Source organism: Gadus morhua, chromosome 21, assembly GCF_902167405.1.
Source record: "Gadus morhua chromosome 21, gadMor3.0, whole genome shotgun sequence".
Taxonomy (NCBI): Eukaryota; Metazoa; Chordata; class Actinopteri; order Gadiformes; family Gadidae; genus Gadus; species Gadus morhua.
The window spans coordinates 21,278,738-21,422,916 of NC_044068.1; the positions used below are offsets into that span (position 1 = coordinate 21,278,738).

At 44.2% G+C, this 144,179-nt stretch overlaps 3 protein-coding genes and 1 long non-coding RNA gene across 9 annotated transcripts in view; 1 reads left to right on the forward strand and 3 right to left on the reverse strand.

Moving 5' to 3' along the window:
- Positions 1 to 13,308: 13,308 nt before the first annotated feature.
- On the reverse strand, positions 13,309 to 66,151 carry LOC115534013 (uncharacterized). The gene is made up of 7 exons (XM_030344578.1): positions 65,603 to 66,151; positions 64,200 to 64,230; positions 64,050 to 64,112; positions 55,298 to 55,354; positions 47,595 to 47,651; positions 46,952 to 47,143; positions 13,309 to 14,820 (listed from the first exon to the last, which is right to left on the reverse strand). The coding sequence occupies exons 2-7, from the start codon at positions 64,216 to 64,218 to the stop codon at positions 14,603 to 14,605; spliced, it is 606 nt and encodes a 201-aa protein (XP_030200438.1). The 5' UTR covers positions 64,219 to 64,230; positions 65,603 to 66,151; the 3' UTR covers positions 13,309 to 14,602.
- LOC115534010 (uncharacterized) lies at positions 18,495 to 19,935 on the reverse strand. The gene is made up of 4 exons (XM_030344572.1): positions 19,798 to 19,935; positions 19,445 to 19,675; positions 18,971 to 19,114; positions 18,495 to 18,848 (listed from the first exon to the last, which is right to left on the reverse strand). Exons 1-4 carry the CDS (start codon positions 19,930 to 19,932, stop codon positions 18,582 to 18,584), a joined length of 777 nt encoding a protein of 258 aa, XP_030200432.1. The 5' UTR covers positions 19,933 to 19,935; the 3' UTR covers positions 18,495 to 18,581.
- A 3,603-nt stretch (positions 66,152 to 69,754) lies between the features above and the next one.
- Positions 69,755 to 73,082, forward strand: LOC115534014 (uncharacterized). The gene is made up of 3 exons (XR_003974277.1): positions 69,755 to 72,259; positions 72,355 to 72,461; positions 72,643 to 73,082. It is a non-coding gene; the product is annotated as an uncharacterized LOC115534014 (long non-coding RNA).
- An 18,632-nt stretch (positions 73,083 to 91,714) lies between these two features.
- Positions 91,715 to 144,179, reverse strand: part of LOC115534011 (uncharacterized) — a 62,458-nt gene continuing 9,993 nt past the window's right edge. The window contains exons 2-6 of one of the 6 annotated variants that reach the window (XM_030344576.1): positions 137,152 to 137,206; positions 136,961 to 136,999; positions 135,617 to 135,808; positions 93,114 to 93,207; positions 91,715 to 92,174 (exon numbers count right to left, since the gene is read on the reverse strand). In XM_030344576.1, the coding sequence (XP_030200436.1) occupies positions 92,171 to 92,174; positions 93,114 to 93,207; positions 135,617 to 135,808; positions 136,961 to 136,999; positions 137,152 to 137,206 (384 nt within the window). In that variant the 3' untranslated portion in view covers positions 91,715 to 92,170. Of the gene's footprint in view, positions 92,175 to 93,113; positions 93,208 to 130,374; positions 131,911 to 132,728; positions 133,659 to 135,616; positions 135,809 to 136,960; positions 137,000 to 137,151; positions 137,207 to 144,179 lie in introns of those variants that run through there. The other 5 variants (XR_003974276.1, XM_030344575.1, XM_030344574.1 and 2 more) reach the window with 5 other exon arrangements.

A 144,179-nucleotide genomic window follows, 5' to 3' on the forward strand; every position in this document is an offset into this window, starting at 1 on the left:
CATTCTCCCGATGGATCTTTCGAACCATCGATAATTTCTTTGGAGCGTTTCCCGAAACTCCTCTTAACGTGAACGCTGCACGTTCACTGTGCTTACATTTATTCACGGCATTTCCCCCCCTGAAATAATTCGATAGCCTATTACAATAATCCAAAATAGCTTGTGTGACAACTACATTTATCTTAATGTGCTGATTTTTTAAACATGTATTTTGCGCAGCAAGAGAGCCGACTTTATCTGATTCCGCATACGGTTGCATTGATTGGCTCTCTAGTATAGAATATTTGTAGACATTAAAATTGCAACGTTCCATTCATACATTATCAAACAAACGCGGCTATTGCTGACCCGATTAGGAGAGCTTGGATCCTGCCCATATTGTTGGGCAGGATGAAGTTGGCTATAGGCAGGGTTCGATATAGGACGTAAATGTGGGCTATTATCACACGGCATTTGTGGAACGCTCCGTTCACTTGCATGGGCCCTTCACAACAACGCCAGCTTCTTCGGTTGCTAAGCGACGTCAACGTCTTTGGCTAACTATTTCTCTGCTGATCAACAGTACGTATGATAAGTTGGTAACAAATTAATTGTAAAAAAACACCTTGTGAAGTTATTTTTTCGTTTGGGCTCATTATCGAAAAATAAATAATAAATTATCGAAGCACCTCCGTTTCGACTCGGTGTCCAGTTCTGGGCTTATTTTCCCGATAATGACCGGCGTTCTATTATCCCACTTAACGTCAATATAACTCTGCATGGGGAAGGGAAAATAGCTTTATTGGTAATTACAATAATATGCTGCTGTATTTTCCGAGACCCCCACAGATATTTGAGTTTACTGCTTTCATGGGAGCCAGACCTCTCTCTATGGGAGCCCAGCTCCCACTGGCTACCACCTAACTCGAACCCTGGCTATAGGTCTTTCTACACTGTCGAGCCGGTTCAGTCGCAGCTTGGCACGCCCGGCGATTTCACCTTCTTATCTCAAGTTTCCTGTGTTAAACCGAGGGGGTTAAATCCCCCGTTCGTCACGGCGCGGGGTTTCTTGGTTCACTGGGGAAGGCGGGGCTGTGCACGGAGTCTCTGACCTCTTTAGAATAATTTGTATTATTGCATACTCCCGAATGTTTTATTTTTTTATGAATGAAGACTCCCTCATGCAATAATGAGTTCACTCTATAGTAGGCTAACGATGCTCTTAGCGTCCCTGTTAGAGTACCCTCGAGCACTCGTTAGCTACGAGCGTTTTCAAGACGTTCGTTACCAACGATGCTTTCGGGAAACGGCGTGAAAACTGTGCGATGCTCATACGACCCACTCTGCGATCCACTTACGCCTCGTTTCCACATACGTATGTTTTTCGTATCCGTGCTTCCGTAAATTTACGGAAGGAGTCGCTAGTGTTTTACGTACAGACAAAAGATGGGGGAGCGTATGATAATGGCCGTTTTTAGGAGACCGGTACTTTGGAACATGAGGATCGACATATACAGAGATAAAACAAAACCAACCAGGCTTGGAAGGAAATCGGTAAGGAGTTTGGCCGGCCAGGTACTTACATGTTTTGTGAAAAACATAAAAACTTTCATACGGTATCTCCGTAAAACGACGGCGAAAGTTAAATTTTTTGAACGTATTGTAGCGACCCAGCAGTACTATGGGGGGGATTGATGGGGAGTTTGTGGGGGGAAGGAGTTGCCCTTGTTCAGCCTGATAGGCCAATTGGGATAGGGGGCGGGGACAGCCAGGTTTCGGTTTCGCTATGTTGTTTTTGGGCACTCCTCCAACCCCGTTAGTTAGTTGTACGGGAAGGTCAATAAAGCCTGGTTCTCCGGTTGAACACCAGTCACTCTGTGTCCTCCTCATTCCGCTAGTTAGCCCCGCAGTGTCGGACCGCAAACGCTACACTGGTGTCAGAAGTGGGATAGCCAAGCCTCCATTTCCCTCACACGCGCGGGCTACCACTGCTAGCTGCTACCACCGCTAGCTACTACCACCGCTAGCTGCTACCGTTGGACCGAGATGGCTGAAGGAGGAATCGGAGGGTCCGACCTCTTTAACCTATACACTCCGCCGGACACACCAATGATAAAACCAACTAATGCAAGCCAAGCTGTAAGGAGAAGGGAAGAAAGGTCTAACTCACCACTCGCCACTTTGCTGACTGAAGTCCCCGATTTTGTGAAGAAAAGCCCATTCCATGTTACCGCGACGGCCGGTGTTTCAGTTCAAGTGGTGACCGGTTTAACTGGTGACTTTCAGCCGAATGCTTCGCTTGTTGTCGTGGCTACGCCAGATGTTGGAAATCGGGACCAGACACGTAGCTGTCCTTGCGATTGCCTCTTTGATTTGTTATTCAATAAAATGTCAAAAACATTACATTCTCATTCGTTTTCGGTTACACTACGGGACACTACGGGATTCGATTTCACACCATTGTGGGGGAAAAAAATAACAATCTGCATTTCCATTCCATTGTGCCGTTGACCCACTGGGGAAACTGCTTCCGTAGTATAATAAAATACACAAATACTTATTGAAAACACGAAAGGCAGCCAGATCAACTTGTGACCTTACTTTCCATGTAGTTATGACCATGCATTGGTCGCGTTTCTAAAAAATAAGACGCCTTTACATCCAGTTAATCCAAACCTAATGTTGTGTTGCCCTTCGCTCTTGAAGCGTGGTAAGGTTAGTTTTATATTGGACGTTGGATATTCGACACATTCGAAAAATCTATTTAGCACTGGCTTCGATGGACGAATTTGTGTCAAACCAACTAAGATGTGTTAATACAAGGCCTACCTATGTAAAACAAAGCACCATTTGATTTTATAAAAAAAAATGTAATGTTAAAAAAGGCTATAAATCTATTTTGCGGCTTGACCTTTTGACCTACCCATATCAAAACACATCTGGTGTAATCAACTAACTGCCCCACACATAACACAAAGCTTATTTTTTCCAAAAACCCACGTTTTGATTTTATAAATATTTTAATTTTAATGTTAAAATAATAGTATAAAATCAAAGGGTAGGTGTTTTGAGAAAATAAGCTTTGTGTTATGTGTGGGGCAGTTAGTTGATTACACCAGATGTGTTTTGATATGGGTAGGTCAAAAGGTCAAGCCGCAAAATAGATTTATAGCCTTTTTTAACATTACATTTTTTTTTATAAAATCAAATGGTGCTTTGTTTTACATAGGTAGGCCTTGTATTAACATATCTAAGTTGGTTTGACAAAATTCGTCCATCGAAGCCAGTGCTAAATAGATTTTTCGAATGTGTCGAATATCCAACGTCCAATATAAAACTAACCTTACCACGCTTCAAGAGCGGAGGGCAACACAACATTAGGTTTGGATTAACTGGATGTAAAGGCGTCTTATTTTTTAGAAACGCGACCAATGCATGGTCATAACTACATGGAAAGTAGGGTCACAAGTTGATCTGGCTGCCTTTCGGGTTTTCAATAAGTATTTGTGTATTCTATTATACTACGGAAGCAGTTTCCCCAGTGGGTCAACGGCACAATGGAATGGAAATGCAGATTGTTATTTTTTTCCCCCACAATGGTGTGAAATCGAATCCCGTAGTGCATCATATTTTAAACATTCATTTTCCATTTATTTCGGCTTAAAACGGTTCTACTTGACACGTTTCTTCCAATTACACACCGAAAACGAATGACATTGTAATGTTTTTGACATTTTATTGAATAACAAATCAAAGAGGCAATCGCAAGGACAGCTACGTGTCTGGTCCCGATTTCCAACATCTGGCGTAGCCACGACAACAAGCGAAGCATTCGGCTGAAAGTCACCAGTTAAACCGGTCACCACTTGAACTGAAACACCGGGCCACGCGCCGTTGAGAGAGAGGTAAACAAACATGCGTGCAGACCGGACTTCAACCAAACAGACGACAATGACGTCACCGCCCCGAAAGATCGTCAAGGTAAAGTGGGTGGCCAACCAAGGTCTATCCCAGAGTTACAAAAAGACAGTATAGCTCAAATAGAAGATGACTTCATGCAAAGAATGAGCCTGGAAATGGAGCGTGCTTTTGGACATTTTCTTAATAGCTCTAGAGGCAGCATAATGTCCATGATGGGGGAACCACAAGGCGGTGTTATTAACCCACATGAAGCAGGGAACCATGCTGATGCTAATAAAGCTAACAATGCTTATGCAACAGTTGCTCTTGACAGAAATGCTAAGGTTCCCCTCGACGAACCATATTCCAAGTCTAACCCCCAGTCCGGCGAAGGTACGGAGGCAGCTACTAGGGCAGCGTTACTCATTGCGCGGCTCACGAGTCACATGCGGCTCGTCAAGCTATAATTGGTGGCTCGCATGGTAGCTTCCTATGTGGTAACACAGCCAATACATTTTTTCAAAACACTGCACTACAAAAACGCAAACATCTGAATTATACTTGTCCCTTCACCCAAATAATGAAGGAGAAATTAAAAGTATTAAGCCTTAATGCTGATCCCTAAAGGGGGAATTGTCAACCTGTCAAACCTGGCAACGCAGCCCGCAAGCGTGTGGCATTGTTTACAACACGTGACCGCTCAAAATTTAAAGGTGGGCTACGTAAGCTCCCCTAGCTCCGCACGCTCCGCTTGCCAGCTGAAATACGAAATGGACCATTTTTTAATAAAAAAGGGACAGAAAAGAACTCAAAAACCAGAGGAACAGACAGACAGTGTTGCTAGTGGAGTGGATGAGGGAAATAAGTCTCAGGACAAAAATCAGCAGGAAGACATCGGAGAGGGGACGGGCAGAGAAACGGCAGGTGTAATTAAAAAACGAAAAATAAGAAGCATACAAGATGAGCACAGAAAATGTCAAGAGAAGTGGACGGACGAATTCCTGTTTGTTTTGCATGGTATGAACCCTCTATGTTTGATTTGCAAACAAACCTGTGCCGGTTTCAAACGAAGCAATCTGGAGCGCCATTTCAAAACGGCGCATCCAAAATTCAATGAAATTTACCCGCCTGGCAGTGAACTAAGAATTAAGAAAACTGCACAGCTCACTGCTTCACTGTGTGAGCAGCAAAATCTAAAATAAAATAAGCTCCTGTTTTTTAACAAGGCACATGTCTCTTTGTCCTCTCTTTCGCTGACCAGTCCTGGGAATAACATAATTTTATTACTCCCCCTTAAGTCTGGGACGTAACACCAATTTATATGAAGAAATGCACATTTGCAAAGGTGACTTAGCATGTTGTCATAAAAGTGGCTCTCCTTTTGATTTTGCAATGCCAATGTGGCTCTTGTCAAAAAAATTGTGAGGATCACTGTACTAGGGGGAGGCTTGACGGGTGTAGCCTCCCCATCGTAGCCCCTGTTAGTTCCATGGCTGTTGCTAATCAACTAGCTGACCTGGTTCCGGCTCTGACTACTGCACTTACTGCTGCCTTGGGTACTCTCCAAAAACCAGGCCCAAACCCCGTCCCCATGGGCAGCCGCATAAAATTGGGACGTTATGACGGCCTCACATCTTGGGAAACATACTGCGCCCAGTTTGAGCTGCTAGCGACAGCCAATGAATGGTCCCCGGCTGAAAAGGCTGTTCAATTAGTCTCAGCATTGGAAGGGGAGGCAAGAAGAGTACTGTTGGATGTGACCACAGCCGACCTAGGAAATCCACAAGCTATATTTAGGGCCTTAAAGAGCCGTTTTGGGAACACCACTCCTGCAGTTGTGATGAGGCAGAGGTTCAACGAACGAGTGCGGGAATCCGGAGAAAAATTAGGAGTGTTTGCGGCTGAGCTGCGTTACCTCGCACAAAGGGGATTTCCTGAGTTTGATGACGCAACGTGCTTGGTGTTAACTAAAGAAGCCTTCATTCGCGGCCTCTTACCTCTCCCATTGCGCCAGCAAGTCCGACTCGCTGACCCACAGACCTTGGAGGCAGCACTAGAGAAAGCATTGGCAGTGGAAGACATACTCACAGAAGGCTTGGACTACCAACACAGACAGGTCTCTGTACGGCCTAAGACCCAAGCCATTCAGCCTCCTGGACCTACCTCGTACCCAACGGGCTACGAACGCAAAGCGATGTCGCCGGACGACCGACAGAACCAAGTCTGCTGGAAATGCCACCTAAGAGGTCACCCATGGCGCCTTTGTACAGTGCCTGATTCTGCCCTACAGGAGCCGGGAAACGCTCAGGGCTCGGTGTAAAGGGGAGCGACCCGAGCCACCCTTCGCTCCCCAAAGACAATGACACACGACCTGTTGCAAAAGTGCCTCACCACCCTGTCAACCATGCTCTTCTTCCCCATAACGCACTCACCGCCGACTGCTGTAGAGTGCCTGTGTTGGTTAATGGCCAATGGACTAAAGCCCTACTGGATACAGGATCAACTGCGTCGCTCCTACACCCAGACCTCGTGCCTGCCGGAACCCAAACGCAAGCAACCGATGTTCAACTCACCACAGTTACCGGGGGAAAGGCTCCCATGCTGGGGAGGTGGGAGGCACTGATCGAAATAGAGACCTACTCTGCCTGCCAACCAGTCTGGGTCGCTGAAATAAAAGAGGACTGTTTGCTGGGAATGGACTTTCTGTGTGCGGCAGGGATTTCACTAGACTTCGGAGCACGTACCGTCACGTTCAAAGACGGGACGTCCATTCCCTTCCTGAATGATCTCCACACTCCCGAAATGGCCAACAAGGTTGGTGAGAACGGGGATGCAGAGGGGGACCCACCATGTCCTCCACAATGGGAGGCCCCTTTTGCAGAAAGCCCTCTTCCACTGTCCGACAACCTCATACCCCCAGAACCAGATGCATGTGCCCAGTCACAGCCCCATGCTGTCATACGGATTGCAAGTGTGGTCCCCATCTCTGGGGAAGAGTCATCAGCCGGTAAAACTGTCAGAGGCATCTGGGAGAACAGTCGGGAAGGCCTAAACTCTGAGCAACAGGATAGGTTATGGAATCTCCTGTATGAGTATCGACACAGTTTTGCCACTGGCCCAAACGACGTTGGCCAAACACATTTGGTCCAACACTTTATTAAAACAGGGGATGCCCAGCCAATCCGCCAGCGGCCCAGACGATTGCCCAAAGCCCGCCAAGGTGCTGCTGAGCAGATGATACAAGAGATGAGGGACGCTGGCATTATTGAGCCATCAGAGAGTCCATGGGTGTCACCAGTCGTAATGGTTCCTAAGAAGGACGGAGGCTCAAGGTTTTGCGTCGACTACCGACCACTGAATGACAGAACTGTGAAGGACTCCTACCCACTGCCGCGGATAGACGAGTCCCTTGATCACGTGGCTGGTTCAGCATGGTTCTCCTCATTGGACCTCAAGAGTGGGTATTGGCAGGTGGCCATGGCCCCAGAGGACAAAGCCAAGACCGCCTTCACCACGGGACGTGGCTTATGGCAGTTCACCACCATGCCATTTGGGCTATGCAACGCTAGGGCCATATGAAATCCGTTTTATTTTTTTCCAAATTCCGTTTTATTTTTTTCCAGATTCCGTTTTTTCCGTTTTAATTTTCATTAATTCCGTTTTTACACTTAAAATCATCAGAACGAGTGTCAAATAAGTGCGAACGAATACAATTTAATCAGATAGAAGACTACATTTATTAAAACATCACAACATTGCACTGTTTTTAGTGCTTCAAATAAAAACATGACATAAATATTAAAGTGCTTATAAACTCTTTTTTTATAAACTCAAATTGTTGTTTGAAGGGGCGTGCCCTGGCTACGGCGTTCATTGTTTTTCATATGGATTTTGGACTTTAAGTGGTCATCGCACGTATCTTTGCGTTTCCAATCGATAGTATGTTGACATATTCTACAAAACACCTGAGTGATAGAAGTGTTTTGGATATTGTTCGGCTCTGAATTTGGGGTTAGAACCGAATTACGGGCTCTTCAACTTCTTCTTCGGCTTCTTGTTTCCCGGAGCGGGACCTATTGTTTGCGTGGAGGACCGGGGATTTTTTTTTAACATGTTTAACTGTTGCATGTTATATGTGCTGAAGAACAGGAACCTGCTGGAAATCAGTTATTTTACTAAGACAGGCCCGTTTTAAATTGTAACTTTGTTACTTTTAATACTTTCCTGCTTAATAAAAAAAAAAATATATATATATATATATATATATATATATCAGTTGATTCCGTTTTTATTGTCCAATTCCGTGATTCCGTCCGCGTTTTCGTTATCGCGGATTTCATAGGGCCCTACAACGCCCCAGCCACATTTGAAAGGCTGATGGAAAAGGTCCTGGTGGATATGCCCCCTGAACGCTGCCTTGTCTACCTGGATAATGTCCTTGTCCATGGACCATGTTTTGACTCGGCATTGGGGAGCCTGATGGAGGCACTGGAGCGGATTAAGCGTGCAGGACTGAAGCTTCATCCGGGAAAGTGCAGATTCCTACGGCAAGAGGTCTCCTTCTTGGGCCACAGGATCAGTGGGGCTGGCATCATGACGGAGCCTGATAAGGTAGCAGCCGTCAGGGATTGGCCTACCCCTACTGACATCCACCAGCTGAGATCGTTCTTAGGACTCGCATCCTATTACAGGCGCTTTGTGGCTGGGTTCTCTACTGTAGCTGCCCCCATGTTCTCCTTAATGCGCAAAGACACACCGTACGAATGGGGGCCACAACAGAATGCAGCCTTTCACGAGCTGAAGCAGGCCTTATGTAAGGATCCAGTGCTGGTTGCACCAAACACAGAGTTGCCATTTATCCTTGATACAGACGCTAGTAACACCGGCCTTGGCGCTGTACTCTCGCAGCTGACCCCTGACGGAGAGCGGGTTGTTGCTTACCACAGTCGTACCTTGGATAAGTCGGAGAGGAACTATTGTGTCACGCGCAAGGAACTGTTGGCAGTGATTGATGCAGTGAACCATTTCAAGCACATCCTCTGCGGTCTTCCATTCACCATTCGCACTGATCATGCTGCTTTGAAGTGGCTCATGTCCTTTAAAGAACCTGAAGGACAAGTCACCAGATGGATCGAACAACTCCAGGCCTTTCAGTTCACCATACAACACAGAGCCGGTGAGAGTCACACAAATGCGGACAGCCTCTCACGCCGACCGTGTGCCCCAGACTGTCACCACTGTGACCAGGAAGAAGAACGGGAGGCAGCTAACCTGCAGACAGGGGAGGTGATCTGTCGAGCCCTATTACCCGAGGATGTTAGGGGTTGGGCTGGACTGCAAACCGTGGATCCTGACCTTAAAACAGTCATGGGGTGGCTGGAAACAGACAACCGGCCGCCCTGGGAAGATGTCGTGGCCCAGTCGGCCACAGTCAGAGGCCTGTGGTCCCAATGGCCTGGGGTAGAGCTGCAGGAAGGAGTTCTGAAGAGGTGCTGGCGTGAGCCAGCCACTGGGGAGCCACGCTGGCAAAGTGCTGGAGGCACACCACGGATCCCCCGGAGTAGGTCACTTTGGGGTGACAAAGACATTGAGACGGCTACGACAGGCATTCTATTGGGGCCAGAGCAGGAGAGATGTTGAGGACTACTGTCGCCGCTGCGACTCCTGTACCGCCCGTAAAGGGCCCCAAGGTCAGTCCCGTGCACCTCTACAGCAGCACCGTGTCGGGGCACCGATGGACAGGGTGGCAGTCGATGTGTTGGGCCCACTTCCCCGTACCAGCAGAGGGAACCGGTATGTGCTGGTCGCCATCGACTACTTCACAAAGTGGATGGAAGCATACCCCCTACCTGACCAAGAAGCTACAGCCGTGGCCGAAGCCTTGGTGCAAGGAATGTTCAGCCGCTTTGGAACACCCTCGGAGCTCCACTCTGATCAAGGGCGGAATTTTGAATCACATGTATTCACCGCCATGTGTAGCCAACTTGGCATCCGGAAGAACCACCCCACTTCACCCTCAAAGTGACGGGTTGGTGGAGCGCTTCATGCGGACCTTAGGCGCCCAATTAGCCCTCACCACCGCTCCGGATCAGAGTGATTGGGACCTGCAACTACCCCTCATCCTCATGGCGTGCCGCAGTGCAGTCCAAGAGTCCACTGGCTGTACTCCTGCATTGTTGATGTTGGGCAGGGAGCTCAGAACGCCGCCAGAGCTGGCCTACGGACGTCCGCCCGATGCACCTGATGCCATGGCTGGCCCGGAGTATGCCAGGCAGTTACAGGACCGCCTGGAAACGGCCCACGGATTCGCAAGACACCAGGCTCAGCAGGCAGGGGTTCGTCAGAAGCGATGCTATGACATGCACGGTAAGGGGCAGGACTTCCAGGCTGGGGACCTCGCCTGGGTGTATGGACCTAAGAGGGTAAGAGGCCGTTGCCCCAAGCTGGACAGCAAATGAGTTGGGCCCTGCTATGTGGCTGAGAGAGTTGGCGAGGTTGTGTATAGAGTCAGACTGGCTCCCAGAGGCCGCACAGTCGTGCTGCACAGGGATAGGATGGCACCATACCGGGGGACTCAGCAGCCCGCCTTCCCTGTGACGACTCCCAGGGCGCGGGTCAGGTCACCTCACCACAGGGGGACACCACCGAGGCGGCAACAGAATATGCCTCAAGGGGAGGAAGTGACGCCGCTTGGAGCTGTGGTGCCGAGGAACACGGCTGCAGCGACGGGAACTCCTCTGTTGGATGGTGGAGTGAGGAGGTCGCAGAGGGAACGGCGACTTCCGGGTCGCTTTCAAGACTATAATCTTCCTCAGGGACGAGGAATTAGAGGGGGGGGCCGTGTAGCGACCCAGCAGGACTATGGGGGGGATTGATGGGGAGTTTGTGGGGGGAAGGAGTTGCCCTAGTTCAGCCTGTTAGGCCAGTTGGGATAGGGGGCGGGAACAGCCAGGTTTCGGTTTTGCTATGTTGTTTTTGGGCACTCCTCCAACCCCGTTAGTTAGTTGTACGGGAAGGTCAATAAAGCCTGGTTCTCCGGTTAAACACCAGCCACTCTGTGTCCTCGAGGGGAGGAGTCTCGGAGGAAAAACTGACATTACGGAGAATCACATAGGAATAAATGGACTTTCGGTCGGAGACGGTTGGATCGCATACGAGAATGTACGTATGTGGAAACGAGGCGTTAGGCTAACGATGCTTTCGGGAAACGGGGCCCAGGTGACGTTAATGGTAAATGGTATCAAACAGAAAAACTTGCAAGATTGTATTAAACTGCCGTAGCGCTGATAAATGATTTAAATGATTTTAAAACAGTATGAAGGTAACAGAATACATTGTCAAACAAGACAAACACACACAGGCAACATTGACGGAAGCTATGCGCCCTGTCACAGGGTTATTTATTAATGGATTCAGATGTTCAAAGCATTTTAAACAGATACACCATTTGAGACGTGTGAAGAGTTGCGCATGTTTTCTAGTCAATCTTTAGATACACACATACATAGAGGGCCCTATCTTGCATCCGGCGCAAGTGACTTAGTCACTGGCGCATGTGTCGTTGCTAGTTTACAACTGGCGCAGAGCGCTCTTTTGCCACCTGCGCCACTCGCCGGTAAATTAGGGAATGATCTTGCGCCCCAAGGGGCGGTTCGGCGGAAGGAGGAGGCGTGTTCTGGCGCAAACGGTATTTTGCCGTCTCTGAATACCATTGCGCTACTGACCAGGAAATACCTGGTTTAAAGTCAGTGGCGCGTTGTTCAGATGCTATTTTAAGGGCGCAAGCATACATGCGCATGCGATGCATACGGATTGCTTGTGCACCTCGCGCATACACTTTGCTTCTCTCATCTACCTAGCCGCACATTCTTGGTAAATTATTTGGGAAAGAACAGCTGATGCAGCGGTAATAAGTTGTAGGCTACTTTTTAATCAATGCATCTGCAAACACCGTACAGCAAACACATATTTTCTTGACACAGACATCGTGTAGGCCTACATGCCCATAACTTTTAGGATTGATGAGTAGGCCTATTTGATCGTGAAAAACATTGTTTTACCGCGAGTGAGTGTTAAAAAGAATTAATGAATGCGGGCGCGCGTGTGTGCTCTGTTTAAACACACGCAAACTAAACACTCTCATCATCATCTCATCTTCGTCCGCTTATCGGGGGTCGGGTCGCGGGGGGAGCAGCTCAAGCAGGGGGCCCCAGACTTCCCTTTCCCGGGCCACATTGACCAGCTCTGACGGGGGGATCCCGAGGCGTTCCCAAGCCAGTGTTGAGATATAATCTCTCCACCTAGTCCTGGGTCTTCCCCGAGGTCTCCTCCCCACTGGACGTGCCTGAAACACCTCCCAAGGAAGGCGCCCAGTGGGCATCGTTACCAGATGCCCGAACCACCTCAGCTGACTCCTTTCTAAGTAAAGGAGCAGCGGCTCTAATCCGAGTTCCTCACGGATGGCTGAGCTTCTCACCCTATCCCTAAGGGAGACGCCAGCCACCCTTCTGAGAAAACTCATCTCGGCCGCTCGTACCCGCGATCTCGTCCTTTCGGTCATCACCCAACCCTCATGACCATAGGTGAGGATAGGAACGAAGATAGACCGGTAGATCGAGAGCTTTGCCTTGCGGCTCAGCTCTCTTTTCGTAACAACGGTGCGGTAAAGCGAACGCAATACCGCCCCCGCTGCTCCGACTCTCCAGCCAATCTCACGCTCCATAGTTCCCTCACTTGCGAACAAGACCCCGAGGTACTTGAACTCCTTCACTTGGGCAAACTAAACACGTAACGCATAATACAATCAATGGCAATGTCTATTACCGCGGGGACACATGCATATTAGGATAGCATACAATACTGATAAGAAACAATGTTTATGATGTATTGCGTATATCATTAAATAGAACCACAGTTACCGCATATCATATGTTATAGCCTATCATACGTTTTCTTTGCCGAAATTTATTTGAGGACTCAGTATTTCTGAAGTTGTGGAAGAAAACCCCTTATTCCATGTGGGAATTAGGCCACATTATTTGGCAATAAACTAAGCCATTTGCAAATTCATGTGCATCTGTCTCATCGGAGACTGCAGACGCGCTGTCAAAATATCAACTTGTCCGATTCAAATGCGCTCATGGCTCTTAAAGGGGATGGGAGCTGGCACTCTCATTGGTTTGTTGCACGTTACGCCCAAACCACACCTACGGGTAATTAGGCTGCTTCAGACCAACCCTTTTGACGCTTGCGCCACGGCGCAAGCGTCATTTATCCGCCTGTAAAATAGCGATAGCGCCGTAGAACCGCCCACAAAGCTACTTGCGCTTTGCGCTTTCCCACTTGCGTTTCAGACCGTTAAAATAGGGCCCAGAGTGTGTCTATATATGTGTTTCAACAATGTAATAATACTCAGACACTTTCTAGATGTGAATTCACTGGTTTATGTATTTTGCATATCAATGTAACATAGTTAATGTTTGTTTGCTCGTATCATCCTAATATCACTGACCCGAAGATCAATATAAAACGATTATGAGAACAATATGTCAAAGTAGTTGCAATTCTAATTCTATCAGCTTACTAGTTTAAAACAGTCAATTACATGTTGGCAGTAAGGCGTTCATTTTGCTGTTGATCGATAAATTTAGCCTATACTATCATGAAACCATCTAGGTAGGTTATGCAAAATGATAAACCCCGGGGTTGGATCGCCCTGGATCGCTCTCCATTTATTTGGGCTAACCTCAACCCTATTCCGTGCGTAAACCTAACCAAAATTTTAAATCGACGTAAGAGCCACCCAATTGATCAATTGTGTTCTTTTAGGCCCTCTATCGTATTGAATAACCCCTTGTCCTTAGCTAATCCCCAAGTGTAGGCCTACTAGACGACTAGATCATACACCAATTAAGTCAATTCCGGTTGAGCTAAATTTGAGGGCAATCATCATCAAACTTGGTGGATTTAAGGAAATATAGGTTAAGATTAAGTATGTTTAAATTAAATCAAAATAAGACAATAGGGGGCTGCTGCAAGGATCACCTGAAATCTTTGAAATAGCATAACTCCTTACATACGGTCAAGAAACTATGTAGACTAATCCCCATACCCAAACTGAGGATATACCAACGAACAAATAAGGTCAGTATAAGGCTTGGCCCCTGTTAAAGCTGCTTGCATCTTTATTGTATTTAATCTTTGCTCCAACTTAATCGTTCAATGAGTGTGTACTCATTTTCATTTTTGTAACTAAGATTGAATTCACCATTTTACCACTTATCTAGAACCATTTGAATGAGCAGTTGATTGCCATCAAGTTTATATGTGTGGGGGTGTGTGCGTTTGTTGGCTTGGGGTGGCAGAGAGAAACTAAACCCCTTAAACGTATCCTCCGCTTGCTCGAAGCTACATTGAGCCCAGCCAGGACTGTAATAAACAAACTAATATACTGTTTCTATACGTTGATTGGTGCCTCATACCTCACATCTCCCCTTTTCTCCTTCTCCCCTCTCATCTCCCTCTAATTATCCTTTCCACCTCTCCTCACCCTCTATCTCCCTCTTCCCGGCTAATTAGCTAAGTTAGGACGTTTTTTGATATGCATGTTTTGTCCGTGCACCGTGCACCAGTGCACAGAAAAAATGAATTTGACAACAGTTTATGATCATTTAAAGGGGAGCTTTGGTTGTTATTGAATGCATGGAAGAAGGAAGAACATTTATTAGCATTTTGGGATAGGACGTGACAAATGATCTATGACCTTATTGATTTCTTTGCTATTGTGTTTACATTTGAGAAGCTTGCCCTCATAGAACAGGCATGCCACACTCAGGACGATCTTGTCTTTGAACGGCTGTGAGGGATCCACTCTCTGAGGGCTGACGTTCTTCTCACGGTCGTGGGTGTGGTGCAGCACTACCAGAATAACTGGCTCATCTCCTGGGAGGATTAGGAGAAGAATACATAGTTATTCATTGCATGACATTAGGGCTGCAGACTAACTGTGGCCCCTTACTGAAAATTTTAGGGGCGCAACCAGAAATTCTAGGGGCACACACCGTTAATCAACATGCAAACCAAATATTCATATATCTACAAATTTTCACAGTAGTACTAATAAATATTTTGATAACAGATACAGAAATTACAATGTGCTGTTCAGTGTCACATTTTATTGTGATTCTCATCTATCCAAAGGGTTTCCAGGTGTACGTGCATGCGTTCGACGAGCACGTAAGCGTCAGTTTCACGGGAGTGTGCCATCTGGACAGGACGCTGAGCCTTCTTTCTGCCTGCTCGCCTCTCCATTGAGAATGCATTATCATGCACGACAAACGCCTCCCGCGTGAAAAGCCCTTTATGGCATCTAAAGCAGAGTCCTGCACTGGTTCGAGTGACCCGCACAATTTGGATGAAACGGGTTGGGTCGGACGCCAGCTTTGCGATTGCGTGCGAGACTTCTCCGGTGCTGAATATGTTAATCAGGAGCGGAGGAGTGAACAAAAACCGTCAACAGTGGATGATGTGCTTTTTTTGCACAGCAATCTATAGCACCACGCCAAACACCAGATAGTGTAATTCCCCGGTGTTCCATTTAATGTTTCTAATTTTCCTTTGGGTGCGGGTCGGGCGTCGATATCAATTTATAGCGGGTCTGGTCGGGTGCGGAATGTAATTTGCGCTACTGTCGGAACACGGGTCAGACGCGGTTTAATGTATTGCGGGTACGGGCGGGTGCAGGGTACGTAAAATAAGATCCGTGCAGACTGACTGGCACTGCCACATTAGCCGAAGGTCAGAAGAAAGAGTTAATAGTTTGCTTGCTCATTGCAAACGCACGTAGCAAGTTTGTGAAATCTTTCTCCTTTAAGTTCTCATAGACGTTTACGCTCGCTGATAATCTATAGGACCCTCCCCCTCCACACATAAACCACTTACAGTGGCCATTTCCTATCTTTCTTACACTCATTGGCCTGCTAAAGATTCCGGATTCATTGACACGCCCCTTCCACGTTTAACATGCACATGCGCAACCAGATGTAAAATTCAGTCGCACACTCTCAAATTTTGGCCAAAGTCTGGAGCCCTGTACTTATCTAACAATAAAGGGTGGGAAAGTCAGTGGCTGGGTAGGCAATTACTCAAAAATGTTTTAACTGATTTAGACAATTTTCCCCTTAACAACTGCTGATACTGTTGATTAGGAATGATTCGATGTCCGGTTGACTGACATAGGTCATTTTTTATTTACTGTAGATTTGTCAAGCTCATGTATGAATTCACCCAACAAAAGTAACTAGAAAAGTCCTTTCCTGCAGAAAATGCTGTAGTGCAAAGTGAGGTTGAAAATGTTTCAGTGAAGCCACATGTTGAATGGCTTAAATCAAGTGAAAAGATTTTAACAGACTTCAAAATTCTAAATGGAGAAATTATTGGAAACAAGTAAACAACAAATAATTACAATAACAAGTATCTAAAGTGATACATTTTGCTATAGGGAAATATTATTAAAAGGGATTTGGCCAAAGAAATTGAAGGGATTCAATTGTTTCATTGTATTGTGTGGGTATAAGCCAAATCAGTTTTGCATTTGTTTACAGGTTCTTAATTGATTTGTTGTTTTGGTACTGCCCTTTGTTTAATATTATCCCAAAATTGTTATTTGTCAATCTAAAGGGGACTGATTTGTGTTATTTTGGTTTTCGAATAAAAAGGGTTATATAATTTGTACCTTCCTCAAAGAGGTCAGTATCATAGGCGTCGATTACACCGGGGACGCGTCCCCACCAGATTTGTCAAGATTCATTTTGATTCACCACTTGTTAAAAAAAATAAATAATCAAGTTTCCGGTGAATCGATTCACCGGAAACTCGGTGGAGGAGGCGTTTGCGAATCTGCCTAGTTTCCGGTAGCGGTGAATCGCATCATGGAATGCACGCCATTGCACGGTTCTCAGCTGAGTCAGTCAGACTCAGTGCTACCGGAAACTCGACTGAACTGGGAGGAGTCGTTCGCGAATCGTTTGTTCATTCAGCCTGGTTTCCGGCAGCGGTAAATCGCATCATGGAATACACGCCATTGCACGGTTCTCAGCTGAGTCTGTCAGACTCAGTGGAGTTAGTGCTAGTGCTACCGGAAACTCGTTCGTTCGTTCAGTCGAGTTTCCGGTGAATCGAATGGTGAACGAACGAACGAGAGAGACGAACCGGTTCGGTTCATTCGTCCTAAAGACTCGTTCATTCGAACTGGTTCGCGAACGAACGAGCCAACACTAAAAAGGACACCATGTGAAGTTATTTTTTTCGTTTTGGCAAGTAGCCGTGTAATAAGCGGGATAATGTATAGAACGTCGCCGGTCATTATCAAAAATATGCCCCTTCAGGGCGAGCAAGACACCTTCGCTGTGCGTCGGTGTCTTGTTCGCCCTGTCGGGGCTTATTTTCCCGATAATGACCGGCGTTCTCAGGGTATCTGCAGGTTTCAGCAAGTCAAATTTAAGACTTTTTAAGACCTTTTTAAGACCACCTTGAATGAAATTTAAGACCTTAAACCCGCGATGGTCGGGGGGATCCCGCTGTATTACAACCCAAGCGTAGCATGTGTGTCACTCAATGAGACTCATTCAAGTTTACTTTTTGTCTGTTTATTGAACATAAAGTGATACTCAGTGCTCTCTGGTTCAAAAACTGTAAGAACAAGTGCATGTTTCCGAACAAGAAGTTTACAAAATAATATACAAAAATACACAAACAAATTTAGTAAATTGAGTCAAACAGCATTGGCTCTGTGGTTCACGAAATAACAAGTGCAGCTGCAAACCTCTAACAAAAAACAACAACGAATGAACCTAACACACACACACACACACACACACACACACACACACACACACACACACACACACACACACACAATGAGCCTCAGGTGAGCCTCAGTTCTGTGGCCTTAATCTCCAGTTCTGCCTCAATCCTTTTCAGCTCACTTAATTTTTCCTTGCATCTCTTCCTGAGGATGTTTGATTTCGTTATGAGCTGAGCCATCAAGGTGCCGGACTTACCCTCAGCTTGCTCGGCAAACAGGTCAGCATCTTTCTCCAGAGAGCCACATACCTCCAGGAGAGTTTTCTTTTTCTTCTTAAGCTCAGCGACGTGTTCTTCTGCAGCTTTCCTCTTCTGCCCTTGTGCAGCACCTTGGCTCTTCCTCTTTTCCAGGTCAAGGTGTTCTCTATATTTTGACCTTGCTGATCCCACCGAGGTCAGCAGCTCCTTGGTGAGAGGGACATTGGCAACCCCCCCACAAACGGCAACGTAGTCACATACCAGTCTCTGGGCAATGACACCGTCCTCCTTAAGGTTTACAGTTTCCACCTCCTTATTTATCGAGAAGCCTCTCTCGACCGTTGCCTGCCCATGGGATAACAGTAGGATCTTCTGACAGAAACCCCAAAGCTCAGGGTAGGGTTGGCTGAGAAAGCCATGCAGAAACACATCAAGCCTGGTTTCGATGGGCCGGAAGGACAAAAACTTCTCACTTTTAGCCTCGACAGACATGAAGTTCCCAAACTGTTGGATAATCACATCACCTGTAATAAAACAGATGAAAGGAAATATGTGAAATCTTATTTAGATGATTAATTATGATAAGCAGATGGTCTTATGTCCAATTGTTCCTTATAATCAGGAACAACATTAAAACTATTCTATGAACTATTCATACCAGCAGCGACACCTCTGGACAACTGCTTGTCTTGCAGGAATTTCTGCACTACACTCCTCATTCTTCCCTGGCACCAGTCCGGGTCGGAGTACATGGCTGTGGGGTCCAGGCATGCCACCTGTCTCACAATAGGGTACTTCAGGGGGCTCTTGTCCTGGACTTTCTTTAGGATATTTGACATACCCTTCACGCAGTCCTTCCTAAACTCTAGGGCAGTGAGCTCTCCTATGCTGTTCTTTCTCTGGAGGTCCTGACAGATGGGTAATGTGTTGTAAATACAGCTGAATGGCCTAACACAGCATTCTCTCCTGCCTGGTGGATATGGAGCATCATTTGATAGAAAGTAAGTAATAAGTAATACATCTAAATTACCTTCAGGGCTGCCTCTGCACCCAAGCCTATGTCAGCTTCCTTCAAGTTGACCCAGATCTTTTGGTCAGCCACATCCAGCCTCACCAGCTGCACTGGAGTGATGTTTTGGAGATGCTCCCTCTTGACAAAACGCCTAAGCATACTCTGAAAGGGTAATAGGAATTGTTACATAGAGGGGTAGGTACCTTGATAACCACATTAACCATGATAAACATTTCTATATTAGTTATTTAAAATAATCTCTTAACATCACCATAAGAAAGTATAAATAATGATGAGTGACCTTTACTGAGCAAAAACATAATCTTTCAGTCATTTTATGTTTTGATTAGGGACGAGTTTCATGAATCAAGCTACCAAACAGCGTCTCCCATTTTTGCCTACTACACGCATGCCCGCACACATACAGTATGCCCCACACACGCTCAACTTGTTTTTCTTTTCTTCTTGATTCTTCATTATTAATTTGATTACCTGGAACAACTCCACCAAGTCCTTGCAAAGGAATGGCATGACTGGTGCGTCAGTCTGATACTTCGTCAGAAAGGGAGTGAACGTCCTTGAGATGGCCATGAAGAATTGTAGCTTAGGCAAGATGAGTGGATCTTGCTTGGCTGCTTCTATGGTGTCAAATGAGGCTGTTCCAGGGTTTGGAACCTTCTTTGTCCGCACTGCATCCACGTATGTCACCAGTGAAGGCCATACCTTTAATATTTCATCATGTATGTGTTTATTATTTCATCATGCACGTCTATTTTATCGTATTGTGCAGCACCTTGTAATTTTGTTAGAGTGCTATAATATAAATAACGTTTAATTACTATTACCTCTATGGCCCTTTCTACAACTGGCAGGTTTTCAATCCACCGATGCCCACAGAATGGTAGCGGGAAGACTGAGGATTTGGTGAGGGCAATGAAGTCATCCCTCCTTGCTGGTGTGTTATGAAATAGGTAGTGCATCCCCCTCAACACCTTGGTGGAAGAGAGCGGAATGATGAGTTAACCGTCATCTCTGATGGAGAATGACTTTTACCCACCCATGCACACACTGATAGCACTGGTGGGACTTCTTCACTAAAATTGTTTAAAGGAGCAATATATTGCAGGCCCATTCCCCCTGTCATATCAGACTGTAAAACCAGCACCGCCCATTAGACCACACAGTGACAGTGATATCTTTTTCTCACAGGGGCAACTTGAGTCAAGGAGGCAAATGGGCTGTTGCCCGGGTAACCAAAGCAACATCCTGAGCAAATCCCGAGACTGACGGTTAATGTACATTATGTGTAAATGGTAATAAACATCTGTAATAACATTAAATCAAATTCAAGCTCTATTTATATTCTTTCTATTGTCCATGTGTGAAACTAATTTCCCTAGTGAAACTAATGAAAGATTTCTCTTAGTTATAATTATCTTACCTTCTCCAGTTGCCACATAGAGAATCCACATTTGAATGCGTTATGTAGGGTGTGGAGGCCACAGCTACCCACATTCACCAGCTGGACACCACCATACTGCTCAGCGTGCTCTTGCTGTAGAAGCTCAAAGAATTTCCAATTTACATTGGGTCCATCCATGGAGATGGACACCATGTTCCTCAGATTCAGCTCCTTCACACACTCCTGAGAAAGAAGTTGATTATGATTATAATGACATGATTGCCAATGGTTCAGTTTAATTTATTTCATCCTCAGTTAACATTAACTCTCTCCCTCTTCCATCCATCCACTCCCTCTCCCTTCTCTTATGTCCCCATCTCTGTTAGTCTAAAAAAATAATGGGGTAGAAATTACTAGCCTACACAGCATGAATACACACACATGTATGAACTTAACTCCTTTACTCACACACACATGTATAAACACACAAACATAACACTCAAAGCTGCAAGCTTTTTATATTCATCATACAGCCACATTATACCTTTTAATATGTAATTGCATTACACATATGCAAGCACACACATGCCGACACACACACACAAACACAGACACACGCACACATAATTATATATACGGCCCCCAAGCACACGCACACACACACGCACACACATGTCATCATTCCCTATTTTAGGCCGACCATTATACTGAATAGGCCTGCATAATGAAATTGCCCAAATGCATATAAAGTTCACAATTAATCATTGAAAAAAATTTATATTACTTACTTTGAAGTGGTGCAGTAAATCTCGGGCTGTTGCGTGTCCCATGAATTGTGAGCCCAAGTACCGGGAATGCACTTGATCTCCGACCCAATATCGGACGTGCACGTCAAGTTGTTTGCTCTTAGTGGCGTGGTTCAACGTCTCATCAAACATCAACACAAAATCAGCCTTGTTGACGCTGCAGATTAGCTCGTTGCGGATGAACGGCGCTAGTCCGAAGCGAGTTATATACGCCGTTTTGTCCTTTCCGGCCGTAAAGGTGCTCGCGATTTGAGAGTCGGGGAACATCATACCGAAGAGCTCTCCTATCCCCTCATTTGAGTTGTAGGACTGGTGCTTGACCACTGTGTTCAAAATCCACAACACCTCCGCTTTCAGCGTTGGTGTCGCACCAAATGCTACCCTCAGGTCAGTGCTAGCAGCGCGGACCGTCTGCGGCGGTGGCGCCGGGGCAGAGATGCAAAATGTAGAAATTGCTGGGGTCTGTGTGTGGCTCCTGGCAGAGGTTTTGTGTTTTTGGCTCTGCATATGGCTGAGGACAGCCTTAATCCCCATGGTGCCGAGCTTAAATGTACTTTTGCACAGAATGCATCTGGCCTCTTCTGGGTTGGCAACAGACGCTAGCCAACCTCTGAAACGGACGTCTTGCAGCCAACTGACGTTGAACTTGCATTTCCCCATTGTTGCAGACTAGCTAGCAAGCGCGCAGACATCCGTATATATATGCAGCTAGCAAGAAAGTAGCCTCTCTACATCTCCTTCCCGAAAAGTCCCGCGAGAAAATTTAAAAATAAAATAGTCCTGCCCCGACAAATTTAAGACCTCCGAGTTATTTATTTAAGACCAGCGTATGACATTTTTGACGAATTTAAGACTTTTTAAGGCCTTAAATTTAGAAAAATGAATTTAAGACTTTTTAAGACTTTTAAGACCTCCGCGGACACCCTGGTTCTATACATTATCCCTTACTTATTACACGGCTCTTCTCAATGCTGTAGACTGCTCCATTCACTTGCATGGGCCTTCCTAACGTTCAGCTGTCAATTATTTTTGTTTATTACACGGCTCTTCTCAATGCAGTGGAATGCTCACGTCCAACATATTGACCGCTGTCAAGGAAAGTGTTTCTTTTTGCCTCTGATTCACGTCATCACTCCACAGTCTGGTAACTTATCAACCCCAGCGTATTCGGTTGCTAAGCGACGTCGATGACTTTGGCCAACTATTTCTCTGTTGATCAACGCTACGAATGATAACAAATACATTGAAAAATATTTTTTCGATTTGGCTAGTAGCCATTACTAAAAATACCAATACTCTTTGGCTGGGATGATGAGGCATCAGACAATCAAGTCATTTTAGCCTGAATACATAGGTAAAAAGCACCAGGGCAGGTTGCTAGTACCATGGACAGTATCATAACGATAACCTGTTGAACTAAATGGATGTGGTAGGCTAGACCATGGGATGCATCTGCAGACCACTGCCACATAAATAAAGGTAAGATATTTATTGCTTAAGATTTGCTGGTGCTGTGAAAGGTCTTTCCGTGTTTTTTGCACTCAAGTGGTCGGCTGTTTTAACTTGCAATTGATAGTCGTGGAGTCAGTCTCTTGTTGACACAAAGTGTCTTTTGGTCATTCTTGCTTTGCTTGAATTCTGGAATAATTGTGGGGGGGAGTGCATGCGTTTTGGTCAGAATGCCTGATGTAGGCTAGTTTTGATGGAATGCTTGTTGTGAATTGTGAACAGCCAGCTCATGATGTGATACAGCGTTCAGCTGTGCAACAAATATTTTTTTCTTTTCTAATCTTGACGACTTTTGTAGTGCTGTGTTTAGCCACACGTTTGGCCCTTCTGAACTTAAACACATAGTTAAATTCCTTTCCTAGCTCCTCTTGTTTATGTTGTTAGCTTAGCCATGTCATGTCACGTTGTCAACATTGGATAAATGGAGCAGAACATAGTGGGTCATATGTCCGATGCTTCTTGGAAACGTTTTCTGCATAAAACGTGCCAGACAGATTTTGTATACATTTTATTCCTTAGTAATAAGCTACATGGGTATGCCGTCTTTCAGAACCTTTCATTACCGGCACTCAAGAGAGAAAGAATAGTGCGTCCTCATTGTACCCAACACTTCTGAAAATGCAATTCCGAATGCGTCACTGTCCCCAGCACATTTCCAACCAAACTGACGCCCATGAGTAAACTTATTTATTTTCATCCAGAAGAGTTGTCGGGGTCAGTTATTTGAAATACAATATAGTCATTGTGACAAATTGTTCAGTTGGTTTATTAGCAGGCTATTATAAGTTTCACAGAAATAGGTAACATTTTCATGGTAGCTACCTTAGAACCCCCCCCCCCCCGCCCCCTCTTCAAAGGGGGGGGGGGGGGGGGGTCTGAGGGTGCTGCAGCACCCCCCATGGCGGGGGCTGTAACTGCAAGTGAAAAACGTTTTCTGAACAAATCAATACTTTTTGATCCAAGCGGCCCCCTATCCCTCCAGCACCCCTAAGGGGGGGAGCTCAGAGCAGATAGGTAGCGGAGAGAAAGATACTGCACTAATGCTAACCCCCCACCGGTCGATCCTATGCAGGGTTAGTCCCGCCACCTGCACACCACCAACTAACTGTGAAGAGCCCTGCAAGCCAAAGGAGTTTGACTTCCCAGCCAGGCGCTCTGGAAATTAAACTTAATAATTTACTTTTACGAAGTTCAACTTCTTTATTGTTACGTTATGTATAATAAGTAGAATTCCTAGGCTTTGACCCCTCAGTTATAGCAGTCAACCAACACATAGGTGTGTGTGTGCAGTGGCGGACTCAGGGGGGGCGACCGCCCCCCCTCGTGGCTCAATGGTTGAAACAGCGCGCTAAAGTGCCCTTCAAGAGTGTCGAAAACGAGAGGAAATGCCTTATTGGCTGCCCTTTTCACGCGCAAAACTTGATTAGGTGCCCTCTAGGGTGCTCTTTCATACAATAAATTATGATGATGTGCCCTCTAGAACAAGAAAATTCAATGACGTGCCTTAATGAGTGCCCGTATAGTCCCCTTCTGCCCGTCTGGTGCCCTTTTAGTGCCCCCTTTAGTACCCTGATAGTGCCCTTCTGCCCGCCTGGTGCCCTTCTAGTGCCCTGATAGTCCCCTTCTGCCTGTCTGGTCCTTCTAGTGCCCTGATAGTCCCCTTCTGCCCGTCTGGTCCTTCAAGTGTCTTTCTGCCCATCTGGTGCCCTTCTAGTACCCTGATAGTGCCCTTCTGCCCGTCTGGTCCTTCTAGTGCCCTTCCAGTGCCCTTCTAGTGCCCTTCTAGTACCCTGATAGTGCCCTTCTGCCCGTCTGTTCCTTCTAGTGCCCTTCTAGTGCCCTTCTAGTACCCTGATAGTGCCCTTCTGCCCGTCTGGTCCTTCTTATGCCCTTCCAGTGCCCTTCCAGTGCCCTTCTAGTGCCCTGATAGTGGTCAAAGACTGTATGGTAGCGGCACATTGAATTTTCTCCAGTCTAATTTTTACTTAAATGTTAGTAAAGATGAAAGCAGTAAGGCATCCTCCTTTCTTTGGCTAAAATGTGACAGTGCACAATGATGTGAACAACTCATTTTGGTGTTTATAAAGTCGCTAGAATAAGGGGAAACAGTGTCTTTGAAGGAATTATTTTTCTGGGGGAGGACCCCCAGACCCCCCCTTTAAATTATGAGCCGAACTATTCTTTGAAGTGCTAGATGGAGATGTAACAAGTGCCCCGAATGGGACCTTCAAGGCAGCGCTTGCTAAGGTTAGGGGATAGGACCTTCCAGGCAGCGCTGCCTTTAAGGCTCTGTTTGGGGAACAAAACACCATCAAATTAGAAAAGCCACTGTGTCCACTGGTGGGGCCCCATGTTGTCCAGAATGTGCCATTTTTATTTTTCGCCCCTGCCCTTCAAACAGTCTGAGTCCGCCACTGTGTGTGTGTGTGTGTGTGTTAGTTATAGTTAAGTTCAAGTGCCTTGTTCTGTTGCTACCCGTATAGCGTAGCTGTGACTCCATCAATATAAATTGTCTTCTGATTAGAAATAAACCTGCATTCCGTGTGTGATCTGTCCATAGCTGAGAATGGTACTATGCTGCTCTTTTAAAGTGTAAAACATTCTGAAAGTGGTGTAAAATGTTTGACATATTAAGATGAAAACCATGACGTTGGCTCATTCGAAGTATGCAGCATTTATTATGACGTCATCATATAGACCTCCTCTCAGCACCCACAACTTGGACTGACTTCCCGCGTTCCTGATAAATGTAGGCATAAAAGAGTGTTGGGGAGCTACATAAAGTAACTGTCTTAAACCACAGTATAGTGACACAGGACAATATAATAAAAAAATAGCAATACAAAGAAAAGGAAATTAATGTATAGCTAACAGTGTAACACAGTAAAGTGATACCCTTACAGACTCCACCTCGCTGGGTGATATTCATCGTATGCCCAATTGAATGGACTTACACAATTTTAGTGTATGGCATCCCACGTTAGATACGTGATGACGTCAGGTCATGGGTTGTTTTTCGTTACCGGAAGTATATGAATAAAGCAGCATGTGAAACAGTCCCGGGGTTTTAATGTCTTGTGTTAAAGGCCCACTATGCAACTTTTTTAGCCAAAATTACATTAATTATGCTGGTTGAGAGTTATTCTGATGGTTCTGCAACCATTTCTGGGTCGTTTGGTGGGTGTGTCATTGCCCCATGTCACCTCTCCAAGGAAAAAGCGCATATGCAACTTGCTCCGTTCGGACCGACACAATCCGGATGTGACGCAGCGGAAGTATCCAATCGCGCCTCGAAAATGTAGTCAGATTGTAGTTTCGAAAATGCTTTACGGCACAGACACACACCCAAACATGGCACCGGCTAGATATAAACAGCCAGCTGCGAGGCAATTGTTGCATTCATCATGGATCAATCGACTGATAAGGGACCCAAGAGGCGACTGTCGGTGGAACAAAAGAAGAATGGACCAGAAAAGAGATCAGACACGAGTGAAATGGGAACTATGCAACTTTTTTGGCTTGATTTACCTTAATATAACAGGCTAAGAGTCATTGCGATGGTTCTATTATACATTTTTGTTCGATTGTTCGTTGTTTCGACTCCCCCTTGCACATCTTGGCGGAGAAAAGGAATATGTTTCTGCCGGCGACCCGCCGCCCACTCTCTCGGGAGTCTCGGGTCTCGCGAAGTAACGAATTGCTTTATGGCACAGACCCCAAAACACGGAACCGGCTCGATATAAACACAAGTAACTAAGGGATTGTTACATTCATCATAGATCAGCCGACTAAAAAGAGACAGAGAAACCCAATGTCGGAGGAACAGAAGAAGAGAAAAGGGAGACTGACCGACAGAGAGGCCAGACACGAGTAAACGTTGGGCAAGCTTTTCAGGAATAGCGTGAACTGAAAGAAAAAGAAGACTGCAAATCAGACGCCAACTTGGCCGTGTTGCTTTTGAAATTGAAAGTACCCTTGGGTGAACTTTGTCTTCGTGGTATTCTTGATGTTGATAGTCTCTGTACAAATGTGTTTGCTCAACCATTTTGTTGTGAGCCCTGTAAAAATTGTTTTCTCGACCGTGAGCCCTGTATGTTTCTAGCTTGCTTGGTTGCAACCATATAAACACCTTTGTTTCCATGGGTGTTTTGCTGTTCGTCTGTCTCGTCCCCCAGATACAGACTGAATCCCCGAATCCTGGTTCTTGTTTATTTAGATTATTATGTTGGCCATGACTCTTACACTGATTGTTCTGTTCAACCTAAAATAAAACAATTATAATCAAGGATATAAATTCTCCCCGTCAACTATAAAAAAGGATGGATTTATGTTTATTGCAATACAAATACACCATTTGAAAAATGTATAACCTTGCCTACACTTTATGAACATCTACTTCGGACATGGCTCCACGCATTCGCCGGCTTCTTTGAAAACAAATGCACATGGCTCGCGTAGAAGTGCATGGGGAAGGGTCGTCAATGAGTTGTTACGACAGTGTTGTAAAATATCTACTACGAAGCTGTAGGGGGCGCTGTGTAGAGAAATGTGCATGCCAAAACCAAATAAACAGCGAAGAAATGCCCGAAGTTGCATAGTGGGCCTTTAATACAGGGTTAAAACCCTACAAATGGGGACGACGATTTAAAATGGAACGCTGTAATGTGTACAAACTGTTGATGGTGCATGAAGTTTGATCTGTCCAGGGGCTCATGTCGGTGTTCGCTGGGAGAAGTTGATAAATAGTTTAGCTGCATCAAGAATCTGATGCAATAAAGGTCTTTATTGCTACATTTTGCAGGACACGACGTTCAGTATATATTCTTCACATTGGAGGGCACTGGAGATGATGCTGACTACGACAGAGCGGTAAACAAATGAAATGTATACTTCACAAATCAGAAGAATATCCCCTTTGAGAGACATATGTTAAGCTTGCTGGTAGTTCTACCAGGAGGACTCAAATCACGCGCGGCTGGCCGCCAATCACCAATCACCAGCTACCAATCACCTGCCCACACCTGCTCTATAAAGAGTAGTCTAACATATGTCTTTGCTGCTCAGGTCTTCGTTCGACGCATGCTGCTGCTTTACTGTGCTTCTAATTATCTCGCATATCTCGTCGCTTAGTTGCTACGTCGGTTAATACACACCAAGAGGTCATAACTTTGGATTCGTGCTGGTCGGCCTACTACTTCTGGTCCGGGCAAGTGAGCGCAGAAAGCCGTTAATTTCGGTCCCCGGTATCCTCAACAACACCACCAAGAAGTTCCCAACACGGACATCCGCCTGGTTCTACAAACCCTCGCCGAGTTGGTGCAAAGCATTTGGCGCCAGGATGGACGCCGTCGAAACACCATGCGGAACTCCCGGACGGGTCCAGGCCCCCAACCCGCTGTCGTCAGTCGCCACGGCGCCTTTCTACTTCCAGCAACCATCAGGCTCGGCTTCCTCCGCCTTCACAGGCTACGCACCTGGCACGTGCCCTTCTACCATGGCTATTGCAGTCCCCGCGTTAGCCCCCGCAGCGTATTCTCTCTCACAGCTCTACCAGTCCAGCTTCAGGATGCGGCTCCCTCGGTCGGGTTAGGGGGTTTCTTCCAAGGGCAATGGTTTGCTGAGAGATGGCCAGTCGAAGTCGTCTGCGCTGTTCGAGCTTTACCCTATCGTAGCAGCTAGCGTTCTGTGGGGCAAAGCATGGCGGCGTTAACGTATAACCATGTTTTGCGATAACAAAGCAGCGTCAAAACGGCTGGGAAGGTGGTCTTCCACAGCATACGGATTTTACATCCGGTTGAATTCGGTGAGTTCGTTGCACACGTCGGTGTGGTACAACACAGAACTCTACGTTCGCAATCAAAGGTTCATAATTATCTTTATACCGTGTACTAAAAAATGTGTAAGTTTTCTCTTCATAACGCCACCTCAAGCGTTTTATTAGCCGTTTTCTGTTATTACTTTTTGCTGGAGAAGGAGGGGTGGGCAGCTGAAAGGAGTCGTAGCGAGACATGTGGTTTCGGCCTGGCATTCGAGAGGGCCTAGTGCACTGTTCGGTTAACTTCTTGTGTCTGAGGTTTGTCACTTTAACATGAATGAAGTTGATGCGTTTTAGGCACTGTGGTAACTGAATATCACTAAGGTATTTATTGACGAAGTGACTTTTAGATTGGTTCAGCTGCTGCTCACTAACTCTCACGTTCCTCTGCTCGCGATCCGATTCACATATCGATCAATTTATTCAAAAGATCCAAAGACAAAGAACAGGTACATTATGGTATAATTTTATGTTATTATTTATAGTCTTATTCTTAATAGCTTCAGTCGCGTTGGTATTTAATTTTTCATTTGTTTCATTATGTTAAAATAAGGATTTCATCCTTATTTTAACATATTACTCGAGACGGTGTTTCTCACAGCGTTCTCGGGTTCATGCGTTCTCGGGTTCATGCGTCCATGCATACATGTCTCCTACTCAGACTTTTCCCCTACACGGGGTATTTAATTTTTCATTTGCTTGTTTAGCTATGTATGACAGTTAACAATTTTGGTGTATTACAATTATTTATGTGTGTTGGCCACTCCAACTCACACTCGATATTTTGAATAGATTAGTGTGCTCTCTGGGAGATTTCATCCTTATTTTAACATATTACTCGAGACGGTGTTTCTCACAGCGTTCTACGGGTTCATGCGTTCTACGGGTTCATGCGTTCTACGGCGTTCTACGGGTTTACGCGTTCTACGGGTTTACGCGTTCTACGGGTTTACGCGTTCTACGGGTTTACGCGTTCTACGGGTTTACGCGTTTATGCGTTCTTGCGTTCATGCGCAAATGCGTACACGTCTCCTACTCAGACTTTTTCCCCTACATGGGGCCTGACTTTCGCCGATGTCACCTTCTCTTTCTTGCAAGGCATTTTTCCATCTAAAAGCGATAGCCTAGGAGCAGCTGTTACTATTATCATTTCAAGAATCAACAACTCTCTGTCCTTACGCTTCCATGTTCCTTTATCTCAAGCTTCGGCAATGCACGTCCCCGAATCACCTGTTTATTTGCGGCCTGCCAATGCCTCAAGGGTGGTTCAGAGTCCATCTTGCGACGGTGGTAGAAGGGTGCGGCCTACCATCTCCCCTCTACACTCAGTGGCGCCACCATGGGGTGGCGAGGGGTGGCTACTGCCACCCCAAAATCATTCTTTGCCACCCCATTTGCCACAATTTTTATTATGCATATTTATTTAAAATATATAATGTAGTCTAGATTATATTATAATGTAGTCCCCCCCCCCCCCCGGCCAACAATCGCTGCCCGGGATGTTTATAGATTTGCTGTGGCCCCCATTGGCCACCCCTGGAATAATCTTCTGGAGGCGCCACTGTCTACACTGGCCACTCCTCCCGGATTGGAGCGGCAACCACAGCCGCTGAACAAGGGTTGCCGGTCGCGTCTATCAAACGGCTGGGAAGGCGGTCTTCCACAGCTTACGAATCCTACATCCGGTTGAATTCATGGTTCTTCCTCCAAGCGCACACGATGCTCTAACGTCGGTTAAGGCAGGTTTATCACGTTTGCTACTACAGCTGTTTTTGGCGGCCTGTTTCCATTCTAGTTTTAGTCTTGGTGTCAAGGTGTCATTTTTGTTTTTATTAGTTTAGTCACGTTCATACTCTTTCCAGTGATATCGAAATTCCGTTTAGGTATTATCAAAGATACAAGTGCGTAGATTTGTTAAATAAGGTAAACGGTCGAAAATTGATGTCGTTATGTCTCAACAGTTGAAGTTCCAGTTGGACAAAATAACGTATTACAGTTTATCGCCTAGTTTAGGTCAACGGAAATGAAGACATTTTAGCAGTCTTATTTTGTAAAACACTTTCAGTCTCGTTTGTATTCGCCAACAACATTGCACTACGTATTTAATTATAGTTATTGTCATATGACCAGCATTGTTCTCCTCACGCGATAAAGGTTCGTTGATGACGACATTTAGTCATAATTTTCGGTGTCAAAAGCAACACTATTTGCAACTACTGGTGGTGGTGATGGTTATCAGGTACTAAACTCATAAAGCAAAATTTGGCTATATAACTCAAGGTTAACCTGCAGCAACCCCGGCAAGTTTGACCACGTCGGTGGATCATCTAGAAAACACTCTTGAGTTCGGTGTCACGTTGGTGGCATATCATGGAAAAAATAAAACTCAAGGTTCGCAGCGGCGACCCCGGTGAGTGCGTTGGCCAAAGCGCAGCGGTAACAACTTGGGCACTCGTAACTATGACCACGTCGGTGGCACGTTATCTATTACTCATGGTTGACTGCAGTAACCCCGGTGAGTGCGTTGACCATGTCAACGCACAATTGGGGCACAACTCAGGCACTCGTGAGTTTGTTGCACACGTCGGTGCGGTACAACACAGTACTCAACGTCCTACATCCGGTCGAGTTCAAGGTTCTTTCTTCAAGCGCACACGATGCTCTCTAACGTCGGTTAAGACAGGTTTTACACGTTTGCAACCATAGCTGTTTTTGGCGGCCTGTTCCTTTCTAGTGTTAGTCTAGTCTTGTGTCAAGCTGTCATTTTAGTTTTTATTAGTTTTAGTTACATTCATACTCTTTCCAGTGTTATCGTAATTCCATTTAGATATTATCGAAGTTACAAGTGCGTAGTTTTGTTAAATAAGGTAAACGGTTGAAAATTGATGTTATGTCTGGAACAGTTGAAGTTCCAGTTGAACAAAATAACGTTATAAGTCTTTATCACCTAGTTTAGGTCAACGAAAATGAAGACATTTTAGCAGTCTTATTTTCGTATAACACTTTTTAGTCTTGTTTTATTCGCCAACTATATTGTACTATGCTTTTAATCACAGCTATTGTCACACGCCCAGCATCCACGTTGCGTCCAGTCTCGTTTTTCTCACGCGATAAAGGCTTGTTGATGACGACTTAGTCATAATTTTCATTGCTAAAAGCAACACTATTCTGGCGGCCTGTTTCCATTCCAGGGTTATTCTAGTCTTAGTGTCTAGCTGTTATTTTAGTCTATTCGTTTTAGTTACGTCTATATTCTTTCTAGTGTTATCGAAATATATTGCACTATGTATTTAACTACAGTTATTGTCACACGCCCAGCATGCATGTTGCGTCCTGTTTGTTTTTTGTTTGTTTGTTTGTTTTTCTTTCTCACGCGATAAAGGTTCGTGATGACGATATTTTGTCATTATTTTCGTTGCTAAAAGCGACATTATTTGCAACTACTGGTGGTGGTGGTGGTTATCAGGTACTAAATTCATAAAGCAAAATTCGGTTTCATAACTCAGGTTAACCTGCAGCAACCCCGGCGAGTGTGACCACGTCAGTGGATCATCTAGAAAACACTCTTGAGTTCGGTGTCACGTCAGTGGCGTAAAATAGGAAAATAAAACTCAAGGTTGCAGCGGCAACCCCGGTGAGTGCGTGACCACGTCGGTGGTAGGGCTGGGTATCACTAGGTACCCCACGATACGATACTATCACGATATTTTACCCACGATAACGATAATATCACGATACAGCGATTCTGCGATTATCGATATATTGCAAGAAATTTCACCCACGATACATCACGATATCTGTGTCACTGAAGAAATTCAGAATTTATTACAAAAACATTTTATGCAAAGTAACAGAAAATTAGAAAACAAAATAAATGCAGAAAACATTTCATTGCTTAGTTTCATTCGCTCTGTTTACAGTGGATGTATCGCAATGGCGAGGCGCACACAGCCTTTAGCCGTGTTCTGTAAATATTCTAGAACACACGGGAGTCTATATCAAAATATTATCATATAGCCTACATAGATATCTATATAATATATATTATAACCGCCAAAAGATGTGTGATCCGATATTATGAATCTCAAACGACCGCGTTGGGTTCTCCGACGTTCCTGGTTCTTCAACGTCCTCATCAATGTGAAGTAGACTGAACCACGACAAGGAGGAGAAAGGGATTGTTCCCGGGCAGCGCTTAGGCACCTCCGCCTCCGGCGGTGGTCCCTCAGCGGGTCTCAAGCTGGAGACATTCGCCGCCAACAATCCCTTTCTCCTCCATGTCGTGGTTCATGTTCTTGAGGGAGTCAAAGCCAAAGTTCCTTCCCCCCAATTCATTCTCAACCTTGGCTGAGATAACCCCCAATACGAGTCTCGTTGTAGAAATACCAGAGACGAGAGTCCGACAGAACGGTTATCCAAATAACAAGGAAGTGTACAACACTTGCGATACAGTCCTGGAGCTCTATATCTAAATAATATCATATAATACATATAAATCTATATCATTTAATACATATTATCACGGCCAAAAGCGGTGTGCGCCTCCAGACGATATAATGAATCACAAACGACTTTGTCGGGTTCTGCGACGTCTCTGGTTCTTCCACTTTCACATCAACCTGAAGTCGACTGAACCGCGCGCTGCCGGCTGCTCGCTGCCGGGCGATGGTGCCTCGCGGCAACCGGCGGCATGACGCAGTTCATGTACTTCAGCGAGTCAAACCAAAGTTCCTTTCTCCCAATTCCTTCTCAACTATGGCTCAGATAACCCCCACGACAGTCTCGTTGTGGAAATACAAGACACGTCAAAGAACCGACAAGAAACACTTGCGTTACAGTGTGTGTATTCACACAAACACACACACATGTGGCGCTCGCACGGTCGAGTCTCATTGGCGGGCCAACGTCTCTGGGCGGGCCAGGCAGAGTAAGGGGAGGAGCTGAGATTTCTGATGGCGTCAAGAATACAGACATTCCAAATCAGCGCACTTGAGCCTCCGTTTTTTCAAAGGCGAGCAGAACAGCTAGTGCTCGTTTTACACCAAACGCAAGTTTTAGCAATTGGGGGACCATAGGCAGGCTAGGGGAACTCATATTTATGTTAGAAAACCTCATAAAGTGAGATTTTCATGTCATGGGACCTTTAAATATCGATATTTGGCGTCAGCATATCGATAACGTCCCGCAAGACGAAATATCGCGATATGTCGCAGTATCGATATTTTGGCACACCCCTAGTCGGTGGCACATCAAGGGCACTCGTGAGTATGACCACGTCGGTGGCACGTTATCTAGTACTCATGGTTTGACTGCAGTAACCCCGGTGAGTGCGTTGCCCACGTCGGTGGGAACAACTCAAGTACTCGTGAGTTTGTTGCGCACGTCGGTGCGGTACAACACAGAACTCTACGTTCGTTGCAGCAAATCCGGTGAGTGCGTTGCCCACGTCGGTGGGAACAACTCAAGCACTCGTGAGTTCGTTGCGCACGTCGGTGCGGTACAACACAGAACTCCACGTTCGCTGCAGCAACCCTGGTAGTGCGTTGACCACGTCGGTGGGCACTACTCAGGCACATGCAAATTTAATTACCACGTCGGTGGCATAATATCAAAAGCTCAAGTGCAGGGCACTCGGAGTTCATTGACCACGTCGGTGTTTAACACGGAAGTTCACAATATTTGCTGCAGCAACACCGGTGAGTGCGTGACCACGTCGGTGGCACAGCAAGGGCACTCGTGATTTCGTTGACCACGTCGGTTTTCAACACGGAACTTCACAATATTTGCTGCAGCAACACCGGTGAGTGCGTGACCACGTCGGTGGCACATCAAGGGCACTCGTGAGTTCGTTGACCACATCGGTGGTTCAACGCGAAAGCACTCAGGTCACGCAGCGACCCCGGAGAGTGAATCGACCACGGCAGTTGGTACAGCACGAAAGCACTCGTGGCTCGCTGCGTAACAGCTGCAGAGTGCTCTAAATTTTAATTGATCTCGCTGAGGTATTTTAAGTCGACTGCTTTTACGTGATTCATCGATCTCGCTGACGGTTTTAAGCTTATCGTTTTATGGTATGTATGATTGACTCTTAATGTCGTATATTGGGTATGCCTTTTATCTTCCAGAAGCAGTATAGATCCTTGTCCACTTCTTCTACGCGGGTATGTATGGTCTCATTACCCCCTTTCGCTATTCTATTTTTGGGGTCGGCTCCGCCCCTGCCAGTCCCGGCAGGACATGCCGAGTTATCTCCTACTTCTGGCGAAGGCCTACGTCCTCTCTTTTGGGGAAGGCTCCGCCCCTGCTAGTCCTGGCAGGATACGCCGAGTCCGCACGTCACCCTGGATCAGTGACGAGGCTCATGCCAAAGATTTACCATGCAAAATATTCCCATGTCGTTATTTAAATAAATCCTGTTCATACTTATCGGTGATCGAGTCTTTATGGGAGAAATGTTAAGCTTGCTGGTAGTTCTACCAGGAGGACTCAAATCACGCGCGGCTGGCCGCCAATCACCAATCACCAGCTACCAATCACCTGCCTACACCTGCTCTATAAAGAGTAGTCTAACATATGTCTTTGCTGCTCAGGTCTTCGTTCGACGCACCTCCATCCACCCCACCACCACCAGGTCGTCCTCAGTCTACTTGTCCAGGGGAAGGCTCCGCCCCTGCTAGTCCTGGCAGGATACGCCGAGTCCGCACGTCACCCTGGATCAGTGACGAGGCTCATGCCAAAGATTTACCATGCAAAATATTCCCATGTCGTTATTTAAATAAATCCTGTTCATACTTATCGGTGATCGAGTCTTTATGGGAGAAATGTTGAGGCAAGCAGAACAAGCACAAGAGGAGTCTATGGACAGTGAGCCGACTAAAGAAGCTGGCAGCAAGTGCATTTCAAACACGCTGCGCCGACGGCTACTGCGGGAGAAAGACCTTAAACTCTCAGGGCTCCTGGATATTGCACGGTCAATGGAAGGAGAAGATAACCAGGCTGCAAAGATGGTGAGATTGGCTGTCAACACTGGGGGGAAGAGACCTGTGAGAGGGAGGAGTCAAACGGTAACAGCTTGTTCACACTACCGCCGTCCGTCGATGGATCTCATTGACTTTGCATGGGGCGCGTGCGAAATTTTTCATTGTGGGTCCGTCCGTCCATTTGGCTCCGTGGCCTGTGTCAAAAAGTTGGGAAATGGTCACCTTTTCAGGCAGCGCTGGATCCGTCGGCCAATCAGATCGCGGTTATTCAAATTCACTCAACGCGTTTCCTGGATCCAATTTGCAATAACAAGCAGGAAAAATCCAGCCGTTATATATTTTTAAAGAAATGTGGAATAATAGGATTGGTTTTAGTCACCTGCTGTTTATGTCCTCTTTTGTATTAATATCCACACATCGGCTTTGTAGAGGGAGGCGATTTGATTGGCTGCAGTATGTGTCTACAAAGACTAGTCCCCTATACGTCCGACACGCCCATGGCCATCCGCCGACGGATGCATGTAGTGTGAACAAGGCCTGAGACCCAGAGTCTCCACAACTCAGAATCAGTCCCCATCTGATGAGCACGGAATGAAAAATTTCCGGTGTGGACGCAAAGGTCATTTAAGTCGTGACTCATGAGTGCACAGTAACAAAAAACTAAAGTGCAAAAAATTTGACAAAGGACGCATAAAGTAAACAGAATAACGACCACAGACAGACACAAAGAACCCACTGACAGTGAAGATGACCTTGTTTTCACAGTGAATAATAGTGTTGAGGATGGAACACTAACAGGACTAGTGAACGATAGTGTTGAGGTTGGAACACTAACAGTACTGGTGAATGATAGTGTTGAGGTTGGAACACTAACAGTACTAGTGAATGATAGTGTTGAGGTTGGAACACTAACAGTACTAGTGAATGATAGTGTTGAGGCTGGAACACTAACAGTACTAGTGAATGAGCAGCCAGTGGTAATATAATTGTGACTGAGACAAAGTTAGAACAGCTAAAGTCCGAAAGTGATATTAAACTACAGTGCCCAGAGAAGCAAGTCTATCCATTTTGCTCAACAACACAACTCCATGTGAAAGGGATTTTCATGGCTAATTTGAAAGCAAAAATGCAAGTGATTGAAGTGATTTGTTTGCTGGGGGTAAAGACTGCTGAACAGTTGAGACAGCTTTCTATCGGTCTTATCGAACAAGTGAATACTGTTTGATAGTATTCACTATGATTTTAAAAAGGAATACAGAGACTGTTTTCATGGCCTAGAAAATGCATCATCAGTCCAAGCCTACAAGGCTTCCCGGGAGTGCACAAAATATTGGATGACATCATCGTTTTAGGTGAGACCATTCAACAGCATGTTGAAAGAATGCACCAAGTCCTGCAACGGCTGCAAGAGAGACAGCTGACAATGAACAGCAAAAAGTGCCAGTTTTGAATGTCACAACTGGAGTTAATGGGTTGTGTACTTTTCAGGCCAGAACATCAGAACCACTGAGGAGGCTCAAAAGGCAATCCTGCAAATGGACATGGGGTCAGAGCAGGAAACTGCATTTGCGGAGCTAAAGCAACAGCTGGTCAGTGTACATGTAAAGGCATATTTCAACCAGGATGCAGAGACACATTTGATTGTTTAAGTATGCACCACTCGTCGTACGTGTGAAACCCACAGTGACAGTCAAGATCTGGCCAGAAGGGGCAGAGGCTATATTGTTAAAGAAAGAGGCAGTGTTTTAAATAACCATGACTGGAGTAAGCATTCCTCTGAGGCCACCCTGTCCCACTATCCCACCCTATTATTTAAACGATACTGTACCAATATTGCACTGTATGACAATCATGTTCAAACTGCACCTTAACCACTCATTTGCAATTCTGTTTAGCTCTCCAACCAGATTTCGTTGTCTCTGCAATGACGATAAAGTTGAATCTGAATCTGATTGTGGATGCCAGTCCAGTGGGATAAGGTGCAATATTGAGCCAGAAGCATGGATGATCACGTCTACTACTACTACTGCATGCTTTCACACCACGACAACTGGAACTCAAGCTACTGTATGGAGCTTTATCGAGACTGGTGACTGGAGTTAATGTGAGGCTGCTTACCAAACCGTTAAAACTGAGCTCTCCATTGTTTGGAAAATAGTGCTGAGAGGTTCCGGGGTCGTCGTTCCTCAGGCAGCACGACAAAAGACACTGATGTTAGCGCATGAAGGACATCAAGGAATTGCCAAAAAATAATAAAGATTGAGAATAAAAGTCTGGTGGCCCGGAATCGATTGTTAGTGAGGTAATTTCACGCTTGTCAACTCAATAGCTCGACTTCACAGGACTACTAAAAGGTCTGAGCTACCTGCTAAACCGTGGCAGGCTCTTGCTATGGACATGTGTTGACCATTCCTATCAGGAGACCTTCTACTAGGGACTGATACTACTCTAGATGGGTGAGTGTCGATATCCTCAGAAGTCCCAGTGAACATCATAAAATGTGTGAGACACTTATTTGCGATGCTGCAGTTCGCAGGACTGATGCTGTGAGGAAGGACAATGGAGGTGTGGATGCAGACAAAATCGGAAGAGCAAAAGACAGCACTGCAAGTAAGCAGGATGACAAAGTCCTGTTCCTTCAGCAGAAACAAAACCAACTGTCTAAACCGTTTGAACAATACCCCTACACTGCGGTGGACCGAAAAGGATGTTCTTCCACTCTGGATGGCAAGAAGATATGCGTCATGTATCATTTGTGAAGAGGTGGGTTCAGCCTGAACCAGACACAGTTGTGCCAATCTGTGTGGCTGAAGAGTGGTTGGTCACTCAACCTGCTGATCCAGCACCCCTGAAACCCCTGAACAGGACACTGGACCTCAGAGAACCAGGAGAATGCCAGCTCACCTTGTTGACTATCCTTTAGACAAACAGTGCCATAAAGGTGGCGAATAATTCCCAGGATGTATATTAATGGCAGGGTAATCCAACCCTCGCAATTCAGGTCATGTTCCATAAAATGTTATAGTTTTCTCTGAATTGAATATGTCATATATTTATTTTACAATCTAAAATGTTTGATTACATTTCTGGCTGAGCCTGATGTTTTCTATGGAGTTATGTTGAGTATGATTATTCCCAAGGAATGGTGAAAAAGTATTTGGAAATGTCATAACAGTATTAAAGCTGAAGATGTTTATTCAATTTGATATGTTAAGATTAAAAAAAATTAAAAAAATTGCACCAGAGGCCTCTCTTGTTTGAGGCCTTGGCTGTCATCCTCCCCTCTGGCTGGCTGTCCATCTGTGTTTCACACAGTGATGGAATGCCTGTCCAGTGCATGTGCATGTGCTCGTAACCTTTGCACTCCCTCCACAGTTCGACCCGAGGCTGCTATGTGATGCCGCTGATGCAACTTCCGGGTAGCCGGCTTGGTTTGTTTGGTTTGGTTAGCAGGACGTTAGCAGCTGCTAGAGCGACTAATCTGTCAGTTAGAGGAGGAAAGGGTAGCGAGCATAAAGAAGACAGATACTACAGAAAGCATATAGAAGAGACCCACTACGCAGAGTCATAGGGCTGACGCTATCGTTGCCACTAGCTCCGTCAAGGCAACACTGTCGGCAGCACCACTTGCGAAGGCGGCGAACAGCTCGCCTCACAAGTCTTTTTTGGATGTACAAACGCTACATACAGAGTTAGATTAGATGCACCAAACACCTATACTATTTTCGACAACATTGTAGTTCATGTCGGCACCAACGATACTAGGATGAGACAATCCATGGTCACGAAAAGCAACATAGCTATGCTGTGTGACCTCGCCAGAAAGATGTGTTGGCATCGATTAGTTCTCTCTTGCCCTCTACCTGATAGGGGCAATGATGAGCGTTACAGTAGATTATTGTGTCGAAACCGCTGGCTGGTACAATATAGTTCTGAGCAGGCATTTGGATTAATAGATAACTGGCCCTCCCTGTGGGGCCGCCCTAGTGTGCTGAAGAGAGACGGCCTTCACCCTACTTGGTAAGGCACCCAAATTATGTCAAAAAACATAGATAGATGTCTTAGCCAGGCGTGACTTATCCACTCGCTGGGATGCAAGGAGATTAGCAAACCTGTTAGTAACATGATCGTTTACGTTGCATAGTCTAGTACAGTAGGTGGGTAAGCTGAACCAGTGTACAGGACGATGTAGCACGTAATGCTCACACTGAGAGTCCTCCGTGTTTTGGCGCTCAAAGTGATCTTGAAACGGTCGCTGGCAGCAGGGCTGGACTGGGACCAGAAAATGGCCCTGTCTTTTTTGGCCATGGCAGCCCACTATGATTATTTATACGACATGCAGAGGCACAAAACATACCAGAGGATATATCCGCATATTGTGCTGTTTCAAGAACGTACGCAGTTACGTCCCGGGCAGCGGTTGTTGACGGGGGGGGGGGGGGGGGGGGGGGGGGGGGGGGGGGGCCAGCCCCGTCACACAGCCGAGGGCCGAGGTCCGTTCCTTCCCTCTCGGTCGTGCGGGCTGTCAACTTAACCTGAAAGTTCAATAAAACTTTGGCCCAGGCCATAACTCATTATGATTGGGTCACTAACTGACAGAAAAATGGAGAAGAAACGTAAAGGAGGCGCAGAGAATATCTCACTCTCGTATAGACGGAATGAAACCGTCGCTGGAAGCCGTAGGTCCGCCTCCGTACCGAACCGAGCACCCCGTACCGAAACGGTTCAATACAAATACATGTACCGTTACACCCCTAGTATTCCGACAATATTTAGCTTATTGGGGATTTCAACATCCATGTGAATAACCAATCTGATGGCCTCACAAATTCTTTTATGACCATTACAGATACGCTTGGCTTCAAACAGCTCATCCAGCACCCAACCCACATTGGTGGAAACACTCTGGACCTCGTCTTGACCCGCGGTGTAGACATCTCAGACCTGGTTGTCTCTCCCTACACCCAGTGGCGGTTTTAGGCACGGGCGAACGAGGCAGCCGCCCGGGGCGCCATTTTTGTGGGGGGCGCCAAATCACATGGGGGGCGCCACAAGCAGAAAATAAAAACGCGCCGCGAAGCGGTTTTCAATGAAGTATTTTTTTCTTAAAAAGCCTCTGCTAATTTAAGTTTTGGATGATTCCGGTGAAGAATTCCCAGACAACCAATTTACACGCTCATTTAAGAGAGCATCATCCGGCAGATCATGCTACTTTAGCTCCACGTGCCGCGGCCTCCGCTATTGCTACAACCTCGCAGCAGGCCTCAATCCTGGGCGCCTTCTCGTGGGGAAACAAATGCAAGCGAGACAGCCTTCGATTGAAGCAGTAGCTGTGTTCGAAATCGTTCCCTATTCCCTCACTCACTATTATACGGAGCTAAAAATGCACAGGTACAGCCGAAGACAATATGATGACCTCAGTGACGTGATACTTAATCATGCAACAGCTGAAGGGAAATGGAAACCTGCATGGATACAGATGGATGTACAGCAAATGCATGAAACATGGCATCCGTGCAAATTATAATTATATCTGTCATACCGATTCATACTATAAATGGAAACCATATAGAATCTGCATCAATGGTTACATAGACGGCTTTTCCCGTTAAATAATTTGGCTTAAAGCGGCATACACCAGCAGTAATCCACATGTCATTTGAGGCTACTTTATGGAGGCCTTAGAGGAGTTCAGTGGCTTCTAAGGAACTGCCCCCGACACTTGGTGCTGGTGTAGCTGTCAAAACGGGGTCCATCCTCTATCACGTCACCGAGGTCATCATATTGTCTTTGGCTGTACCCGTGCATTTTTAGCAGCCTAATTAAGTGCCTCTTACTTATAATAACTCCTTGCCTAACAGCAAGTGACTTTAGAATGTCATTGTAATTCATTCCGAGGTTAAAATAGAACGATATCTCTTCTATCTTGTCCATAGCCGACATGCGTCTAACCCCTGCTGCAACAATAGACAACCACAACATAAGCCCCAACATAAGTATCTCGTTCCCACAAATTATTAAACTGTGGCCACAAAATAATTATCGTGTTCCCACGAATTATTAAACTGTGGCCACAAATGAATTATCTCGTTCCCGCAATTTATTAAATTGTGGCCACAGATTATTAAGTCATGCAAGCAGATCACTAAGTCGGGCAAACAGATATATTTTTTTTCCCCAGATGTCACCAGAGGGGCTCCGTACTATTCCCTGTATAGTGTTCACTATATAGTGTACTGTATAGAGAACGAACAAATGAGAATTCGTACACTACGCTGAACATTTCTAAACGTCATTTGCGTCAGTAAATGCGCCGGGTATTTGTGTGACACAGACAGATGCGCCCACATCATGTAAACAAACCAGGCACTCACGAGGAAAGCTGGAAGTTGTATTGATGTTGAATGCTACATTTCCTTGTTCAATTTCCTTTTAATTAATTTTGAATGTTAAATATTCAATGTTAAATAGGGATGTGAATTGATAAGAATTTCACGATTCCGAATCCGATTCCGCTTATCGATCCGATTCCTTATCGATTCTCTTGTCGATTCTCATTGGGTGAGAAACTTAGTACAAATGTGTTTGTTTGCATTAAATCTCTTTTAATATCTGATCAGAAGTGCGTCTAGTATTAGGAAATTGTACATTTTCAAATCAATTGGTCTAGACAAAAAAATATATGTTTGGCTTTTTAAGCCCAAATGTCATAATTATGTGCCATAAAACTAAAAACACAGACTGAAAACAGTCAAGTAAGAGCTTGTGCCTTTTGGAATACTAACAGTGCTCATTTGCATTCAACTTGTAACAAAATTGAACTGACATAAAGAAAATGAAGTATTGATTAGACAGACATTTATTAGATGGCCTACCTAATAAACCGTTGGAACACACAAGACCGGAAACCATAGCCCTATGAGAGCTCCCCACGCTACGGCCATCCGGAGGCTCACAGAGCTGTTGGCCTTGATATTATATATACAATTATATACAATTATATACTTTTATTTATACAACGGGGGGCCTAAATCCAGCGATCTGATTGGTTCCTAACTGTTGTATAATGAGCGTAGACATAACTGCTATGACGCCCGATCATTTTGTGAAAATTTTGAAAGCAAGGCGATGGAGAGACTTACGAAAGCTTAGGCACACGGCGAGTGAACTGCTCCATAGGATAAATTGCCGGCGAACCGCTCTAGCCGAGCCTTCTCTCGGAGGGACGCTAAAGTGTGTTGCATAGCGACCGTCGTGCATTTTGAAGGCAGCCAGGAGGGACTACTTTTTTGTATTCTTTAATAAAACGGCTACTTCGACTTTCTTGATTTCTTTTTAAATGTAGTGTGTCTATGACTTTCGTTTTTCCATAATAGTAACCGTTGTATAAAAGCAATAAATTACTTCAGTCAGTGGTATGTGCTCATTATACCACCAAGGGGGTCGCTGTGCGTCGGGGCCGGACAACGCCCCTAAATTCGCCCGATATGTGTCTCTACGTTCACTTTGTATGGGATCTTGTCACCCTGTCGCTTTTGGTGTGTACGCACAATGCGCTTCTTCCTCGGCGGCGCCATGTTTGCTGCGTTCTGAACCAAAACAAAGCAGCGTGTGTGTGACGTCATGACGCATTTGCCGCGACTGGAACCGATAAGCGGAATCGTTAAGCAGGCTTGCTAATGAATCCAAGGAATCGGTTGACTCGGCACCGGTTCTGAACAAGAACCGGTTCTCGATTCCCATCCCTAATGTTAAATCCCAAATTAATTGTTGACATTTCTAAACGAAAGCCGGAGACTCCCTCATTAAATGTATTTGTTTTCGCGGTTATTCAGCTTCTTCTTCTCCTCCGGTAAAAAAACACGACCGCATTGCATTGTGGTATACATGAGTAACATGTAGGGTACATCGTTTGTACACTCAAATTTTGGGTATTTTAAGTGCACTATATAGTGCATGAAATTAACCACTGAGAATTCGAACGCCACTACAAAATGGCGAGCACCCTATATATTGCACTATATGCGTGATAGGGAACGATTTCGAATACAGCTACTGTACCACAGCTGTGACCCGGAAATGGTGCAGCGGGGTGCGATGTCATTTCGCCGTGCGAGCAGACCGGTAGGTTTCGAGCCCCTCCCCCCTGCCGATCCCTCTGCTCTCATAGCAGTGAGTGAATACGGCAGGTCGGTGCTACATAGTATGTTTCCACCTGTGCCAGTTATCTTCAATTACAATTTGCGGGGCTTTTTAAGTTGTAAAAATTGCCACCACAGCGCACAGTTTTTCGAATAAAAATATAATAATAACAATAATTAAAAATGTATTGCTAAAAAAAAAAATTGAGACGATCGACAATGGTATCCATCTATCGTCGATAGTCGATAGAATCGACTATCGGCCCATCTCTAAATCCCAAGGTTATTTTCGACACAGTCAAGAGTTGGACACAGTCAAGAGTTTGAAAACGAGATTCAATCGATTAGAGAGGAAATGTATGCTTGCCGTGCTTCTTGTCCTCCACATCTTGCAGGGCAGGATGGGGTCTTGCCCCGTAGGATAGGGAACTCTGAGACAACTCTCCTGGAGTTCAAGACAATCCCTCTGGTGGAACTTGAAGAGGTAATAAAGGCATCGAAACTAACAACTTGTATCCTGGATCCTCTCCCTTCAAAGTTTCTTGAGAAACGTCTTCCAACTCTGGGGCCTGCAATCCTCTCCCTTATAAATATCTCGCTTTCTACGGGAATTGTTCCCTCTAGTTTCAAGGCTGCGATAATAAAACTGCTACTCAAAAAGCCTGGCATAGATCCTGAATTAGTCGAGAATATCGGCTTAAATCAAACCTCCCTTTCCTGTCCAAGGTAGAGGAAAGGATTGTAGCAAAGCAAATCGTCAACTATCTGACGAGGAACAATCTCTTCAAACATTTTCAGTCCTGGTTCAGGAATTTCCCCTCAACTGAAACTGCTGTGGCAAGAGTGGTAAATGATATCCTTCTTGCTTTGGATACAAATGAGAGATTGATGCTTCTGTTTCGTGACCTTATTGCCGCGTTCGACACGATCGACCACAGCATTCTTCTTCACCGTCTTGAGCACTATGTTGGTTTCAGGGGTACGGCTCTTGGTTGGCTTGAATCGTACCTCACAGATAGAACCCAATTTGTGCTCTTTGAGGGTTCAGAATCGAAGCACTGCAAACTACGCTTTGGTGTACCACAAGGGTCGTCCTTGGTCCATAGCTTTTTGCAATCTACATGCTTCCCTTGGGCAACGTTATCCGCAGCTTTGGAATTAGCTTCCACGGCTATGTGGATGACACCCAACAATTTATTCCTGTAGAATCAAGGCACCTAGCCCAGATCCAGAAGGCTGAGTCCTGTCTGGCTGCAGTGAAGAGTTGTGTCACAGAACTTCCTGCAGCTTAACACTGGGAAGACAGAGCTGATTATTATTGGCTCAAAACGGGGCCAGAGAAAATTGGAGACTGTCTCACTGTGGTTGGATGACTTCGCCATCCCACAGCACTTTGCTTTGACCAACATGGTAGCATGTTGCATTTTTCCATCTGTTATCTGCAGCAGATGCAGAGACACTGATTCACGCATTTACTGCATATCATCAAAACTGGATTATTGTAATTCATTGTTCTAAGGTCTACCTAACTCTTTGCTACTAAGTGCTACTGCTAAACTGTAAAGCCTTCCATGGATTAGCTCCTACCTACCTGAAGGACCTCATCGTTCCTTATAGTCATTCACGGCCCCTCCGGTCTTTGGGAGCTGGCCTTTATTGCTACCTAAGGTTAAAAAGAAATCGGCTGGACAGAGAGCATTCGCCTTTTCGAGCCCCCTTCCTATGGAATAGTCTGCCATCTGCGATCAGGGAAGCTGACTCTGTGGAGCTATTCAAAGCAAAGCTTAAAACGCATCTCTACAGCCTTGCGTTGGAAACATAGGGGTGCTTTTGTTAATGCAGTTACTAAATTAGTAGCAGTATACATTTCCACTATGCACTTTTTCCCTTCTAATTCACAATTCTGTCTTTTCTAGCATGTTGCAGTGACTGCGACTGGATGCCTGGACTCTCCTCATGGTTAACCGGCCAGCACCCCATCATCAATTTAATATGTTTTGTCTGCATGTATGTATGTCAATTATGGCAACCATTGCACTCCTGACCATCCCTGGAAGGAGGGATCCCCCACTCTGCATTCCCTCTCAAGATTTCTTCCTTGCTGATTAAGGGAGTTTTTTCTTGGGGGCTTGGGTCAGGGGGGGTGTCATAAATATTTGGCCATCCCTTTGAGACTGTATTGGGGATTAAGGGCTAATTATAAAATGTAATTTAATTTAATTAAAGCCTGCATTTTTAAATGTTGGGAATGGAATTCTCTTTTTTGGCCATTTTTGCAAAATTACTTGAAATCGTTATCATAACCCACTTACAGCCACTGAGTTAGAAGTGCTGACATGAAAGTTAAACAAGTCAATCATCTGTGGAACGGGCAGAGCTCGAAAAACTCCAGCCAATGATTTCCAGAACACCGAGTGGCATTGGATAGTAAGTACGTCAATCAACGGTCGTACTGCACTCCCCCTCCCCCGCGCGTGACCCCTTTGTGCACGTACTCAAAGCTCATGACCCAGAGCAAGCTTCTGTTTGTTATTATCCTGCGGTAGCTACTGGAGCTAGCTAACTAGCTAATGGCTCGCTCCTGCGCATCTGTGTTTGCGCTTGTGCATGATTGCGCGTCGATGTACTTGGAATGGGTGGAGTCAGAGTCAGCGTTGAAGGAGAGGGGGTAGGACCATTTGAGTTGTGTGTTTTAAAAATCTGCTGGGGTTTCGCAAATCCCATACCAAACCTTTAAGTAGCTACTTAAATGACATGTTATTATCAACAGAGGTAGTTAACTGAGTTTCTGTATAAACTGTTTGTGTTATTACAAGTTATACTGATGAAAAATATCATCTGAGATGATCGTTATGAGGGATGTAGTGTATGGCACCCCACGTTAGATACGAGATGACGTCAGTGGTTGTTCGTTGGCGTCAGGCATTGTAATGTCTTTAGTGTTAATACGGGTTAAAACACTACAAAAAAATTATAATTCATACATCTTTTGGAGAGTATTATTACTAAACTGAGTAGTAACATCGGTTTCGATAAGCAAGATATTATGAATGGGTAATTGTCCAAATTGTAGACAATTGTACTACTTGTACAAATTTGCATAGATAGAGCATAGACTGTTGTGAATTGCCTAGTGGTTTAGAGGTTTGGACATTTAGTTTGGAAAATATTCAACAAATTTGAGAATTAGCTATCTAAGCTTCAAAGATTCTCGGATTAGTCCGTATTTAAAAAACATTGACAGATGTTTGATTATTCTCAGATGGAACATGATATGTTTGATCAGAGTTTTATTCGCCTTAACTGCAATGATGGATGTGTTCCTTACAAGTTAAGTGTTCCTCACCCTGACACATCTCCATAGTTTCCTGGATATCTATCCCAGGCCGTGTGCTAATGGGACAGAAGGCCAGGATGAAGTCACATCGGTCCGACGACATCACCTCAGTATGACCTTTGTTCTTCAGTTTTTTAACCAATTCATTGTCGGCATTCAGCTTTAATCCATTCATTGTGGTGAACCTAAATTTCTGGAGGTCTGCGAAAATAGAAATCTGCTGTCAAATGTCATCGCTAACAAAAATATTTTTTTTTATGATCTTCATTCTGGGCCGGTGTATAGTCTGAGTGGTCCTGATCTCAAATATTTCAGCCATGGTCAGAACTTTAAACATGCCTTTTAACAACACAAACCATTAAAACAACACATACAAACAGTTAGGTGTATGGAACTGGGACAACATGATGATTTCTGCTCCACTACATATCACTAAATATGTTTGTTAATGCCATAAGCACGCCATCGGGAACCAGATACTTTGAGAACCATGAGGCGTGTACCACCGGCAGGAACAAACGGAATAGATACTTTATCTTATTTATATGAGCTCACAATGTGAATGATTACATAGTATTTCCCTGCACATTGCCCCTTAATTTACACAATTTATACATGAGTATACAATATGTATTAATTAAATAAAATGTACCTGGAAACACCAACTTCACCAAATACTGGATTTTCCGAGCTAGCATGATGAAAAACACTGAAATGAAAAGTTGAAATAAAAGGTTTCTGAACGCACAAGAAGTATTCTTCGGAAAACCTTTGTTCCAAGACTTAAAAGGCCAGAAACATTTCATCAGGCTTGTGCACATTCTGTCTCCAGCGATAAATGCTAGCAGCTTTATTGTATTTATAATCTGCTTGAGTGTCTATACGAAGCCATATGTGTAACGTTAGTTACCTATTGTAACTCTAGATTCTATGAGTATAGGCGCAGCCTTTTAAGGCTATAGCTATTGGGTTTTCCCTAGGTGCGAGCCGTAGCACTGAAAAATTTGGGCCTCAATCACGTCCGCAGTCCGGAAATATAAGCGGGCGCCGGCGGACGTTCTGCTCCCAATAAACAGCTTTTCTTCAGCTATTTAAAGGTCAATGAGGCCGACCACTTAAAAGGCTGCGCCTATACTCAGAGAATCTAGAGTTACAATACGTAACTAACGTTCTATGTCGTATAGGCTTCGCCTTTTAAGGTTATCGCTATTGGGTTAAAAGGGCGAGGCACAATGTAGTCTATGCCTCATTGGTCCCGATCAGTACCATACGCGCTAGCATCATGCGTCAGACGTAGCATAACATGCGTCAGACGTAGCATAACATACGTCATGCGTCTAACGGCACGTCATCAACGAGCAGCTCTAATGTGTCTGATAAGACACAAGAGCTCTCAGCATGAATATTTGAGTCCACCTCACATTGTGTTAAAATGCGAGGGGAATAGTCACACAATCACACTCACTGACAAAGCACCTAGTACTGAGTGTGTCATAGAGAGGCGCGACATGTCTCTTAGGTAAAACCTAATAAAAGAGCAAGGGGAAGCCCAGGAGGCTGCTGTGCAGATATCCTCCATAGGCATCCCTCTTTGCAGAGCGACAGAGGACGATATTCCTCTGGTCCAGTGAGCTCTGATAGTCTCAGGCGGCTCTGCCCCCGCTGACACATAAGCCTGTGTGATAGCTTCACACAGCCAATGTGACAGCCGTTGTTTCGTCAGGGGGAGGCCCTGGGAATGTTCTCTGTAATGCACAAATAACTTGAGATTTGCGCAGAGCCTCCGTGCGCTTCGCATAACAGGCAAACGCGCGTACGGGGCACAAGAGATGGGCTGTTGCTTCCTCCTCAGATTGATAAGGAGGGAGAGAGGAACCAATGAGTGTTATTACTCTCGATATGAACGAGCTAGTAATAATGTTTTGGTGTAAAAGCCGGGTTCGGGCGCAATATGGCCGAACTGCCGTCTCCTTGTATTCAAGACAAGAAGGGGCTACAGAGAGTGCAGACAGGTCGATCACTCCCTTAGCTGACGTCAGGGCCTGCAGCAAAGCTGTCTTGGCTGACACAAACTTGAGGGGCACCCGGTCAAGAGGCTCAAACGTATGGAAAGCCAAGAAGGCCACAATCCGGACCTAGATTGGCGCGGTAAAAGTGCAAAACCGTACGGAATCCGTACGGAATCCGTACGGTTTCCGTACAGTTTGGCAAGAATTCCGTACGGAATCCGTACGGTTTTGAATGACTAATAGCCGCGGCTATTAGTCATTCACTCCGGCTATTAGTTATTCGCTCCGGCTATTAGGTATGCAGAACGAGCCCCTCCCCTTCTTTGCTTGACCACTAAGTTTGAAGGCTGTCTAACCAATCAGTGAAGAGAAAGACCAGACTAAAGTAACGCATTGTCGAAACTAGAGCTGCAGTGCCTCCATGTTTCGCCGTAACATAAGGCTGTGTTGTCTTTACTAGTTTCACTACAATGTAATGACCACCACTAGCTAGTGGAAAATATATTTGTGTCTAGTACAGTGATATATTTGTATATGTTAGGCTATATATTGAGATGGCAGTCCCTCATCCCCAGATTGTTCGCGATATGCAGTAGCCAGCTCGGCCATAACATTACAATATTTCATGGATGCAAGCAAGCCAAGACAATCGATCTATATCTATAGCCTACATGACAACACACACACACACACACACACACACACACACACACACACACACACACACACACACACACACACACACACACACACACACACACACATTAAGCACACTGGTAAAGCAATAGGAGCCTGCATTGGCTAAAGTTGTTGGGATGCACCTTATTTTATAACAGGGAGGGGCAAAGTTGTGCATTACAATGCAAACACGACAATAATTGGCACCGTTCTTGCGCACTCAGAAGAACATGAACTGAATAAATGCCAGGTATATAGCATATCGGAGACGGGTACACAATCAGTGCATTTGCAAATGAGAGCCTGCAGTAGGACCGATCTTGTGACATTATTTAACCATCCATCTACAGCTAATACGATCAGACAGATACATCATTGATCACATAAAAGCCCACAACAAGCCCAACATCACCACGGCAGGTGCGCTCTCTCACGCACATTCACACAATCACTCCAACTTCTCCAACTCCAAGGCAAGGCTGTTACACTAAGACCACAAACAACCACAACTAACCAGCCTACATATCCACAATAATGCACATCAATCAGTTCTATACATTGCGTCTATCTTCTGTTTGGTGCACATGGCTAATTTGCATAGTTTGCACCGGACTGTCGGCTCCGCTTGTCAAAAAAATAGAACGTATTTGTGAATAAATGCTTTGAATTCGCTAAAATGGTCCCTGCCAGTGTTTTTCTATTCTGATGTTTGTGGATGAATCTTTCAGCTACAGCTTTGTTACATTTCCTTGCGATGGTTTGCTAGTTTAACTATACAGCAATAAATCAAATGATGTAAGATGATGTGATTTTAAAAACATCAGCGTGAGTCACGCTGATTACAGGTGTTTTTAAAATGCGTATACGGCTCTCACATGACAGCCACGCAACGGACACATCATCTTACATCATTTGATTTATTGCTGTATAGTTAAAGTAGCAAACCATCGCAAGGAAATGTAACAAAGCTGTAGCTGAAAGATTCATCCACAAACATCAGAATAGAAAAACACTGGCAGGGACCATTTTAGCGCATAATGACCACTGCTGACAACACCCGATCCCGAACAGTTGAACCTCTGAATTGATCCTGAAAGCCTATATGTCCTAGAATAATTCATTTGTATTCCGTTTTAGGCCATCTCACTAAAGGTCACTTAAATTTAGCCTATTCAAGCTCACCAAGTCCAGTATTCAGAATTCAAAGCATTTACTCACAAATACGTTCTATTTTTTTGACAAGCGGAGCCGACAGTCCGGTGCAAACTATGCAAATTAGCCATGTGCACCAAACAGAAGATAGACGCAATGTATAGAACTGATTGTTGTGCATTATTGTGGATATGTAGGCTGGTTAGTTGTGGTTGTTTGTGGTCTTAGTGTAACAGCCTTGCCTTGGAGTTGGAGAAGTTGGAGTGATTGTGTGAATGTGCGTGAGAGAGCGCACCTGCCGTGGTGATGTTGGGCTTGTTGTGGGCTTTTATGTGATCAATGATGTATCTGTCTGATCGTATTAGCTGTAGATGGATGGTTAAATAATGTCACAAGATCGGACCTACTACAGGCTCTCATTTGCAAATGCACTGATTGTGTACCCGTCTCCGATATGCTATATACCTGGCATTTATTCAGTTCATGTTCTTCTGAGTGCGCAAGAACGGTGCCAATTATTGTCGTGTTTGCATTGTAATGCACAACTTTGCCCCTCCCTGTTATAAAATAAGGTGCATCCCAACAACTTTAGCCAATGCAGGCTCCTATTGCTTTACCAGTGTGCTTAATATATATGTGTGTGTGTGTGCGTGCGTGCGTGCGTGCGTGCGTGCGTGCGTGCGTGCGTGCGTGCGTGCGTGTGTGTGTGTCTGCGTGTTGTCATGTAGGCTATAGATATAGATCGATTGTCTTGGCTTGCTTGCATCCATGAAATTGTAATGTTATGGCCGAGCTGGCTACTGCATATCGCGAACAATCTGGGGATGAGGGACTGCCATCTCAATATATAGCCTAACAAATATATCACTGTACTAGACACAAATATATTTTCCACTAGCTAGTGGTGGTCATTACATTGTAGTGAAACTAGTAAAGACAACACAGCCTTATGTTACGGCGAAACATGGAGGCACTGCAGCTCTAGTTTCGACAATGCGTTACTTTAGTCTGGTCTTTCTCTTCACTGATTGGTTAGACAGCCTTCAAACTTAGTGGTCAAGCAAAGAAGGGGAGGGGCTCGTTCTGCATACCTAATAGCCGGAGTGAATAACTAATAGCCGGAGTGAATGACTAATAGCCGCGGCTATTAGTCATTCAAAACCGTACGGAATCCGTACGGAATCCGTACGGAATTCTTGCCAAACCGTACGGAAACCGTACGGAATCCGTACGGATTCCGTACGGATTCCGTACGGGTTTTGCACTTTTACCGCGCCAATCTAGGTCCGGATTGTGGCCTTCTTGGCTTTCCATACAAACGGGGCTTTAACCAGTGCGCAGAGCACCAGTGTTAAATCCCATTGTGGAGTGAGAGAGCACGTCACGGGTCTCTCTCTCATCACACCTTTTAGGAAGTGCTTAATTAAGGGGTGAATAAAAACTGTTTTATCCCCGAAGCCTTCGTGGCATGATGAAACAGCAGCCGCGTACGTTTTAACCACCATTTCTGGAAAGCCGCCCATTTAGCCGAGTAACACGCTCGGGTGGAGTCAGCTCTGGCACCCTGGATGGTCTGTACGACCTCCTGGGAGAGGCCGAGACCCTCTAGGCGCTCGTGTTCAGCGGCCAGGCCCACAAGCGCTGGCCGACCTCTGGGTAATCTATGATTGCTCCCCCTGCCTGTGAGATAGCGTCTCGCCGCCAAGGGAGTTCCCTCTGCGGCCCCGAGAACAGACGCTGGAGGCAGGGAAACCACGGTGCACTCGTGCGTTGCGGTGCTATGAGAATCATAGACAACCGCTCCTCTTGGACTCGGTCCAAGACTTGGGGAATCAGAGGGACGAGTGGGAAAGCGTGCAGGAGTGTGTTTGGCCACAGTCTGTGAGCGAACGCATCCAACCCGAGTGGGGGATTGTCCTTCGCGCTGAGAGAGAACAACAGTTCGCATTGTGTGTTCTCCCGTGCGGCGAATAGGTCGATCTCCGCCTTCCCAAACTCGCTCCATATCTGATTGATCAGATCGTAGTGCAGAGTCCTGTCCATCTATTGGGCCAGGGTGCACGCGTTCAGACATTCTTAGTAATGCTCTGAAAGGGTCTGTGCAGCCTCTTGTTTTGATGCGGCTGTAATAGAAACAAGCCACGCTTGAGCCCCTGCCGCCGCTGCGAGGGAAGGAGTCCTCCTCGTAGCCCATGGGGAGCTCTGCCCGAAAGGTCTGGGTCTGTGTGTCATTAACAGAGGCATGCCCTGCCTGCTCAGCTTCCGACAGGAGTGTAGCGTCCTCTCTCCTGAGCGTTGGGACGCGAGGAGGAACAACACTGTGACCGGGCAGAAGACTGCTGACACTGTGAACGAGCTGCGTGTCATTCGTAGACAGAGCTCGTTTTAGCGGCCGTCTCGCCACATGTCATGCCAGGCATGATGTGGTGAGGGGAAAGTAATGTAGGGCTGGCTCGATCAATAATACAAGGTTTCTTGACGGCCTGCCTATATGTGGTGGAAGATGCGTGTGAAACAGTTATGGCCGGGCCGATAGGCTCCGGCGTTAACTGGGGTGTGGGGAGAAAACAGCAGTCTTTAGTAAAGAGGTGTTTCTCGCTGTCACACGCTTCTCCCTCGCCCCGTAATAGCCGGCGCTTGTGGGGCGGGACATCACCCCATGAGCCCGCTGCCCGAGGCATTTGCTGGCCGCTCGCCGCAGCCTGCGATGGAGGCGGGCGGGGCTGGTAAGCCGGCAGAGGTTGTCTTTTTAAAAGTAATGTAGGGCTGGCTCGATCAATAATACAAGGTTTATTGACGGCCTGCCTACATGTAGCGGGAGATGCGTGTGAAACAGTTATGGCCGAGCCGATCCGCTCCGTCGTTAACTGGGGTGTGGGGAGAAAATAGCCGTCTTTAGTAAAGAGGTGTTTCTTGCTGTCACACGCTTCTCCCTCACCCCGTAATAGCCTTCGCCGGCGCTTGTCGAACAGCCTGTAACTGTCGCCTCATCTGCTCAGGGATGCCCGGGGTCTGCTGCAGCCACAGGTTCCTCTGAATGAGGTGCTGCTGCCACCGCACCGGTGGAGCAGAGGCAGAGGATGACAGCGGCCACGTCGACTGCCCGTTCAGCCAGATGATGAGGGTCAGCCATCATGGTGGAGATGTCATGTGCCAGCAGGGCTAAATTATTCATAACAGCCTTTTGCTGCATCATACGCTGATGCGCTCTGTCTGTAAGCTTGGCCGTCAGCTGGTCTTTGGGAGTGGGGCAGCTGTCGCTGAGCCCCGGCTTCACTCCAAAGACAGCACACAGAGCGGGATCCAGCGGCGGTACCGCCCTGTAACCCCGGTCTGTCAGACCCTCCGTCTTCGTGACCTGGATAAATGTTTTCACCGGGGCCCCGAGCTTCCCGGGCTCCGCCGCTGCCCCACTGAAGTACGGTCTGATGGCGGGAAACATCGGCCAGATCGAGTCGAGACAGTCATCGCGTGTCGTGGCCTCGAACCCCTAGATGCCATGCAGCTGGTCCGGGCGTTGGGGGGCCTGAGGCATGGGCACCGCAAGGCCTAGGTTTGCGTCTGACCTGGCTATAATGCCCGATAGCCAAAATTCCAACCACTGGAAGTGATGCGGCGGCAGAGACGGGCAATGCTGCCGCCCCGGGCTCCGACCTCTCCATTCAGAGAGGAGATGCCGGGGGAGACGCCCCCTCCTCGTCGCGGTCGGAGTCGTCCGACTCCGAGCTCACAAGGAGAGAGAGGGCATCGTCGAGCGGGACAGTAAAGTCGTCGATACCATCAACAATGATGTCCATCTAATTATGCTACAGGATCATCCTGATGAAAATGGGAGGGAGCAGAACGTCCGCTTATATGTGCGGACTGCGGACGTGATTGAGGCCCACACTGTTGGTGGGCGGGGATTACAATTTTTTCAGTGCTACGGCTCGCGCCTCGGGAAAACCCAATAGCGATAGCCTTAAAAGGCGAAGCCTATACGACATAGAACTATGATAGATATTCACCCTTTTTACTTATGTGTGTGTAGGCTTGTGGTGGCAAAGAGAAAAGAAACCCCTTAAACGTATCCTCCACTTTGTTCTTGGGACTTTAACTTTAAAATGATCTCAGCTTGACTGCAGTGCCACACTTTTGTGTCTGTGCAATAATAATCAATACCATCACTATGAGGGAACATTTCGCCTGATTTCTCGATGTCTGGTTACCTGTTTACACAACACATACAAACAGTTAGGTTTATGGAACTGAGACAAAATGATGATGTCTGCTCCACTACGTATCACTAAATATGTTTGTTAATGCCATAAGCACGCCATCGGGAACCAGATACTTTGAGAACCATGAGGCGGGTACCACCGGCAGGAAAAAACAGAATAAATACTTTATCTTATTTCTATGAGCTCACAATGTGAATGATTACATAATATTTCCCTGCACATTGCTCCTTAATTTACACTTGAGGATACAATTTATACATGAGTATTCAATAATGCATTAATTAAATAAAATGTACCTGGAAACACCAACTTCACCAAATATAGGATTATCCGGGCTGGCATGAGGAAAAACACTGAAATGAAAAGTTGAAATAAAAGGTTTCTGAACGCACAAGAAGTATTCTTCAGAAAACATTTGTTCCACGACTTACAAGGCCAGAACCATTTCACCAGGCTTGTGTACATACAGTCTCCAGCTATAAATGCTGCTTGCAGCTTTATTGTATTTATAATCTGCTTGAGTGTCTATACGAAGGTATATGTGTAACGAAGATTGATATTCACCCTTTTTACTTGTGTGTGTGTGTGTGTAGGCGTGTGGTGGCAAAGAGAAAAGAAACCCCTTAAACTTATCCTCCACTTTGTTCTTGACTGAACACCTGCAGATTTGGGACTTTAACTTTACAAAAAATGCCTGATTTTGAGCAGGTTTATAGTCTGAGTTTTCCTGATCTCAAATGTATCAGCTATCGTCAGAATTTATGGAGTGTATCTTAAGCAAGTTCCAAGCATAAAGTCAACTAAATGTCAAAATGTTTGATTTAGACTTTGAAACTCTTTAAAATTATAGAATAAAAATTCTTGATTTGTGTAAAGTACAGAGTCTTAGTGGTCCTGATCTCGAATATATCAGCCATTGTCAGAATGGAGCAATATCTAATTTGGGAAAAAAATGTGGGACTTCAACTAGCTTGACTGCAGTGCCACACTTTTGTGTCTGTGCAATAATAATCAATACCATCACTATGAGGGAACATTTCGCCTGATTTCACGATGTCTGGTTACCTGTTTAAACAACATTTTAGACTCTCTTGAGTCGAGCCATACTACAGCCAGGCTACATTTAGCACTAACTACAGCCATTCTAGATGCCCCTATCGGCAGCAAATTAAATTTTCAGCAAGGGGAGTCTTGCAACTCTCCGTTAGCTCGCGAGCTTGAAAAAACAAAACTCTGGTCAGGCCGATCACATCGTGTATAGAGTCGGTGGGCGGGCTTAACATAATGACAACTGAGTTAAGATGGTTCCGTATAAAGTATGCGGTCCCTGCTACATGATTGATTGTGGCGCCATCCTATCGCGTACAGAGGGAATTTGAAAGACAGCCATTTATCCCACCCCTTGGACTGAGCCGTGCCAACGGACTGTTCCCAGACCAAACATTTTGATGTGGGTTTGGCTTGCCAGGCTAGCAATTTGTACTTCGTCTTCAACATCAGTCGCTAGCAATAGAGCGCAACAGTGTGGTTCCGGAAGTAAAGGTCCCATTCATTTTCTCCATAGAGGTTTTGATTAAATGCAATAATGTCGTAACCATCCAAAGTATACTTACCCTGTGCCGTTATATTGTGAAATATATTATATATGCTCCTGTAGAAGCCACAAGTTAAAGACATGAACTTCTGGTTTTTCATTGTCATTTCATGTCATTTGAAACCAACTACGACTGCTACACTACCCACAATTCTAGTGTAACACAACGTCTTTGATTTGTGGAGCTCGCTGTCAGCAAGGAAACATTTACCCTCACCCGCGAAGGTCAAGTCGCTGATGAAAGCTGGCACTGTTCTCGATCGATTACCACAGTGTAGAATGTTCTATCTGCATTGCATTGATGAGCTTTGATTGGTCCAATGAGCCACGTAGTCACGTGAGCATGAGACCCCGGTTGATTGGTTGGCTAGCGATGTTGGATCTGATGACATGTACTAGCTGGGCAATGTAAAATAAAACTCCATAAGAAAGCCTCCATCTGAGCTATTCTACATGGTGTCAGAAGTAAAACGTCTACGTCGTACTACACATGGTTAGTTTAATGTTTTGTGCAATTGGACCATAAATATTTGATGGTGATTCAGACTTTTCGGTGAGCGCGAAGAAGAAGACATGGCTGATAGATTTCGGCGTCCAGATGTTCGATGACAAAATCGCGGATAACTGGCGAGTATTCGAACAGGAATATGACATCTTCATAGGTGCAGCTCACTGTGACAAGCCAGATCGGACGAAAGCCTACATACTCCTCAATCTAGTGGGAAGCGAGGCTATCGAGAGGGAACACACTTTTACCTATGCTGTGGCTCAGCTGGACGATGATGGCGATGTGGTCCGCCCAGCTGAATCGCGGGAGAATCCAGAGTGTTTGAAACAAAAGTTCAGGGACATTTGCAATCCACAAACAAACATCTCGATGGAGAGACATTCTTTCAACACAAGGAACCGAAAACCTGGTGAGACCGTAGAGTCATATCAAAGTGCACTTAGAAATAAACCCAAAACTTGTGATTTTGTAGCACTGCAGGATGAACGAAATGAGGAGGCAGGCTAGTATGCGGCATCAACTCTGATAGCGTGAGGAAGATACTGCTACGAGAGTGTGAGCTAACGTTGGCAAAAGCTATCAAAATATGATGGATTAACGATCTGACCGAACAGCATACCAGAACAGTAGCGGCTACTCCGTGCACCTCAACAATGAGCGTGGATGCGGTGCACCGAGGCAAGGCCTGGCCATAAGCAACAGAAAGATCAAGGTGAATCAGAAAACATCATAAGCTGCTGGAACTTTGGCCATGAATACCCAGCGAAAAAAGAACTTTGCCTCGCATATGGTAAGCAATGCCATCACTGCAACAAATTAAACTATTTCCGAAGCCACTGCAGAGCTGCATTTAAAAGCAAACAACACAAGTCTGTGCACCAGGTTGCTCAAACCAACTCAGATGGCTGCAGTGAGGACTCCGAGTCATTTGACATTGATGGACGGTCACTTGTAGATAGCAGTGAAATAAATGCTTTAAATGAAAATAACAGGAATATCAAAGAAGAATTGAACTGCTGTGTAACCGTCAATGGGAAAAAACTCAAACTGAAAATCGATACTGGCGCAAAGTGCAACGTCATCTCATTGGATACACTCAAGCAGGTTAGAAATGGAGAAAAGGTTGACAATAATAGGAGGGTGAAGCTGGTGGCATATGGAGGTACAGTGATAAAAACTGAAGGGAATGTGCTGCTAAAATGTCGGCTGAGCAACCATAGATTATACAGCCTACAATTCCATGTGGTAAACAGAAATGTCCAGAAACTACTAGGGCTGCCGGCTTGTCTATAAATGAATCAAATGACTCTGGAAGATGAAGTTTTTCATGGACACCTGAAAGACAGACAAAATTCAACGCACAATTGGTTTCATGACTATGCCGACCTGTTCAGTGACGAAGTGGGCTCCCTTCCAGTCACATACCACGTGAAGTTGGATCCAAATGTCACTCCTGTCGTCCGCCCGCCTCGTCGCGTTCCAGTAGCAATGATGGACAAGGTGAAGACAGAATTGCAGACCATGGTGAAATCGGGAGTCATCACACCCATCTGAGCCCACAGAATGGGTATCCTCAATGGTAGCCACACACAAAAAAGGACACTAACAAGATACGGTTGTGCATTGACCCAAGGGACCTAAATAAAGCAAAAATGCGCCCACACCATCCAATGCGCATGGTCGAGGAAGTGGCTGCCCAAATGTCGGGTGCAACAGTATTTTCAGTGCTCGATGCCAAGAGTTTATTCCGGCAAATCAAACAAGACAGAAATTCCTTGTTTTTCACCACTTTTGCCACTCCATCTCAGAGGTTTTTCAGAGATCTATGGAGCAGATATTTGCGGGCCTCCCGTGTGCCATAATTGTCGATGGCATCATCGTTGGTGGAAGAGACCTCAAAGAGCACGACGAGAATGTGCGGAAAGTGCTAGACAAGGCAAGTAAGGTCCGGCTGAGGCTGAATCCAGAAAAATGCTAATTTCAACTGAAGGAGGTCAGCTACGTTGGACACGTCTTCACCAAACAGGGGTTCAAGCCTGACTCAGCAAAGATTCAGGCAATCGCTGACATCCCGCCACCAGAAGATAAAGCTGCACCACAACGTTTCCTTGGAATGATGTACTATCTTGGAAAATGTATTCCTAACCACAGCAACATTGCAGCACCCCTACATCAGCTCCTGCACAAGGACATAGCATGGTGTTGTTCAGAGCAACAACAAAAGGCATTCGACACACTGAAGCAGCGTGTGATATCACCCCCTGTGCTGTCATACTACGATGTGCACAAACCAGTCACTCTCACATGTGCTGCTTCACAGTACGGCCTTGGCAGTGCGTGCCTCCAGGATGAGTCCTGTGGCCTATGCCTCTCGTACCCTCACAGAAACGGAGCAAAGATACGCACAAATAGAAAAAGGACTGCTTGCCGTGGTGTTTGCCTGGTTTAAATTTTATGATTACATATATGGTAAACCAGTTTTCGTTGAGACAGACCCTCAACCCTTTGTCTCAATCCTGAAAAAGCGTCTCCACACAGCACCAGCACACCTACAACGAATGATTTTGAAGCTCCACAAGTTCAATCAGACGTTGATCTGCAAGAAAGGCAAAAAGCTCTACCTGGCAGACACACTGTCACGTGCATCACGTGCACCATGAGAAACCACAGCACAACACCTCACAGAGCAGGAAGACTTCGAGGTGATGGCAGTACATAGGGCTGCAACAACGAATCGATAAAAATCGATTACTGAAAGCGTTGGCAACGAATTTGGTCATCGATTCGTTGTGTCGCGCGATGAATACGTCACTCGTAGGCGCGGCACTGTTTACAGCCTGCCGCCGACTTGGTTCATTCTTGGTTGGTTCATTCATGCACGCCCACAGCGAGCTTTGGCTGAATCCGAATACTCATCCTTGACTGCTATATAGTATGCATTTTGTAGTACGCCACAAATATAGCGCGTCCGAATGCTCAGTACGCATTGTGTAGTACGGAAATCGTTTCCGAATGCGTACTACCGCCACAGTAAACAACGGAGTTCACTACGCTATCCACAATGCAACCGGAGTTTAGTAACGACAAAGAAGAGATGGCTGACCCGACACCACCTGAAAGACGTCGTAGAATGCGGCGAAAAAAAGAGACATTAAAAAGAGCAAAATAGTAAAGTAAGTAATTAAGTAAAAACAGAATTTTTTAATTTAATAGCAACGATGACAAGACGGAAAACAGGTAACTTATCAAGGTAATTTTGCCGGCATCTAAGGAGAGATACGTCATCTCCTAACTTCCGGTGGAGTTTCGGCGATGTTCGGAAGCGTTCTATGCATAGCTGTCAGCTGTAGACTGTACTACACTCACACTGTCAAGTGTACCTAGACCTATATAAAAGTGTTGTACCTTCACTGTCTTCGGGTTAAAAAAACTCCTTCAACTCCGTATCCCTCTAATCCAACCGAAAACTGTCAGCTGCTGCTGCTGCTGCAGACGGTGTGCAGACGGTGTGCAGACGGGCTCGGAGTTCAAAGCAGCGGTCGCAATCACACAACCGGACGGTGTAGAAAGTCCCGTCAGTTAAAAATAGTAATCCAGTTGTTAAATCCATGTTAAAGTCGGCAGGACATAGAACTAGTTAGCTTAAAAAAAAGTCGCTAACAGTGTCAAATATGATGTGTTCAGGTCGGCTCAGTATTATGATTGATGCGTTCAAATGCAAAAAAAAAAAAAAAGAAAGTTGAGATTTTGGCGAAAACCTGTTTTCCCGGCAATATAAAATAGATAGTAAAGATGGAATTATGACCTGTTTAACGTCCTATCCTGAACTATGATCTTATCTTATCAGCAATTAAAGCAAAAATACAAGTAATATTTCAAGGAGTCTCGAAAATGGTAAAGATCTCCTGTCATCTCGGTGAAATTAAGATGATTTAATTTATTTTTAACCGTTATTATTTACCGGTTAAAGATCTTATCGGTTGACCGGTTATCCATGGACATCCCTTGTACACTGTATATATATATAAATGTATATCAAACATTGCATGTTTTTGTTGTTTTCTTATTTTTTTGTCATTTAACCTTACTTTTAATAGTTGCGGGACATTGGAGCAATAACCTGGTGTTTTTACACTTCAGTCTGCACTGTGAATTTGAAGTAATGTTCCGTTTTTGAATAAAGATGCGGCAATTAATTAATTATTTTTTTTATCCGATTCATCGATAAAATAATCGACCGATTAATCGATTATTAAATTAATCCTTAGTTGCAGCCCTAGCAGTACTGAGCATCTCATCCTCTCGCCAAGATGAGCTACGCGACCACACAATGGAAGATGAGTCTTTACAAACCCTGACTAACATCATAAGACATGGATGGGCGGAACGGCTGAGCTGTGTACCAGCTATAGTGAAGCAGTTCTTCCCATTCCGAGATGAGCTTTCCGTGGAAGATGGAATAATAGTGAAAGGGTTCCTTCCACAAATGGGGTCATTCCACAAATGCTGCACAAGGAATACCTCACACTGCTACACAAAGGCCATCCTGGTCCAGAGGCCACTAAGCGACGAGCACGCAATGTGGTGTTTTGGATGACAATGACAAAAAACATTGATAACTTCGTACAGTCATGTAGCACATGCAATGCCTTGAAAACTCATCAGCCAAAGGAGCCATTGCAACTACATGCAGTCCCAGAGCTCCCCTGGTCCACAGTGGCAACAGATCTATTTGAATGGAGCAGCCATCACTACCTTGTCCTCGTTGACTCATATTCAGGATGGTTTGAGATGGACCAACGAACGAACATCATGTCACAGTGTGTGATTAACAAGCTGAAACAGCATTTCTCAGTTCATGGAATTCCCCACAAGCTATTATCTGACTGTGGCACACAGTTCACGAGTCAGATCTTTGTGACTTTGCCAAAGACTGGGATTTCACTCATGTCACTAGCAGTCCAGAATACCATCTAGCAAATGGACTGGCAGAGCGAGCAGTGCGAAGCGCAAAGCGCCTGTTGGAAACATCGAAAAGAGATGTGACCGAACTGCTACTGAATCTGCGTGTCAGAAATGTGCCAAGAGATGGCACCCTAGGCTCCCCTGCACAAAGATTGATGTCCAGGGTAACCCGCACAAACCTGCCAGTCAACAAACACCTGCTGAAGCCAAAGCCATTGAACTCTGGGACAGTCCACAATCATCTATCAAGAAGAGAGAGAACCAGAAAAAATTCTACAATCGTGGCAGCCAGCCTCTCACTCCACTCCACAACTCCCAGGTGGTCCGACTGCATCAGAGAAAGGACATGACAAAATGGGCATTGTCAAAAGAGCTGCCGCTGAACCAAGATCTTACCTGGTTGAGTCGGAGGGTAGAGAGTACCGCAGGAATCGACACCATCTGCTGCATGTAGCAGAACAACACCCTCAGGCCGTAGAGATTGATCCATTTTCATCAGCAGATCCAGCATCCGACAATGAAAACATCTGGAGTCCACCCAGTGCCCCAATGTCCCCAGAGACACAGCCCCCTACGAACAATAAGCACTCACATGGCCACTCCGGTGAGCCCCCCATACAAACACCTACGGAGCGCTCAACCCCTTGTTCCAGATATGGCAGACCCTTGAAGCCCAACCCCAAGTACAACACTTAATCTAACAGCAGTGTTCTGCCACTGATGTGTTTAGTTAAAAAATACATGTTAGCATGCATTGTATGTGAATGTTTATGCTGTTTCTTAGCACATGTTCACAATTGCTCTTCTGGTGTGTGTTACTTGAAGACATTTCTACAGGTAACTCGTTTAACAAAACAGCTGTTTATTCTGAGATATTATTTTAATGTATGTTTCCTGTTATTGGAGGTGTTAAACTAAAGAAGGGGGATGTAGAATGTTGTATCTGCACTGTATTGATGAGCTTTGATTGGCCCAATGAGCCACGTAGTCACGTGAGCATGAGAACCCGGTTGATTGGTTGGCTAGCGATTTTGGAACTGATGACATGTACTAGCTGGGCAATGTAAAATAAAACTCAATAAGAAAGCCTCCGTCTGAGCTATTCTACACACAGTAACCATTATTCCCATAGAGATAAATGGAAAGTTAGAGTTGCTGTAAGAAATTTAGAGGAAATTAGCTGTGCATGTTGCATAACATGTTCATGTAGAAAATATGATAAAAAATAAGTGAGAATAAGTAAGAAACATCTGTCAGTTTGGTCTTTGCTTGTATGTCTCCTTGCTTTATTTTGTGCTCTTCCCCAGATTATTCTTAGATAAATAAACTGCGAAAGAGTAAACGCAACCGTCTGTATTGTTATAAAATAAACCCAACGTGTTTAATTTTTAGTAGAGAACCCGTGCTGATATATTAAACATATATTCTTGGGTGAGGGGCCCAAGGTAGAATTGTCTCGAGAGGAAGATGGTAGAGGTGCCTTAAATGAGGTACTCTGTAATGAGGTACTCTGTAATGAGGTACTCTGTAATAACGTATTCTGTAATGAGGTACTCTGTAATGAGGTACTCTGTAATGAGGTACTCTATAATAACGTATTCTGTAATGACATACTCTGTAATGACGTACCCTGTAATGAGGTACTCTGTAAGACATGCCTATTTACAACACAAACCGCAACACGACACATACAAACAGTTAGGTTTGTGGAACTGGGTCAACGTGATGATGTCTGCTCCACTAAGTATCACTAAATAGGTTTGTTAACGCCATAAGCACGCCATCGGGAACCAGATACTTTGAGAACCATGAGGCGAGTACTACCAGCAGTAAAAAAATCAAATACTTTATCTTCTTTCTATGAGCCCACAATGTGAACAAGTACATAATATTTCCCTGCACAATGCTCCTTCATTTACACTTGAGGATACAATAATACAGAACATTTACTTACCATAGGTCATTAATTAATAAAATGTACCTTTAAGCACCATCTTCACCAAATATTGGAAGCCCATATTCAAGGCTGTCCTGGTGCAAAACGCTGAAATAAAATGGTGAAAGGTTAAAATGAAAAGGTTTCTGAACATAAAACAGGTATTTTTCAGAAAAAAATTGTTGCAGGACTTACAAGACTGGACCGGTTCCATCTGGCTGTAGCCCTGGAGCCAACACGGTTTGATACAAATAAACAGACAGACAGATACTTTATGAGTGTAGCATTTATTTTGTTGTATTTTGACAATAAGACGTTGTAAAGTTATGTTGAAAAGGCTGAAATTAAGCCTAAAGCTTAATTTCAGTCAAAATGTTAAACACTTAGCCTATTAGGTTAGAAATGTTGTAGTTTGGCTATTAGTCTGTGAAGTTGAGGCAGTCGGTTGGAGACGGTTTGTTTTGTTGTGACGTTAGGTGTTATGCTTCATCAGTTCAACATGCTGCTCCTGTCGGTTCGACACGGAGCGAACCTCGGGTCAATGAATTAGCTCTGTTTTCGCCTCTTTCTACCCTGCCTTCTTGTTTTTTTTATAGCTGTCTAGGCTTTATTATGAATTATAAATCACTGAAGCTCTGCATTATTCTTGTTCTTTTTTGATGGAAGGTCAGGTTAGGTGTACATTGTACACGGCTCTCAGGAGTCTGTTGTTTGGTCAAGTGGTTCTTTAATCTGGAGATTTCTTTTCAAAACCTGTGAATTTCTCTTATATGTTCGTAAACATGGAAATCTATGCCATTTAACACTGTTACTGAAATAAGTCCACAATTTAGAGCAAATCTGTAAAAGCCTGTGTTTTTGCCATTTTCCTCAAAAGACTGAACGGTCCACTCTGCTGTACGCAGGGGGCTTTCTGTTCGTGACATCAGAGTGCCTGTTCCGAGGTAGTCTGACGTCACCACCAAGAGGTACCGGGTGCAGTTTGTGTGTGTGTGTGTGTGTGTGTGTGTGTGTGTGTGTGTGTGTGTGTGTGTGTGTGTGTGTGTGTGTGTGTGTGTGTGTGTGTGTGTGTGTGTGTGTGTGTGTGTGTGTGTGTGTGTGTGTGTGTGTGTGTGTGTGTGTGTGTGTGTGTGCGTGCGTGCGTGTGCGGAGCTCTGTCTGGGAAGTGCCAGCGGTGGACTACCGTGTTCACGAGAACGTTGGGCTTTTCGGACCCTGATTACATAATGCCCTGCGGTGTGTGTGGATGGTGAAGCTCCGTCTGAGCAGCGATTTATTTAATGTCCGCGTCCGGGTGAGTGTTAGGCGTCTCGGACACTTGTACTATAACGCCACGGTGTGTATGGATTATATCGATCATACACATCGACAGTACCGACAAAGTATCATAACGTTTTATCAAAACTTTCCGTAGGAATTTGGTTTCCCACTCAGCTGAGCCAGAGTGCCCTGCTCAACAAGGCACTGATCCGGTAGTAGCCTAATTACAGCTACAGCCCCCAACTCCTCCAAACTAATGACGTTTTAGGTCATTGGTAGTAAACAGCATTGAGTTGTATACGAAGTCGTTTTACTTCTTCTATATGTGTTTTTCCTACCGTAGCGACTGCTGTGTTGCGTTCTGCTCAAAGGACCGGACAAAACCTTCACTTTTACTTTCGGTGTTCCGGATGTTTTAAGCGGTACTATATATGGTCATATGGTGTGAGAGTTCTTCTTCTTCTTCTTCTTCTTCTTCTTCTTCTTCTTCTTCTTCTTCTTCTTCTTCTTCTTTCCTTTATTTAACCAGGTTAGTCTCATTGAAATTAAAATCTCTTTGACAAGAGAGACCTAGCCAAGATGGATAGCAGTACACAGTTCCAACATAAAACGTTAATGCAAGTTCAATACTAAGTGCAATTGTGAAAATGCATTAAGATTATTGACTAAAACGTTTGTAATTTCCAAAAGAGTCTGACATCAAACTCTTAACAGCTTTAGATTCATTAAGAGTCAATAGGTCCTGAAGCTTGAGCTGCTTCTGCAGGTTATTCCAGGAAGACGGTGCAAATAACTTAAAGGCCCTTTTACCCAGTTCTGTCCAAGCCTCAGCAACAGTTAAGCACCATGTCCGAGACTAGGGCCGGTGTTGTGCCGAAAAGTGATCAGCTGCCAGAAAGTGATTTCAGCCGCGGGAGCGCGCACAGCCTGTTAAAGCCAGGCTATATCGCCTCGAAAAGTGTGTGCGGCAGCAAAGTCAGATCAGTCATACTAGTCAATAGCACTACAGGACTATTGTCCGCTGTATTAACACAGATATGTATTTTAAGGTGACAAGACATCGACGTTTGTCTTGTCACGTGTACGGGGATCGACATCTGATCAGTCATAGGCTATAATCAATAGCACTACAGGACTATTGTCCGTGAGACAATTATCCTTCTTGATGTTTTTAAAACACTGTAATCTAAATTATTTCTGTGTGTCTATTTTATACAATAAAACATGCATTTTCTTACTATGCATTGTTTTCCCAGATTATAGATTTTTCTTCTCAAAATGAATTGAAAACATTCATGAGTAGGTCCTATCACATTAAATAGATTACGGTTCAAACTGACACTATAACATTCATGTGGGCTATGTGGGGTAGATAAGAACAAATCCAGTCTCTTTTATCAGCTGTTATAAAGCGAAAATATGACACATTGGGGTCCTTTTCCTCTTGCCAGAAAATGATCTCAAGCCCTCTCTTGGTACTGAAATGTTTCATTTGCCTTAAAATGAGTTGAGAACATTCATGAGTATCAAATTACATAGATTATATCCCATCCAGTGTCTATTACCAGCTGAGACACCTTCACATGGGCAAATATAAGACATTTCAGTCGTTTCCTCCTGCCAGAAAATGATCTGAAGCCGAATCTTGGTACTGAAATGTTTTATATTCCTTAAAATGAGTTGAGAACATTCATGAGTATCAAATTACATAGATTATATCCCATCCAGTGTCTATTACCAGCTGAAACACCTTCACATGGGCAAATATAAGACATTTCAGTCGTTTCCCTCCTGCCAGAAAATGATCTCAAGCCCTCTCTTTGGACTGAAATGTTTTATATGCCTTAAAATGAGTTGAGAACCTTCATGAGTATCAAATTACATCGATTATACCAAGATTGCCACTCAGCTATACCCCTGCCTAGACACTTCACCATTTTGATCTTACCCCTGCTACAGCCCGTGCCAGCCATTTCCACTTCACTGCCAAGGATTTTCCCAACAAAAATTCAGTTTAACTTCATCCATTCTCCTTGTCTGTGTTCTGCCCTCAGCACAACCCCATAGCAGTCATGTTATTACAACAAACAAGCCAAAACAAACAAATGTTTTCATATTCAAACTATTTATCAGGGGATGAAGACCTTACCTTCATGACCAAAACACCACTGTTACAACCATCCTTTTGAATGCTGTGTTTGATTGTGGCTTGCTGCCACTTTACATCCCCCAATCAGTCTTCTGATAGCGGTTCTGCCGCATCCTTAAGAACGCGCTGTAGTGATGGTTGAAAGATTCAAAACATATTTTATCGTGATTGTAATTTCAATTTAATGAGGGCCTACTTTGCTACATAGAAACAAAAAAACGTTGTTACATTACATCATTATTAATGTTAAATAAAAAATACAAAATTGCAAGAGATTCACAATTCTTTTTGTACACTACTGAAATGTCTTATATTTGCCCATGTGAAGGTGTTTCAGATGGTAATAGACACTGGATGGGATATAATCTGTAATGTGATACTCATGAATGTTATCAACTCATTTGAAGGCACATAAAACATTTCAGTACCAAGATTCGGCTTCAGATCATTTTCTGGCAGGAGGAAAGCGACTGAAATGTCTTATATTTGCCCATGTGAAGGTGTCTCAGCTGGGAATAGACACTGGATGGGATATAATCTATGTAATTTGATACTCATGAATGTTCTCAACTCATTTTAAGGCAAATGAAACATTTCAGTACCAAGAGAGGGCTTGAGATCATTTTCTGGCAAAGGACTCCAATGTGTCATATTTTCGCTTTATAACGTATAACAGCTGATAAAAGAGACTGGAATGGTTCTTATCTACCCCACATAGCCCACATGAATGTTATAGTGTCAGTTTGAACCCTAATCTATTTAATGTGATAGGACCTACTCATGAATGTTTTCAATTCATTTTGAGAAGAAAAATAATTCTTCTTCAAAAATCTATAATCTGGGAAAACAATGCATAGTAAGAAAATGCATGTTTTATTGTATAAAATAGACACACAGAAATAATTTCGATTACAGTGTTTTAAAAACATAAACATAAAGAAGGATAATTGTCTCACGGAGAATAGTCCTGTAGTGCTATTGACTAGTAGCCTATGACTGATCAGACGTCGATCCCCGTACAACGTTGATGTCTTGTCACCCTAAAATACATATGTGTTAATACAGCGGACAATAGTCCTGTAGTGCTATTGACTAGTATGACTGATCTGACTTTGCAGCCGCACACACGTTTCGAGGCGTTACAGCCGGGCTTTAACAGGCTATGCGCGCTCCCGCGGCTGAAATCACTTTTTGGCAGCTGATCACTTTTCGGCACAACACCGATTACACCGAATTCTGCGACCCACCGAAAAGTGTGACCCCAGGGAGCGCTGTTGCATATTTTTTGCAATATACACGAGTTTGAAGTGTAGACAGGCATGACAAAAACAAACATAAAACATAAGATCTCCCCCCAACCAATTACATTTTTATTAAAGGTGCAAATACAAAATACATTTACAGTAAATACATTTGCTTTGATTTGATTAGCATTTTACAGACCCATACAATGATAGGGCGTTTAGTACGGTCATTCACCGTTGCTTCTTTACCCATAAAAAGCTACAGTCAGTGATAAATTCACTGATCTACCTTTGAGCATTTCCTATTATAGGCTACTGTGTAAAACGCTGTTTAGAATTAATGTTAGTATCAAGAAAAGAAAGACCAACCGGTGGGGGAAGATCTTATGTTTTGTTATAATGCAAACGTGCATGTTGCAGAAAATGTGCAACAGCGCCCCCTGGGGTCACCCTTTTTGGTGGGTCGCAGAATTCGGTGTAACGCCGGCGATCGGCATAGCCGAATTAATAATATACGAAACAAGCCAAATGCAACCAAACATTGTTCCCAAATTGAACGGACAAGGGAGGGGGCTGGGTATTAATTGTTGGGGCGCACTGGCGCTTCTTGGGCGTCCCGGCCAACCCAAAAACTCCTAGAACTCCTCGACCAACATGGCGTCCCAGTGGAAGTTGGCTTATCGAGGGGGGAAATACTTCAGGTAGCCGACACAGCGCTGGGGAACCCTCAACACGTACCCCTCTCTCCACTCTCTGCTCCAGATGCAGCTGCCACTGCTAACGCCGCCGGCGACTAAAAACAAACAACCCGGCAAGAAGCGTGCTATTCGGCCTACCACTTCTGGTCCGGCCAAGCGTGCGAGGAAGAATGCCGATCATCCCGGTCCCCGGTATCCTCAACCATCTTACCCACAAGTCCTCAACACTGATATCTTCCAGGTTCTACAAACCCTCGCAGAATCCGTGAAAAGCCTCGGAGCAAGGAAGGACGATGTCGAGACACCGATCAAAACTCCCGGATGGGTCCAGGCCCCCAACCCGCTGTCGTCAGTCGTCACGGCGCCCATCAACTTCCTGCACACCCCGGCGCGCAACAATCTGTCTCGGCTTCCTCCGCTAACACAGTCTACGCACCAGCCGCGTGTTCAGCCACCGTGCCTATTGCCGTCTTGGCAATCTTCGTCCCTAGCTCCCAAATCTTTTTCATTATCTACAGCTCTACCAGTTCAGCATCCGGGTAGGAGTTTCATTACGTCCGCCGCGGCAACCGTTTACCATCTTACTAAAAACAATGTACTCCATGGTAAAGATGTCAATCTTGCGGGTTTACTGTTACCTTCCCCTGCCATAAAGCGACAATGGGTTGATTGTGGCGACGTGTCTGTTCTTTTAAAGACTACAGATCCCAGACTAACGTGCAATTTATCTTTTGGCGAGTTCGTTATTACTTTTGGTATCTACAGAGACATCATGTGCTGAGTTTAACCTGAAAGGAGGATCGAACTAGACGCTTACCTTGCCATCATCGCTGACCTCAACCATTGGGGAACTCAATTTTGATATCAATTTTATGAATATCATTAAGCGTTCTCTGCCAAGTCAGCCCAATGCATAACCATGTTAAACACTAGAATCGACTGGTCTATCACGGACACCGAGCTCCTGCTCTGCCATTTCGGTGGCCACAAGTCGCTATCGTGCACCATCTGTAGTTCTCACGGACACAGAACGGTGCTATACCGAAAGACTGCTACTACCTCTCCCGTTCCATTCCCTGTCCATGGTGGTGAACATTATTTGCAAGGACCCACACCCGAAATCCACCTGCCCCTGCCGTCAAAGGCAGACAGGCCAAGGGAGGGCCCCTCCCTTCATGAGATTCTAAAATCTCATCCATTTACCCCAATTAACATTCCTTCATTATCAAATTTCTCTCGTCTCACCCATACCCCTGTTTTGTAGACCATCTTATCGCGGGCCTTTCACAAGGGTTTCGGGTGGGAGTCTCCAGTCAGCTCAGGCTGAACCAGAAATAGTGTCTGCTCTTCTGGCTAAAGAGGTCCACAAAAAGTACGTTATTGGCCCATTTAGTTCTCCCCCCTTCTCTCTTTTCCGCATCAATTCTCTCGGCGTCGCTACTCGGAGATAGTCAGGGAAAAAACGTCTTATTTTTGACATGTCCTCTACTCACTCCGACTATCACAACTTTCAACGAATGTATCCCACCAGCACCAGCACCATTTTCTTTGTAATATGCCACCATCGATGACGCAATTGCGTTTAATAAAATCGCAGGTCAGGGAGCCTGGCTTGCTAAAGCCGACATTACGGATGCTTTTAAAATAATGCCTATTCATCGTTCCGATTGGCCGCTGTTCGGAGTTAAATGGCCCATTTGGTCCCAAAACCGAACAACATAATATACCTCAACGAAGGCAGGAAATTCTGGTAGTTTCTTCTTGCTTATTGGAACGGTATATCTTTCTTCTATAATGATGTGCCCAAACAATCCGATTCTCTCAAACTATGGCAATTATTAATAAACCGTGATCTGCATGGCCTACCATTACTTCTCTGATCAGACGTCTAACACGGCCGTTACTCCCAATTTCATCATAAATGCTGAGCATAAACCCGGTCACTATAATGTTCTAGCTGATTCTCTCTCTTGTTTTAGTTTCCAGGAATTAAGACGCCTATGCCCCGCAGCGAATATTGACCCAATACTCAGCCCACCTTTCCACGAACTCCGGATGGATCAGGCAACAGTTTAAATTCGCTGTTACTGTGCGTTCACACCAAACGCGACGGGGCGACAAGATCCCATACAAAGTGAACGTAGAGACGTGTATCGGGCGAATTTCTTCGCAAGAGAAACCGCCGAAAAGTTTTGATTTGTCGCGCCACACTTTTGCCGTGCACAGGCGAGCGCTTTCACGAGGATTTGTAGCGTGAAAAATTCGCTCGAGTTGAAATATTTCAACTTTGATGCGAATTTAGCGTGATTACGCGTGATGACAGCCAATCAGCTGTCACTTCCCGATCAAGATCAAACTGCTAAATGGAGGAGAAAATTATTATTTCGGCGTCCGCTCTGCCTGAGCTTTTTAATTGCACCATGTCTGGTTACAAGGACCGGACGGTGAAGGCAAGGGTCCGGCAGAAGGTGAGCCAAGAGGTTGGGCTAACTGGTACGTTTTTTAAATTTACTTCACTTTAAAAGTTACTATATTCCAGCTATTAATTGTACTTAACTATGAACCAAGCTAGTTAGTTAGCAGTTACCATTCAACAGTTCAGTTCGGATTACACAACGTAGTTTTATTTCTTGTCAGAGGACGTCTGCCGCAAGAGACTGAAGGGCCTGAGTGACACCTACCTCAGGGAGAGACGAAAAGAGGCGGGAAAGAGGAGTGGGACAGCAGCAGGGCCATCTAAGAGGTGGAAGTACTCTGCAATCCTGTCTTTCCTCTACCCATTTGTTACTCAGAGGGAGACCAGTAGCAATATGGGGCTGGGGGTCGAAGAAGACGGGATTGCAGAATACCCAGTCGAAGACCAGGGTTCAGAGGCAGCAGCAGGGACAGCGAATAACCTAGGAGGTTGGTCGATAAGTGAAGACGCATGCTCGTCCATACACAGCATGACAAACTCATGATTTGTTCTATCGATTGATAACTACCTCTTGTCACCTCAGAAGATCGAACCTGTACAAGCTGTGAGGAGCCGGAGGCTGCTGCTGCCTCTGAACCCATTCCACCACCACCACCAACTGCTGCGGTCACCACATCCCTATTGCCCCAGGTCATTTAACATGAGAGAAATTGCATTTATTTTATGTTACACTTCGTTTATGTAGTCATGAGGGTCCCTAATGCGTGAATGGTATGTTATGAGTATGACTAGTTATGTACTCATAGCCTTTCATGTTGAATGTATTTTTGTCTGTTACCTGACCCAAAAATGTTGTTTCCATTTGAAACAGTGAGGACACAGAAAAGAAGGAGAGTGGGGGGAGGGAGAGATAGAGAAGTGCCTCCTGGAGGTGTTGAGGAGGCAGCCTCCACCTGCTCCAGTGCCTCCGCCTCCTCCTCCTCCAGCGCCTCTCTCCGAGGACGAGACAAACTTTTTTTGAAAGGGATACTTCCTTCCCTGCAACGATTGCCAAACCATGCCAAAGAACACATGAAATTTCAAATTTATAAATGATTGCATGACCCTAACAGTTACTATAATCCAGAACTGCTCAATTTAGACAATCAATTTGGACCATTCGGTGAATTGGTTCACTGGGGTGACAATCGTTGCAGGGAATGATCCATGCCCATTTTTTTTTGTTTACACACGCACACACACACACACACACACACACACACACACACACACACACACACACACACACACACACACACACACACACACACACACACACACGCCACAATAAATGATTATTTCTATTAAAAAAATGTGGCTTCATTGAATGGCCATTTAAGTTGCTTGCGGGATATGTTGCAAATTATTTTGTGCCACTGATTTTAGGGTCCAAGCAACTTTGCTTAAGGAATTTTTTGTCAGTTATGTTGTGCCCTGCTCGTTGAAGAGCACAACCAAGAACGGGAGGTCCATACAGCGACAGTCAAATGTACGTCACATTTATTTAGTAACTCGAAAGAAACCACAAATCAGTATTCTGTAGTGTAGTGTGTTGTTTACAAACTAAACTATGAGTATGCAAACAAAGGCTAAAGGGCTACAATAACAACCCCAAACCAAACCCAGTTGGGTGCCGGGCAGCACCAGCATTCCAGGCATGGACAATGGATTAAAAAATGGCGCCTATTCATTCCTATGTAAACTGCTCAATGGCGCAGGGCAACATCAAGGAGAGATATGCTTCCGCATCGTGGGTCTATGGCCACGCCCTACTTCATGACGTACCGGATGCAGAAATATTCTTGTTTTTTTAGCATTGTTAGCATTGTAGCATCATAAGCGAGAGGTCTGGGCAATAGCAGTCGCATTTACCGACCATGGAAGTAATCCCCCGATGATTCTCTATATGTTTAACAATTATTATTTTAGATTAGTTTGCCCCTTTTTAACTTTATAAGAAAAGCACCTTGTATATACCTTTTTGAATGTTAAAACAGAAATAATAATTACCACTCATTTTTTTTATATATTTCTGTTTCTGAAACGAGAATCAAATGCCCAATATATACACAGACCCATCAGCCGGTGTACCCAGGGAACTCACAAGGTGTTAGGAAGCAAAGGAGTCTGAAATGACCCCACATGGTATCATGGAGCTATTATGTGTGGGTGCAATAAATAAGACAGATATGATGGTGGCGGTGCCAGCCCCACGTCAGGTTTCAAAACCAAGTAATACTGAAACTGAATCTCAAACTTGATCCTGAAATGTATTTAACATGAAATATTTTACAGGGAGAGGGCTGTGGCCGCAATCGATGGAGGAGGCAGTCAGGTGTGCAGGAAGACAACAACAGGAGTATGATGGACAGGGATCTGACATGGACAGGGAATTTTTTTATTTGAACAATCAGAGGAAATCAGGCCTACTGTAGGCCTATGTAAATAAGATTAAAGATGTCTAGGATAGTATAAATGATAACTGTAAATGGCAGGTGTACTTTGCTTTTGATGGAGCCATAATGTTCTATTAATAAAAATATTAATAAAATGCATTTTATTGATGGGCACCTTTCAGCACACCTTACATGTATAATTAATAATAGATCGAAAACACTTGGGTGGAGCGTGTTTGTCACTTTTGTGAAATAGCTGGAAAGAGCTGGAGTAACGGAATAAGATGCAGCTGCAGGGCGCTGCATCTTATTCCGGAGGTGATGCATGAGGCATGATGGTGGCACGGCAGACAAGTAGGGGAGCATGATGGACTGGGATCTGGGGCCGTATTCACAAAGCATTTTATCTTACCGCTAGGAGTGCTCCTAACTCGCGCTAAAACATTTTACGTAGGAGTTTTTTCTTAAAAGTTATTCACAAAGCCGCTGAGACCTACTCTTACTAAGGATAAATCACAAAGAGTGAACTAAGAGTGACGCGCCGTTGCTATGGATTACGTCAATTCTCGTGCACGAGTTTAGAAGCAGTCAGTTCGGTGATTGGTTGTTCAGACGAGCCCACTGAATCACCGAAAAACAAGGAAATAGCCTAGGCTAGAAATGAATCCCTATTAAGTAGTTATAGTGCAGTTAGCAGAATACACGCATGATGACAATTTTGTGCAGACCACGATAATGACGTTGTAGCCTGCACGTTCAAGAGAGAGAGAGAAAGCATAACAATAAAAATACGTACAATTTAAAAGAAAAGAAATGTTATGAACTACACAAGTGTAGACTGATTTGTGCCAAGGCAGGGTGTTTACCTAAAATGTGTTTTCAAAGTGATCCCTAAATGCCAGTCCACTCGGTTCCACACGGCCAAATTCATTGTCATGTTGATCGCCATCATCATCATCATCATCATCGTCTGGCTGTGGAATGTTCCTCCGCTTGCAGAGGTTGTGTAGAATGGCACATACAGTAATGACTGTGCTTGCCCTCTCTGGGGTGAGGCGTATTTCGCCGTGGAGGACATGAACCGACGTTTCATCAGCCCAATTCCTCTCTCCACAACATTTCGTGTATGTTTGTGTGCTCTAGCATATATGGAAGAAATCAGTAAACAATAATAAATATGGATTCAACAAATAAAAGGCGTCAAAGAGCCAATACGATGTTTTTTACACGTAGGACTAAGCGTAATATGCGTAATCACTTACATGTTATACTTTAACTGCGCTCCCGGTTGTGGATTGAGGTAGGGTGTCTAGAGCCACGTCTTGCATTGATAGTCACTGTCTCCCAGCAAGTGACACCCAACTGGTACATCTCAAAAAGCTGCCTCAGACCGCTCTCCATTAAAATGCGCTAATCATGGGTAGCTGAAGATCCAGGCCACTTTGCAACAACATCCAGTAGGCTATGTTAAAATTTGCATCAAAAACAACCTGCGTGTTGATGGAATGCACTTTCTTCCTATTGACGAACACGTCCTCGTCTTTTGATGGCGCAATTATTTTTATGTGCGTCCCGTCAATAGCACCGACCACACCGGGCATACCTGCAATTGCCATGAAGTTGGCTTTGATCCTGTGTAATTGTTGAATATCCAAAGGAAAGTTTATAGCACGGCTGACTGATGGTTGCGATATTTTTAAATCGTCGGCATTGAAAAGTTGCATTTCACCTGTTGCTAAATAACGTAGTGTGGCCAAACATTTTATTTCGGGACTAATCGGATTATTCCTGTTAGTCGGGGATGTTATTGCATTGCGATTAACTCCACAACAAGTTTAATACCCTAACATTTCGTCTCGCAGGCATTTACGATTCTTTGTGAATAGGTCTTACTGAGTTAGGAGTCCTCTTGAGGACTTTTAAGCTCTCCTAGACTTAGGTGCTACTTTTAGTCCTAAAATACTTTGTGAATTGTTCTTAGTGAAAAAAGTTAGGAGTCCTAAATTTAAGAGTGACACGCCCATTATTTTTAGGAGTTACTCCTAAATTCGCCAGTTAGGACCTACTTTTAGCCCTAAAATCCTTTGTGAATACGGCCCCTGATGAGGAAACAAAAGAGATTTTCGAACTTAAGATAAAATGTACTCTGAAGTTTCCAGTTTCTGCAAACAGAAGAGAAGGGGTTTAGTTAAGGCTTTGTATCATTAATAAGATAGACTGTGACAAACAATCAATCACAAACCAAAAAATATAAAAAGCCTGTCTTAGTTTAAAGCCCACTCACCACGTGAAGGTGCAGGCCAAGGGTGGGAACATAGGTCAAAGACTCACATCACAAACTCAGACAGTCACAACATGTGAAAAAAATAAAAGTAATAATAGATAAAGCTAAACTCAGTTAGTGATGGGCATACATTTAAATGTACAAAAATTACAGAGGTCATGGATCGGATGTGCTGTTCAAAAAGAAATGCACTATTAAACTATGCCTTGTCCTCCGTTATGCAAGCTCCAAGTCTAGAATTGAACAATGTTCCTTCCAACTAACTATTTACGAAAAATGCAATCAATAACTTATGTACAAATAAATGGTTACATTTCAACCAGAAACGAAGTTGGAGTGGCCTACACACATAAAAAATTGTAATACACCAACATTGTTAACTGTCATACATAGGTAGCTAAACAAGCTAATGAAAAATTAAATACCAACGCTGAAATGTTAGACTATTAACAATAATATAAAATGATACCGTAATCTGTTCTTTGTCTTTGGATGTTTTGAAAAAATGGATAAATATATGGTGAATCACAATGATGTATTTAAATGTTGACTCCAATTCTTTAATAAGAAAGTCATGGGCCTAGAATGCTCACATTGCTTTTTACATAACACCAACGGAATCATGGAACCTAGCTGCTTATTAAAGATTTTAAGCCCAATTTTATAAAAAAAACATATACATCAATTACTTAATCCTTTAAGCCCAGTTCAGACCAAAGATTCGCCAAGACCAAAGATTAGCCATTTCCCAGGGTTTGAATTGGCTGTCAGTCACTAGTGCCAATCTCTGGACATGGACTAATAGCAATTTATTAAAAATAGAAATTTGGTTGCGTGCACTGGCACAGTTAAAAGCCATTTAGCTGTACACACAAACGGTGATCAAACTATAAAACCCTTTTTGGAATTTGATGAAATTTTCAGACAGCGCCAGTATCAGGACAAGAAACAAATGTTTACATTTTGGCGACACCGTCTAGAACAGGCATCTCCAAGCGGCGGACCGCGGTCCGGGTCCGGACCAAGTGACGGTCCTATCCGGACCCATGACCAATTTATGGTCATTGCTTTTTTTTTTTTTATGATTACACTATACAAAGCATGATTATGTTAGTAAAATCATTTCTCACTGAAATACAAATTGAAAGGCAGAATAGTCTGTAGTACAGCATTAAAACAGCAAAAATCAATGATCTTCACCGAGCGAAGATCATGCACTCACAGAACTCCCCCCCTCCCTCCGTCTGTCATGGCATGTGCGTAATTGCGTCACTCAAAAAATAACCAATCAATTTTTTGTTTACTGAAAGAGCCATTTGGAATGAGAAAATGGCTTGCTCGAAAATACGGAAAGTTAACCCCGAAAACAGACATTTCAAAGATGAATGGACTGACCAATACATGTTCATTCTCCCGCAAGGCAGTACAAAACCTTTGTTGTGTCTTTTATGTGTTGAAACCGTGGCGCTGATAAAAAGCGGGAATACACACACTCATTTACAGGCCAGCAACGTGCAAATGAATGCTCACTTAAGATTGCATGGATTTTCGGGCAACTTAAAAAAACTTTCAGTGACACGACTGTTGTGAAGTAGTGCTTGAACGCCGCTGCCGAGACGTTACTTGAAGGTAAACAAAGGGATGAATTGTGGGAAAAAATAAAGCAAATCCCAATGTGAGCTGCAACGACAACCAGAAAATCTGAAATGTTATCAGATGACGCACTGTCACAGCTTCATGCGGCTGTTCAGAGTGCCCCATCCTTAGCCATTGATGAGTCTTCAGATGTAACGGATAATGCCCAGCTTTTGGTTTATGTGCGATTGTTTCATCAAGACAAGAAAGAGATCTGTGAGGACCTGTTGGGCCTAACACCACTTGAGACACTGTTTTGCTTACTTGAAATGAAGCCCTAATGCTCTTTTTGTGTTTATTTAAATGTAGGCCTGGTGTACCTGTTTTGCTTACTTGAAATGTAGGCCTAATGCACTTTGTGTTTATTTGAAGTGTAGGCCTAGTGTTCCTGTTCTGCTTACTTCACATGTAGGCCTTATGCACTTTTTATGTTTACTTGAATTGAAGGCCTAATGTACCTGTTTTGTTTACTTTAAATGTTAATATGCGTTACTTTGTCTTGCTAGTTTTTCATGGTTAAAAATAAGCTATTTGGAAATTGAAAATAAATACATCTGAAATTATAAGGTAATATGCTGTGTTGATTGTGTTTGACAAAAGAAGGCTATTATGACGTGGTAGGTTCGGACCTTTCTTGGAAGGAATTTTTAGTAACTGGACCTTGTTAAATTTTAATTGAAGACCCCGTGTTCCAATACCCGTACTGTCCGTACTTACTAGCCAAAATTTGAGTATGCAGTACGTTCCAATTCAGATCCGGCGAAAAGAAGTATACTTCAAGGACCCGGATGCCGTACTCAAAACGGGCTAATCGTCGCTGCCGAAAAATTTGAACATTTTTCAACTTCTTGACGGAGCCGAAGGCTCCAACGGAACGGACGGATCCACAATGCATTGCGCGCCCGTCCCCATTCAAAGTCAATGGGGATCAGTCAACGGACGGAGGTAGTGGCGGGCACGAGGCGTAATCCTTAATGGCCACCATTGAACGAGCAATGGGCGTGTTTGGCAGAGCAATGGGCGTGACTGGCAGAGCAATGGGCGTGTTTGGCAAGTGGCTCCGGCTGCAGATAGACCCTACTCTGCGCCACTGAGCAGTTTGTATAGGAATTAATGGGCGGCCATTTTCAAGTCCGTGGTCCATCCTTTAGAACGAAGGACACTCCCCGTACTCAACGGCAGCCATCTTAGCTACGTAGCGGAAGAGGCGGAGCCAGGCTGAGCCAAAGTCGGCGCATTTTCCACATAGCCTGCATTAATAGTCATTTTGTAGTTTTTTATAGTTTTTATATCTTTTTATAGCTGCTAGGCTAAAGAGTTCACCGTTCAAAGCGGGATGTTTATTGCGGGGGAGGAGCCACGGCGGCAGTCATGATCGTAATTTCCTTAAAGTGTACTCATGGAAGTACGGGTATTGGAACACGGCGGACGACCTTGAATTGCGTCAGCTGAGAAGTGAGATGCACTCTCCTATGGCAAGTGGATAGTGCCAAACCTAAGGATTATGGCGAGTGGATAGTGCCAAACCTAAGGATTCCCTGGAAGAGGCGAAGGAGCAGTCTACCCTACGTCGCCGTGGGAACGTGTGAAATTTTGAAGGATTGATTGGGACTGTAGACGAGAGACCAGCAGCGACGCCACGGCGACGGCATGGAAGTTCCGCCCACCGGTGTCACGGCGACGTACATACGGAAATTCAGACAAAAATGTACGTCTACTCTCGACGTCTGGATAAGTTCGTCGCCACAAATGCCCCTTTCACACCGCCGCAAAATCGGAGCCGGTTCCGGGCCAGTTCGGAGCTAGGGCCAGTGTTTTGGTTTCACACCGCCAAAGAACCGGCTCCGGCCCCTAAAAACCGGTTCAACTCCAGCCCCACTTTTGAGCTGGGCTAGAACTAGAACCGCTTTTACGCCGGGGGCAGGGGGCGGGGTTATCCGTGCCTTCATAAACAGGAAGACCAACGAAGACCGGTATTTTTAAAACACAGAGGTAAACAATGGACGTGAATCCGTGTATGGTTCGTTCTTTGAATAATCCGATTTAACAGCGTTTTTTGTTTTTTCCTGATTTTGTTTTAAATCGAAATATTCAAAGAACGAACCATACACGGATTGAATCGAAGACGAAATTGTTGTTGTTAGGGGTCCAAGCCAACAGGTTGGAACCCTATTGTTTTTGTAAGGTTTTTATTCTTCCCCCCTAAAAGTGGTACCACAGCCCAAACCGTAAATGATGCAGACACGCCAATGGCATGACTAGATCCAGGACCGGCACCGCTACTCAGATAACAAAATCCAGACACGCCGGTCCCTAGGTGGCGCTATACCAAGGAATACGCGTTTGGGGCTATAACTCCCACACTGAACCTCCTACATTCAAAACCTTATACACACATATTCACTGGAGTCTGCTGCATCTTTTGGCATAGGCCACGCCCATTTGCGTCTATAATTTTTTTTTCGCAAAATCGCGAAAACCGCTAAACTGCTTTTTCGCTACTCCTCCCACATTTCTTGACCAATCGACACCAAACTTTGCACACGACATCTTCAGTCGCACACAAAAAAATAAATTCTAACACTTTTTTGATTCGACCTTCGACGACGAAACGGTAGCGTTTTGAATATTGGTATATTAGCTAAATTAGACATCAGAAATCCCAAAAAATCCAAAATTAGACATCAGATCGAGTCCAAATTTTACACACATGTTAGCGCTACCCTTAATGGCGTTCGAATCAAAATTCGGAAAATTACGCCCTAAGGGGGCGCAATAAACGAGGAAATTGTATATCTTCTAATTGGCCGAAGGAATGTTCTTCAAACTCAAGGGAAACCATCAAGGGGCAAACCCGAGTCTATATAGAAAATATGGCCAAGAATTATTAATGTGGGCGGGAGTTATTTGGCAAAAGAAAATTGTCTTTGGAAAATTTCGCCAACAGGGCGGCCAATGGAATGTTCTGAAAACGCGTTTTAGGCTATAACTCCCACACCGAAGCTCCCACAGTCAAACACGTTGTACGCACAGATTCACTGGAGTCAGCTGCATCTTTTGGCATAGGCCAGGCCCATTTGCGTCAGTATTTTCTTCATGCAAAATCGCGAAAACAGCTAAACTGACTCTTCGCTACTCCTCCCACATTTCTTGCCCAATTGACACCAAACTTTGCACACAACATCTTCACACGCACACGACAAGAAATCAGCAAAACTATTTTGATCCGACCATCGTTGACGAAACGGTAGCGTTTTGAATATATGTTTCGCATTGCAAATCAGTAAAAACTATTTTGATCCAACCGTCGACGACTAAACGGTAGCCGAAAATGCGTTTGGGGCCGAAACTCCCACACCAAACCTCTCACAGTCAAAACCTTTATATCCACAGGTTGATCCGACCATCGTTGACGCAACGGTAGCGTTTTGAATGTATGTTTCGCGTTGCAAATCAGTAAAAACTATTTCGATCCAACCGTCGACGACTAAACGGTAGCAGAAAATGCGTTTGGGGCCGAAACTCCCACACCGAACCTCTCACAGTCAAAACCTTTATATCCACAGGTTGTTCACGGTAGCGTTTTGAATACTTGCTTCGCGTTGTGCCGGCGAAATGCACATTTCTTGTCGCGTTGTGCCGGCGAAATGCACATTGCTTGGACCCCTGCATAACTGCTTGCAGTTCTAGTTGTGTTTGAAACTGGCGCGAGGGTTCTTCTTATTATCGTACAGTTCCGGCAGGGCGGGAGGGTTGCTGGGAAAGCGGAGACGTTTGCAGTGACGTCATGACGTTGCTCACGCCGGCTCCATGGCTGGCTCTGGCCGGTATGAAACCAACTGGTTCTTAACTGGGATAAGTCTGGAACCTGTTTGGAACTGGCCCTAGCACCAGCCCGGAACTGGCTCTTGGTTCTTTTTGGTGTGAAAGCCCGAAGCCTGCTGCCCTACGTCGCCGTGAGAACGCCTTAACTAGGTATGTGGCCACAAAGCGCTTCAGTGTGATTTTTTGACTTAGTTTAGGATTTACTAGTGTTTTATACAACCAGCACATTAATATCCCTTTGAACAGCAAAGTATAATGGTGTAGGACAGATAAAGTGTTGTTTAAATGTAGGCTATTTGATGTTGCCTGTTTTGATACGGTTATTCACTCTCAAAGAAGACCTATTATTGTTTTAGTTGAGATAATGAATTGCTAATTTGTTTGGGTAAAGCGCTTCAGTGTGATTTTATGACTTAGTTTAGGATTTACTAGTGTTTTATACAACCAGCAAATTTATATCACTTGGAACAGCAATGTATAATGGTGTAGGACAGATAAAGTGTTGTTTAAATGTAGGCCATTTTGATGGTGCCTGTTTTGATACTGTTATTCACTCTCAAAGTAGACCTATTATTGTTTTAGTTGAGATAATGAATTGCTAATTTGTTTGGGTAATTTACTGTAATTAAAATGGGTAGGTCTACAGACTTGGCATTAAACACCACTGAAAAGTGTTATCTTTTACTACAGTATATCTGTAAAGAGTCACATTTATATTCAAAGATTATTTATTGATTGAGTAGTTTATTTTGATAACAATGCTAAGAATATCTGATGTGGTGTAAAATAAAAGAGATGACAATGGCAGCCAACATAACCAGCGTTAAATCTCCTCTCTTGCCTGTTTTCATATTTCCTTGTACACACAGGAGACTATAGATCTACCAACACAACAATTTATTATCCGTACAATACCAAGAATCAACAGATTTTCACGAGTATATGATTACAATCATGAATAAAATTTGAATTATGCTCACATTCACAAACAAATATATTCTAAATGAATACTCTGAGCAAGCATGACAATACTGCAAGCCATTACATCATGTCTTGTACTACACTAATGCTACTCAATACCTTTGCAAATACTTTGCAGGAGGGAGAAGCCCAGCACAGTGACCTGACTGCAATCGTGTGTTTGAGGCACTTTTCAAACACACGATCTGCGCTCCGCGCGCAGATTTGATATTACTATTTCTACCATTCGGAATTGAATAGAGTTTGATGGTTGAATAAACCGTGGACTAGACACTGCTTCCGCCTCGTATTTGAGAACATTATAATATATAACATCACGGCCAAAAGCTTTGTGCGCCTCCGAAATATTATGAACCGTAACCCTGCGTTCACACCAAAAGATGCAAAAAGTTGACGCGCGTCACGATCCCATTCAAAGTGAATGTGGAGACGCGTTGCTGCTTTGCTGCCGCAGCATTTGCTGCCGAGAAAACCGGCAGCAAAATTTGATTTGCGGCGCGTCAAAATCAGATTTGCAGCGCGGCATCGCGCTGCAAATCAGATTTTGATATGGCAAGCCATCCCCGCCAGAAAACGGCATCATTTAGACGCGTATCACCTTCATTACGCCGTAAAAAACGCCGTAAAATGTAGAAAAACGCCGTAAAATACGCCGTCATGTGCAAAAAAGCGCCGCTTTTTACGCCGCAATTGAGCCTTTCAAGAGCGCGCGTAAAAAGCGCCATTTTGAACATCAAACCGCGCGTAAAATACGGCGCTTTTGTGCACATCACAACGCCGTAAAATACGGCGTTTCTCTAGTATGCTAATAATCTCCGCCCTTCTTTTCTCTCAGCCAATGCATTTGAAGTGTTTGCGCCCAATCGCTGAACAAGACAAGCAGACCAAATCAGTTCAACACAGATCTCCTCTCATTTGGTGTTAGTTGTAGCGTCATATTCATATAGATATATTTATTAGTAAATGCAGTTTCAACGTTGTGATAACCGTGGTCCAATCGATAGAGACGCTTGCTATGTAGGGAAGAGGTTGTCGGATCGAATCCATTTATTGTCAGATTTGTGCTTTTGTCAGATGGTCACGCTTTAATGATCGCAATGTTTTTTAGTCCGCAAGCCAGACCTCCTGTGTTATAAGTTCCAAATTCAGTGCCTTTTTAGTCAGCCAGCCAGATCATCGAGGTGTCTTGTTACACGCTTTATAAGTTAATTATATTTAAATTATTACAGCCATGGAGCCTTTATTTTTGCGAAGTTATCGTAACATCCTCTCTTGTTCAATCGATATAAATACACAGTGGAAAGGAGTGAGAGGGAGCCATAGAGAGAGACACTGATGAACTGGGGAGCCATGCTCTAACAACGTTCAGAGGCTTGTAAACAGTCTACTGAGTCTGACACGGTGATTAAATGGGCTCTGGAGACGCAGGAATGTTGTTGGATTCAACTATTTGTGCATGGAAGCAAAAACATATCTCCCCATCAAGGCCAACAGCAGAGTAGCCTACGAAAAGAATAGACTGATATGAATGCTTCAAATATTAAAACCCGATTGATTAGGCCTATGCCAACATAATATCAGTCCTAATCCTGAACGCACCGTGCGTATATTTTTCACGGCATTTTCCCCCAGACAGACAGACAGACACTTTATTTACCCCAAACTAACTTTCATAATCCAGCAGGTTACACAATACAAATAACTCTTACACAAATTCAGACAGCTTATACAGTAGGCTAATACAGCGCCCACCTCAGCAAAAGGTAAAATGTAAAAAGAAGATATTAGCTACATTTAAAATACAGATGCTGTAGCCTACATAAAAATACAGATGCCACATGAAATATGAAAATAGGATGCAATGTATAAATATGCAAAACTAGGATATAACTAGGCTATAATGAGAATACTTGGTTAACTTACATCTGTGCAATGACTATCCTCCTAAATTAAATTAGTTAGATGGAAAGATTTTTGTCTATGGAATGATCCTGTCACTTTACTGCCACACATTGTGTGTGTCAGTAAAGGGATGAGGTAGGAGAATCCGTGTATGGTTCGTTCTTTGAATATTCCGATTTATAACAAAATCAGAAAAAACAATTAACAGGATTGTTTGTTGATTTTTCTGATTTGGTTTTGAAACTGAAAAAGGGCAAAAGGAATAAACAAATAAACGGCATTTGATTTTGTGTTTGTGTGTTGGTTTTTAAAACCCGAAACAGAAAAACAAATAGGGCCTACAAAAATAGATACATTTAAAGTTATAGGCTACACCAGAAGGCAGAACGCAGCGAAGAAAAAAGAGCCAACCACCTGAACCAGCAATAGACTGTCTAATTATATTTAGCCTCCTTAGTTATGGCCGCACTTGAACCTTATGGTGATTTTATTCGTGAACTATTTGACACTGGAAAGACACGACGCGATCAGTACCGCTCTAAAGCAGGGGTTTTCAAAGTGTGAGAGAGTGAGCCCCCCCTCAGAAAAAAAATTCAGCTGAGCCCCCCCCCCCCAATTTTTTTTTCTAAATACCTGTGTTTTGAAAGCTATTTTAATTATTTTACACATTTCAAACATCTCCGATCATAATTTTAAAACATTTGAAACAAATTTTTTAACATATTCTTTGAACATATTTCTGAAACATTACAACATCTTTTTGCGTTTTTAAGCAACACAATTTAACAACTTTATCTAAGCATTTTTTAGCTTAACCTTTTTTAAATACATTTGAACATCTTAATCTGTGTAAACTGCCAGTTTACAGATTCATTCAGGGTCCCCGACTCTGAATTTTCTGAGTCGAATCAGATCTGCCTTTTCAGTCCAGAGATTCGACTATTCGGCGGGGTTTGTTTACCGGCGTTGCTACGGTGACCTAAATTATTATAAGCAACTGAAAACGACGCCGGTTTGAAACTAAAAGTGTGATTCTGAAAAAAGTATAAATGCTATCAAAATTCCGTTTAGATATGTGCTAAACTGATTTGGTCTGCTTGTCTTGTTCAGCGATTGGGCGCAAACACTTCAAATGCATTGGCTGGGAGAAAAGCAGGGCGGAGATTATTAGCATACTAGAGAGACGCCGTATTTTATGGCGTTGTGATGTGCACAAAAGCGGCGTATTTTACGCGTGGTTTGATGTTCAAAACTGCGCTTTTTACGAGCACTCTTAATTGCGGCGTTAAATGCAGCGCTTTTTTGCGCATGACGGCGTAAAATACGGCGTTTTTCTACATTTTACGGCGTTTTTTACGGCGTAATGTATGGCAAGCCATCCCCGCCAGAAAACGGCATCATTTAGACGCGTATCACCTTCATTACGCCGTAGAAAACGCCGTAAAATGTAGAAAAACGCTGTATTTTACGCCGTCATGCGCAAAAAAGCGCCACTTTTTACGCCGCAATTGAGCCTTTCAAGAGCGCGCGTAAAAAGCGCCGTTTTGAACATCAAACCGCGCGTAAAATACGGCGCTTTTGTGCACCCTTCTTTTCTCTCAGCCAATGCATTTGAAGTGTTTGCGCCCAATCGCTGAACAAGACAAGCAGACCAAATCAGTTCAGCACAGATCTGCTTTGAGGAGTTCTCCTCTCATTTGTTGTTAGTTGTAGCGTCATATAGATATATATTAGTAAATCCAGTTCCTACAGTGTGGTCACCGTGGCCGTGGCCCAATCGATAGAGACGCTTGTTCTGTAGGCAAGAGGTTGTTTAAAAATAAATAATAATAATACAAATAAAGACGTTTCAAACGTTCCATCTAGTCTCTCGCATTCTACAATGGCCAGCTTTATTGTTTCCCATGGGAGCCGGCGACTTAGTCTGCGAGTGGACGATCTGAAACTAAATCGGAAACTAGATTTCTTCTTCGAAGGTTGTGCTCCACACGGAACCGCCTCACCTTCATAACGGAGTAGGCCTACTAGAGAAACGCCGTATTTACGGCGTTGTGATGTGCACAAAAGCGCCATATTTTACGCGCGGTTTGATGTTCAAAACTGCGCTTTTTACGCACGCTCTTGAAAGGCTTAATTGCGGCGTAAAAAGCAGCGCTTTTTTGCGCATGACGGCGTAAAATACGGCGTTTTTCTATATTTTACGGCGTTTTTTACGGCGTAATGAAGGTGATACGCGTCTAAATGATGCCGTTTTCTGGCGGGGATGGCTTGCCATACACACGTGCATTTCACACGTTGTTATCCTTCTCCAGGGAATCCTGGCACTATCCACTCGCCATAATCCTTAGGTTTGGCACTATCCACTCGCCATAGCCCATCTAATGGTCGGCTGGGTGGATCTCCGCACGCGTCATATACAATTCCCCTCCTATTGCTTCATAGTTACCATACCGAAACTTTAACAAATAAAGTGAATCAAAAGCGAGCCTGATTCGAGTACCTTTTCTAAAGAACACGACACTATAACACAGGGGAAAACCCGACTAAGGTCTGTAGCCTATATCATCACTAAATTATGTGTGGGTGTGTTCTCCTGACAGGCCCCAGTGGATCATCCGTGGTCCCCAGCACTAGCGCCCACTCCCTACCACAACCTGGCACAAGTCTCCAGAGGCCAGCTGAACATCGATGTATTCGAAAGAGCTCACTATAATTAACCTTCCAGTCACTTGAAGACACACTACAGCTGGTCATTTAATTTGTATTTCAACCTCTTACTGTTAGGCTACTGTCATTGTCATTGTTATCATCATCTTATTCATCACTACATTGTGTGTTGTATACGTGTGTGTGTGTGTGTGTGTGTGTATGTGTTCTTTCAACTAGGTTTTTGGTTTCTGTATTCTAATGTATTTTTATTCCTTTTTAAAGGACCGAGTCAGTCACCCTCCTCAATTCTAGAAGAGCTGTCTCCTAGGCCAAGAAAAAAAAAAGAGCCCACGAAAGAGGGTATGTGAATCTTCAGACCAGCTGACATGAAGAATAAGAAGACAGAAGATGATACAGAATGCCTCTCTGTGGGGAGTTATTTTAATTAGTGGGCGGGGAATGGATAAGGTGTGAGGGGTGCCAAAAGTGGGCACATGTAGTAGATTGTTCCAATGAGATTCGAGGGGAATTCATCTGCGAAATTTGCATGGATAAACAGTGAATGGCTTATGCATGAATGTTTGTCTGTTTGTTTATTTATTTATTTGTCTGTTTATTAATGACAACATATTTGTTTGCATGGCTTAGTTGTTATATGTTATATATGTATAATAATATAAATATAAATGTTAAAAAATTGCTATTTTGGACATTCCTGAAAAAAATATTTATATGTTAATACATTACTTGCCTTTAACTTTTAGAGATAAAAACTATAGTCTGTTCATTTTGCTGTTGATATATGGAGCAAACTGGTTGGTAAGAAAGGGGGCATTTTACCCCACCTTGGGGGTCATTTTACCGCAACTTGGGGGTCGTTTTACCCAACCTTGGGGGTCATTTTACCCCAACTTGGGGGTCGTTTTACCCCCCCTGATGGGACACAACGCCCCATTTGTACAAAAATGTTTCCAGTCTAAATACTTATTGATTATGAAGGCCAAGCGATTTTAATGTTTGGTGAATAACTCACAGTCAATACTGGGATGGCAATTCGAGTCACATTTATGTTTTGTTTCACAGTAATGTCACATTTTCCTAAGGGGGGATGTTTCCCCCTACTCTACCCTGCCTACCTCAAGTGAACGGAATAAGATTTCTGTCCAAGACATCGCCTGAAAAAGGGTTGATTATGGTTACTTGAACCGGTAATGTAGCATCTTTCGGAAAACTCATCATCGTGGGGAGGCTACCTCTTAGAAACTGTTGCATTTGCCCCAATACATAGTTCTCAGGGCCCCGATCTGTTCGGATACGAGAAGAAGTGCCGCTGCTGGCCGTTTCGGTGCCCTACGCGAGCGGGGGGGGGAGCCCCTTTTTATATATCAAGTAAAAACATCTAATTTGCCAAAATTGAGTGATAGGTTATAGAGGTAAGAACAAACAATGGTGGGCCTCTCATAACTAATTTATATATATTTTTAATTAAATAATGTTGTTGTTTTTTATCATTTAAATAGCCCCCTTCCGACCTTCTTGTGTAGCGAACCTTGTATTATACTAGTGATAACTCTCATTTCACTAACTCCATCAACCACTCTACAATTACACAGTCATTTTTAACTAATATAGAAGCAGTCTTCTCTAATTCCACAACGTTGGATATAAAGTCATTAAGAGAGAGAGTTTACATAAACAAGAAGCAGAGTTTACAATTAATCTGTTAACATTCCCTAAATCAACTCATGTAGTGGCGATAATCCACTTATATGCCTAATGTATGTGGTGCACCAAAAATACCGCCGTTTTCCCCTTCTGCTAATGAAACTTGTATACATTTGCCTCTCCTCACGATGGTCAGATGCTCCTATTGGTCAGTATTAGGTTTGAGTGAGAGAGAGGGTGTACCGACGGCGGTGTACCGACGGCGGTGTACCGACGGCGGTGTACCGACGGCGGTGTACCGGATGCCCTTCTTGCCATGGCCCCTGGTCACTGGACAAAAGGACTGATTAAGGCTTGAGCTTTTACTGAGGTAGTTGACCTCCCCCCCTGGATTTAATTACCCCCAAAATAAATCACCGTTGACTGTTCTGTGTTGTGTGGTTTTCTATTCAACTTGGTATGGAAACCCCACATCTAATATCCTGCTACAATATCTCGAACCATTTTAATGAGCCATCCAGATTGATTGCCATCCAGTGTGTGTGTGTGTGTGTGTGTGCGTTGGTTTGTGGTTGCAGAGAGAAAATAAACCCCTTAAACGTATCCTCCGCCGTGTTCTAGACACCTGCCGTGTTCGAACACCTGCAGAAGTTCACCTTCAACCAGTTACCTACTGTATTTCATTTAGCTTACCATCCACAGCCTACCCATATCTATAATTCTTTAGAGTTTTTCTTGGCTAATATCAGCTTGCTCGGAAGCTACATTGAGCCATGCCTGTTGCCAGGACTGTAATAAACAAACTAATATACTGTTCCATACATTGAATTGTGCCCAATACCTCACATCTCCCCTGATCTCCTTCTCCTATTTCCCCTCTTCTTTTACTTTCCACCTCTCCCCTCCCTCTATCTGCCTCTTCTCCTCTTCCCTTATCTCCTTCTCCACTTATCTCCGTCCTCTCCTGTAATCTCTTCCCTCTCATCTGATCTGACTCTCCTGATCTACCATTACTTCTCCTCCAACATAGTTAGACATTGTTGTGTCCTCCGTAAATTTTTTAGGCTCCACGGTAAAGGATTCAGCATACCAGAGTGTTTCGTTGATTGCTTAAGTCATTTACCTTGTATATTTAATACACTTGATGGGCTCTAGTTTGGTAAGAGAGCATACAGTTCAGCTGTAGGAAATCTAGGAGCATTTTCAACCACATGAATACTACTATAAGGAGGCCTACTGCTGCTACGGTTGATGTGCGCGAGGGGGGGGGGGGGCTAGCTCCATCAAATCCCCCCCTCCCAAATACTATATCGTATATGAAAAATATTTATGGAAAAATATGTTTTCAATAATAATGTGTTGAGCAGCACTGGAATGACCAAACTGGTGCCCAAGTTATATGAGTTTGAAACTCTTGTGGCCCATACTCTGCACGACCCTGAGAGACTTCATGTAAACACACCACACACATCATATCGCACACAACCATGACTGCCTCTGTGGCAGTGCCGCAGACCCTCCCAGGATCCGTTGCGGCACTTGGCGACAGGGCTGTGATCGCCACATAATAATATGTAAGAGATGATGGATAGAACGTCGGTCATAATCGGGAAAATAAGCCCAGATAGGGCGAACAGGACACCGATGCGAAGCGGAGGTGTTCAGCGAACTGGACCTCTATCAGTCATAGTGGACCTCTATCATTCGTAGTGTCGATCAGCTGAGAAATAGTTCGCCAAAGACGTTGATCTCGCTTTGCAAACGAATACGCTAGGGTTGATAAGTTACCGGACGACTTGAACAGAGAATTCAACAGCATTGAGAAGAGCCGTGAAATAAATATATATATGAAGACATCAATTTTTTTTTATGTGCCTCAGTGATGATGACCGATGCTGCTTGTAGTGTCATTTGATTGGTAATTTGTATCATATAGTGGGTAGTATTGTTTCTCATGAGTAGTGTTTGGAATAGCCTAGGTTATGGTATATTTAGTATCGAGTATCGCCAACAAAAAATCCAATGATGCATCATCATAATGTCCACTGATGTACAAGCCATGGCTGTACATCAGTTGAGTTCAAAACATAGCAGACATAACAAATTGGTTGACGGAGTGTCAAAAACAGATGGACCTTCTCAGGACGAATGACTCATGCCCTTCTCCTCTCCTTTATATTGTTGCTATAATTGCTATTACACAACAATCATATATATATACTAGTGCTGTCAAGCGATTAAAATATTTAATCGCGATTAATGTCATAGTTAACTCGCGATTAATCGCAAATCTTTTTTCTATGATAAATATCCCTCGATTTCTTTGTCCCATTACTTGTTCTCATTTTAATGCTCTTATCAACATGAAGAAGTGCATCGGCTTGCCTTGTGCAAAGGTTTTTTTATTGATAACAACATTGGCATATACTGATCAAAACAGGACGATACAAAAAAAAAGCCTATAGTGCAATTAAACGATGAACATACAAACATACTGCCTTGAACATAGCAGTCAGGCTATTGCTTCTTTGTTTTGAGCCAAAGAAAAAAAAATAACGCCGTTAAAATTGGTTTGCGTTAACGCCGTTAATAACGTGTTGTTTAATGTTTAATTATCTTTCATCAGTTATAACGAACAGGAAAAAACACAAATCACTTGCAAACAGCAATGAGCAAATAAATATCAATATTAAGACATTCATGTTTTCTTGCAAAGCCTTCTATCATTAGTATATTGACGCATAGATCATCCGCCTCATTTGGTCATTTAGCAACACCAATGCAGAGAATTATTTACATCACAAAATTAACTTTGGGCTTTGTTAGGAAGTGACAAATGATCTAAGACCTTTTTGATTTCTTTCCTATTGTGTTTACATTCGAGAAGCTTGCCCTCATAGAACAGGCATGCCACACTCAGGCCGATCTTGTCGTTGAACGGCTGTGAGGGATCCATTCTATGAGGGCTGACGTTCTTCTCACGGTCGTGGGTGTGGTGCAGCACTACCAGAATAACTGGCTTATCACCTGGGAGGATTAGGAGAAGAATACATAAGAAATAGTTTAACGTTGTTCATTGTAAGACATTGTATTGTTTTTAGATACATTATATAGCAATAAAGGGTGGGAAAGTCGGTGGCTCAGTACCTTGGCTAGTGAGTAGCCAGTTAGTAACAATTTTTAAACTGATTGAGAAATAGATTTGATCATTTTCCCATTAACAACTGTTGAAACTGTTGATTAGGAATGATTCAATATCCAAGTGTCTGGCGAGTGAGTAGCATAGGACATGTTTTATTTACTGTAACTTTATGTCAAGCTCATGTATGAATTCACCCAACAAAAATAACTACAAATGCATTTCCTGCAGAAAATGCACCATCTAGTTAATCGAGATAGCTCACAAACGGAAAAGGCTTGTATTGTTGAACTTCTCGGAGTACCTTTTAAAGGACAAATCGTTTGTGTAGATGGCATGACGTGAAAAAGATAGTTTATGTTAGCATTTAGCTTCTACCGGAAGTACATTGGATATATAAGAGCAACTAGTGTCTAGCCATCTAAACGGGGTCCCCACAGAAACTCCAGATATATAATAATCATATTTCCAATTGATTAATCATTTTAGCACCAGTGTAACAAGATATAAGGTAACCGTTTAAGCTTTGCATTGGGTTTCTAGGATAAATGTTTACATTGTTAGGCTCTGCAATGTCTGAAATGGTTTGATTTTGTGATAACCACAAGCGTGGCTATCACAAAAGCTGTGATCCTCTCTAACCCAAGCTGGAGCGTCTGACGTCATCAGGCTCCAGCCTCAACGGAAGACCAACTTAACGAAGCGGATATGAAATTAAACTGTTGATTCTGAAAAAAGTATAAATGTTATCGAAAATGTTTAGATACCTTTGGAGAATAAAGTGTGTTCATTTGTTAAATGATGAAGGTTAACGGTAAAAAATGTACCAAGTTACGAAGTCTGAAGTAATTGAAGTGTCGGAGATGCGCTGTCCTCCAATGGACTTCCATTGTAGAAGGTAATACCTCAACAGTAGAATACCTTCAAAAAAGTTTTTAGTATTTTAACATTTTGAATGGTAGCACACGATTCCAAGCTAATATGAACCTTTTGAAAGTGGAATGGAGTCTCTAGGTGAAAAATTGTGGGAGGAAGAAAGAAAGAAAGAAAGAAAGAAAGAAAGAAAGAAAGAAAGAAAGAAAGAAAGAAAGAAAGAAAGAAAAAGAAAGAAAGAATGAAAAACTGAGTGAGTTGCAGTTGTGGGAAGAACATTGTGAGGTTATCCACCACTTTTTTGCAGCTAATGAAATCACAGATGCAGGTCGGCAGAAAGCTATATTACTCAGTTCAGTGGGAAGTCCGACCTGCAGCCTTGTGAGGAACTTTGTCAGTCCTGCCAAGCCTGGAAATTAGCACTGGATTGCAACTATAGAGACAAGTTGTCAGAGATGCTACGCGACAGACTGGTTTGTAGAATCTGAGATGACCGTATTCAGCGCCGACTGTTGTCAGAGCCGGATTTGACCTTTGACAAAGCACTGGAGATGGCACAAGCCATTGAGACAGCCAGCAAGGATGTAAAGGATTTACATTATGGGAAAAATCCTTATCACGATTATTTTGGTCCATATTGAAATCATGATTCTTCAAACAATTATTTTTGAGTTTGAAAACATGTTGTATTTATTCAGCATGTCTCTCCCAAAAAATCTTTGTAACTGAGAACTTTGAAATTTCGCCTTAAAGACATGCACAAAATGGTCAGAAAGAATCCAATCCAAAATAATATACAAATATGCAGGGGCGCCGAAAAGGGGGGGTAAAGGAGACGGATTCTAGGGGGCCATGATGGAGGGGGGCCCAGAGAGGCCCCAAATGATGATGAAATTATAATACAGAAATTATTATACTATTCTTTTCATGGGGCCCAAAATCCCTAGCGGCGCCCCTGCAAATATGTATTCAGCTGTTCTGCTCTTTCTATAAAACAAGAAAAAAAAACATTAAAAAAATAATAATCGAAAACTTGATTATGTTAATTTTGTGATAGTTTGACGCTAAAATCGAAATCGCGATCAAAATTCCATTAATCTCTCAGCCCTACCTCAAGCAGTGCACAAAATATCTACAAAGCAGTTCCCCACTAAGCAGCAGCACCAGTACAACACGTGTTACAGGTGTGGAGGTGAGCAGCACAGGGCTGGGGACTGTAGAGCGTGGTAAAATTGGTCATATTCAAAAAGTGTGCATAGGTCAAATGGCTCAGCTAGCGCTTTACAGTTTAGAGGGGTTGGCGTACCGACAGGGAAGCATGGGAAGACTCAGGAAACCCACTATGTCAGCCAAGGGGAGGGTGAAAAAGATGACTGTGACTCTGTGTACAAAACCTTATGGGGGAAGGAGGTGACAGAGCTACACTCATGTACAGTGAGGCTAAACACATACATAGGACATAAAGTACAATTTTTGGGAGCAGCAGTGGTTAAAGTACAGCATAAACAGCTAGTTAAAAGCTTATAGTAGATTGTGTTGGCAGGTTCAGGCCATAGTCTGGTAGGCAGGTACCGGATTAGGAAGCTAAGTTTACATTGGAGACCAGAACCTCAGATCCACCATGTTCAGACAGAGAACCCAGAGAAGGCACAGGGAAGACCAGAACAACAGATACTCAGGTCAGAGAAGAGACCTTGGGGGAGGTACTCGTGGAGTTTGGGGAGGTTTACAAAGACGAATTAGGGAGATTTAGCAATATATTTAGCAATATATTAATACATATATTTTTAGCAAAAATATAGGAGGACAAGGAAGCAGCCCCCAGGTTTTTTAAAGCCAGACCCGTCCCGTACGCCATGAGAGGATGAGTTGAGGCTGAACTCGACCGTCTCCTTGCCCAGGAGATAATTTAACCAGTAAAATATCCTGATTGGGCAGTGCCGGTGGTCCCTGAGCGGAGACTACAAACTGACCGTGAACCATATCTAAAAACTAGAGCGGTATCCAATCCCCAGAATTGAGGACCTGATTGCCCTTTTTTCAGGTGGACAGAAATGTACAAAGTTAGATCTGAGTCATGCCTACCATCAGATTACATTGGATGAGGAAGCCAAAAGTATGCAACTATTAATACACACAAAGGCTTGTTCACTTACAGAGTGCTTCCTTTTGGCGTTTCATCATGTCCAGCTATTTTCCAACGGACCATGGAGGGACTGCTGTAGAGCATCCCTCGTGTGGCCATATATCTGGATGACATCCTGCCGACAGGAAAAGACCACTAATGGTGCGGCCACACCAACCGCGTTACTCGCGTTGGATAACGCGAGTAACGCGCCTAACCTGACGCTTGATCCGTGTGTGGTGGTTCAATATGGCAAGCCATCCCCGCCAGAAAACGTCATCATTTAGACGCGTATCACCTTCATTACGGCGTAAAAAACGCCGTAAAATGTAGAAAAACGCCTTATTTTCAGGCATGCAAACTAGTCACCTTTCGGCGAAATTCGCCGTTTTGAAGACAAAATTGACCACTTGTGTGATTCGTGGAGATCCGTTGAGAAAACATTTTTTTGGGGGGGGGGGGGGGGGGTCCTTGTAGCGCCTGCTAATATATTCTCAATGGAGAGGCGAGCGGACAGAGAGAAGGCGCAGCATTCTGTCAGGCGGAACGACAAGTGGGCGCACTCCCGTGGAACTGTCTTCCGTGCTCGTCGAACGCATGCGCGCGCTCGTGAAGCCGCGTGGCCAACCGACAGCGCGACCGGAAAGTCGCCTACCATCTGAAACGGCCAAGCGTGAGCCCAGCGGAGCCTTTAAATGCCTCGTTTCCACCGAGCGTTTCCACCGCCGACAGTAGGGTAGACTGAGTACAGTTGGATACACGTTTACTTTTACCAGCTTCCTCACACAAATTAGACTGTGTGAGGAAATTTTGGAAATTTCTGCGTTCTTAGATTATTAAAAGACACCAAAAAAGAAATTATTTTAGACTTAACATATTTTCAGGGTGTGTGCCAAAATATAACCAAGGATTTATATCTTGAAGGTGTCTAATTTTTATACAATCAATCAAATAAAAAAAGTGCACTTTTGTCTCAACTATACCCTCGCTGAAAAATGGTAGGGTACAGTTGAGACAGTCGCGGGTACAGTTGAGACTCCATTGAAAACAATGGAAATGTGACATGCCAGTCTTTGCAGTCTTTGTCTTTGTATTTAAATCACTGAAATAATCATGTGTTCATGTGTTTTTCTAATGTATTATGTTAAAATACCATAGACTACAACCCATAAGTCTATAATCAATGTAATTTACATCACACCATCTATTAATAGCAGGGTAAAGCAAACAACAAACATCCACTTTTTAAGCTTAGCCTAGGCTACATTTATTAATTTTTTCAACTCATCAATGTCATCATATAATATAAAAAAACTGGTTAAACAAATAACTTATAACAAATAACTTATAACAACAATAATATAATAACAAATAACTTGTAACAAATATAATAACAAATATTTAGGAACCATCATGTCAGGTTAAAAGCTGGGTATTCAATATTTAAAATATATTTAAATTGTAAAGTTTGTTACGTAATCTCAGCGACCTTCCTGTATGACAATCCTGACTCAATAGACCTGGAAGCCCTCTCTAAGTCCTCTGGTGGCACTCCCCTATTTGTAGACCTAACTCTCGATCGTGGCATCCTGTAACAGGCATAGTACAAATAAGTTAGTAAGCAAGTAGGGAAATAAATAAATAAATAAATACAAAGTCCCCCCCCCCCCCCCCCCCCCCCCCTCTCTCTCTCTCACAAACACACACACCACAATAATTTAGGCTACTGCCAACGTTTGTACCATTATTTTTTTGGAAGGAACATAAACATTTTACACCTAATTGTATTATGTAATGTCTAAATGACAATATAAATATACTAGCTACACAAAAAAACATTAAAACACGCTTTAAAAAGTATAGTCTATTAGTTAATGTGTAAAGCTGCCTATAGGATGATCTGTCTCAACTGTACTCGTTTAACCACTTGTTGTATTTCACTTTAAACTTTGAAGTTTTGGCAACATTCATACAAGTAAAATGCACAGATTCATAGTATACAGTTGAAATATATATATATACATCAATATGAATTCACCAATGTCTTTAATTTGGTCTAATTGTGATTCAAACCATGTTGTCATAAACGGGCAAGCGCTTCACATGTAACGCAACGGAGTTCTAGGTCGGGTACAGTTGAGACGATGTGTCTCAACTGTCCCCCGATGACCTCCTGGCACATTACACAGTATTACGTAATGCCCTTCAATGCAACTATGCCATGCAATATATCTATTTTTAGAGCACAAACTAACGTTTACAAATATGCAACATTACTTTTTGAGTCACGAAGGGGTAAGAAGGTATTCATTGCGAAATGGACATGGTGAAGTCAAAATCTTACCTGCAAAAACAGACTTCTGCCGATAACTTCGTAGCGGAGCCACACACACAGTTCAAATCTCCCACGCTGAAAGAGGACGTCTATACGCATGTGCAGAGCAAAAATCAGCGCAGAAGCATGTTTGCGCACTAAAGATATTACGGATGTCTCAACTGTACCCTGTACTCAACTGTACACAGTCTACCCTACCCATGGTAGGCCGGATGTCGATCGCCGCGGCAGCTACGTAAACATCCCGAAGGTGAACGACGAGAACTGATTCCCAAAACAAACATAACAAAAATATGGTCACGTAAATAAAATATACAAACGAACAGAGCTTCGTCTCCCCGCGACCTTATATTATCTAAAACGTTCTCATCGATTCAGCCAATGGGAGTGAAGGGTAAACAAATGATAAGGCACCACCACACAAGTTAAGTAACGATCGCTGTAGGCTTCAATATCATGCAAGCACTTTGTTTTCTTTTTATTTTGTTCTACATCACAATTGCATGCTTTAATAAAGTATTGTCTTCTTTAATAGGTCCATGCTCCACCTCCTTGTTCGCCCAAGCTAACGTTTTACGCGACACGTCCATTGTCCAGAATAATACCTCGCGGTTTGTTTTTATCCCCATGTCACGCCCACTTTTGGCAGTGGAAACGCGAACCGTGCCGCAACTTTGCGAACCGAACCGAACGCACCCTCAGGTGGAAACGCGCCGAAAGAGAATTTTTCAGCGGGGTCACCAGTTGTGGTGATACATACTAGTCGATATAGGTGAGAGAAGCGGGCCCTTGAGACACTGGTCCAGGCCAAGAAGAAAAATAAATAATGGCATACTCCTATTGCCCTGTCCTCCCACCTCTTTTTATTCTTCTCAATATTCTTTCTTAATTTTGTAATAAGTTATGTACCTATTGGGGCTGCCCTTGCACATAATAAATTAATGCTTTGTTCGTAATTGTGCGCAGTCCTGTAATTTTTTTTTAGCTTGTGACTAACCCTAATACATTAAAAAATGTAAAAGAAAACTCCCCGGAGTATAAACCTGGAACCCTATAGCGGGTCTGTGTTTTTCTCAGCTCACGCATCATTCTCACCTTTTTCACCCCGAGCCAGTTTGCATGCCTGTATTTTACGCCGTCATGCGCAAAAAAACGCCGCTTTTTACGCCGCAATTAGGCCTTTCAAGAGTGCGCGTAAAAAGCGCCGTTTTGAACATCAAACCGCGCGTAAAATACGGCGTTTTTGTGCACATCACAACGCCGTAAAATACGTCATATAGATATAAATTAGTAAATCCAGTTACAACAGTGTGGTCACCGTGGCCGTGGCCCAATCGATAGAGACGCTTGCTCTGTAGGCAAGAGGTTGTTTTAAAAAATAAATAAAAATACATTTGCGTCCTCGGCAGCCAGTCAGTTTCGTTCTCAGTGGGTGCTGGTCTCCGCCAGGGCTGCGCCTTGTCACCAATCCTGTTTGTGATATACATGGACAGGATATCGAGGCGTAGTCGTGGTGGGGAGGGGTTGCAGTTCGGTGGTCTGAGGATCTCGTCACTGCTTTTTGCAGAAGATGTGGTCCTCATTGGATCATCATCGGCCTGTGACCTTCAGGACTCACTGGATCGGCTGGCGGCCGAGTGTGAAGCGGCTGGGATGAGGATCAGCACCGCTAAATCTGAGGCCATGACTCTTAGCAGGAAACCGGTGGATTGCTTACTCCGGGTAGGAAATTAGTCCTTAGCCCAAGTGAAGGAGTTCAAGTACCTCGGGGTCTTGTTCGCGAGTGAGGGTACTATGGAGCGTGAGATTGGCTGGAGAATCGGAGCAGCGGGGGCGGTATTGCGTTCGTTTTACCGCACCGTTGTTACGAAAAGAGAGCTGAGCCGCAAGGCAAAGCTCTCGATCTACCGGTCGATCTTCGTTCCTATCCTCACCTATGGTCATGAGGGTTGGGTGATGACCGAAAGGACGAGATCGTGGGTACAAGTGGCCGAGATGAGTTTTCTCAGAAGGGTGGCTGGCATCTCCCTTAGGGATAGGTTGAGAAGCTCAGCCATCCGTGAGGAACTCGGATTAGAGCCGCTGCTCCTTTACTTGGAAAGGAGTCAGCTGAGGTAGTTCGGGTATCTGGTAAGGATGCCCACTGGGCGCCTTCCTTGGGAGGTGTTTCAGGCATGTCCAGTGGGAAGGGGGTGTCCTCGGGGAAGACCCAGGACTAGGTGGAGAGATTATATCTCAACACTGGCCTGGGAACGCCTCGGGATCCCCCCGTCAGAGCTGGTCAATGTGGCCCGGGAAAGTGAAGTCTGGAGCCCCCTGCTTGAGCTGCTCCCCCCGCGACCCGACCCCGGATAAGCGGACGAAGATGAGATGAGATGAGATGAATAAAAATACATATAAAGACGTTTCAAACGTTACATCGAGTCTCTCGCATTCTACAATGGCCAGCTTTATTGTTTCCCATGGAGCCGGCGACTAGTCTGCGAGTGGACTATCTGAAACTAAATCGGATACTAGAATTCTTCTTTGAAGGTTGTGCTCCACACAGAACCTCCTCACCGTCATAACGGAGCACTTCAAGGCACTAGATTGCTTTAGAGCGGTAGGCTATAGCCTACTGATCGCGTCGTGTGTCTTTCCAGTGTCAAATAGCCTAGTTCACGAATAAAATCACCATGAGGTTCAAGTGCGGCCATAACTAAGGCTAAATATAATTAGACAGTCTATTGCTGGTTAAGGTGGTTGGCTCTTTTTTCTTCGCTGCGTTCTGCCTTCTGGTGTAGCCTATAACTATGCATGTATCTATTTTTGTTTTTCTGTTTCGGGTTTAAAAAACCAACACACAAAACACAGCAACACAAATGCCGTTTATTTGTTTATTCCTTTTGCCCTTTTTCAGTTTCAAAACCAAATCAGAAAAAACTAAAAACAATCCTGTTTTTTCTGATTTTGTTTTAAATCTGAATATTCAAAGAACGAACCATACACGGATTCTCCTACCTCCTATATTCTATCACTTTACTGACACACACAATGTGTGGCAGTAAAGTGACAAGATCATTCCATAGACAGTCATTGCACAGCTGTAACCGAGTTTTCTCATTATAGCCTAGTTATATCTTAGTTTTGCATATTTATACATTGCATCCTATTTTCATATTTCATGTGGCATCTGTATTTTTATGTAGGCTACAGCATCTGTAATTTAAATGTAGCTTATATCTTCTTTTTACATTTTACCTTTTGCTGAGGTGGGCGCTGTATTAGCCTACTGTATAGGCTGTCTGTATTTGTGTAAGAGTTATTTGTATTGTGTAACCTGCTGGATTATGAAAGTTAGTTTGGGGTAAATAAAGTGTCTGTCTGTCTGTCTGGGGGAAAATGCCGTGAAAAATGTACGCACGGTACGTTCAGGATTAGGACTGATATTATGTCGGCATAGTCCTAATCAATCGGGTTTTAATATTTGAAGCATTCATATCAGTCTATTCTTTTCACAAATAGTTGAATCCAACAACATTCCTGCGTCTCCAGAGCCCATTTAAGCACCTTGTCAGACTCAGACTGTTTACAAGCCTCTGAACGTTGTTAGAGCATGGCTCCCCAGTTCATCAGTGTCTCTCTATGGCTCCCTCTCACTCCTTTCCACTGTGTATTTATATCGATTGAACAAGAGAGGATGTTACGATAACTCCGCGAAAATAAAGGCTCCATGGCTGTAATAACTTAAATATAATTAACTTATAAAGCGTGTAACAAGACACCTAGATGATCTGGCTGGCTGACTAAAAAGGCACTGAATTTGGAACTTATAATACAGGAGGTCTGGCTTGCGGACTAAAAAGCATTGCGATCATAAAAGCGTGACCATCTGACAAAAGCACAAATCTGTCAATAAATGGATTCGATCCGACAACCTCTTCCCTACATAGCAAGCGTCTCGATCGATTGGACCACGGTTATCACAACGTTGAAACTGCATTTACTAATATATATATCTATATGAATATGACGCTACAACTAACGCCAAATGAGAAGAGATCTGTGTTGAACTGATTTGGTCTGCTTGTCTTGTTCAGCGATTGGGCGCAAACACTTCAAATGCATTGGTTGAGAGAAAAGAAGGGCGGAGATTATTAGCATACTAGAGAAACGCCGTATTTTACGGCGTTGTGACGTGCACAAAAGCGCCGTATTTTACGCGCGGTATGATGTTCAAAACTGCGCTTTTTACGCGCGCTTTTGAAAGGCTCAATTGCGGCGTAAAAAGCGGCGCTTTTCTGCGCATGACGGCGTTTTTCTACATTTTACGGCGTTTTTTACGGCGTAATGAAGGTGATACGCGCCTAAATTATGCCGTTTTCTGGCGGGGATGGCTTGCCATAGTTCAACGCTGCCAATGTGTCAACGCGCCAACGCAGCTAGATGAGTCCATGTCCATGCAAGTGAACGGAGCGTTCCCTCTTCGTCATAACTATCAAACCAAACGTCCTTCACATTCACCGAGCGAACATTATGAAAGTAAAATGCACATTTCTCGCTAAAAATGTTTCCATAAACGCATTTAATGGCGTAACTATGTAACTATTTCCACCCAGAATAAAGAAAGATGTCGGCCGTGGCTGCGCTGGAGTCCGAGGTAGGAAACCCAAACGCCGCCGTGTTTGGGTGCATGATAGAGTTTAGATCGGGTTAGATTAAATAATCTCGGATATAAATAACAATAATCGGGTTAAATAACGATAGTTATGTTATTATAACTCTAGTTCTATGATTGTAGGCATAGCCGTCTAGGCTTCGCCTTATGGGCTTGTCCCGTGCGCGCGCCTGCGCGCGCTGAAAATTCAAACTATGCACCTATCAGCGTGGGCACGGCCCACATTTCCCACGGTATCGTGTCTATATAACGCGGTGTATACCGTCGCTCATCCTCCACGCTTTTCTTTCAGCATTTGGAGGGTACAGCAGGTGGGAAACTAGACGGCTACGCCTACAATCATAGAACTAGAGTTATAATAACATAACTATCGTTCTATTTCATGTAGGCTACGCCGTCTAGGCTTCGCCTTATGGGCTAAGGTGAAGCTGCGAGCGGAGCCCGATCAATGTACTCCTGCTGGACCCCAGTCAAAAAGACCTAAGTCACCAGAGCACATTAAGACTCAAAAAGCCAAGGAAGTGTAAAACACAACAGCTTTATAAAAACTAATTCCTCCTAGATCAAGCAAGGCAATGGTCAAGGGAGAAAAAAGTGAGTCTGTAAAGACTCCGGCTCTATTCCGTGCTTCATGGAACCCATGAAAAGGAAAAGAAAACCAGTGCAACACGGTAGCCATTAGGTCCGCTACCACCGGGGGCGGAGCTACGGAATTCGGCTCTCCAATAATGGGACTCTCGGCCGTTTCTTATTTGAAGAAAACGGCGGGAGTGCCTCACTGGTAAACAAAACCACCAGACAATTGGCGAGCCAATAGAAAACCCCCTAGCCTGTTTTTCATTTGAAAAAAGGTGGGAGAGTAAGAGACTGGTAATCAAGACCAACTCGCCAGCCGGCGAGAGGAAATCCAACCACGCCGCTTTAAAGAACATGTCTATATTCTTAAGCCGTAAAAGGGATCCCGGACTCTAGCACAGAGTTGCCGAGTGAGCCCCTGGACATGTCTAACATGTAAAAACTGACAAAGGGGCCGGGGGAAGACCAAGACACAGCCGCGCAGATTTCTTCCACCGAAACGCCCTTGAGTAGAGCCGTTGAAGCGGCCACGCTCCGTGTGGAGTGAGCTTTAACGCCCAACGGTGGCGCCAAGCCCTGCCGAGAGTAGGCTAGGCAAACACCCTCACATACCCAGCGAGAAAACCGCTGCTTAGAGAGAGCGCGGCCCCCGCTAGCGTCGCTATAACACACAAACAACTGTTGTTGTTTGCGAGCGATTCACGTACATAGCCAACGCCCGAACCGGGCACAGGAGATGCGCCTCCGCCTCACTAGAATGAGGCGGGGGGTGAAAAGCCTTAAGCACAATATCCCTCGACCGAAAAGAACTATTAATGTTCTTCGGGAGGAACGCAGGATTAGGTCTGAGCAACGCGAAGGAGCTGTCCTCGTTTAGCAACAAGCAACTCGGGCTGACAGACAGAGCGGTTAGCTCACCGGCCCGCTTGGCAGAAACCAAGGCCAACAAGAGCGCCGTCTTAAATGACAGGGCATCCAAAGGGGCCTGGGAGAGAGGCTCGAAAGGATCCCTGGACAATCCGCGCAACACGGTGGGGAGATCCCAGCGTGGTGTAAGCACGCGTGAAACAGGCCTAACCCGTCTAGCCCCACGCAAGAATCTCTTGACCAGTGGATGGCTGAAGATCGGTCCACCATCACAGCCTGCATGGCCAGCCGAAACGGCTGCCGCATAGACCTTGATAGTGGAGAAGGCCAAACCTTTTTCCAATAAGTTTTGCAGAAACGAAAGCACGCTTCCCACCTCGCATTGAGATGGGACAGCGTGGTTCGTCTCACACCAATTAGAGAAGGCGCACCACTTCGCCGCATAGAGGGAAGAAGTAGAAGGCGCACGAGCACTCTGAATAGTGTTGATAACCGTCTCAGGCAAACCTTCTGAGGAGCCAAACCAACAGCCGTCCCGAGACATCGGGCGGGTGGTGCACCGTCCCGTGGGCCTGTGAAAGCGCATCCGGCCTGAATGGTACTGGCCAAGGCGCCGACCGCGAGAGCGCGGCAAGCTCTGGAAACCACAGAGCTGAACGGTTCTCCGGGGCCACTAATATCAGGGACAGTCTCTCCTGTCTGACCCGTTCCAGAAGAGGAAGGATCAGCTGGAGCGGGGGAAACGCATACAAGAGAGCCCGCGGCCAAGGTGTGTGTGCCAACGCATCTACCCCCAACGGGGGAAGATCCCGAGGGCTGAGGGAGAACCACCACCTGCAGTGCGTGTTCTCCCGGGACGCGAAGAGGTCCACCTGCGCTGTCCCGAACCTCTGCCAGATCAGTCTGACAATGTCGGGATGTAACCGCCACTCGTCTCGGCGGGGACCGCCTCGAGACATGAGGTCCGCCCCAAAGTTCTGGGCGCCCGCGATATGCAGGGCTCTCAGACTGCGGAGATACTGATGAGCCCAAAGCCAGAGCTCGACCGCCTTTCGGTGGAGAGCAGGGGAGCGGACTCCCCCCTGTCTGTTGATGTACGCCGCCGCCGACACGCTGTCTGTCCTGATCAGAACGTGGCAGCCGCGCACCAGGTGAAAGAAATGCAACAGCACTTTCCTCACAGCGTCGAGCTCCAACACATTTATGTGTGCTGTAGGGGGCGTGCCCCACTCGTCTCCGACCGAGTGAGAGAGGCACGTTCCTCCCCAACCCGTCAACGAGGCGTCCGTGAAGACCACTACGTAGGACGCCACCCTGCCCAGTGGAACACCCTTGAGAAGGGCGGAGGGTCCTTTACAATATTCCAGGTCTGGCGACACCGAACGGGGGACGAGGAGCACCCTGAGCTTGTGTCGCCTGGGGTCCAACCGTTGGCGAGCAAACCACCGCTGGAGTATGCGCATAAAAAGCAGACCCAGGGGGACCACGGGGTGGGCAGCTGCCATCAGCCCCAACAGGCGCATGGTGGACAGTGCGGTCACGTTTCTGCGAACGTGAAAACGGGAGAGCGCCGACAGGATGGCGTCTCGCCGAGGAGGCGAAAGCATCGCAGTCATGGTGGCTGAGTCTAGGCAAAGCCCCAAGTAGACTGTCTGCCGGCTGGGGAGCGGGGAGCTCTTCTCCCAGTTGATGGCAAAACCCAGGAAGGAGAGATGGTTTATCACCAACATGGTGTCCCTTCTCGCGGTCTCTTCTGAGTTGCTCAGAATAAGCAGATCGTCTAGGTAGAAGAGAATCCTCTTTCCCTGACGTCTGAGCGGTTCCAACGCTGTCTCCACACACTTCGAGAAGGTGCGCGGAGCCAGGGAATAGCCGAACGGCAGACACTGGTACTCGTACGCCATCCCCATAAAGGCAAAGCGGAGAAACTTCCTGTGCGCCTGCCGAACAGGGACGTGGAATTAAGCATCCTTGAGATCCAGGGATGTGAACCAATCGTCCTCTCTCACACACCGGAACAATGCTCCGACCGTGAGCATTCTGAACTTCCTCGTGGCAACGAATCTGTTGAACACGCGAAGATCCAGAATAGGTCTCATTTCCCCTGACTTCTTGGAAACCAGGAAGTAGCGGGAATAAAAACCTAGGTGAGACTCGTGGGGGGGAACGACAGTGATGGCCCCCTTTACCAAGAGACGTGCCACCTCTGCTGCCAGAGCCGTGCTCGCAGCCGGGTCCCGTAGCGTGGTCTCCACCAACCCCATAAAGGGTGGGGGACGACGCTTGAACTGTATGGGATGGCCCCATCTCAACGTGGTGTCCAACCACGATGGCAGAACGCACCGCTCTTGCCAACACGCATAGCGGTTGGAGAGAGGGCGAGCCGACAGCTGAGGAAGACCGTCCAGGAATAACCCGAATTCCTCTGCCCCTACCGCCTTCACACTGCGTGTGAACCAAGGGGGGCTTCCCACGAAAGGGAGGAGGCTCAGCGAGCGTAGGAGACGTACCACAACTAGCAGTTGTAAAAACAACGACCTGTCTAGACGTCGCGCTCGTGCCCGCTGAACAGGGAGCGAGCCGTCCGGCCGCAGCACCTGTGCGCATGCGCTGTCCGCAGGCTGTAGCCACAGCGCGCGGACCCATCTCCTCACCTATAATGTGGGGTACCAGGAGACCGTGCAACGAGTCTCTGATCCGTCCACGAGGCTCCAAGGGACGCCGCTTCTTAGAAGCAGGTCAACCAGAGGCCATGTGAACACGCCGTCCGACCGCCACCCTACAGCCACCGGGCTGAGAGGGGGAAAGAGGCAAAATGGAGGAGCGCACCACAAGCGTAGGACGCAGGTGGCCTGGGGAATATCGCTCTTTAGGTACCATGTACTGCCGTTCGGCCGAACGGTCTTTACTCTTTTCTTTAATAGGGAAAGAAAAAGTAGGAGCAAGCGTCCGGAACTTCCCGGTCCGTGGCGCTGCTGCTCTCCCCGTGCGCGGCGGCTGCTGCACCGGGGCTGGAGTCGGAGGCGGCCCCATGGAACGCTGGGACCGGCCTAGACCCCGCTTCCTCTCAGCCTGCTGGCGGGAGGAGCCCGTGAAAATCGTCCCGAACCGGGAACGATTCTCACGGACTGACTGCTGGTGCGCGAGCACCCCGGAGAACCTGGGACCAAATAGGCCATCCGGCGCTAGTGGACACTGGACGAGGCTGGCCCGCTCTCGTTCCGGCACCGCAGTGTGGGAGAGCCATATGACCCTTTGAATCATGGTAGCCCACGCCATATGCTGGCCGGCCGAAACGGCTATCGGCTGGCATAACTGGAGGATGGCGCTGGCAAAGCGGGAAACCGCCAGCCATCTCGCGGCTTCCTCCGGGCCGTAGGCCTCCCTGTCAGCCGACAAGGAGACCATGGCAGAGGAGAGCAGGGCGATGTTGTTGACCGCCGCTGCGGATTGAGAGGCACAAACGAACACCCTGTCCGTTAGGCCGACAATCTGCTTCTGGAGGCGGTCGGGGGGCAGCGGCTTTTCGTTAAGGAGCCATCCGGCGCCCGGACAGAGAAGCGCTGCCAGGGGAGGCTCCAGACGAGGGATCCCCCTCGCCTGAGTATCGGCCCACCCCTCCACGTTGGTGAAATCCGTGTAGGATCTTACCGGAGCCTTCAGGGTCGAAGGGTCCTCACCGGCAGCAATAAACAAGTGCTGCAAAGGCGGGAACAAGGGGCACTGGGTAACCCGCCGGGAAAAAGATGGGGTGCGAAAGCACTCGCCCTGCATATCGTCAGATACGGGGGCGAGAGGCGGGGCCGGCATGGGAATCCCTTTGATGGCCGCCGCCTCACCCATGATCTCCCGGAAGAGATCGGTCATCCGGCGCGGACCCTCGTGTTGTATGACGGTGGCGGTTGTAACCCGAGAGCGGGAAAAACCGGACGCCGAGTCGCCGAAGACGTCGTCCAGGGAGGCGTCGATGATGCCATCGTCGACGTCAGGTCCGAATAGGTCGATGGCGTCAGCCATTTCCACCGCAGGGGAAAAGAAGAGATGCCTGGAGAGGATCCCCTCTTCAGGCAGCTCCCGGCAGGCGACACAGGAGACGGGGGCCGCCATAGCAGCCGCGGCGTGGTCGGTGCCGAGGCACCAAAAGCACGCCAAGTGCCCGTCACCCGGTGCCAGGGAGGCGGGACAGGAGGCGCATAGGAGTCCTGAAAAGGACCTAGCTCTAGGAGCGCTCTCAGGTGGCCCTGAAAAGGGCCGTTTGTCCGCGGCCTCGCCCGATCCGCTGCCACCGGCTTGGGAGATCCGTGTTGAAGTTCTCATCTTCTTAATAGTAGTTCTCAATTTCTCGCTGATAAGCACAAGTGCTGAAAGAAAAGGGAGGATGAGCGACGGTATACACCGCGTTATATAGACACGATACCGTGGGAAATGTGGGCGGTGCCCACGCTGATAGGTGCATAGTTTGAATTTTCAGCGCGCACGGGACAAGCCCATAAGGCGAAGCCTAGACGGCGTAGCCTACATGAAATAGAACTTCACATGGTGTGTCTGGTGTGTTTCCAGCATTCGCAGTGTTGATCAGCAGAGATATAGTCCGCCAAGACGTTGAGGTTGCTTAGCAACCAGAGACTCTGTCCATGCAAGTGAACGGAGCGTTCCCTCTTCGTCATAACTATCAAACCAAACATCCTTCACATTCACCGAGCGAACATTATGAAAGTAAATTGCACATTTCTCGCTAGAAATGTTTCCATAAACGCATTTAATGGCGTAACTATGTTACTATTACCACCCAGTAGTGATGCGCGGGTTACCCAATTACCCGCGGGCACCCGCGGGCCGGGTGGGTTGGGTAGCAGTTTCCTCTAAGTATCGCGGGTTCGGGTGGGGCGGGTCAAAAAAGTCAAAACCCGCAACCCGGAACTTTTGGAATACATAGGTGAAATCGCAATTTTGCGTTAGCCTACAGAACTTATCATTTGCATACATCCCACTGTCACAAAGTTATTGCACTCAAAGCTCCCACTCCTGCTAGTCGTCTGAGTTAGGCACTGCGTGTGCATTGCCTGCGCTATGTGTCTGTTTGTGGGAACATCATAGATAGACATAGGCTATGTCTTCCACGCATTTGTTAACAGTTCTTCAATAAATAATTGCGTAAAGCTGTCGTTGTTGTTGTTGTTTGATGTAGACCTGCCGTTGAAGTTTCACAATAATGCGAATTTAGCGCAAATCCTTCTCATTTAGTTACGTGTTAAATTAGGCATAAGCCTCAGCCCCAGGCTTTTTATTTTATTTGTTGTTATTATTATTTTTATTTTTTTGTGGGTCAAATTGGGAGGGTCGGGCGGGCCGCTTCAGAATTCCCCACGGGTCGGGCGGGGCGGTTGGGGCGGGTGTTAAAAAAACGCCCTCTCGCTCATCACTACCACCCAGAATAAAGAAAGATGTCGGCCGTATGCTTCTGTGCAAGCTCACTACTCTCTGCCAGTGACGTCAGGTCAAGCTCCACGCTGATTGGCTATCGCGGCTAAGCGTCACGCATTGGAGCGTTGAAAGTTAAATTTTCTGAACTCCGGGCATTGGTGCGTTGGGCGCGTTACTGCGTTTACGTGCGTAATTACATGCAACTGCCGCGTCTAACGCCCCTAATGCAACGCTTCAACACGTGTAACGCGCCTAGACCCCTATGCAAAAATGCAAAAATGCCGATTTTCAACGCCCCTAACGCGAGTAACGCGGTTGGTGTGGCCGTACCTTTAGAGCACCTGCAGACTGACCATGGTGCTGAAACGGCTACAGGAGGTCGGTCTAAGGCTCAAGAGGACCAAGTGTGTGTTCATGAGTGAGGAAGTGATATTTTTGGGTCACAAAGTGGATGCATCAGGACTGCACCAAGTGCATGAGATGGTGGTAGCGATCAATGAGGCACCCTGAACTTCAAATGTGACAGAGTTTAAGGCAAATCTGGGACTATTCAACTATTACAACAAATTCCTACCAAATCTGTCGTTGCTCTGGTGCACAAACTGCTACAAAAAGACGCGGTGGCATTGGGGAGATGCACCACAAGTAGCCTTTAAAAAATCAAACTCATGCAGTCAGCTCAGGTGCTTCTGCATTACGCCCCGTCAAAAAGTTGAAAAACTCTTTTTTCAACAGAAAAACTAATCACAACTGGATAAGGAAGGACGTTCTCTGGTGTTTGGAATACGTTTGGAACGCTTCTGGAAGTCAAGTACCGTATTTTCCGCACTATAAGGCGCACCGGAGTATAAACCGCAGCAGCTAAATTGAATGATGTGTACATATATAAGCCGCACTGGACTATAAGCCGCAGGTGTTTTAATGTTTAATTACCATGAGGGCTGGCCCGAATGCCTTTTTTCAGGCTTCGAATACTCATTGGTTTTTCCGAGCGAATATTCGAATACTCGTTCCAGAAAAAAACACCATCAAATACAACATTAATAATCCCTATATACTCCCTGGAACCGATTTTGACAGTATCTGCATATTTTGTTGAAGATTTAATAGCTTTTGAACGATAATTAGTAGGCTTAAGTAGGTTCAAGTTCCTTAGTTTTTCCCCGTGAAAGCGAACAGCTGTTGTTCCATTCCAAATCAGCTGTCCTCTGCCATCACAGCCCTTACGGGAGCTTTTCAATTCATCCTGGAACGTGCATCTTTTCAGGGAATTTGTACAATAAATCCATAACAAATACCGAATATTGATTGTCTTATGTGTCCATATTATATCCATTATATTGTCTGGGTATTCCCAAGACACTCACTCTCTGCAGCAAGCCAGTCACAGTTGATTGGCGCGGCGCTGTACAGCGAACGTAAACAAACTACTAAGCTAAGGTTAGCATTTCGCTAAGTATTACATTTCCTCCCGAGATCCCGCTAATGTTGTGTTATAAAGTAAAGGGAAACAAGATATCTATTCTTCCTCCACCTCTCTCGCTTCTCTGCTTAGTGTCGCTGACAGTGTTTCCGCTAGAAGAAATTGGTGCCGGTCAAATGACCGGGAAGGTTTCATTTTACCGGTCAAATTGGAAAAAAATCAGTCGGATATAGTCTGTGTATATTGCACTTAAAAAAATGTATAGGCAGTAGAGATGCGCGGATGGGCTATTATTTCATCCGCAACCGCATCACAAAACGCTTGATCCGCCCGCCATCCATCCGCAACAAATTTTTTGACCAATTTTCAAAACCGCACCCGCCCGCCATCCGCCTGTTGTTTTTAGGTATATGCACTGCTGACGCGAGGCTAGAAAGTTCTTGCCTGTTCTTGAAAGGAGACTGATCCAATGCCGCAAAGATATTTAAAGGATAAAGTCCCTAGTATGAAAGCCTATTGGCTATGTTGTAGCCTATCCCCAGAATATTATCAGTGAAGTGACGTCTGTCTCCGATCGATGCACAGGGAGAAACTTTAAAATGGCCAAGCACATCGGGAAACCTGACCTTACCATAGGCTAGTAGGCCTACACTTTTTTATCATTGTAATAAAACGCAATTTGGTACACCATTTTAATATGGTAACATAGCCTACTGTGTTGTTGTTTTTTGCAAAATGAAAGATAGCCTTTTAAGGAAACGCCGACTCGAGCCTATTAATTCCGAAATTTCACCGCATTGAAGGCTATATAGGCTACTGTAACAAGCCCAACACTTGCCTGCCTGCCTTGCAAATCAAAGTTTTCCGACTATTTTTCTTACCTTCTTTCTTAGGTGTTGATGTTACTGAGCTAGAAGTTTAACTTGTTCTGCACATCTCGCGCTGCCAATGCCTGATGTCACTTCTGAGTCAAATCACTCCATCATCTCTTTGAAATTCCATATTCCACGAGTGGTAGGCTACAATGCTGTTTTAAAATATAACTTATACGAAACAAAATAACCCAGGCAGTTTCATCTACGAGACGTTAAAGCTTCTTCCAATACTGACAGCTGTTTCATAACTTGCAGGTTTGTGGAGACGCGACATGGGACGGATCGTCACTTAATTTAAACTTTTTTGCTTCCGTTAGTGTGTGTGTGTGTGTGTGTGTGTGTCTGTGTGTGTGTGTGTGTGTGTGTGTGTGTGTGTGTGTGTGTGTGTGATAGAGACAGCGAGGCCAATTTACTGCCTGATGAGAATTTGATTATTTCAAAATGTGCTTGGAAGTAGGTAACGACATTTAACAATGTGTATACATTTTTGAATTTCGTTGGTTAAACCGCCAACCGCCCGAATTTAATTAAAATATTATTTTTTGTCACGTCACCCGCCCGATCCGCGGTTTAACCGCGGAGTCCGCGGTTGCAACCGCCAACCGCGCATCTCTAACAGGCTATATAAAGAAGAAGAAGAAGTGTGTGATCATATTTTGATTCGCCATGGTTGTTAAATACCGGTACTCCGCAAAGCTTGCCGCCGGCTTTCGCTAGCTTGCCGCCGTTTAGTTCATAAACCTACGGTAGTCTATAGCGATCAATTTGAGCGAGTGGACGAAATGTAACAACTTATTTATTTTATCACATAGGCTACGCTACAATCAAAACCCTCATTGTTTTACATGAATTGGCTAAACAAATGACCACTGTAGCATATTTAAACACAATTCAAATGAACACATTCAAAAGTATTTCTGCTCAATTTAAAAGGTTGAAGCTCCTCGTGACTGAATGTTTGTATACAGCGCTCATGCTGTATGCGCGCAGGGTTGATGGACTTTTCGCCCGTTTCGGCTCCGTGTGGACGGGGCCTTCACTACTTATTACTTCAGTTTCCCGTTTCTTAATTTGCTAGATACCTGGACAAACATCATAGCCCTATCATCACTTAGTATTTATTTTATAAATGTATACAAAATGGCATATGAAAGAACAATATCCCTGTCTGCACAAAGAAATGCCTCACTGTAAATCCACAAACAACAGGATAAAATATGCTATGGTGAGGTCAATCAGTAGCAACCCACAAGTTTCAAAACAAAGGCTTTGGGAAAGTGGTCAATGATAAATATAAAAAGGTCACTTTATCCCATACAATTAAAACGATGGCACTTAAAGGCCCACTATGCAACTTTTTTAGCCAAAATCACATTAATTATGCTGGTTGAGAGTTATTCTGATGGTTCTGCAACCATTTCTGGGTCGTTTGGTGGGTGTGTCATTGCCCCATGTCACCTCTCCAAGGAAAAAGCGCATATGCAACTTGCTCTGTTCGGACCGACACAATCCGGATGTGACGCAGCGGAAGTATCCAATCGCGCCTCGAAAATGTAGTCAGATTGTAGTTTCGAAAATGCTTTACGGCACAGACACACACCCAAACATGGCACCGGCTAGATATAAACAGCCAGTTGCGAGGCAATTGTTGCATTCTTCATGGATCAATCGACTGATAAGGGACCCAAGAGGCGACTGTCGGTGGAACAAAAGAAGAATGGACCAGGAAAGAGATCAGACTGAAAGGGGAACTATGCAACTTTTTTGGCTTGATTTACCTTAATATAACAGGCTAAGAGTCATTGCGATGGTTCTATTATACATTTTTGTTCGATTGTTCGTTGTTTCGACTCCCCCTTGCGCATCTTGGCGGAGAAAAGGAATATGTTTCTGCCGGCGACCCGCCGCCCACTCTCGCGGGAGTCCCGGGTCTCGCAAAGTAACGAATTGCTTTACGGCACAGACCCCCAAACACGGAACCGGCTCGATATAAACACAAGTAACTAAGGGATTGTTACATTCATCATAGATCAGCCGACTAAAAAGAGACAGAGAAACCCAATGTCGGAGGAACAGAAGAGAAAAGGGAGACTGACCGACAGAGAGGCCAGACACGAGTAAACGTTGGGCAAGCTTTTCAGGAATAGCGTGAACTGAAAGAAAAAGAAGACTGCAAATCAGACGCCGACTTGGCCGTGTTGCTTTTGAAATTGAAAGTACCCTTGGGTGAACTTTGTCTTCGTGGTATTCTTGATGTTGATAGTCTCTGTACAAATGTGTTTGCTCAACCATTTTGTTGTGAGCCCTGTAAAAATTGTTTTCTCGACCGTTTTGTTGTGAGCCCTGTATGTTTCTAGCTTGCTTGGTTGCAATCATATAAACACCTTTGTTTCCATGGGTGTTTTGCTGTTCGTCTGTCTCGTCCCCCAGATACAGACAATAATAAAACAATTATAATCTAGGATATAAATTTTCCCCGTCAACTATAAAAAAGGATGGATTTATGTTTATTGCAATACAAATACACCATTTTAAAAATGTATAACCTTGCCTACACTTTATGAACATCTACTTCGGACATGGCTCCACGCATTCGCCGGCTTCTTTGAAAACAAATGCACATGGCTCGCGTAGAAGTGCATGGGGAAGGGTCGTCAACGAGTTGTTACGACAGTGTTGTAAAATATCTACTACGAAGCTGTAGGGGGCGCTGTGTAGAGAAATGTGCGTGCCAAAACCAAGAAAACAGCGAAGAAATGCCCGAAGTTGCATAGTGGGCCTTTAAGCGGCGGTGACCCTTGCTGTTAGTTTATGTGATCCAAAGGCTGAATGAAGTGTTTCTTCCTCTCCCCCTCTTGCAGGCAAGAGCAGCCTTCTCAAGTTTAAAAGTAATGCTGTCTAACCAGTGCACCGTCGATCCTAAATCCTAAGTACCTTTTGTTGTTGGTGGACCAAATGTCCGCGGTGGTGGACACGTGATCCAGGGAGGACTCGAAAATAATTTTGAGCTTCGATCCATGTCGGAATAACACTTGTTCGGGTAATGGGGAAATGTTTTCCTGTCGGATGTTGGCTTGCGAGTCGCGGGTATTTTATCTAGTATTTTTTTTAAATCTGGGCGATTCAATAGTCGACAGGGGAAGCATGTTTTCTACAATGAACCCTGCAACCAGCCTGGTAATGTATTTCTGTGTCACCTGCTTCTGCCCTCTAACAGTTAGCAGCAAGCATGCACGCACCATAACAGACCAGAACTTCACAGGCAGGCAAACACAGCTTGAGTAACGCAGGAAAGCGCCTTCCTGTAGTCTAGTAAAGTAGTGTAGTTACCGATATTTTTAGTGTAAGACGTTACTTTACTTCGTTACCCCAAAAAGTAACATCATTACCGTAATCCGTTACTTTGTAACTCGTTACCCCCAACACTGATAGTGTATAAAGAAGGAAAACACAGATGCACATTCAAAATGGATGGACGAGTATCCAGTGAACTCTGCAACTTCAGCTACCACATTGAGTGCCTGCGTCCCAGTTTCAGTAACCATGGACTGTCTGAGTTGTTGGTGTCTGATAATGCTACTTGTTTCATAAGCACAGAGTTCAACGTTTTTCTGAGGTGGTATCCGTCGTGTGACTTCTGCACCCTACCATGCATCCAGTAACGGGTTAGCAGAGAGAGGGGTACAAACATTTAAGAGAATGATGAAAAAATGTCCCGAAGGCACGCTGACAGCTAAAGTAGACAGAGTATTATTGAGCTACAGAGTGACACCTCACGCTACAACAGGCCTATCAGAAAGCTGAGATGCTGCTTGGGCGGAAGCTACATTGCACTTTGGATTCAAACCAACCCGACCTGTAAAAAAGGCAAAAGAATGCTGGTTTAAAACAGGAGACTCAGTGCTGACCCAGAACTTCAGTTTTGGACCCAAGTGAATTCCAGGAATCATTGACTCAGTGAGAGAATAGTGAGGAGAGATGTTGACCAGATTCTTGCTCACCACCAGAGACCAAAAAGAGGAAATAAAAACCAAAGACTGCTTCAACTCAGCAAAGTCAGGCCAACACAACCTCCTCAGCTGGAGGCTGAGGAGGTTGTGCTCATTGGTGACCAGTTTGAAGTGCCAGCAACTACAGAAGCTGTAGAAAGTTCAGATGCAGACCAAATAGCTTTGGTAAACAAAACTCCAGTTAAGAGACTGTCAAAAAGAAAAACTAAGTTGCCCAGTTATCTTAAAGACTTCCAGTTAAACTAAGAAAAAGAGACTCATTAATAAGGTGGACTTAATATTGACGCCTAATGATAATTAAAAAATAAATAATAATAATAATAATAATGATGTGTTGGTATAGTTATAATGTTCTTGAAAAGTATATATAATCTGCTTACGGAGGGAGCTGTAATTTAAAGTGTCATTAAAACGTTAATCCGTTTGTCCACTAGGTGGCAGCAACTCTCTTGTTAAGTTTTTTCTTTTTTAACCGTTATTTTTCCAGATAAAACATTAAGAACAGTTTCTTATTTACAATATTGGTCTGGTCCAAGAGGCCCCACCAGGAACAAAAGGTACAAAAAACACAAGCATGACTCATTTAGACAAATATAAAACGGATACACAAATACATAGCCTATGTACAGAAAGAAAATAGAAAACACCAATGCACTATAAATAATAATAATAATTAAGATGTGTCAATGTTATATTGTGTGTGAAGGGGGGTGTATGCAGGTGAGAAACGGTGGAATCAACAGGAGCAGGGGGGGTCTACTAATGCCGCTTTTCCAACGCACATGTAGCTCGACTCGACTCGACTCGACACGACTCTACACGGCAGCAGCACGGGTCGTTTTCCACCGCAAATAGTACCTCCTGGACGTGGGCGGGGTCGGCTGCGCGAAAGGGCCGTGACGTATTTTTGTACGCGACGCAAACAACACCTACACAACCCACACATGGAGAGAACCCACATAACAACAATGGAGGACATCGATAACATTACTATTATTAGCTGGCATGTTGAAGAAGTTGAAGAAGTGGAAATGTTGGCTGCGGCTCTGCTATCACTGGTACCAGCATGGTTGCCATGTCGCTCTCGTGACTTCGTCACACTCTCTGGCCAATCAGTGGCCGGCCGTCTGCCGACGTCACCTTTTAGCATCGGCTCAGCCGCTTGGAACCAAGAGCGAGGCGGTACTAGAAAAAGCAGCCACTTCAGGTACCAGATACCATGTTTTCGCGGTGGAACGCCAAAAATGCGAGCTGAGTCGAGTCGAGTCGAGTCGAGCTGGTACCATGCAGTGGAAAAGTGTCATAAGACATAGTTAAGTTTCTGCTTGAAGGCAGACTGTGATATGAAAGCTGTAAGTTTGAGGGTGTCTTGAGGGTGAGTTTCGGCCGAAGGTAGTCCTGGTGAGTGGGTTGATGAGTTTGATAAGCTCAGATGATCTTGTGCGGTAAGTGCTTCTAGAGAGAACGAGAAGGGAAGAAAGGTAAGACGGGTTCTTACCCAGGAGTGTCTTAAATAACTGAAGCCAATGTCGGAGTCGACGGGTTTGGAGGGAGGGCCAGTCCACCAGTTTGAAAAGTTCACAGTGGTGTGTATTAAAGGGAGCATTGGTGGCAAAGCGGATAGCTGAATGGTGAGGAACGTCCAGTTTGTGTAGCGCTGTTTTTGAAGCCATTTTATAGATTGTGTCACCATAGTTAACGATGGGCAGGATGGTCATTTTTACAAGTCTAAGTTTAGCAGAGCGTGTGAAGGATGCTTTGTTACAGAAGAGAAAGGCCAATCTGGCTTTCACTTTAATCAGAATATTATTAATATGGGTGGAGAATGAAAGGAAAGAGTCCAGCCAAATCCCTAGATATTTATAGGACTTGACAAACTCCAGTTCGGAGTTGTCAGTGCAAACGATCTTGGGGGGGCTGCAGGTGTTTCTTCGATTGAAAAGTATACATTTTGTCTTTTTACAGTTGAGCCGTAGGTGGAGGTTGTGTAAAGAGTGCTCCATAGAAGTGAGACTGTCTTGAAGAGTGGAGGCCGCGGAGCAGAGAGAAGGGCCAGAGGCATACAAGATAGTGTCATCAGCATAAAGGTGGATCCGGGAGCTGCCTGCAGCCTTGGCCACATCATTAATATAAATGGAAAAGAGGATAGGACCCAAGATTCAGCCCTGAGGCACCCCCTTTAGTAATGGCTAGTGGCTCCGACAGGATGTTATCTGTCTTGACCTGTTGGATTCGGTTAGTCAGGTAGCTGGCAAACCAGTTGCAACAGGTGGGGGATAAACCAATGCTGGAGAGCCTACCCAAAAGGGTCATGTGATCAACTGAATCAAATGCCTTGGCTAGGTCTATAAAGCTGGCAATACAGACCTGCTTGTTTTCCAAATCAATAATGATGTCGTCAAGGACCTTATCCGTGGCCAGAACGAAACCCAGATTGAAAATCTGACAGAATGTGATTTGTGGTAAGAAAAAATTCCAGTTGTTTGAGGACCAGCTTCTCTAGCACTTTAGCCAAGCATGGCAAGATGGAAATAGGCCGGTAGCAGTTGGGGTCGGAGCTAGAGCCACCCTTAACCCATTCAGACCGGATCACGCATGTGTGCGTGTTTACCCTTAAGACCGGATCACGCATCAATGCGTATTTACCATTAATGCCGGCAAACGTGACTGTGTAATTTGGAGCGGTGTCGTCTTTTCCGAGACACGTGGCCAATAATATGCACTGTGATTGGCTGAAATACTCTTGGGATGAGTGACAGATGATTAGGGATTTTTAACTGACTAATAAAATGCTCTGAAATTGGTCGAAATTAGCATACACGTGGAGAATGTTTTGGTTCGAAATTGTAAACACTGTGCGAGCGATCCGTCATGTCTGACTCAAGTGAAGGAAGCGATATTGACAGAGTCATTAATTCGGATTTTAATGAAATTAGGCAGGATGATTTTAATGAATTAAATGATATCCCAGATGATGTAGATGTACCAGCCGATCGCGTAGTTAGAGAGCAGTGGATCCAAGCGATGTTTCGAGAGAAAGAGAGTGAAATGCGCGTTTTCGTTGGCTTCCAAGAAGAATGGAAAACAAACAACTTTCACTCACGTGAGAAGATCCCGTATAATCGCAAACCAGGTGGCAAGATAGAAATTCCAGATGTTATTACACCAATACAGGTATTCTCCCATATTTTCACGGAAGAGTTGTGGATGCGACTTGTAACAGAAACAAATCTGTATGCGGATCAAACACGGAGCGCAACTCCATCCAACAGCAAGTGGGTACCCGTCACAGTTAAAGGTCCCATGACATGAAAATCTCACTTTGTAAGGTTTTCTAACATAAATATGAGTTCCCCTAGCCTGCCTATGGTCCCCCAGTGGCTAAAACTTGCGTTTGGTGTAAAACGAGCACTAGCTGTTCTGCTCGCCTTTGAAAAAACGGAGGCTCAAGCGCGCTGATTTGGAATGTCTGTGCTCATGACGTCATGAGGAATCTCGGCTCCTCCCCTTACTCTGCCTGGCCCGCCCAGAGACGTTGGCCCGCCAATGAGACTCGACCGTGCTGTGTGTGTGTGAATACACACACTGTAACGCAAGTGTTTCTTGTCGGTTCTTTGACGTGTCTTGTATTTCCACAACGAGACTGTCGTGGGGGTTATCTGAGCCATGTTTGAGAAGGAATTGGGGGAAAGGAACTTTGGTTTGACTCGCTGAAGTACATGAACTGCGACATGCCGCCGGTTGCCGCGAGGCACCATCGCCCGGCAGCGGGCAGCTGGCAGCAGGCAGCGCGCGGTTCAGTCGACTTCAGGTTGATGTGAAAGTTGAAGAACCAGAGACGTCGCAGAACCCGACAAAGTCGTTTGTGATTCATAATATCGTCTGGAGGCGCACACAATATATTATATGATATAGATATCTATGTATTATATGATATTATTTAGATATAGAGCTCCAGGACTGTAACGCAAGTGTTGTACACTTCCTTGTTATTTGGCGCATAACGCGTCGGACTCTCGTCTCTGGTATTTCTACAACGAGACTCGTATTGGGGGTTATCTCAGCCAAGGTTGAGAATGAATTGGGGGGAAAGAACTTTGGCTTCGACTCCCTCAAGTCAAGAACATGAACCACGACAAGGAGGAGAAAGGGATCTTTGCCGGGCAGCGCTTAGGCACCTCCGCCTCCGGCGGTGGTCCCTCAGCGGGGCTCAAGCGGGAGACATTCGCCGCCAACAATCCCTTTCTCCTCCATGTCGTGGTTCATGTTCTTGAGGGAGTCAAAGCCAAAGTTCCTTCCCCCCAATTCATTCTCAACTTTGGCTGAGATAACCCCCAATACGAGTCTCGTTGTAGAAATACCAGAGACGAGAGTCCGACGCGTTATGCGCCATCACACCAACAGCAGAACGGTTATCCAAATAACAAGGAAGTGTACAACACTTGCGTTACAGTCCTGGAGCTCTATATCTAAATAATATCATATAATACATAGATATCTATATCATATAACATATTGTGTGCGCCTCCAGACGATATTATGAATCACAAACGACTTTGACGGGTTCTGCGACGTCTCTGGTTCTTCCACTTTCACATCAACCTGAAGTCGACTGAACTGCGCGTTGCCTGCTGCCGGCTGCCCGCTGCCGGGCGATGGTGCCTCGCGGCATGTCGCAGTTCATGTAGCCTACTTCAGCGAGTCAAACCAAAGTTCCTTTCCCCCCAATTCCTTCTCAACCATGGCTCAGATAACCCCCACGACAGTCTCGTTGTGGAAATACAAGACACGTCAAAGAACCGACAAGAAACACTTGCGTTACAGTGTGTGTATTCACATTGATGTGGACGTTGAAGAACCAGGAACGTCGGAATATCGGCTCACACAGCTTTTGGCCGTGATAATATGTATTATATGATATAGATATCTGTGTAGGCTATATGATAATATTTAGATATAGAGCTCCAGGACTCCCGTGTGTTCTAGAATATTTACAGAACACGGCTAAAGGCTGTGTGCGCCTCGCCATTGCGATACATCCACTGTAAACAGAGCGCATGGTACCGTCCCTGGCTGCAAGCTGCTCTGGGCCACACCCCCACCCTCCTCCTTGACACGCCCACCGAAACAGCGCATTTGGGGGAAGCTCAATGTGCGACTGGCTCGGAGTGGCTGTAACTCTGCACCACGGCTGAATTTCAGGAACGTCTTTGAATACTGTGTTAGTTGCCCACTAATACCTATATTAAAGAATACATAAAATAGCATGTCATGGGACCTTTAAAGAAATGAAGACCTTCGTAGGAATGTGTCTTGCCATGGGCATCCTAAGACTGCCATCACGTAGAGATTTCTGGCGTCAGAAAAAGTGGCTTTTTCGAACGACCATCCAAGAGACAGATTTGACATCATCTGGAGGTAGGCTCGTAATACTATCAATATCAATGACAAGAATAATTTATTATACTGATTGTGGAGATGACTAGCCAACTAGCTTTTTTTAATGATGATGGGAATGTCACAGGATATGATTGCAATGATGATTGCAACGGTAATAATGATTTGTTGCTGATACTAATGTCAATAAATAAATGTCTAAAGGTGATGATTGATCATTTATGATTATGGGTAGCAACAATAAAAATGTAATATGATGCAATAGACAATGCTAGCTTATGATGGATGACATTAATAATTATGTCTGATGATAGATAATAATACATAAAAAATACATAAATACAAATGAAAATAATGCCTCATGATGGATGACAGTAATAATTATGATGTTTGAACTGATAAAGTGTAATTATACAAACACATGACAATGAAAGCTCATGATGATAATAATTTGTAATTCACTGTCCGACTTGCTATGTGTATTTTCAGGTATCTCCACTGGCAAGAGCTCCACCGGGTATGTATCAAACTTCCAAGTCTACACCGGACGTGAGGGAGGGAGTAGTGAAAAGGGCCTTGCACACCGCATAGTGATGGATCTGGCTGGACCAGACAGCCAAAGAATTAATCTCTCAATTGCCTTTTACCTCATGTTTTTATCTGCTATAGAGCCTGAGAAATTAAGGTTTTAGTAGGCGTTGACAAATTTTGAATATTGTTCTGAAAACCCTCAGGTTTTGAGAGGGGGTTTACAGAACAGTTCTTAGGTTTTAGGCATAATGGGTTAAAGAGTGGAAATATCAAAGCTGATTTCCAATCAGACGGGAATGCGGGGAGATGAATGGACAGGTTGAATAACCTTGAGATTGGGTCAGCAATAAGATGAGCAGCTGCTTTGAGAAACTTTGGGTCCAACCCATTTAGCCAGCAGACTTATTAGGGTCCAATCGGGAAAGTTCATCCCGAACCTCAGAAAATTAGAATGGTTTAAAGGAAAGGCTGGTGGTGATGGAGGGGGAGGGCAAAGTGAGTGGTGGGTCGCTATTAAGGTCAGCAGAAGTCAAAGCTAGAGTGGAGTTTACAAAGTAATGATTAAAGAGAGTAACCATGCGACACTTGTCGGTAATGACAACCTTGTCAAAAACCATGGATGCAGGTAAGCTTGGAGAAGAGAGTTTGTTTTCCATGGACCTAACTGCGGTCCAAAACTTCCTCGAAACAGTACCACACGATGTAAGCTTCTCCTTGAAGTAAGAGATTTTGGCTGACCTGATGGCCTGGGTGGATTTGTTCCTGCATTGCCTGAAGGCAAGCCAATCAGCTGGAGACTTAGAGGTTCGAGCTTTTCGCCAAAGATAATTCTTTTGACAAACAAGCTCTGCCAAGTCATGAGAAAACCAAGGACTAAGGCGATTCTTAATCCGGTATCTTTTCAGTGGGGCTTGTTTATTAATAATAAGGCTGAAAGTATTCTTAAAGTAAGACCAAGCATCCTCAATAGAGGTGAATAACTTGAGTCTCTCCCAATCTGCGGCAGCAGTGTCATTGAGGAAGGCCTCAATGTCAAGTTTCTTCACACAGCACTTGGAAACGATTACTGGGGGGCGTTTGACTGAAAAACCTGAACGAACGCAAGTAATGGCACAATGGTCGGCCAGGCTATCGCTGAGGGAGATCTAGGGTTGTGTCGAGTGAGGTTGAGTTCACTTAGTGATGTGCCCCTATCTGGAATGTTTAAGAAGTCACGTTTCAATCTAAAAGGTGAAGCGAATCTTTAGAAAGTTTGCAAAAAAGAAATTTGAATTAGGTGCGTTTCCATCAAGTGGTTGGAGCGGAAAACTACACACATTCCAGGGTTTGTCGTATCCTTTTGATAACATCCTCTCTTAGGTCCTAATATATAGTGGAACTGCGTTGTTTTCCATCTAAAATAGCTGCAATGTTTTTTTCTTCGACATATCTATTATTCACATTGGCCATCTGTTACATGGACGAATTTAAAGGATACATTGTACAGATTTCTAATTCGAAATTCGTCGCAGCCTTTATACCACAGATACTCCAGGGTCTATAGCAGGGGTTTTCAAAGTGTGAGAGAGTGGGCCCCCCCTCAGAGAAAAAAATTCAGCTGAGCCCCCCCCCCCCATTTTTATTTTCTAAATACCTGTGTTTTGAAAGCTATTTTAATTATTTTACACATTTTAAACATCTCTGATCATAATTTTAAAACATTTGAAACATATTTTTTAAACATTACAACATCTTTGTGCGTTTTTAAACACATTTCTTAACACAATTTAAAGGGGGCCTATTATGCTTTTCCGTTTTTTCCTTCTCCTATTGCGCTTTACATACGTTTTGGGGTATATAAATGGTTGGCAAAGTTACAATACCATAAAATTCTCGCAAGGGGGAGTAAATGACTACCGCAAATCACTGTTACCGAGCTACCAAGAAACAGCTCGTTGGGATTTTCTCCGCGGCTTTCTTTTACTTCGGGTACATGGTGACGTAAGCATGTACTTTTGCTGGGAGTCAATGGGAGAGCGTCATCAATGACCTTTTGCTGCGTTCCTGGACACGCTGGGGTCGGGGAAGGGATCGTAAAACAAGAGTTTGAGTAGAAAAGTAGATGGACAGAAAGACATAATACTATTTATAAATTATATATATATATATAATATGGCTAGAAGGTGTTTTCTTGGTTGTGAAGGGACCTCTCCCTTGTATGGTTTGCCAAAGGCAGAGCCTTCACGTAGCCGTTGGCTAGATTTCATTTTTAACCCTATTCCACCGACTTTACCGAGCCTTTTTCTGTGTCGCCTCAACTTCACGGATGGCTGCTTCAGCAACCTGCGTGAAGATGACTCTCAACATGTAAGAAAACCTATACTGATAATAACAAAAGTGGCTGTGTTGTGTGTAATATAAGTTGGGGTAATTAACCCTACCATTTCCTACCATAAAATAATTCATTCAGTAGCTAGCTGCTAGTCTTGTTGCAAGGCTGGTTAATCTTCCACAAACCTTTTGCGGGATCTCAAACTACAATTCTAAACTGTCTGTAAAATGAGAGCTAGCCTTAGCCTTATGTCAGGTGTTACTATAAGGTGGGTTAAATGGTCGCTGTTCCTGTTTCAGATGTTGTTAGCTTGTACTGTGTAAAATGATTTTTCTTCGTGATTTATGTGCGATAATTTTAGCAGGACTGCAGTGCCCATAATCGCCCCTTTCAACACGTCGGATGCCAGACTGACACGCCTCAGATTATATCGAAGGGAACCCAAACAAACTCGCCGGTGGGAATGCATTCTGTGGGAATACAAAGTGCACGATTGAAGTCGACATCAGGCGGCACACAGTTGTCCATGGGATCGCTAAAGGCACACGTAAGAAGCAAAGGTATGTAGCCACTAATGTTGTTTTTGGCGGCCTGTTTTAATTTGAGTTTTAGTCTAGTCTTTGTCTCAAGCTGTCATTTCAGTTTTTATTAGTTTTAGTCACTTTCATACTCATTTCAGTCTAGTGAAGTTTCAGTCGACTAAAAGTCTGAGCATTTTAGTCTTATTTTAGTCAGAAATATCCATGACTATTTTAGTCTAGTTTTAGTCAAAGCAGATTGTATTAGTCACTTTTTTGTAATGCAATTCTATCAGTGGCGGCTCGCCTATAGAGGGCGCTGGGGCGCCGCCCTCCCGCCGACCGGCCATCTTTTCTTTTTTAAATATATTTATATCTTTTTTTTTAAATAATCTTCTCATTTTGAGAATTAATCTATTTTAATTGCATTCGAGTAATGCATTTACTTTAGAATATCTTTAGAATCCCCCATGATTAAATCTTCATTCACTGACATTTTCAACGTTCATTTTGGTGAAGCAGATGTCTTCCGTGGGGCGCTTTTCGCTCAGCCCCACATGCCTGAATTAATAGCCAATGGTTCCCCCGTTGCTAGGCAGAAAAGTATATAATTTCGCCAATCAGCGTCGTCGAATTGTATGGCTTTGGGGCGCTCAAGATATAGCCCCAAGCGCAGTGCACCGTCCACTGCGCGTAACCCTGCGTTTGCCATTACCTCAGAGATCAGCAAGATGGCGACTTTGAGTACTGCTTCCACTGTTTCCCTGTGAGTTCAGCTAGTAAAAGAACTCGGAGCAGAGAAGCCAGAAGTGAACGTAACCCAACAAGCAAGAGAAAAGGATAGAGCCTACAAGAGAAGTTTTTCCAGAGTTTGGTTCAGGCTTGGCTAACTAGCTCTGGGTATGCCAATGCAATTTTTTGCTTTCCTTGTATACTTTTTTTAAACAAGTGCGTGTGATAGTTCGTGGACACAGACCTGACGTAAGAGGAATGACACATTCTGTCAGAACGGATCAAATAAACACAAGCGAGCAAGAGTGCATATGAACAACTGTGTGAAGCTAGCCATGCTAGAGGTAAGCAACTTCTATTTATTCCACTAGCCTATATGTATTTCCCTTGAGATGGACACTGGTTGCAGACCCTCACAACCTCCCCCCACCACGTACTGTATATAGTTCTCTGCAAACCTATGGTGGGACCAGGCCTTCATTGTGCATATTGTATATAGTCCTCTGTAAACCTATTCAGTGTACATACTGTATATAGTTCTCTGCAAACATGGTGGCATCAGGCCTTCAGGGTGCATATTGTATACCGTCCTCTGTAAACCTATTCAGTGTACATACTGTATATAGTTCTCGGCAAACCTATGGTTGCTTCAGGCCTTCAGTGTTCATATTGTATATAGTCCTTTGCAAACCTATTCAGTGTACATACTGTATATAGTCCTCTGCAAACCTATGGTGGCATCAGGCCTTCAGTGTGCATATTGTGCTGTATGTAGTCCTCTGCAAACCTATGTTGGTATCATGCCTTAAGTGTGTCTTCAACAACCACACACAAAAGTTTGCACATTTACATGAATTTTGTGGAATTCATATTTCATTGTATTTGTCTAAATGCTTACTAATGCAGACTGTAGATATATTTATGAGTGACGTTTACCAACACAATGGCTTGGCCGTAACACAGTCACCCAATATCTCTCTCTCACTCACACACAGAGAGAGAGAGAATGTTCTTTTTTTGCCTTTACTATTTTGTCAGAATGCACCAGAATGCTTCGTTTGTTTGTGAAAATCACAAAAAAATCTTGTGGGGGAGGATGCCCCCAGACCCCCCTTTTTGGGTTTGGAATGCAAACGTTCAGCCCCCCCTCAAATAAATTCCACCAGCCGCCACTGAATTCTATTTAACTCAGTCAATATAGTATAAGTAGGCTACCTAGTAGTATTGACAAAACCAAAATTTTCTTTTTGCCAAACCCATTTCACAATTCAAACAAGGTAATCTTATTATATTATTGTTACCTTATAGACTCAAGAATACATCCATTCCAGACATGGAAGACACTCTGATATGAATTTACAACGTATTTATTTTACCAACCAAACATGTTCCATCCACATTAGAACGGCGAATTCCGACACTGAAAACGATACTTTTCAAAAACGATTGCTGAGGTGGATAAATATGAAAACGCTGGGTTTGCGTTGTAGTGTGGTCAGGGTAGACGGAGGCTTTCAGATACGATGGCGTTCGGTTGCCATGACACTGCCATGACGCTGCCACAAGCTTGCGCTCATGTAAAAAGAAATGGCAGGGGAAATGGAAATGATGATTTCTCTGTGCAATGTACTATGTATCTTCAGTTGCAAGTTGTACGTTTTTATATTTACCCGGATTAGTGTGGACAGGGCCTTACGTTTTCATTCACGCTACCACCACAGCTGCGTCTTGTGAATCTAAATAATGCCGTGACGAGCGGGGATTCAGGAAGTAACGTAACCTGATACAGCCCCAGAAATAAATAAAATAAACAATTTTTCTCGACTAGTTTTGGTCAACGAAAATGAAGAGACATTTTCGCAGAGTATTATTTTGTAAAACACATTTAGTCTCGTTTTTATTCGTCAACAATATTGCATTATGTATTTAATTATAGTTATTGTCACATGACCAGCATTTACGTTGAGTCTCGTCTCGTTTTCCTCACGTGATAAAGGGTCGTTGACGACGATATTTAGTCATAATTTTCGTTGACGAAAACAACACTAGTAGCCACGAAGAGTTTTTAGTGACTTAGGGGGTGTTCACACAGGCAGTTTTTTTTTCAGGTGCGGGTGGATGTTTTACATTATATTCCTATGACACAGGGTGTTTTTGTAAAAACATCCTGGGTGCTTTTAAAAACACCGCTGCCAGCGGTTTTTTTTCACTGCTCTGGGTGGTTTTCAAGTTGGGATAAATTCAACTCGCCAAGAAAAAGCACCCGACGTCAGGCAGTTTTTTGACAGCTGACCAATGAACGAGAACCTACGTCACTAGGAAAAACGTTGGAAATTCAAGAATAGCGACCCAAACCAAGAAGTCTTTCCCGACGGAGCAACTTGTTGTTCTTGTTAGTGAACATGTTGAGTTATTTGACATGACCAACAAGTTATACCACAACATATATCACAAGGAGAGTATCTGGAGGACGATCGGTGGGATTTTGGGACATTATCAAACCGTAGCTCCTGAATACAACTATGAAACGCCCCGTACTGCTGCCGTCCCCGGTTTATGTCATGCACCCGCAAACGGGAAGGTTCATCGTTATCCTCGTCGTTGTCATCTAACGCCAAAACAAGGGCCAATTTTCTCATCCTCGACATTGTAACTGACACTGTAGCGTAGTCAAACCACTTTGATGCGGTAACCGATTGGCAACGTTGGCTCTAGAACATTCTGCTCTAGAATGAGCTTGACAAAACCACCCTGTCAGTTTTTTAGTTGGTAAAAAACCGCCCGGGTCAGGTGTTTTTTAATATAAAAAAACTGCCTGTGTGAACACGCCCTTAGTATGCAATCCATACGAAACTTTGTGAGGATCTTTTTCCTGTGTATTCGGATGTGTTGTTTACCTAGAATCTGCAGTCCAGTAATCTATTTGAAGATTCACCCTTGCTGATGTTGCTAGAATATGGGCTATACATACATTCATGTATCACATACTTACTTTCTACTAACAATTCGATAAAAGCATCGGCTAAATAACTTCATAACCAAATAGGATATGGTTTATATTTGCAAATGGCTTCTTGCATTTGTGATGGGTTACCAAGGTTTACTCTGCAGTGTTACTCCATTACCAAGGAAAAAACTGCTAAATTATTATTTTCCAGTTTCTAATACGATTTGTTTCTGTTATTTGTAGCCATGTAGACACAGGTGTCTCCTGTCAGTGCAGACTTCGGAACAACCTCTCTTTTGCCACACCCACTGCTGACTTCAACACCAATAAAGGGCCCAGGCTGGTGACCTAGCAAGAGACCACGGCTTGAGTTGGAGGAAGAGGAGGAGAGTGACTCCTCAAGTCATTCCACAGTCTGATACTGATCAAAATAATGTGTTTTTTCCCTTCATGGGAATGTTGTGCAGGTAATAATTTACACCATCTCGTAATTGTGAAAGCCATTGATTGGAATGATTGTCAGGCACACTCTGTGTTGTTTAATGGCGGTGCTTTTTTTTTATACCATAAGTTGTATCTAGATATAAAATATAAAATATAATCTTTAAACACACACACACACATCAGTTCACAGATTGTTATGGCTACATTCATTAGTATGTTAATGCTATATCTTCCAGACTATGTACATGACCTCATGAGGCTGCTCATGGAGGTTTTTGAGGACCCAACATCATTTGAAGAGGAAATGAAGACTATCCCCATCCCTCCAGACCTTTCAGCGGAATATACACACACTCCCAAGGCTGAGCTGGTTGCCCGTCACGTCTCCCGCTTCAATCAAGAGGTGGTTTGAAGCCTACGAAGTCACCAGATGGGAACTGCTGCCATATCCGCTGCACCACACATGACGGGATGACGACCCGACAACTATGTCCTAAATATCCCCAACACCAGCTTACAAAGCTGCGATAGGCAAGATGCCTGAAACGCCTAAGGGACAAGGAGCGGAACTTTCTGTTCAACTGTTTTCAACAATAACCTCTTATAGGCTGGGCCTATACTGGGCCTTACTGTGCAGCCCCCACCTCCAAACGAAACCAACTCTTTTTGAATGGTCTGACCATGCTCAACATAAAATAATAGTTGGCTTCGTTAGGAGGTGAGGGTGCACGGTAAGGCCCCGTAGCTCGCGGCCTTATAGTTTGTTTTTCTTTTAATCGTAAATTGATTCAAATCACATAATAATATTAATAGTATAATATTGCTTTGGTTTTGTTTAGTGGGAGCTTACAGCCAAAATGACTTACTCTTCATCTGTTGCGTGCCTCACAGGTCCATAATCATACTTGTAGATATTGTAGATATTTTGTAGATTGTATGTGTTTGTGTGCATGTTGTGTCATGCAGGTTGTGTCATGCAGGTTATTGATTCTGGCACTTGGCTCATTCATCTTAGTACATAATAAATACAGTAAGACAAAATAACTACTGTGTGGAGTGACCTTGACATCACTGAGTACAACATGACTGCATAGGACTATACAGATTCAGGAAGCAACATCTGTTTTCCAGTCATACTTTTATTGAAGATTTTTTTTAAATCACTGAGTAGTTCTACATAACAATGATTGCTATTGTAAACATGGCTGAGACAACAGTGAACAGATGAGATTTCTCGTAACTGGTATTGCTGAAGCAACATCTATCCGAGTAGGATTGTTATTTACAAAAAATGTTATCACTAATGAATTCACATAACAAACATGGTACAGTTGGCTGGAACTACAGCAAACAGGTGAGAATGATGAGATTACTCGTTTTCCATTACAAGTGGACTGATAATACTGTTGCTATATGGTAGAGATGATCTAAACATGCAATATAGTTTACTAGAAGTTAATTATAAGGTTTTGTGATGATAATGGTAGGCTACTCATCTTCTGAGGATATATATATATATATATATATATATATATATATATATATATATATATACATACATACATACAGGGCCGGCCCAAGCCTTTCGGGGGCCCTAAGCAGAATTTGATATTGGGGCCACCCTCCCACCTAGCGGAGTCATTTGCGCTCGACGATTATTGACAAAAATGTCACACTACAATGATTTGACAATGAATTAATTGACATTATCAATTGTATTAATACTGAATTACGTAGATGTGATTTCCTGTATTTTTTATATGGCCAGCTGGAGAAGGGAAATACCTAAATTTAAGCATATTCATAGCATTTTGCTTTTTGACTTATTGAGATGGTGACTTGGGCTTGGGCTTCAGTGCCCCTTGACCTCTTGGGCCTGGAAGGCTCATTCAGTTGCTCTCATGCCAAAAATATTCTAGACTTTTGTCCCTTGATAGACCCCTGTATTATTATAGTCGTTATTTACACCAAAACAGTCACCTTTTAACCTTAGAGGGCTGTTACCCGGCTGGCCTTGCGGCGGTGGAAGGATTGGAGGCAGTATGAAAGATGTTAGCAAGGCCGTTGGCCTGAATTTATTCTGGTACAAGAATGTCCATCCGGAGGCAAAAAAAAAAAGAATAATGAATAAACACAAAAAAAAACAAATCAATAATTCTAAATAACTATCACTAATTGAAACTATCAATAATCAAAAAAACAACAGTCCTCCCCTCGGCACTAATAAAGCCCTTGGCTGATCTAAGAGCCAGGTGTTTTCACCCGCTCACCTCAGACCCTTCTGCCCCACCTACATGATTTGGACCTGAATATATCCTCCCTGGCCTAACCCATACCCCTCTTAATTCAATTAACCCTCCCCTACACATTTCCAATTTACCTATCCCCACCCCTAGTTACCCACCTTACTCCAGACCTATTCGTCTAAAACCCAACCATAACCTCTACTTCCCTGACACCTTAAATATTCCCAGAGTACCCCAACACACCCTTCTCCTCCCACACACTTGGTCTCGCCCGTCTGACGTCACCCCCACAACGCACAAATGTTCTTCCGGACTTCACGTCGGGTCCTCCCGCAGCCCCCGACACCCGGAAGCCAGCGCAATCCGTGTTTGTACCGTGTCCCCTGACCGGCTTCCTCATAACGCATGTTTTTTGTGTGTTGCAGGTGGCGTCATGAACGTGTGTTGGAATGATCTGTGTGTGTTTAAATAAAAGGGTACTTGTAAATCCCGGTGTCAGTCCTGTTTTTATCCATTGCCTTGTAACGGGCCGCCGCACCGTTACAAGGGCACTTAGATCACAGATTTATTTTAAACTTTCATATTCAAAGTGAAGCATCAAGTGTGGTTTACTGAAGTTAAATTGTAAAATAATTAAATACAACAGCATTTGTATTTTTTTTTAAAGTATCAGTATAATAATCAGATCTGCAGATCAATCAGATCACTTGTTGAAGTTATTTAATATTATTATTATTATTATTTTTCCGATAGGGGGTCCCCTGGCGGTCAGGAGGCCCCAAGCGCCCACTTGTATCGCTTATGCCTCGGGCCGGCCCTGTATATATATATATATATACATCCTCCGAAGATGATAGATAGATTACATGACATCGTTCTCCACAAACTGTAGCTTAGCCTAAAGCTCATCAGTTTTACCTTTGGGATTACTCTACAGCAGACTTTCTTCACTTTGTTGGGCATAGTGGCACAATTCTCACAGTTGCACCTAGGTAGTAGAGATGTTATAAGTTATAACGGTGTATTTTGATGGACAAAAGTAGTCAACAATATGCCATGTCGGGACATAACAAGCTTGTTACGGATCCTTGGAAGAGTACGAGTAGTCTACTAGCCGCAAGCTTAGTCTGAAAAGCTACACTAAAGACATGATCAATCGCGTGTGTGTATAATAGCATAAACAAAAACTTACCACTGTGAAATGTTCTGGTCCATTCTACGACTAAAATCGCCCTCGTCATTAGCGTCGTCTGCTCCATTATCGCTTTCGGGGTCCAACTCAGGCTCAAATTGGTAAGGTAGCACTGAAGCCATAGACAGAGTGACAGAGTGCCTGAAGAGACGTCAGCACCCTGTCAGCACCAAGATTCTAAATGCCTCAAAATTCTAAGCAACAGGGTGTTTCACATAGGGGTTGTAATACTCATAAAGTATGAGAAAAAATAATGTGCTAGACAACCCTTTATTTTTGTAAATCAATTCTATGAGGTCAAACAAATTAAATAATGAACAGTAAAAAAGGGCATGATAGGGCCCCTTTAACAACTTTATCTAAGCATGTTTTAGCTTAACCTTTTTTAAATACATTTGAACATCTTAATCTGTGTAAACTGCCAGTCGAATCAGATCTGCATTTTCAGTCCAGAGATTCGACTAATCGGCGGGGTTTGTTTACCGGCGTTGCTATGGTGACCTAAATTATTATAAGCAACTGAAAACGATGCCGGTAAGAAACTAAAACTGTGATTCTGAAAAAAGTATAAATGCTATCAAAATTCCGTTTCAATAGTATTGAAGATACAAGTGTGTAGATTTGTTTAATCGTTTGAACGATGGTAAACGGTTGAAAAAGGAATGAGTTACGAATGTCTAGAAGTAGGTGTATCAGAATGGGCTGACGTCTTCAATGAAAACAGCTGAAAACGAAGCGGTATGAAACTAAAACTGTGATTTTGAAGAAATTTTAAATGATATCGAAATTCTGTTTAGATATTATTGAAGATACAAGTGTGTAGATTTGTTAAATGGTTTGCACGAAGATAAACGGTTGAAAATTGATTTAGTTGTTACTTGTACAGTTGAAGTACGACTGATGATTTGAACCATCGACTTTCAGGGTTTTTCGGGTTTATTTTTTTCTCACGTCGCGCCCCCCCTGAAGAACTCTGGCGAGTTTGAAAACCACTGCAGCATGTAACCGCGTTTTCTGATGACAGTTTAATGCATTTTCCACAATGTACCAGCTCTCATTTTGAAGGCTGAGGATGGGAGTAATGTGTTCTCTGGAGTAAGTAAGTAAGCAGTAAGTAAGCAGTCGGGCAGCAGAGTTTTGAACATATTGCAATTTTTGAAGAATAGTGGAGGGGAGGCCATACAGAATGCCATTGCAATAGTCGAGTCTGCAAGTGACGAAGGCGTGGATTAGTGTTTCAGCAGCTGAGGATGAAAGGGTGGGTCGAAGGCGTGCAATGTTGCGGAGGTGGAAGAAGGAGGTTTTCCTGACGCTGTTTATGTGTGACTTGAAGGAGAGCGTGGGGTCCATGATAATGCCAAGGTTTCTGACCAGGGGGGAGGGAGTGACAGACCGACCATCGATGCAAAGTGAGAAGTTCTGGGAGGTGGGGATGATGGTTTTTGGGCTGAAGATGATAATTTCAGTTTTATTGCCGTTGAGTTTGAGGAACTTGTGGTCCATCCAGGTTTTGATGTCCGTGAGACAGTTGGTGAGAGTGGATAGGATGGCAGGAGTAATGGCTCTTGGTGTTGCATAGTTGGGTATCGTCGGCGTAACACTGAAATTGAAGACCATGGCGGCGGATGATGTGACCTAGTGGGAGCATGTTGAGGATGAAGAGGATGGGGCCAAGCACTGAGCCTTGGGGGACTCCATGTGAGACAGGGATGGTGTGGGATTTGTGGTTGTTGATGGAGATGTATTGGAATCTTTCAGACAGCTAGGAGGTGAACCAGGAGAGGGCAGAGTCAGTTATGCCAATGGATTGCAGATGCCTGAGGAGGATGGAGTGATTGACGGTGTCAAAGGCAGCACTGAGGTCGAGGAGGAGGAGAATGGTGAGGGAGCTGGAATCAGAGGAGAGCAGGAGGTCATTGGTGACTTTAAGTAGGGCTGTTTCAGTACTGTGGTGGGTTCAGAAACCGGATTGGAATGTTTCGTATAGGTTATTGGAGAGGAGGTATTGCTAGATGTTGACACTTTGTCCACTGAGCCTTGCACAGGTTTATAGAAGGCAGGAAATCTTTGTTTTGGTGGTTGACAGACTGAAAGTGCTCCAACATCAGAAGAGGCGCTCTGCCAAGATGAATATAAATTGTTTCTTGTGTCGTCTTTCCAGCTGCTGTAAAGAGATGGAATTCCAAGGCCACAGATACAGAAATCGAAGCAGCCATGAGTTTACACCTGAAAGATGCAACTGCAATGACTGGGGGAATGGGATTTTGCCCAATAAGTTTTATTTTCATTTTGTTGTTTAAAGAAGATGTAGGCCTACTTGGGTAAAAATAAAATGTTTTGGATAGTGCTCTTTATACCCTCAAATCTGTCTTTGTTGAAGAGTATTAGGACATGTATTAATGCTTGATTTAGAGTGCTGTTAACTAAAAAAATATTATAGATTGATCGATCTAACCCAATATTGCTACCCTTCTGATATGAACTAAATGATCTAGGTGTTTAGCATTTGAGCCACATCATATTTTCAGTATTGTTCATGTTCAATAGTAAATTCTTAATTAAATTACACTTAATCAAAGGTGTGTTTATTCGGTTACAAGTTCTCATCGAAATCACCATTCCCTTAAGATTATGTTCTCATGTCGGAAAAGGGTCAAAATAATGTTACGTTGTGAATCGACGTCTATTGGACTTGTTGACAACCCAGTTTGAGTAAATGTTTGCTGGAATTGAGAAGTAAAGTCTAATGGTTGTAAATATGTTCATAACATTGAGAAATATAAAATTGTCTACATGCAGCACAAGAGCAGTGCTTGTTATAGGTTTGGTGGGTGTATCAATTCCAACTATGTAGGCAGCAGTTAAAGATATACTGAAAACCGCAAATTGGGGCAAACTACAAGGTAACTGGGAAATATAGCTTAAGGAAGAAAAAAATTCTCATTTGGGTATTTAGTGACTTGGCTTGAAAGTCAATTTCATGTAGGTTGGCATAATGTTGTCTATACGACGTTGAAACGACGTGGATTGATGTCTATGAGCCGTTGAAACGACGTGGGTCGAAAGACCGACATCAGAAAAACGTTCATATCGTTTTCATTTGTTAAACAAAATAAATCATCAACCTTATTCAATCAACGTCTCTTGGTGTTCGAGTCGGATAACAAGATACCGGTACACATCCGAAGTGGTGAGAAACAACTCAATAGCTGTGTCACTGGGACACAGTCGAAAACATCGAGATAAGCCACTGCAATAAGTTTCACCAAAAATAGGTCAACCTTCGTAGTAGCTACCTTAGAAAAACCGAACCCCAACACCCCATCATTCAAGTATAAAGTTTGGATAAATGTAGTAATAAAAGACTGTCGGGGAGCTACACAAAGTAACTGTCTTAAACAACAGTAAAGTGACACAGGACAATATAATAAAAAATGATCAATACAAAAAAAGGAAACGAATGTATAGCGCAACAGTTTAACAAAGTAAAGTGCTGCCCTACAGACTCCACCTCGCTAGGTGATATTCATCGTATGGCCAATTTAATGGACTTACACAATAAATAAATAATTCATACATGTTTTTCTGAGAAGTAACATCAGTTTCGATGAGCAAGATATTTACAATGGGTAATTGTCCAAATTGTAGACGATTGTACTACTCATTTGCATGCTTGTTCAAAAAATAAAAAAGTCTTATGACTGTAATGTTTAGGAAGTGAATGAATGGATGAATCTATCTTTGCTCCAAAGATTTTCTATTTTCTATTTAAAAAAACATTGACAGAAGTTTGATTGTTCTCACATGGAACAGGACATGTTTGATTGGAGTTTAAAGTGTTCCTCACCTGTACACATCTCCATAGTCTCCTGGATATTAATCCCAGGCCGTGTGCTAATAGGACAGAAGGCCAGGATGTAGTCACATGGGTCAGACGACTTCACCTGAGTATGACCCTTGGCCTTCAGTTTTTCAACCAAATCATTGTCAGTATTCAGATTTAATCCATTCACCGTGGTGAATCTATATTTATGGTAGGCTGTGAAAATAGAAATGCAGGTTTATAGTCAGAGTTGTCCTGACCTCAAATAAATCAGCGATTGTCAAAATGGAGCAATATGTTTTTACAGAAAGTTTCAGACAGTGATTTTAATGTAAAAATGTGGGACTTGTTTGTAAGCAATGCAGTTTTGGTGTATCCCATCATGAAAGCTTATTTTGATAACCAGACGTAGTAACGGGTATCTCTGCATATCTGTAAGGTAGTAAATCCACACTTGGACGTTTCAATGCATTTGCTAAGGATAGAATACGCGTGCACCAAACGTTTAGGGGCGGCTGGCCTGAGCACAGTTGTGAGTGACGGCTAGCTTGACCCCAGGTCATAACTTATACACTTTTTGCCATACGTCTACGCAATAATAATCAATCCCATCACTATTGAGGGAGCATTTAGCCTGGTTTCACAACATCTGGTTACCCGTTTACAAAACATTTAAGACTTTCTTGAGCCCAAACATACTACTTGTTAGAAATTAACCACTAACTAAAGCCATTCATATGTCGTCTTCAACATCAGTCTCTAGCAATACAGTACAGTCTTTTATCGCTTCCTTGAGCCAGTTCCTCTAGCAAGAGCAGCTAGCGATAACCGTCAGTGTGGTCTTTGCTTGAATGTTTCCTTGCTTTCTTTTGTTGCTTTGCACATCCACATCAACCTGAATCCCCTGTGATTCTTGGATAAATAAACTGCTAAAGAGTAAAAGCAACCCTCTGTTTTGTTATAAAATGAACCCAACGTGGCTCTTTGTTTCAGTGTTTTATTTTTAGTAGAGAACCTGTGCTGGAATGTTAAACATATATTCTTGGGTGAGAGGCCCAAGGTAGCATTGTCTATTTAACCAGGCCTCAATTTACCACCTGGTTATAGTATGAAGACAAAATGTATGACATCACAGGTGTTATAGGTGCCTTGAGTGAGGTACTCTGTGCACAGTTTGAAATCACCCCACATTTAAACCCTCTTTAGACATACTGAAGCATACAATTACTTTACCATGGTCAATGAGGTTGGCATGGAGTGTCATGATTAAGGGTACATTATTATTGTCCTGTCTATTTAGGCTCCTTTCAGTAAAAAGTGCTACAAATGATTGCTTGGAACAACTTTTAGTAGCCAATATGCACTCACCTTGTCGGCTATCAACTTTGGGGATAACTGATTTCAGACCTGACAACGCATAGAAACAGTTAGGTTTTTAGAATTGGGACAACATGATCATGTTCACTCCACCTCATATCACTATATATAGGAATTCCATTATCAAGGCTGCCATGGGGAAAGACAACCCTGAATCAGAAAACAATTGTTACATGACTTACTAGACTCGGCCCATTCCTTCGATCTCTTCCCCCATTCTCTGACGGTAGTAGTTAACTGAAAAAAATAATTGAAAGATACTTCAAATGAAGGTTAGCATATTAGGTTAGAAATGTTGCAGTTTGGGTATTAGATGGTGAAGTTGAGGCAGTCTAGTAGGTCAGAGATGGTTGGTTTTGTTGTGACGTTAGCTGTTGTGTTTCATCAGTTCAACATACCGCACCTGTCGGTTCACCACGGAGCGAACCTCAGGTTAATGAATTAGCTCTGTTTTCTCCTCTTTCTACCCTGCCTTGTTTTTTGTTATGGGATAGGGTTAGTTAAAGGTAGGGTATGGAATTCTCTTTTTGGCAATTTTTGCAAAATTACTTGAAATCCTTATCATAACCCACTTACAGCCACTGAGTTAGAAGTACTGACATGAAAATTAAACAAGTCAATCATCTGTGGAACGGGCAGGGCTCAAAAAACTCCAGCCAATGATTTCCAGACCCACCGAGTGGCATTGGACAGTAAGTACGTCAATCAAACGGTCGTACTGCACTCCCCCTCCCCGCGCGACCCCTTCGTGCACGTACTCAAAGCTTGTGACCCAGAGCAAGCTTCTGTTGTTAACCTGCGGTAGCTACTGGAGCTAGCTAACTAGCTAATGGCTCGCTCTCGCGCATCTGTGGTCGCTCGTGCATGATTTCGCGTCCATGTACTTGGAATGGGTGGAGTCAGAATCAGCGTTGAAGGAGAAGGGGTAGGACCATTTGAGTTGTGTGTTTTCAAAATCTGCTGGCGTTTCGCAAATCCCATACCCCACCTTTAATATCCTAACCCATAATAAAAAATTAAGAATTACAATTATGAATTATAAATCACTAAAACTGTGTATAATTCTAGTTCTTTTTGATGGAAGGTCAGGGTGGGTGTGACTTGAATACGGCTCTGAGGAGCTTGTTGTTTGGTCAAGTGGTTCTTTATTCTGGAGATTGAACTGCTTTAATCGGAAGATTGAACCAGTCATTAGGAATGAATTTGCTTCTCTGGAGTTTCAACCCATCATAACGAAGGTGGCATTCTTTTCGTGATGTCAGACTACTTTTTCCAAGGTAGTCTGACGTCATGACCAAGAGGTACCGGGTACAGTTTGTGTGGCCGTGTGTAGTTCTGCCTGGAGTGTGTGTGTGTGTCTGTGTTCATGTGGCCGTGGGGCGCTCTGTCTTGGAAGCCGTTGACTGCGATGTCTGCGAGACAGTTGGGCTTTTCAAACACTTATTGCATAATGCCCACGCATAACGTGTGTGTGTATGGTGAAGCTCCGTCTGAGCAGCGATAAATTGAATATCCGCGTCTGAGTGACGGCTAGGATAACAGGTGTTACACCGTATTCTGTTCCCTACTTTCAAGTGTGGCCCCAGGGTACGCTGGTTCACATTTTCTTCACCGTCAACGAGTTAAAGCGTAGACAGTAGGGCTGTAACGATACGCGTATCGAAACCGAAATCGCGACACTCAAAGCCACAAACCTGTCTCGCGGTGTGAGAAGGCAGAAGCGCGATATGCCCTTTCTAACTCTCTGGTCAGATTGTCAGATTGAAATTTGCTAATAATTGGTCTAAATAATAGTCTGCTGACACCGCCCCCCCTTATCAATGCCGTAAGTATGCGACGAGATGCCCTCTCTGTGATGACAGCTCTCCGTGGCTACGGAGGATTGCATTTCTCCACAGCCGTCGAAGTCCTCATATGCGATATGAACGACATTTATCCAGAGTGGGCCAAGCATGAAAAAAATTGCCTGTGTGATCCCTGTCTCCATTGTTTTGTGTGATTTGACCGGCAGTGTCTGCTTATAGGTCGGAATGAAGCGGCCACCGATTATTGACATGATGGATACTTTATTCTACCGGACTCGTTCGCTTCTTCACTAAACACACGTTACCGCTCATCTCCTCGCTCGTCCACTCACTCGCTGGCGTCACTCACACACACACATACGCACACTGCCATTCTCGCGCACACACATACGCTACTCGTAACACATGCCTCGTTATTGCGACGTTCATGTTAGACATTCACGCTTTTTTCCATCTATTGAAAGTTAGGCTATTAAACATGTTGCATTCTATACGGCCTGATTATGTCATTATTTAAGCTACATAGCCTAATAAGAAGCGCTAATAGGATATTTGACTAAACCAACCAAACTAGTTGAGGGTTTTTGCATACCTGCAAGCATCCTCCAACTGCAATCTATGGTTATTTATTTATTAATTTAGCTATGCTTTAATAGTATTCTTTCTGTTCAAATCTGTTCAGTGTTCCAAAATATTTGTTATTAAATGTTACATTAAGTTAATTGTTATACAAGTGTTGTTTAAATAAAATGCTTTTTAAATTTAAAAAAATCGTGGGATGTATCGAACCGTGGGTCAAAATCGTGATATAAACCGAATCGTGAGTTGGTGTATCGTCACAGCCCTAGTAGACAGGCATGAAGTTGTTTGCGTGCAGAAAAATGTCACATTGTATCCCCATCGGGATCACTCGGGACGGTTGATGAAGCAGAGCGGGTGATCTGCCTCTGGTGCCATGATGGCTCTTTCTTACCTGATACAAACAGAGTGAATAAAGAAATGGGGTTGGTCAATTCTAAATAGCATTGTTTTTTTTACCCGGATTGCTGCAGTTTCTGAAATGTAAGCCTGTATAGGTGTGAATTCGGTGATTACAGTGACGTGGCTGGATTTGCAGCGTAAGGGTGATTACTAGAGACCTAAAGGCACAATTTATTAGGGCACCGATTTAGGGCGATCGGGAACAGTGGGGCAGAGAGTGTCTCTCTGGCTCAAGAGTAAGAAATCCTCCAACTACCACAGTGCATTGCGCTCGCTGCACCGCCCGCCTGTTTCCGTTTGGAGGGGGAAGGGCCCATGGTCCTAGCGTGAGTGGTAGTGCGAGCAAACTTTGTGTAAACATCTCCCTGTGATATGTTGACTAGTTTAGACTTCTGCCCTCGTTTTTTGAGATGCATCATTTCTATATTACTGTACAGCATAAAAACATTTGCTAATTACAGTAGCTCAGCATATCAAGTATTGTACTCAACCTTTTCTCTGAAGTGTTTATCTTATACAGTAGGCAGGGGTTGACATTAAGGTTTCAAAAGCACTTGCCCATCGGGCAAGTACAGGTCAGGTTCAACTTGCCCGAATGTGATGTTCACTTGCCCAAATTATAATCAGAATCGTGAACAGGCCTCTTTTTGCCAGGCACACGGCCTGGTTTTGGGGGGGCTCAGAAAAATCATCCTAGCTCAGACTGAAGCTGAAAGTTAGCTTCCACACATGTTGTGTTTAAAAAATAACAAACTTCCCTTTGTTTACTTATTTATCGAGCGGTCACATCGTGCCATGAAGTGATTTCAGTCCACCGTTGCAACCTATTAAAGCTATCGCCAAATTATATGTAGATCTGCATGATTTCATGCAAATGTACTTAACTAAATGTCAGAGGTAGTAGCAAAGATATGTCTTTTTTAACTTTCACGTTTCTTGTAGCTCTAACTGAATAATCACAATCGCGTTTCTAGTAGTGTTGTCAGTCACGATTAGTGGTGCAACGGTTCACGGGTTTCCCGTGATCCGTACGGATCAACCCTCACGGTTCGGGACGCAAATGATCCGCGGATCGGCTGATAAAAAAAAAAGTTGTGCGTTGACGTGATCAGCGCATGTTTAGAGGACAATTCCGGTATTAACAATATCATCAAGTATCGTAGCGAAATACAGTTTCTGTTGTGTTTTATTTGGCGTTCCGTAAATCCTATTGAAACGTAAACCGGAACCGGACGTGTTTAGGTTTGGTTGTAGTCTTTTCGCTCGGTTCGCCGTATCGACAGTAGGGCTAGAACCGAGCGAAACGACTACAACCAACCCCCCTTGCAATGAGCAATGAGTCTCCCAACCAAAATCAATGGATTTACAAAATGCCAAATAAAACACGACAGAAACTGTATTTCGCTACCAAACAAAAAAAAAGAAGATAAGGATGTCTGCATTGCCTTGGGAGAGTGTAGACTCTAAACTCTCCCCAGGCAATGCAGACATCCTGAATTGCAAAACCAGGGTTAGGGATTATTTACTATCCTATCCATGTTAAAAAGAAGAAGGAATAATGCCTCAGATAATAATTGCACATTTTTAAATATTGACCATGCTTAAAGGAAGCAGGATTATTACCTAATTTTTCACTTTATTTTGTTTTTACACAGTTGAAGAGTTAATTAAAGTCAGATTTGTCTTGTTATCTTTATTGTTGTTGTTGATCCGAAGATGATCCGACCCGTGACTCAAAAACCGTGACCCGATCCGAACCGTGAGCTTTGTGATCCGTTGCACCCCTAGTCACGATACTGGATTTTCTAACTTTGACACTATACCTGGAAAAATATCGATATTCTATACCATTTTTGATATCAGGGGGAAAAAAAATTTCAGTAAAGAACATACCCAAAGTAAATAGAGTATATCTCCACAACTGCAAGGGCGATAATGTCATCTTTGTGCCAAAAGAAAGATTGTTGTGCAAGTGCAATATTCAATGGGGATGATACTTTGTTAAAGTGAATAAAGCCATGGAACACAGCATAAGTGGAAGATAACATTTCCACCTGAAATAATTATCAGTTGGTCGTTATCATTTGGGAGCGATGTCTTACTATGAGACACAAATAAAGGTAGATATCTTACAATTTTGACACTTGACACCTCTATTTAAATTTCAGGGCAAATATATTCGAATGCACCAAGCCAAACACACGCAAATAAACATATGGCCACTAGATTGAGCTGAAGAATATGTTTTCTGATTGAAGGCAATTTACCTATATCCTAAGAAACCTTCTCTTATTCATTGATTGAAAATACCATGTTTAATTGCAAAATTTGGCCCAGACACTAGGTTATCTATTTATGGTGGTTTTATTCGACCGGAATCAACATTTTGGACAAAAATCACAAAGGTAATACTTCATTTTTGGTTGTTAAAAGAAAAGGGGACGTTTCTTCTTAAGTTGTTATTTGCAAGTTTTAGTCACACAATGATATGGTTTGGACTGTTGGAATAAGTGGAGGCTCAGCTTTCATGTAATATATAGTTTGTGAGGGTCCAATTTCGTGAAAAAGATCGCTATTGCTGTGCATGTGCACAGTTATGAAACCCAAAACCGTGTTCTTGCACTTTCCTTGGTAATTTGCCTCAATCCAAAGTACCTCCAAACTGCACTCCTCCATCTTCCTTCTACCTAAACCGTTCGTGGAGGCGCTGCACTTGCGATGCTAGCTTTGTTGGCTAACCTTTAGCTAACACCAGAGAATGTCTAATATGAGGAGAACTGGCACTCGCGGGTTAGTTCCGGTTTTCTGGACTGGTTGCAGTAATAATCTTTGACCACGCGGGGCACTCGTAGGCGAGTCCAGAATGAATGGGAGCCAACGGGGTTTTATCCTCAGAATCCACTTTTCTCACGATGTAATTTTTTGTCAAGTAATTTTAAAGTTGCTATCAAAGGGTGGGGCTAAGATAATAAACTCAGCTGAATATTGCATTTTTTAAGGTCACGTATCTGTTCTAAAAAGGCGTTAAAAACATGCGATGACGTCACACACTGTAATACTGTCAGAGGTACTGCTTTATGGCAGTTTCTAAAGCACTTCCCTTGTCCCGCAACGATAACACCAGCTGTTGGAGGTAAGGCTTTTTTTTTGCCCTAGTTACAGAGTTTTAGTGAGCTAATGTAAAAAAAAGAAATGCGCGAATGTTTTACATATGTATGTTACTTACGAGCCATTTCTTTCTCCTAAAATAGAAACCTGGATTACAATCATAATTTTAAGACTGCATCAATTTAGTTTACATCAGTAAACAATCTGCTAGAGAGCAGTGTTCTGTTGTTCTCCTCATGCCTCTTCCTTTCTTGATCTCTACAGTCGGACCTTGATGCTGTGACAACGGACAAGTCTTCTTCCTCTGTCCTTTTCCCCTGCCTCTGTTCAGTATGTTCAGTGTTGTTAAATCATTTCTCTTTTTTTTTATTAGTTACTGTTCTTATTGTGTTCTTGTTAGTGTGATGTTTGAATAACTTGCCTGTTGCAATGTTGGTATAATGTTTGTATAATTACTGTTATACAACTGTTACTGTTTCAATGTGACCCAGACCATATTTCTCATTCAACAAACATGTGTAGCTTATAATGTGTTGCATGGCAGAGCAATTACGGTATATTCAATGGCTTATAAAAAACCCATCTGTAAAGATCAGTGAATGCATAGAAATCAATGACAAGTGGTGTAGATGGTTTTCCCTCTGTGCAAGGTCATTAGCCCAAGTCCTACAAAAAAATAACGACTGTAATAGCAGATGTTGAAGTTGTTAAATCGTTAACTAACCATTTGTATGGAACAATCGGTTAAGGTAAGTTAAGTGCTTGAGTCTCGACACTTTAGAGAATGTCTAGCGCGCAACTTGAATAAGCCATGTGCGATATTACCCGGGCTCCAGCGCAACTTTCCTTACCAGGTGAAGCCTCAGGTAGCTAGGACCATTCATACAGGAGCAAGCAAGAACGTTACCTTTTTCTGTCCTTGGTAAACGAAAAGACGGACAATCCGTTTCCACTGTAAGTGCAGTTTATCATTGCACATTTACGAGGCATTTCTTTTTTAAACTATCTTTATTTTCGAAAAATAGACAATGACAGATTAAATGATATTGAGCGGGATATTGACTGTATTATTTAAGGTGGTCATACCGTACCTACCATGTATATAACACATTGAACATTGATCACAAGAAATGGAAGAAATTCCATTTATGCCCATGTACTTTCACCATACATACTATCTAAAAAATAAAAGGACCTGAAGGAAAATATAAATACAGTACTCAAAAATTGAGTTAACACGTTTCTGATTGCTCTTCAGCTTCAGATGCCGTAAGAGGGGTCTCTGGTCGTAATCAGTCGCAAGTCCGTCCCTGACC

Excerpts from the sequence above, each read along its gene's own strand:
- LOC115534013 (XM_030344578.1), bottom strand. Across the intron at positions 55,355-64,049 it reads GGTGAAGATGGTGCTTAAAG|TGTTTTTCCTCATGCCAGCC; the intron begins GTACATTTTATT and ends TTTTCATTTCAG. Across the intron at positions 14,821-46,951 it reads AACTATGGAGATGTGTCAGG|GAGATGAGCCAGTTATTCTG; the intron begins GTGAGGAACACT and ends TAATCCTCCCAG.
- LOC115534010 (XM_030344572.1), bottom strand. The coding sequence starts at position 19,932 with ATGCACTACCTATTTCATAACACACCAGCAAGGAGGGATGACTTCATT. Across the intron at positions 19,676-19,797 it reads TTGTAGAAAGGGCCATAGAG|GTATGGCCTTCACTGGTGAC; the intron begins GTAATAGTAATT and ends GAAATATTAAAG. Across the intron at positions 19,115-19,444 it reads ACTTGGTGGAGTTGTTCCAG|AGTATGCTTAGGCGTTTTGT; the intron begins GTAATCAAATTA and ends TTACCCTTTCAG.